The 144,179-nt window shown below is 30.0% G+C and overlaps 2 protein-coding genes across 2 annotated transcripts in view; both read left to right on the top strand.

The window, feature by feature from the left end:
* Positions 1-10,589, top strand: part of hoka — a 14,386-nt gene extending 3,797 nt beyond the window's left edge. The window contains exons 2-3 of the mRNA XM_065505405.1: positions 3,234-3,317; positions 9,687-10,589. Of these exons, the coding sequence (XP_065361477.1) occupies positions 3,234-3,317; positions 9,687-9,883 (281 nt within the window). The 3' untranslated portion in view covers positions 9,884-10,589. The remainder of the gene's footprint in view (positions 1-3,233; positions 3,318-9,686) is intronic.
* A 35,770-nt stretch (positions 10,590-46,359) lies between these two features.
* On the top strand, positions 46,360-135,680 carry Rh50. The gene is made up of 8 exons (XM_065504701.1): positions 46,360-46,975; positions 70,490-70,658; positions 80,073-80,238; positions 80,348-80,609; positions 122,365-122,555; positions 130,722-130,919; positions 134,609-134,702; positions 135,025-135,680. Exons 1-8 carry the CDS (start codon positions 46,813-46,815, stop codon positions 135,123-135,125), a joined length of 1,344 nt encoding a protein of 447 aa, XP_065360773.1. The 5' UTR covers positions 46,360-46,812; the 3' UTR covers positions 135,126-135,680.
* Positions 135,681-144,179: the final 8,499 nt, after the last annotated feature.

Below are 144,179 nucleotides of genomic sequence, written 5' to 3'. Positions count from 1 at the left end.
ATGAGCTCAACGAATTGCCCGCCAACAAGTACTTGCTTCCTATTGAAATAGTCGAAGAAGTCTCTGTTGTCTGTCGTTTATTCTCACTTAGTTATTGAACATTACACAGTGCGGCAGAATCGAAATTTTTTGGAAATAAAAATTTTTTAGTATGAAAAAATTCAATATTTTTAAATAACAAGGTGTAAAAATACTTGTCTAAAGGTAAAAGGCAATCCCGTAATTCCTAAAAATTTGAGCGTAAATCCCAAAAATTGTATTTTTTACAATTTTACCTATAGAGTCCACATTTCCTTCTGGGCTGGGAAAATACTTTGGCTATAAATAGGAAATACATCAAGGTTTCCAAAACTGCTTTTTGTTTTCTGATCGCAGCTTTGGGATTTTAGAACATGTGGCCCAAAGTTGAATTTTTGATAAAATATAGGTCAAATTCCGAAAGGCGTAGGGGCGACATATTCGAAGAATAGGACATGTTTTTTATATCAAAATGTTCTGCGTAAAGATATCTTTCAGATAAACATAAAATTGTTATATGTTCTTAAAGTGTTTTTTGAATACATAAATTGAAAATCGTTTATTTTTGGATCCATAATTGATATAGACTATTTAGAATGGACTAGTTTGAGTCCATTCTGTCCAAAAGTACGATCCATATTTTAAAAAAGCGGACCAAGGTATGGCAAAATTTTAAAATTTCAATTTTGAAATGCCTATAACTCGGAAATTATAAGAGATAAATAGCACGCGCAAGCATGTTTTTTCAAAGTCTAGCCGAGCGCTTTCCAAAAATATAAAAATTTTTAATCAAATAGGAAACAAAAAAATTGCACGTATTTAAAAATGTTATGTATCGAAGGTACCCTACTTTGAGCCCCCATAGCGCCGCCACTGGATTATTTGTATGGCTCATTTTAATAACTTAAACTCGAATGCTCCTTGGCTATGACCACTTTAAATTTTATCCCGATCGGACCAGCCGTTTAGAAATGCCAGATTTATTTCCAAAAAATTTTGATTCTGCCTCACTGTGTATTATAGTGTAAACAATAAAGTTTCTTTTGCTGCGAATTTTGTTACAATAAAGCTTCATATGCGGGAAGTTTTACTTTACTTCTTTAGTTTGAAAAAAATTGCCGCTGAAACACACCGATTGCATACCAAAGCTTATGGTGGATGTGTTCCATCGGTTTCAACATGCTAGAGATGATTTGTTCGATTCAGAATTGGTGATTTTGACACGGAACAAAAAGATCGCCCAGACCACCCAAAAAAGTTTGAAGAACAAGAATTCAAGGCATTACTCCATTCACAATCACTTCTCAAGCAGCAATTTCAGAATGTTTGCGAGCAGCAAACAAGAAAACTGGGTATCATACGAATTGAAGCTGAGACACCTTGAATAGCTTGAACGCAATAAATGAAAATCATTTTTGTATCGAATCATTACTTGCATTTAAAAATGTATCCATTACGATACCCCGAAGCGTAAGATATCGAATGTGGACTTCACATCCAAATGTCCTTGGCGCTAAGGTCCTATCTATTACGAACTGCTGAAATCTGACCAGACCATTACATGGAACCTGTACCGAATGCCTCATATTCTGGGCCAAAAAACGCCCAGACATTAAACCGTAATATTCCATCATGACAACGCTTGGCCACATGTTGCAATACCTGTTAAAAACTATTTAGAATGATGTGGTTGGGTAGATTTATAGTCCAGAACGTGCCCAGTCCGACTACTATTTGTAGAACTATCGATGCAGAACGCTCTCTCTGGGATACGCTTCACTTTGAAACATAGTATCCGATATTGGCCTGCTTTATTCTTGACCTCAAAAGGTGAGCAGTTCTTTTGGCTCGGAATTCATATGTTGCCAGAAAGATGGGAAAAGGTCATAGTTTCAAAATAAAGGTTAAAAAATTAAATAAATCCTGCATTTTTAAGTCATACGCCCAATAAATATAAAACTGTATAATGATGATTGATGGCTGCTTACATACATATTTTATTTACATACTAGCTTGACCCGGTGAGCTTCGCTACCCCTGTCGTAGTAAAATAAAAAATATATAGCCTATTGACGCTTCCCAGTAAGGATCTATCTACGTTCCAAATTTCAATAAAATCGGTTCAGCCGTTTAGGCGTGATGCTCAAACAAATAAACAAACCAACAAACAAACTTACAAAGACATATAGATATAGATTTAATTATACTGGATCATTTTTATTTTTCAAATAATTTTGATTCTGTCTATTAATATTTGTGAAAGTAGTAAAATAACTTGATTAATTTCAACTATTTTTATTGCCACCAGTGTCTGCTTTAAAATAAGTGTTAAAAAAATATGTTTAATACGTGTTGCGCTCCAAACTTTCAAGGAATTAATTGATTTGAATAAATTTCAGCATCACTAGAATCATCTGTCAATTCATTGGTGATTAATAGTATTAGCATATCTGTCATTTATAGAAAACTTCACTGCTACGAAATATTAAAAATATGTTCTATATATTTTCAATATTTCGTAGTAGATTTGTAGCTAAAGTTCTGTTGTTGTAGAATGGTCTCTCTTGGGGAAGCAAAAGTCCGGTTGGTACAACTGTCGATTGAGTTGAACTTGTGCTCGTTCCGAGACTTGATTGTGATCATCTTAATATAAAAGTTGCGCCCGTTTGATAAAAAATAAATTCTTCAATCTAGAGGGAAACATCTCAAAAAGAGAAATTCATGGGATTAGTAACTGGGATATTACATGGTCATAAACCGATTAAAATACAATTAAAATTTCTACAAATATGAGAGGAGAACTGAGAATATCTATTTACGCTCAATTTGGATTGTTTGGTCAGTTTTTCTTTGATTTCTATGCTTTTTTAAATCACACTATTTTTGCTGCTGCTCTTCGAACTAGTTCCTCAATCACAACTCCACTCTTTCTCAACTCTGTAGCAACTAAAAAATTAAATAAAAAAAATCCCACTAACTTCAGTTGAATGCGAGTAAAATGAAAAATATGTTCTCGTTTCTATGTTTGCATAAACTCCATATGGACCCCATTATGTTGATGTGGCATGATACGTTCATTTACTTACTATCGTGCACCTTATATTTAAATATCATTAAAAACTTTTTACCCTGTTTGTGAAAAAAAATCTCCTCATTTTTTTTCCACATGTGTTAATAATTTTTTTTAAATATTTTTGTTTAATTTTTATTTTTAGTTGTATTTGCCTGCTGCACCCAGGAAACGGAAGCATTACGTCGGGTATTGCGTGGCCGTAGAACTTTTACACGCAGTTATTTCTGTAAGTATACGAATACATGTTAATTATGATTATTTTATATTTTTTCACTACTTTATGCCTTATTTTAAGTTTTTTTTTCTGTTGTTTTGCCCCTAACAACAGGTTTGAGTATAAAGGATTCTGTTTCATCATTGTTTTTATGTAAACTTTGCTGGTTGTTTTTTTGGTTAAACACACACAAACTATTGTTTTTAGCGTTATGAATGGCATTGTTAATGGCTGTTATATTTGAACAAACAGTAGCCAAGTTAAAAAAAAAATATATAAAATTTTATTTACAAAAAGTAAAGCCCTTGTAGAATAAATATATTAACTTCCATTGAAAATAATACTTGTTTGTGTATGTTGTAGAGAAAAACATGCTGTAAGCAAAATATTTGGCATAATAATTTTTAATTATATTTACGGAAAACCATTCATAAGTAAACAGATTTTCAGTTAATCAAATGTTGAATTTTGTTAATTGGCAAAAGGTTGGGTTTAACACGACTTTGTTAAATCATACATACGAATTCGATGATGATAGGTATGATCCTAAAGTATTTGAGATTTTCCCGCATATCATCCATCTGAACTAGACTAATGAAATGAAATTGCTGATCAATAGGAAAAGTTCTATAAAAATGGTTTATGGCTAGGATGTTAGAGAAGGATTTGAGTCCTGAGCCATCACGCGCTAAAATGATTCAGTTTCAAAACCAATCATAACTCCTATTGAAGTTGTTGAGTATATTTTTAAAATGATCGATAGTTCATAAGTTTAATGTCTTAAAGATCATGTTAAAATCATGTAGAGAATTTGATTACTGTGTATAATGGAAGCTTTCAGACATGATAAATGTTTGCATTGTTATAAATAGCCCTTTGATCGGTAGTTTAAAAATGCTAGATCAAAGATGCATCAATGCAACAAGGAACGATATTCCAGTGCAGGGCAATGACAGAAGACATTGTAAATCGGCACGTCTTTTTTAATATGGGAAAGATCCATTTGAAAGCGCACAGCAGTTGGATTTACCATCTCCGATTTTAATGAAATTTACCACATACATAATATATCCAATATATTTCTTATATCAATGACTTTTCAATGGAAACTCATTACGATGTAAAAATATCGCGATTTTAAAATTAAAAAATTTGTGAAAATTTTCTAAAATTATATACACATAATTGCCCATAACTTTGAAACTACTCAAAGACCAGCATAATTTTTGACTCCATTTTAAAGCCAAGGATATTTTCCTTAAAATGGTGTAAATAAAATTGTTTACTTCTAAAAGGTTAAAGGCCAATATTCGGTGTATATATTTCAATGTAAAAAATATAAAAGATCGCGGTGATAAAAATTTAGTAAGAGAAAGAGACAATTACAATCTAAGATTATCCATTTACCGATCGCGCTCAATATGTATTTGAATATCCCTTGCCGATATTATGAGATACCAGAATGTTATGAATAATACATCCGTTTGAGAGCAAGTTATCCCTTACCGAAACAGTCCGAATAAATCTAAAGAAACCGTAATGTGTCTATAGCACCATGTTCCATCTAATCCGGGAAGGAGAAACAGATGTTTGTCAAGTGCAATAATAATTATTGCACCCTGTTCCGTCTAATACATAGATCTAAAGCTGATGAATATTACAAGTACATTAATTTCAAAGTCTGATTAAAATCCACCATTTCACCCCAAATTCGTTGCCCTCTTATGAGATCGTTTGTAGTTATACAACAACTCTGCATTGAGGAAAATTTTGAGAGACAAAACCTACTTTTTAGCTTTCAACAAACTTGTCTATATCATCCGAGATCGAGAAGCGAAAAAACAATCAATAATCTCTTTGCATATTGTCAACTTTCTGCTAGTAAATCCATTGGAACTAGGGTTTTTATATTCCCGACCTTTTTTGATTCCCGGGAATCGGGAAATTTTTTTCTACATTCCGGCGTACCCGGCTATTCCCGAAATATATAATGATACTGTAAATTAGGAATATTATAGGCAAATTTCATATAAAAACTTAGTGTTATAATTACTAAATATCAGAGCTTCGAATTACTTAATACAATTTGAGCTTAATTCACTAAAAACTTAATCCGTAATTAAAAAATGTCAGCCTTTCATTCCATAAATCCATTCCTAATATTTAACTTTTTAGATTCATTCCAAAGCCTTTCTTTAAACTGAATTAATTTTAAAGTTGATTAATAACAGAATTTATTCAAACTTTGAATGATTAAATTTTTGTTAAATCAAATCATTTACAAAATTAATTGAAAAAATTGTCTTAAGCCTTTTTTTGTACTAGATTTGAATTGAAGAAAAATTTAATCATTTAAAACATTTTTCAAGCTATTTTGTTACGGAGTTGAAGAAGAAATTTAAATAAATTAGAATGATTCAATAAGAAATAAATTCTATAAATAATGAATTCTCTTTTTAAATTTTTATACGAAAAACCCCAAATAAATAATAATAATAAGAAGCCTATTATTGCCAAAAAAAAACTTTAAAAAACATCTCACTGTTCTTTTGGTGAAAAAAATAGAGTTCTAACTTGTTTTCTATGTATTTTTGTCAGTTTTTAATTCCGGGGATTCCCGACAAAAATCCCGGAAATCGGGTAGTGAAAAATTGGCAAAATTCCCGGGAAATTTGTACCGGGAATTCCCGGGATAAAAACCCTAATTGGAACCCATATAACCAACAAAAAGGTGATTTCATTAGAATCGTGAACAAAGCCTTCATTATCCACAGACACTATTGTTGTCAATTATTCGAGTTTTATTTTAATCGAAAGGTTCATAATTGTTTTATTATAGGAAAAATCGTTGAACAATTCTTACCTTTTTCAATACAAATTGTTCTTTTATAATAGGAATAACGTGTGCAAAATTTCAATGTATTACACAGGGCAACAAAACCGAAAAAATGTTGGAGGCCTTCTAAACCACTACACAATTCTGTATTGTGGTTCCAGTAGTACAAAAATGGTAAAATTTTTAAATTCTATGGATAGATTTTTTTAAAACTTTTTTTTTTATAAAATTGTGAAAAATCCACATAATTTATGATAACTCAAAAACTGTTAGTCCGATATTATTGAAGTAAACTTTAAAAAATTTACATAACCTTTGTATCTCATTTTGTTCCTTTACATGTGGCTTTGCGATAAAACAATAAATCGAAACAATTTCTGCCGTTTAAGATTCTTCATGATTTTTTCTAAAACAAAAAAATTGGATATTTTTACATAAAAAATATATTTTTTGATCAATTTGTTATTATAACTCCGAAACTACTGAGCCGATTAAAACGCAATATATATATATATAAAATTTGAACATAACACGGGAAAATTTTTTCAACATTCAATCAATCGAAAGAAGATCATTAACTACTCAATTTTATGTATATCAAACAAAAAAGTTAAATTTTGTGAAAATGGGCGAATTCACTTAATTGTGAATAAATTCAAAAAAAAATCAATAGATATTTATCTTCGGTATCTCATTTTGTTCCTATTATACGCGGCTTTGCGATAAAGTAATAAAACTGAACAAGTTCTGCTGTTTTCGATTTTTTATGAGTTTTTTAAAACACAAAAAATTGCTATTTTCATGTAAAAAATATATTTTTTGCTTCAATTTGTTATTATAACTCCGAAACTACTGAGCCAATTAAAACGTAATATATAAACAGATTAAAGGTTATGTAAATTTTAACTTTTCTATGTTTACTTTAATAATAACGGACTAACCCTTTTTGAGATATCATAAATTAGAAGAGAAACATATAAAAAAATTTTAGAAAAAAAAAATTTAAAAAAATCTATCCATATAATTTAAAAATTTTACCATTTTTGTGCTTAGGTAACCATGATGCATCACATCTATATAGTGTTAGTGAAGCCTTTTTTGCTGTTAACCTGTGTTATCTGTGATATATTTAAAGGAAATTTTGAAAAATATAAAATTTGTTGGAGGTTGTTCTACAAGTTGGTCTATAACTCTAGTCCCACTTGACCAATTTTGTCCATTTTCAATACCAAACTTTTCTAACCAACAAAGAATATTTGAGAAAAATGTCATCCCCCTAAGTCCTTCTCTGTAGGCTCTATCGTGCCTTCAACAGGCAGACTGATAGATGGACGAACGTTGCTAGATCGTCTTAGAATTTCATAAGGTCTCAGTTGTAAATAATAATAAAATTAGCATTCTAATTATATGAAATCTCGTTAAATATTTTATGAAATAATTGTTGAATGAAGTATTTTTAAATTCGTATAAGTCCTTCAGTCAATTTTAATAATTAATAATTCGCGTTGGGTTCACTTCTCACTTATGAACTAAATAAAAATGATTTCAATGTTTTTGGGAGTTTTTAACAATTCTTCAAAAATTTTCTTTCGTGAAACAGTGGTCATACTGGAAAAGTGAAAAAATAATGTATGGCGGTCGCAAAAGTGCGCAAGATGTTTTGATTTACCTTAAAGTGAACACTTGAAAGATTAACCCAAATATAGTTTTACATCAGAACTATCCGGAATAAACAGCTTTAACTCACTTTAAAAAAGGAAATATTTTATTTTTTGCATTTTCTGAACTTCTCACAAAAAATTGTTTTTTTTAATACTTACAATGGAAATAATTAAATGAAAATTGTAATATATTTCCTTGAAATAGAGCTTAATAATAATAATAAAAAAATTATGACAATAAAATCACCGTAGACTTTTTAATCATAAACCAAATTCACACAAAAAATCCGGTTCTCTTTGAAATGAGAATGCAAGTGTTGACAATAACTGATTTAACGCATTTGAATCAAATATATTTGCCCAATTCACAATTAATGTCGTAGTGTTGTAGAATTGTATGTCATAAATATTTTCCAAACAAATTTTTCGAAACAAAAACCAAACATTAGTATAAAAAATTACGACATACAACGATACAACGCTACGACATCTACATATCGTTATCTATAACGCAAAACACCTTAACTAACAAAAATTTCAAATTCCGATGTATCTTATCAAAGTACATCGGAGTTTGTAAAAATAAGTCGGTTTTTAATTTTTTCTTAGTTAGGGCATTTTGCGTTCTAGGTAACGATATATTGTTTGTAATTAGTTCGAAAATCATTACAACCCTAATGTAATCGCTTTAATATTTCCTAAGTCTTTAGAAATCACTTTCATTTTCGTTTGTCAAGCAAAAGTCGATTGGAAAATGATTGTAGAAAGTCGTTTCTAATAAAATATCCAATATAACCAATTTGGAATAACTCTATATAATTTTTATACCCTACACCACCATAATGGGGAGGGTATAATGCGTTTGTGCAGATATTTGTAACGCCCAAAAATATTAGTCTAACACTCACCTTAAAGTATACCGATCGAGTTAGAATCACTTTCTGAGAGATCGGTCCATAATTAGTCATAGCTCCCATATAGACCCGCTTCCGAAAATCACTTTAAACTGCATAAATCGCTTAAATATAAGGCCCACCCCATATAAGGCCCACTTCCGAAAATCACTCAAAAATATAAATTATTGAAATTTTAAAAGAAAAATGTTTTTGCTCTTTTACTTAGTGTAGGGTAGTATATGGTCGGGCTTGACCGATCATACTTTCTTACTTGTTTTAATTTTAACTTGAAAATATATTTATTCGACCTTTTGATTAATCGGCAATTATTAATCGAATAATTTTTTATTTTGAATCCGAAAATGTTATTTATTCGAATAAAAATATATTTTTTCCTCAATTATTTCAATAATTTTTTATCGTAAGAGTTCATGAAGAGTTCACATTATAGTCTTGTTAAAGGCCTTCATAGTCAAACAGGCAATTCTATATAATAGTATCGCTGTAGTATCTCTAAATTTTTGGAGAATTCTATGAATCCTACTTCTGCACGATTTTTTCGATTTGCTACACAGTTTTGCTTTGATTTTAGATGAATTTGTTAACTAATATAACAATAGCGTCCAATACAAACCTCATAACGAACTTAGTTTACCATTTAAAACACTATTTACACATTCATACATTTATAATTTAATAATTTGCTTATTCGCCTGAAATTTTATTTTAACATTTTATTACCAAAACTTCATTAATTTTCATTCAACAGAATGTTTGTATTGTATTGCAGCAAAACAAAACAACGACAATGATGTAAAAAAGAATCCTTTAAATCTTCCTTTGACAATTAAACATAATTTAATTTTATCTCTTAACCATATAAACTAAATCTTTTGTATTTTTTTTTCATTTCTCCCTTTTCCTTACTCCCACTTACTTTTACTTCATCATAAAAAACTAAAAACACAAAAAAATGTATAAATTTCAGCTGGTTTGGCTATACCCGGATGGGCACTTGTTACATTGATTGCTCTTAGTGAACTTTTGCTCGGTGCCATCCTCTATTTTGTAATGTATAAATTTATTCTAACGAAAGATGTTGAACCGACCACAAATACATATGCACCAGCAGCTACAACGTCTCCTTCATATGCACCAGTATCTACAACGTCACATGAGGTCTAAGATGAACAAACACCAACAACAGCCACCAGTAGAAGATGAAGAAGATGTTGGTGGATTAGAAGAACAAGATGAAGAGAAGAAGCTGTAGAAGAAACAATCCAACCAAACCATTGGCAACTTAAATAAAAAAGATACAACGACATGAAAACAAATCCCGTGGTTTAAACCCTAACTTTTTGCTGTTGTTATTGTTTTTGTTGCTTTGGTAAAATAAGACACAACAACAATGAATATTAAAAAACGCACACACAAAAAAACTACTTCTATTCAAACCCACAAAAGACAACAAGAACAACATAACAAAAATAAAACTACATACAAAAAAAGTATAGAGATGTTAAGAGCAACAACTACAATGAAAAATGCAGCTAAACCCAAAGAGAATGAACCCAAACTCCAATAAAACAACAACCAACAAGTGCAAGCAGAACAACAAAAAAAACACTACTACAACATACTACTATTATTGTATTATTTTTAATATAACAACAACTACTATAACAACAATAAGCAAAACTTTGTCAACATTTTATCTAATTTTTAGTTTCTCTTTTTTTAATTTTATTTTTTAGAAAACTTTTGAAATTTTTCTTCATTTACTTTAGTTTTTTTTATATAAAATTTTTCCTATTTTCTATAGAACCATTTTCCATATGAAATGTTTAAATAAAAAACAAAATAAAAGAATAAAATAGACAAAAAAAAATTGTTGTGCTTTTACTTGTTATTGTCATCGTGTAGGTAAAAATAATAGTGGAAATACACTCAATAAAAAACTAAAAGATAATAAAAATCGTAAGCTGGGGTTTGAAGTCAGTACTTAATACAAATATAACTAAATCAAATCCGCAGCAAAAAATTTTTATATTTACTAGCTTGACCTAGTGCGCTTCGCTAGTAAGAGAGCTATATTCGGCTGTGCCGAATCTTGTATACCCTTCACCAAATTATACTTCAAAATAAAATTTTAAATATTTTTAGGTACACAAAATTTTTTTGAAATTTGTTTTCCAAATTTGTTTCTTTCATTTTTTATATAGAAAAATTTTTCGAATTGTTTTTTTAAAATTTTTTAAATTTAAAATTTTTTTTTTTAAATTTTAAAAAATTTATTTTTTTGTTTTTTAAATTTTTTTTAATATTTAGAGAAAAAAAAACTTTTAGTGAAAAAAAAAATTGGGGTTAAAAAAATTGTTTTTCGAACTGTTTTTTTTTATTTTTTTTTAAATAGCAAACGAGCCGGGCGAATTCCCGATATATTGATTATCAATCATGTATGTAAGTTATTTGGGGAATACGGAAAGTTAATTTCAACATACAGACGGACATCGACGGGGTCCATTTTGAAAAAAGTAAAAAAATTTATGTCTTATTTTTATAGATACCAACTCGCATCCCACTAATCGACCAAATAGGTCTTCAAAGAAAATATCTAAGCTTTCTTTTGAGAAAAAAGGCCCACTTTGAAAAAAAAAATCAAAAAAGTTTCTGATATCGGAAAAAAAAACATATTAAAATTATTAAAAAATATTTTTTTTTCGAAAGATTGAAGAAATAGCTGTCTAAAGACACATTTTGCTAAGAACAATAAGCAGGGAAACCGGAAATATGTTCTAAAAAAATATGCAGTAAAAACTTTAAAATATGCTCTTAAAATTTAAAAAATATGCTCTTAAAAAAACAAACTTTTACATAATTTTTAACCAAAAAATACACTTATTTAAAAAAATCAATACAATTCATTTCTAAAAAAGGTAAAGTAGCATAAAATAAACAAAAATAACATGAACTAAAATAAGTATAACAAAAAACAAGTAAGAGTGCTATATTCGGCTGTGCAGAATCTTATATACCCTTCACCAAATTATACTTCAAAATTTTAAATATTTTTAGGTAAACAAAATTAAATTTTTCTTTTTTTTTCCAAAAAATGAAAAAAATAATTTTTTGGAAAAAAATTTTTTTCGATTGTTATTTGAAATTTTTTTTTTAAATTTTAAAATTTTTTAAATTTTAAAACTTTTTTTTGTGAAAAAAAAATTTGGGTTAAATTTTTTTTCCGATTTTGACCCATTGTAGGTCCAACTTACTATGGTCTTATAAATCGTTGCAAATGTCTTTGAAATATCTATCATTAGATATCCATATTGTCTATATTAATGTCTTAGTAATCCAGATATAGGTCAAAAATCGAGGTTGTCTTGGTTTTTTTCTCATATCTCAGATATTTGTGGACCGATTTTGCTGATTTTAAATATCAAAATTCTCGAAAGCATGTCTGACAGAATTATTGAAGATTTGGATCCCGAAGATATCTGGGGTCTTCAGAAAATTGGTTTCAACAGACAGACAGACGGACATTTCTTAATCGACTCCGCTATCTATAAGGATCCAGAATATATATACTTTATAGGGTCGGAAATGAAAAATGTAGAAATTACAAACGGAATGACAAACTTATATATACCCTTCTCACGAAGGTGAAGGGTATAATAAATACAACATAAAACCAATAGGAACTTAAGCTATGAAAAGGCCTCGAGAGTTATTTTTTGATGATATTTTATATAAATATAAAGTCACTTCTTCAATTAAGGTTATTATTGCAATAAATTACAAAATATTGACTTAAATTTTCAAATAAAAATCGTTGTCTATTGGATCTGAAAACATTTATATATATAGAAAATGTTCTTTCGACATCAACTGATGTAATAGGAGCAAATTTAAAAGACAATATTTCTTTTTTATAAGAAATATAGCACTATTAATAATAAGCGCTATTATTAAAATAGTGCTTATTTGATATTAAAAAAAAAGCCATCTATTTTTCAATTTTGAATTTTAAACAAAGAAAAAACCTGTAATACAACAGCGAAAAATAAGTAAGACAAAATATGTCTTCGATAAAGTCATAATATACTATTAAACAGTAAAATATTCTCTAAAAACGCAAAAATATGACATAAATATGCTCTTAAAACAAATATATGCAAAAATATGAATTTAAGGGTAAAATATGCAAAAATATGCACTAACAAATCGATGCCAAAATTCTTAAATAGTTCTGAAACGTGTAAATATCTTATCCATGTGGTCATTAGACTCACCAGAAAAAACATGGATTTGCATGTTTTGGTTTCCCTGGTAATAAGTTACATGAATGAGAAAAAACACCTGCTTGGCCAAAATGTCAAATTTTGAAAGTTCTCGACCGATCTTGTTTAAAAATTTTGTGCAAATTTCATCGGAAGACATAGATTTCAAAAGTTGGTTCACTTGACATGAAATTCCCCATATATAGATACCAGAAGAATTTAACCTGTGCATCCACTCAAATGTAAATCTCGTATTGGTTTATTTAACCAACATTTTTATTTTCGTGTACAACTATTATTGCACTATTTGGCACATACACAGTAGACTGCTCCAAAATTTAATGAAGAACAAAAAAACTGTAAAATATAATTTGGTCCAATAAATTATTAATCTTAGATGTTATCACATATTATATTTTCTAAATCAACTGTTATTTCTGTCAAAATTGACAGCAAAAAAAAGTGCGTAAAAAATAATTAAAACTTTAAAAAAAAATCCATTTACTTTCAAAAAAATAGCAAAAGATCTGAATGTTCGTCGTTACACTGTTTCAAAACCCATTAAAAGTATTTATAGACGGCAATACTGAGTATTAACACTTTTCAAATTTAAAATATTATTGAAATCAGTCGGTATTTCAAAAAATCGTTTCGAAAAAACATTTCTTGTTTACACGATAGTATTACAAATATTTTATTTCTTTGTTGATTGATATTTTTCTGAAAATTTTATTTTTATTTTATATTTTCTTGACATTTTTATTTGCCTTATTTGTTTTTATAAATACATACCCGATACTAGGGTATTCAATTAATCGGGTTTCTGGTTTAATCGGTTAATCGAGCAAATAATTAATCGAGGTTTAGATTTATTCGTTTAATAATCGGTTAATTTAAAATTATTCGATTAACCGAATAATTTCTATTTTAATTTTAAATTGAAAATACAACATCGAATTTTGTGTACCAAACCATAAAATACGGCAAATAAGGTATTTGAGATCATTTTTGTAAACATATCGCCTATTTGCTGCAACAATGTCATAACTCAAAATCCGTGTTTTTTGAACTGAGTAATACAAAATATGCGCCGTCCTATAATCTTTCATATAGTTTTATCAGTTTTCAAAAAAGTCAATTATTTTTTGTGTGAGTTTTTTTTTGTTGTAAACATCAAAATTAAAATTCATGTTTTCTCATTATATTTGATAAGTAAAAATTTGGGTTAAATACAGATTAGAAAGATATTAACATCTACTATTTATGTTTCTAAAATCGCATGATTTGTTGAAAATTTATTTAAGAAATAGTAAAATGTCATAAAACATTCAAAGACGTTTTTCTCGAAGCAAATGAGCGATGTATGAGTTTTTTAGGGTTTTAGTGAGATCTTCTGAAATAATCTTTTATAAAAAGAATATAATTTAAACGATATTTTTCTTTAGACAACAACTCTTTCGCTGATTGTATATGTTTCAGAAATCAAAAGCATGATAAAGAATATTCCTTTTTGAATTGTTTTAGATTTTAATTAATTTAATAGTTTCGTTTAGTTATGATAAAAGACTCATTTCAAAAAAAGTTTCGTCTATAGATACATGTAAATACAAAGTTTCAAAGACATGTAAATTAAATATGTCAGTTGTTATACATACTCACTAATCATCTTTATTGGATGTTCAAAAAATATCTAATTTTAATTTGAAATTTGTATTTGAATTGAAAGGGAAAAATAAACACAAACAAAATTTTAAAGTGCAAAAAAAAAAGAATTTCGGTTAACCGGTTAATCGACACAAATTAATCGGTTTATTTGTTATTTGAAAATCGGCAATTTTAAATTATTCGAACAGTTAACCGTCCAAAATTAATCGGTTAACCGATTAACGGTACCCGATACATATGAAAATAAAAAGTTTTTGAATTGTTTTAAACAAATTTTCAATACCGACTCGTAAATCAAAAAAAACATTTGTATTTTTTGAAAATCTAATACAAATATTGTTTAGACGATGAAATTGTATTTAATACTTGAGTTTTTGACAAATATTAATACTCAGTATTACCGTTTATAAATACCTTAAACAGTATAAGGAAGACTTGAACATTGAAAGCAAACCTGGATCAGGAAGAAAAATTGATCTAACAGATATTGGTAAGGCAAAAAGAAACAGCTCTTTCAAAGAGCACCGAACACTTATGTCAGAAAAGCAGCTCGTATAATTAAGTGCTCTGATTCTTTTGTACACAGTTCCAGATCGCAATGCGGTAAAGAACTTAGAAGCAAATTATGAATAAAAATTCCCCGGGAGTTTTTCCCCTTTTCTCATTTTTCCTATTCAAATTCAATGGGAAAAAACTCCCGGGGAACAAACTCTCGCGGAATTTTTTATTATTTTTTATACTTCGAAATCTAAAAAAAATCGGTTGTCACCCCAATATACATACAGAGCTTAACAATAAAATGGAAAAATTGTACTAATATGCAATTAATAGGTCACAGCCTTAAAAAATCTAAAATGTTTAGGATTTTATTAACAGGGCAAGTTTTTTTAGCTTGAAAAGTAAATTATTCCATATTTTACTCGTTTTTGTTTCAAAAGTTATGATTTTTGCAACAAAAAAATACATATGGGCAACACCTATTTCAATCAATAGGCGCACATTTCTAAGTCTTCTTTTGTTGCTTTCAAATCATCATAATATTAATAGGCAAGTCGATTTCTTTAGACCCCTTTTACGCTCTTATTATACATTCAATTTGGGCAAGAAATATACCATTTTAAAGGGATTTATTCACAGAAGTGCAGAATATATATTTTATTGAAATCGGTTAATTTTTAGGAGTTATGAGCGTTTAATGATGTTACTAACACATATGCAAAAACGCGTACAAGTGAACCTTAACCCATTCCCAGCCATTGTACCTGCTTGAGTACAGAAAAAAGGCAATATTTAAATACTCACACATAAAAAATTTAAAAAAATAATACCCTTAAGGTATATTTTGTCCTGTTTTTATAATGCTATATCATTTTTTGGAATATTAGCGAGGTTAGTAACAATTGAGCTGCGGAGAGCAAACACAGTTTTACGAAAGCAAGAGTTTTTTATAATTTTGTGAAGTAGAGTGATTATGTGTATATTTTATAAAAATGTATAAGAAAAATAATTTTTTGGGACAAAGTTGTGTGATTAGGAAAATCGGTGCACCCAATTGGGTACAATGGCTTGATATGTATTATTTTGAAGATTTTTCTTTCGCTAAAATAGAATTTCAGACCATCAAAAATTGAAATTTTTAATGCAAATGTTTTAAAAACTAGATTTATTGGAAAAATATGAGCACCACAATTTTGATAGCTATTATTTTATCAGATTCGGATTTTAATATGGATGAAGATGAAGGTGTTGCTGACGATATTGTTAGAGATCGTATGTACCAGGTGAAATATACGTATTTTGTGACAGTGATAGCGACGATGATGTTCCACTTGAGATGTTCTGACAGAAAGAATGCCCTCAAGATCAAGCAAAACAAATTCTATTTGGATAATAAGACCATGCGATATTCAAATGTCTCAAACTATTTTTTTGGACAATGAGTTCAATATTATTTCATACTTGAATGGGAAAAGATTTTTAGTTTAACCATTTAGCGGACTTGCATTTATGCATCGCAAACTACAGTGAATATCGCTCTATGCCAAAAGAAGATATGTATTGGATGCTCTGCGAGGATACTCGCACTCCAAAATTTCCGAAATTTATCACGGAACAGATTCAAAGAAATAAAACGTTTTCTTAATTTGGCTGATAACACTAATTTAGATGCTACTGACAAAGTGAGACCCATATACAAATTACACTGGCTTCTGGTGTCGCAAATACTCATTGAAACCGTTTCCTTAAAGGATAAAAAATCCCCTACGATGGGGGTGAATATCATAACAGAATAAGATGGTCGTCTGAACAATGCGATATTGCGTTGTGTTGAAAAAGTAATGTTTTCAAAATTTTCACACATTATCAAAATAGCATACACTATACGCCATTGTACCCATTCAGCTACAGCCCCAAAACCACGTTTCCTAATTTTTTTTTTTAATTTTTTTTAATTTTCTATGTTCTTTTACCGTAATTTAGTTTAAATAAATAAATGAATTTAACAATTTTTCATTTTAAATGGTCTTGGTTTTTAATGGGTTAAGCTAAAAAAGTAAACAAAGCAATTCATGTTTGTCCAATTTGTTGTTGTAAATAAATAAGAGAAACAGTTAACAGTATTGATTACGCTCTGATTTAAGTGAGAGCTGTTATAAAAAACAAAGAAGAAGACTTTAGTCACAAAAATATATTTTGAAGGTGTTTTTTTATTATGTAACTCCCATATGCATAAACAATTTTAAAATTAAACAATATCTCCATTCAAAATTTCTTTTATAAACCTTTGACAAATTTAAAAAATATTTATGCATATGGGGTAAATATATAATTGTACATAAGTAAATAGTTATTTTTTAATATGTGCAGAAATTTAATTGTGACGGTTTTCAAACTTCATACGAACCACAACTGCATGAAGTTTAATCAAAAATGGGACGGGTCGAAAAAATGGTGAGTCGCCTCCCATACAAAGTAAATAGATATTTCTAAATATTTTGTGAAATATAATTGCAAGATTCTTCAAACTTAGTCTAAATGGCTCTTTCATAATTTTGCATAGTTTCGCTGAAATTGTTCGGGATTGGAATAGTGGGCGTGGCACACCCTATACAAAGTTTCATTTCGAATATCTGTAGAACTATAATTGTAAAAGCTTTTAAACTTTTAGCGAATTAATTTCTTATTACTGTGCGGAGTTTAGCTGAATATAGACGGAATTAGATTAGAGGGCATATCACCCAAAATGGGAGGGGTCGGAAAAGGAGGTGAGTCACGTCCCATACAAAGTAATAATTGCAAGGTTCTTCAAACTTTGTCCGCATAGCTCTCCTACTATTTTACACAGATTGGCTGAAAATAGTCGGGATTGCATTAGTGGTTGTGGCACAAAGTAAATAATTAATTTTGAATATCTGGAGAACTAACTATAATTCTAAAAGTATTTAAACTCTGTATCAATCAATTTATTCTACGAATTTATTCCTGTTCCCTGTTCGAAGTTTAGCTAAGCATGATCGGCTTAGTAGGAATGACCTCTCCCTTATAAAGTAAAGTTAAAGTAAAGATTGATATTTATATAAAGGGTTTAAAAATGGGTGTGATCAGAGCAGTGGAGTGGTATCTCCCAATAAAAAATAAAAAGTCCTCTTAACAAACAAATTTCACCTATTTATATTTTTAATAATTTTTAGTATTGAGGTCAAAAAATTTTGAGAATGACCTAGAAATTTAAAACAAATTGAAATTAAAGAGTAAGGAAATAGGTTACAAAATAATTTTAACAATTTGTCTAAGTTTAAAAACTCATAAAAGGAGCAACCCTTAAAATTTGCATTTGTATTCTGAATTTAGCATTATTATAATCAAAAACATTTTTTTTTTAAATTTTCGAAATAACGTTTAAAAAAAATTTTAAGAATGTAAAATTTTTTTTGTATCAAGTTAATAATGTTAGAAAATATTTAATTTTTACAATATATGCAAACATCTATGTGTAAATTAAATGCAAAATCAATATGTATTGGATGACGGAAAACAATTTTAGAACTTGGAAGTACCGAAAATCGAAAAAGTTTAATATAAGAGCCATCCTAATACATACATTCCTCAGTGAAGTAGGATAATTTGTAATCTTTTGTTGCACATACAAATAATCCCGAATAAGCTTAAAAAAACAAACTTTTCATTTCAATAATTCATTATTATGCAGCAGTCTAATATAGCAATTAAACCAAGTTTAATATCAAGATAAGTCCTGATTTTTGTAATATACCCTTTATTTTTATTTCCCTGCTCCATGTTTTTACTAGGTTAAAACATTCTCCCACACTTTTGCCATGTAAGTTTATATTTTTACCCACTTGTTTTGCAGAAAAAATAATTGCTAAAAACATGTTGCGAAACTGAGTGTTTCAGTTTTTTTTTTCATTTTAATTTAAAACAAACAAAATTTCAACTCTTTATATATTTTTTTAGTTTTTTCTCGTTCCCTCCCGCAAGTAAAGGAAAAAAATTAATTTCATTTTTTTCCAATTTTGTTAAATTTTGTTTTTCATATTCTTTTGCCCCAAAACTTTTTCACTTTGTAAATGTTTAATTAAGAAACCCTTAACCTTATGGGGTTCATAACAATGGAATAGAGAACTAACTATATAGTTATACGTAAAATGTTTTTGTATAAAAAAGAAAACAAAACAAAAGTTGAGACATACAAATTTCTATTATATTGTTTACTACTATGTTTTTGTATTATTTTTATTTAGATTAACTCTTTGTATAAGAGATTTTAAAGAGATTGCAACTACGTTGTGATGTTGAGATTCCAGCACAGGAATGCATCTGGGCTTATGTTTGTGGTAGCTGAATGTTTTTTATTCCAATATGTTGTCAGCAAATAAAGATCTTGTGAAAATGCAAAATATTTGAAATGCCCTCCATTATAAGCTAGAATTACACTCGTCCCAACATTGTTGACCCTTAAGACAAACACACACATTTTCTTAAACAGTCATTCGGCTCATGCACACATTACAACAACAGTAACAATATTGAAATTTTTTTTCATTAAAAACATGAAATTTCTTTAAAGTTGTTTCAGTTTTTGGTTCATAACTTTTTTTCTACTAAACCAATTATGCTGATATTTATTACCAAAGTATTTAGGACAATTGTTAACATTTTGAATGAATGTCGTTAATGTCGCTTTCTTATTTGGAACGTAAGAGTGATTTACACAAACAGATATACGAATATAGCTAATAGGACTTAAAATTGTATAAGAATCAAAATAAACATAGAATATATATAGTGAAAGGAGAGTAAGATGAATATTTTGAAGTAATTTGCACCGAATTACAACTCTTTTTGTGCCGAATCTTCTTGATCAAAATAGAATATCACCCTAGATCCTTCTGTCTAGGCCCTATCATGCTTTCAACAGGCAGACACTTGCACATATCTAATCGACTTAGAGTTTTATAAGGACGCAGAATATATATGTTTATGAGGGGCTACAACTATTATGTACTACAAATAATAAAATCAATGCCAAATGTCAAAGAAAATTTAGCTGTTCTATTATCCTTTAGTTAAGGAAAATTAATTTTTTAATAGCCTTTTGCTCTGACAAACCTTTCTCTCTATCAGTTGGTCATTGCATAAAAAATACTTGTACTAAATATTTGCATGAAACAAATATTTCACTTTTCAAAATACCAATAAAAACATCCCACATCTTACTGACATGAATTTTCACTAAACTACAAAGACAAACCCAGCAACTTTATGCAGTTTTAAGTAAAATTTTACACATGTTTAGAAACGATTGAAACATTTCCGTTTACAATACAAATCCAATAAAGTTGCAATAACTGCTGCTACTTACTTTTGCAGCTCTTTTTCACTAACACTACACACCAACAGAAATTATATTAGTAATAAACTTATAGCCATTAACTGCAAAGCATACATAACTACATATTTAACCTTATGACTTGTTGTTAGACGTTACCAAGGCTCGTGTTTCTTGGTTTGACCTCTTTGGGGGCAAACAATTGATTGACAAGCCAAACACTACTTTACTCAGGCATTTGCTTTAAACAACCTTTGATACATAATTATCTTTAAGGTTTTTTCTTGAGTGTCTACATATGTGCATATTGCGGATACAAGAAAAGGATATACTATTATAGTGGGTGAAGAGGATACTCAAGTACTGATGATTGTTTAGACTACAATGTCAACAAGAGTGCGATAAAATGTCGGCTAAAGTGACAACGGTTACAGTGGCAAGCTAATAAGTTAAAGGGAGAAATATCAAACTTTAGACCAATTTAATAATATTACCATCTCTTTAAACTACCAACATTTTTACGGACGGACATATCTAGACGGACAGATCTAAAATTTTCCAAATATACTCTCTATTGATAAGGTTTGTTTGGTATTGAAAATGGACAATATCGTTCCTTGATTTCATCTAGCCCCCATACAAATATATTGATTATGCGACAATCCTGATAAAATTTTGCACAAATTATTTCTAAGTACTCTGAAATTATACTGTAAAGTATGGCGTGAATCGGGCAACATTTGTTCCTAATCCCCATACAAGGACCCCTCAGAAAATGTCTTGAACGTTCATAATTGTCTTACCCCCATTTTCTAAATATCTGGTTATCGTTTTTCGTAACGATAAACCTCCAATTAACATTTTTTTTTGTATGAGAACTGTCAGTTTATCTTCACGATAAAAAATAACCAGAGATTCAGAAAATGGGGGTTATAGTAATTAATATCGTAATGAAATGGGATATTAAACAAGTTTTATATGAACCTAAATCGTTCTACCAGCTTTTGTGGTGATCGGTCCATTATTGGTGCTACCCCCACCTATATCAGAAAAATTATTTTATTGTCAATAAAAAATGTCTATATGATGTTATTAGATAGAAGGCCAAAACAACATATTGATGATAGTTACATGGGATTCGGGAAAGCCGCATATAACACTCTTACTTCTTTTTACCCTACACCACCATAGTGGGGAGGGTATTATGCGTTTGTGCAGATGTTTGTAAATATTAGTCTAACACCCACCTTAAAGTATACCGATCGACTTAGAATCACTTTCTGCGTCGATTAAACGATGTCCGTCCGTCCGTCTAATTGGCTGGCTGGCTGGCCGTCCATGTAAACCTTGTGCGCAGAGTACAGGTCGCAATTTGGAAGATATTTCGATCAAATTCGGTACATATTATTTTTTCGACCCAAGGACCAAGGCTATCGAAACTGGCTAAAATCGGTCCATTATTTAACTTAGCCCCCATACAAATGTCCTTCCGAAATTGGACTTTATCGGTCATAAATGTTTAATTTATAAATGTATCTCCACAAATTGCGCTCCAAATAAGTTTTATATATACAAAATTCATTTCAGCAAATTTTGTTACGATCGCTCCATAATTAGTCATAGCTCCCATATAGACCCGCTTCCGAAAATCACTTCAACGTGCATAAATCGCTTAAAAATGTTGGTATACTCACAAAATTCAACATAGTAGACTTTCAGATAGACATAAATCACACGACCTAATTTCATGGTGATCGGTCAATAATTGGTCATAGCCCCCATATAAGGCCCACTTCCGAAAATCACTTAAAAATATAAATTATTTAAATTTTAAAAATACTTAGTGTAGGGTATTATACTTTCTTACTTGTTTTTTTATTGGATGTATGTAGAGTATCCAAAAGCGAAAAAGAGAACCGGTCAACCGGTTTTTTCATCGGTTTTCAACTCCACCGGTTTCGATATTTTTAACTTTTCGGTTTTCTGACAAACCGGTTTTTGTAATACGGTTAACCGGTTTTAATGAAATATATTTTCTAAAGCTCATTCAAATATATTTATGAAAACCTTTGATACCATTTTTAAAAATTTTAATTTATTTTATAGAAAATTATAGCATTTGACAAAACATCCCAACCACTTATTTCTAAATAGTTTTTAACAGGTATTGCAACATGTGGCCGAGCGGTGTCATAATGTAATATTACGGTTTCATGTCTGCATATTCTGAGCGTTTTTCGGCCAATGCTCGCTTCAAAGGAATAAATTGCGTTCCGTACAGGTTCCCTGTGATGGTCAAGTCAGATTTCAGCAGTTCATAACAGATATCACCCTTTAGCTGCCACCAGCATTATCTTAGCGCCATGGATATTTGCCGTGCTTTACGTACGATATCTTACGCTTCGGGATATCGTCATGGATCGATTTTTATCGCAAGTAACGATTCGGTTATTAAAAACAAAAACCACGGTCAAAAGATACGCCATCTATTGTAAGTTCTGCATTTTTAAGTCATATACCCAACATTTTTATATCATCTGAAATTTCATCAGAATTATAAACATTTTTTTGATCCAAGTTAGGTCCATCTTGAAATAAAAGAGATAAGCCACACAACTAAGTAATCTTTTGTAGATATTTTCAAGTTTAACCTAAATTAGAAATTGTTTGACATTCGAACAAGGTGAACAACTTTGTGGAGACGACCACTAGACCCCATTCCAACTGCGAACCCATGTAAACACAATGAAAAACAGATCTTGGCAAATAAAAGAAGTGAAGATCATTAATTTCCTTACCAACCATGAACTATTACTGATCATGCCTCCAAATAATATAATGTTCAGTTAAATATTACAGACCAGAAGAGAGCTATGTGTGTCCCCTAATGAACGAAAGTAATGAGAGGATATGATGTGATGTGACTATACATAGTTACCTAGCTATATACAGTGAGCCTCAAAAATGAGTATACACCAAAAATTATTAGATTTTTTTTAAGGTCACGAAAATCATTATAGTCCGACTTAAATCTTTTTTTTTCACAACCGAATCTATTTTTCAGCCCATTCTCCAACAAACCGAAACTTTTAAATTTTAATCTATAGATAAATTTTAGGATTTTTATTATCTTAAAAAAATCAAATAGTTTTTAGTGTATACTCACTTTTGAGGCTCACTGTATGTATATTTATTTTGTCCATCACTGTCTATTCTGCGACTACGAAAAAAAGGAATAACAACTACAAAATGCAAATAAATGTGTAAGTGGAAAAATCTTTTGTGACAATATGCAACTTACACACATAAATAGGCAACAAGACACATTCATCCATATGAACAAACTGGAAATATGCATTTCATAACACACACATACACAACCACACATATCCTCACACATTCACATTCATTTGCAAAAATTTTACAACATTTTCAAGATGATGAGCTCCACAACAATTGTGTAACCAAGAGTTGAATTGCAGTTGCGGGCGAAAAGGGAGAAGATCATCAGTAAGGAAATATTTTTAAGTCAAAACATTTACCGCATTTACCATTTACCCTCCCAAAAAACAGAGAGATAGAAGATATCCACATAAACCACACTCCTTTTTCAAGCGCAAAATGCCAACAATAGCAACATTGGAGTCCTTATATCTCTCTCTATATATGAATCCTTGTCAACCATATAGACAAATACTCACTCACACACTTTCAGGCATATCTATGTTTGTATTTTCGTAAGAATGCAAGCATGTGTGTGTGTGAGAGTGAGTGTGTATGTTTGCAGAGAAAGTGATTTATTGTTAAAAATTTGTAAGGATTTATTACTAAACTTTCAAGTATGTACGGCTGTGTGGGTGTGTGTTGCTATGTATTTGTATATCCATCCCTGGTTGATTCAAATTGACAATCTTACTTTTGATTGCTCAAAATGTTGTAGTTGTAATCTTTCTTCAAGTATTAGATTTATCTAAACGATGGCTTTTGTCTGCTTTATGTCAATTTTAAATCGGCTTAAATGGCGCCCTGCTGTATTGACAAAACTGCTGTTCATTTTTTTTTTGTTCTTTCGTTCGCTTGTTTGTTATTCTTTTGTTGTTCATCTGTTTTGAAGTTTATTCTCGTTAAAACGTCCAGGCAGTACACTGCAGTGTTGTAAATAGGAGAGAGCATGTTAGAGTTGATCGTAAGGTTTGTGATTAACAAAACATCCATAAAATCAATACCTTAGCAATCACCATCATAACGAAATTTATTTAATTTTAAAACGGAAAAAACGTGGTAATAAATCTGTATCTTCTAAACTACTAGTTCGATTGCAAAATTATGTACAAACGACTCATACAGAAGGACATAAGCTTTCAGAAACAGAAATCTGTTACCACAGTATTAGAACAGAAGCAGAGGTACTGGGCGTCAAAGTCTACCACCTCTGGATTACAAAACTTTGTACAGCTCGTAACTAGAATACACAGATTTCAATGCGGGAAGTTTTGCTTTACTTCTTTAATTTGAAAAAAATGCTCACCGAAGCTCATGGTTTCTGCGTGATATTCACACAGCTGTCAAAGATCACCCAGGACAGCCAAAAAAGATAAAAGGCCAAGAATTGGAGGCATTACTCCATGAAGATTGTTGTTATTAAACTCAACAAGAGCTTGCAAAATCATTGGGATCTACTCAAGCAGCAATTTCGTATGGTTACTATACGAATTGAAGCCGAGAGACCTTGTAAGACGATTTTGCTTGTCTGAAATGCTGCTTGAACACTATAAAAGAAACTAATTTTTGTACCGAATCATTATTTGCGATGAAAAATGGATCCATTTCAATAACCCGAAGCGTATGAGATCGTAGGTGAAGACCGGCCAGCCAACCGAATCGACACCAAAGCCAAATATCGATGACGCTAAGGTAATGCTCTTTATTTGGGGGGGACCAAAAGGGTCATATCTATTATGAGCTGCTGAAATCTGGCCAGACCATCACAGGGAAACTATACCGTACGCAAAGCGAGCATTGACCGAAAAACGTCCAGAATATGCGGCCAGACATGAAACCGTAATATTCCATCATGACAATGGTAGACCACATGTTGCAATACCTGTTAAAAATAATGAAGTTTTGCGCCAGCCGCCTTATAGTCCAGACCTTGCCCCATTCGATTACTATTTGTTTCGATCGATGCAGAACGCTATCTCTGGGATAACGCTTCACTTCAGAACAGAGTTTCTGAAATTGGCTTGATTCGTTCTTGGTCACAAAAGATGAGCAGTGCTTTTGGCTCAGAATCCATATGTTACCAGAAACGTGGGAAAATGTCATAGCCAACAAAGGCCAATACTTTGAATAAATTTATATAGTACAAACCTTTCAAAATAAAAGACTTCTTAAAGTCGACTATTGACTACTTGTATACATTTTCTTTACTCAGCTACTTTGTATGAAAAAGGGGTTTGGCTCAACTCAATTCAGTTTATTTTCCCATTAACAAGACGGACAGACAGATAAACAATACAAGACAATTTATTTAGTTTTTGTCCCAAATATTCAGATATTTAGGAGTTGACATAGATACATAAGAACTGCTTGTAAAAATAAACGAAATAGCAAACAAATGACATAAAGAAAACCATTTAAATTTGAAAAAAAAAATAAGTATGTAAAAGTGAAATTTAAAGTGGGTGACTATGGAGAGAAATACCCACACAAATGTAATAAAAAGTGTGATATAATGAAAGGGAAAAAATTCATAATAATTATAATAATTACAGCGACTTGATTGCTTTAACCAAGAAAAAACTTAAAACTCTTCATTAAGAAAAAATTTTACTCTGCTTTTGAAAAAAATATTTTTTGGCTTTCAAAAAAATAAATATAAAATAATAATGGAACAAAATTAAATAATTGTGTTTTAAGTTGTTTCACCTGGCAATACTTATAAACTAGATCGTCGTTTTACAAAATTCTCATAATATTATTTTTCTTATCTACGGCATATTTTAGGGGGCTACTGATAAAAATTGTATTAATTAATAATAAAAACAGCCTAAAAGTATACACAACAACAATAAATACATTCAAGACTTATCAGTCAATATGTTTGACTATTAAAAATTAATAATGAATTGTTATTAACAGGTCTGTTAATAAATTGTTATTTACCTGAACAGCTGAAACAATTATTGTCAGCTATCAACATATGCAGACATATACACGCAGCAAAAAATCATGGTGTGATTGTACTCCAAACATATTATGATCATTATGATAAAATTATGATAAAATATAGTCAATATCATTGTCATACATGATCATAATATATTCTAAACTAATAATATTATAGTTAAAATCGTCCATAATATAACCCAAAGTGACTCACGAAAATAAATTATTGAATTATAAAAGCAAAATGTTTTCGCTCATTTACTCAGTGCAGGTTCGACTATACTTTCGTACTTCTATAATTCTTCAACAGAGGTCTAAAATTATTTATCACATCTTTCAAAGTGACTACACACAATTTAAGTGATGTATTTTATAATTAAATAAATTTATTCAAATCATTTTCCATCTTTCTGGCAACATATGGATTCCAAGCCAAAAGAACTGCTCGTCTTTTGAGGCCACGAACGAATGAAGCCAATTTCGGATACTCTGTTCCATAGTGAAGCATATCCCAGAGAGAGCGTTCTGCATCGATCGAAACAAATAGTAGTCGGACGGGGCATGGTCTGGACTGGTGAAACAAAACTTCCCTACCACTTATTTTTAAATAGTATTTAACAGCTACTGCAACATGTGGACTAGTGTTGTGATGATGGAATATTACGGTTTCATGTCTGGCCGCATATTCTGATTCGCCTCAAACAAATCAGTTGCGTTCCGCACAGGCTGAAGGTTCCAGGTGATGATCTGGCCATATTTCAGGGACCCTGTTGGTCCCACCAAATAGAGAGCATTACCTTAGAGCCATGGATATTTGGCTTTGGTGTCGATTCGGCTGATTTGACGGGCTTCGCATAAGCTCTCTTATGCTTCGGGTTATCGTAATTAATCCATTGTTCACCGCAATTAATGATTCGAAGCAAAAATGATTTTCTTTTATAGCGTTCAAGCATCATTTCGGACATGCAAAATTGTCTCTCAAGGTCACTCGGCTTCAACTCGTATGATACCTGATTTCCCTGCTTTTGGATGAATTGCGGCTTGAGTATCTTGAAACCGATGGAACACATATATATCGGTCCATTATTTCATCTAGCCCCCATACAAATGTCTTTCCGAAATTGGACATTAGCGGTCATAAATGTTTAATTTATATATGTATCTCCACAAATTCCGCTCCAAATAAGTTTTATATACACAAAATTCATGTCAACAAATTTTGTTACGATCGGTCCATAATTAGTCATAGCTCCCACATAGACCCGCTTCCGAAAATCACTTTAACGTGCATAAATCGCTTAAAAATGTTGGTAAACACACAAAATTCAACATAGTTAACTTTAATATAGACATAAATCACATGACCTAATTTCATGGTGATCGGTCCATAATTGGTCATAGCCCCCATATAACCCCACTTCCGAAAATCACTCAAAAATATAAATTATTGAAATTTTAAAAGAAAATTTTTTTTGCTCTTTTACTTAGTGTAGGGTATTATTTGGTCGGGCTTGACCGACCATACTTTCTTACTTGTTTTATGTATATTTCATAGGTCGTATCCAGAAATTTGTTTTTGCCAAAAATATTTTTCTGCATAATTTGAAAGTAGATTTTTAATTAGGCTTAAGTTCATTTTTATTATAATTTATTTGTAATAACTCAAAGAATATCATTGAATACTAAAATTTTAGACAATTGGCAAATTGGAATGCATTTTCTACCCTGCCAAGGGCGTCATCACCAATCTTCATTGTCAAGGTCTATTTGTAAATATCATCTATTTAACTTGCTATTATTAGGAATTAGAATATGGGAAGCCTAATTCATATTTATATTATTTGTAAATTAGACGAAATTTCAAATTTTTTTATTATATACAGCTGTTGACAACTAATTGGAAACGCTCTTTTTATATTATGTATTATTGAGAACTATTAAACAAATTGGAAATTTACCGTTATATTTTCTTTTCAATGCACTTGTATTATATTTATTACTCCTTTCTTTATGAAGTGCATTCAGTTTTGTTGTTTTTTTTATTTAAAATTCTTTTTTCCGTTATTATTTTTAAAACTTCATACTTAGTAGAATTCAAACAAATCGAGACAAGTAATTGGAAACGCGGAATAATTAATTAAAATCTTTTTAGTAAAGTTCTATTTCCAAAAAAGTATATTGTTTTTTGGTAAATATTCTTTTTAATTTAATGTTTAAAAAAATGTAAAACTATTATTTTTAAGATTTATAATGGGTAAAGGCAAGAGCTGCACTCCTGCTCAACGCAGCGCAATTTTTGAGCTTCGCAAAGCTGGGAAATCATATAAGGAAATAGCAACACAGCTCAATTGTTCCAAAAAAATGGTTTTTAATGCTTTGCAGCATATCAAGAAATATGACACTATATCCAACGTTCCACGAAGTAAGAGGCCCAGAAAAACATCAGCTCACACCGACCGAATGATAAGGCGAATCTCTAAAGCTGACCCAAAAAAAACGTCCACTGTGATTCAACGTGAAATTCAGGAAAAACTGAATATCACAATATCAAAGCGCACCATTTCACGTCGTTTGGTAGAAGGCGGACTACACGGCAGAGCAGCACGCAAGAAGCCGTTGCTGAGCAGAATTCAAAGGAAACGCCGCATCGACTTTGCCAAGTCTCATTGGAATTGGACTGCTAATCAATGGAAATATGTGCTTTGGAGCGACGAAACAAAGATAAATCGCCTTGGTCCTGACGGTCGGAGGTATGTTAGAAGGCCTATTAATCAAGAATTTAATCCTCGCTATGTTTCACGTGTAGTGAAGCATGGTGGAGGGTCTATTATGGTATGGGGATGCTTCTCCTGGAATGGTGTTGGCCCAATCCATAAAATTGATGGAATTTTAAATAAAGAAAAATACGTTGAGATTTTGAATGATGTCATGCTACCGTGGGCTGAGGAAAATTTGCCTGTTATATGGCAATTTCAACAGGACAATGATCCGAAGCACACGGCTAAGCTCACCAAAAAATTTTTCGCGGATAATTCCATTAATGTTTTGGAGTGGCCATCATCCAGTCCAGACTTGAACCCCATCGAACACCTGTGGGGTGATGTGAAAAATGCCGTAAGCCTTAAAAATATCACCAATATGGACAGTCTTTTTGAGGAAGTAAAGGTGGCATGGGAGTCAATACCAGTAGAGCGCTGCCGGCGTCTTATATCATCAATGCGCAATCGATGTGAAGCAGTGATGAAGCAAAAGGGGTTTGCAACAAAATATTGAGAAAATGTAAGAACTTTAACGTAATGCTAAATTTTTTTTCTAACAATGAGTTATCGTTTCTAATTAGGTGGTGCAGTAAAATTTCAGAATGTAGAATTAATTGTTGAAATATTTTTAAGATTGAATAATTTCCTAAGTTATTTTTATTTGTTACCCAATGTTTTGATATATTTAATAGAAAAATGATGAAATAAATTTTAAAAAAGTAAAACTAAAGTATATTATGTATTTAATTTACGTATTACAAAGTGTTTCTAATTAGTTGTCAACAGCTGTATGTATGTATGTGTATTCTTATTATTACAAATTTATCATTTATAAGTGTTGCTGTAATCAACCTTTGGATAACTATTCAGCTATGTATGTTTTTGTGTTTTTCTTTCATTCTCCTTGGTGTTGATTCGTTGAATCAAACGTTCGTTGATTGAAATCAATCAATCAAATTTTAATAAAATTTGATTGATAAATTGAATAATTTTCGATTTTCTAAAATAATTTTACCTGCATCAAATAAGCTGTGAGTCACTGTATGTATGGCTTTATTCAAACATTTTTGAACTAATTTATTACACAATACAATTGTAATGCAATTTATTATAAAATATTATTAAATTTATGTAAAAAAAGCAAAAATTTGCGTCATGTACAAATTAATAATATTTATGAACATGTTCTTAATCTGAATGAAAAAAGTTTGGGAAAAAAGTCATGTTCGATTAATAATATTTATTACAAAATTCATTCCAATAATGAATTTCTTTTTTCTGTGTATAGAATATGTTGAGTATTTTTTTGCAATTTTAAACAGTAGTTTGTTTAAAAAAATATTTATTTTCTTATATGTAATGAGCAATATAATCTACTTACTTGTTTTAATTTGCAAAAAAATACTTTTCAAATTTCCCCCCTCTAAAACTTAATTCCTCTTACCCATCTTACAACAGTAGCTTTGCATATTAAATTCCACTACAATGTCCTTTCCAACCCATATTTAATTCATACTATCTACATATTATTTTTCCCAAGGAAAAACAACACAATTTTAAGTAATTGAAAATTAAATACCCCACATCCACACAAAAAAAAATATACTTTGACCCATTTCAACAAGAAAATTACTTTCAAATTACTGCTACATTGTTTTGTAGACAAATTCATTAATTGAGATTGATTTTTTATTTTATGTCTTCTCCTTAAAATTGTCTTTACTGCCAAAGGCATAAAATTTCAATTTCAGTTTTATTTTATTTTATTTTTTTGCATTTTAAAATTATATTTACATTGTGTTATATATATTTTGTTTGCCTACTTTTGTATTACAAATACTTAGTACTGGTATTTGTACGAGTATCTGAGAGATTCGCCTGCATCATTTTGTTATCTGCTCTATATAGTTTTCATTACCACAGTGCTAATTGTTTATTAATATTTTATTTTTAATTTTAGTGTTTATTTTATATTATTTTCAAGTTGAGTTGAGTTAATGGTACCATTAAAGTAGACATTGTGTTAAATGTTTAGAAATCATTTAATATTGTATTGTAGATAATCTTGTGATTTGTTTAAGCAACAAAGTTAAGGTTTTTTAATGAAGTAAGAGTTAATACCCTACTATCAGTTTTAATTTTTTGTTTGCAAAAAGAACTTATGGAATGGAATTTCTTAAATACTTACAAATTTGAATAGCAATCCAGATCTTACCTGAAATATAAAGCAAATATTTAATTTATAAAACAAAAGTAGAGTAGTTAACTCCATTTCCAATTGTATTTCAGAATTTTAAAATTTTACACAAATTCTGATATACAATTAGAAATCTCTAAAAAAATCTCTCAACTGTTTTTCAGTTTTTCTAGTAGTAAAATATAGATCCACTTTTTTGGAAATTTTTGAATTTATGGAATGTCGAATGTTTAAGTGATAAAACTGATACCATTTATGAATTTGGTACCTTTTGGTAATCGAATATAATAGGGGTGAAAATGGCGATACACATAATTTTAGTACACTTTCTGCAATTTAAATATACACGCAGAGAAAAAACATGGTTGGACATGGTTACGACAACTATACTATGTTCTCTGTAACAATATATTGTTGTCGTAAACATATAATTATTGTTTTAATTTAATTTAAACAATATTATAGTTACTGTAAACGTTTATATTTTCATCGCAATTATAAATATGAATATGGTTTTCGAACAACTAAATAATGATAATTAGGTAAATATATTATTTTTATGTACAGCCATTAAATGTTAAGTTTATATACGCGTAGTCATAATATGTTCAAGATGTTAACAGAATATGTTTACAACAACTAAATAATAATAAATGTAGGCATAATATGTTTAACATGCAAACAAAATATGTTTACTTTTAATTGTCTGTTTTACCACCATTTATGAGTGTTGGTGTTTGTCTAAGCTATGTTATTTTTACAAGTAAATTTTGAGTGTCTGTAATTCCCATTCGCTCTATAGTTTTATTTGTATATTATCTTTAACTTTCCTAGAGCGAATAATAATAAATTTGATTTAATCAATAATATTTTAATTGTGAATTTATTACTTTAAAACTAAAACCTATTAAAATTTTGTATTTCAAAAAATAAATTTTAATAATAACATGATTATTTTGGATCATAATATGATTTAATTGTATCATAATATGATATTGGGTCATAAATATGATGACTTTGGGTCATATTATGATTGATTTTTATAATAATTTGATTATTTCAGAATATATTATGATACTTTATGATACTAATAATGATCATAATATGTTGCTCTTAGTTTATGGTAACCACAACCATGTTTTTTCTCTGCATATAAATAATATAAATAATATAAAACATATAAATAATATTTCATGTTTGGTACTTTTCGGATAAAGAGTGTACTTGATACATTTTTCTTCTAATATTACTTTATGGTTTTTGGTACTTTTTGATGCTAATATTAGTTTATGATTTTTGTATATTAATGTATTTGGATTCAGTCAAAGGGGACCTGATGGTAAATTATTTTTCTTAAAGAGTACTTTTTTAACTTTTCTAAACTATTTAATCTAGAAACTGGAAATTGGGTTCATAAGTTCCATTTGAGTACTTTTTTTGAATTTACCACATCAATCATTTAGAATTAAATTTAAATGGATATGATAGAAATATTATATTATTTGCTACTTATATATTTATAAGTGATGTAAGAATCCACAAATAAGATATTGTACATTTATTGAAGCCTATTGGCTATTTATTTATCCTAATAGTACTTTTTGTTTTGTAATTTATAAACTGTTTATGTTTTGTTACTTATGTATATTTCACAAAGATAATAAAAATATCATTAATTTGAAATATAATTACATTTCATTTAGGTCATCATCATCTTAACTAATGAATTTCGAAACACTAAATAAGATACATAGAACCCATCAACTTAAAAATGCGAGATAAGAGGACGTATCTTGGTTTTTGGATTTAATAACTAATATGTCATTTTGAAAGGCACTTATCTGTTATTTAGTTATTTAACATTATAGTGGAAATAACTAAGTTTTTTTTCTTCGAAAGTGTCGTATTTCTTTTATCAATCAATCATCATCATATGCGGGAAGTTTTGCTTTACTTCTTTAGTGTGAAAAAAGTACCGCTGAAGCACACCGATTGCTCACCGAAGCTTATGGAGAATGTGTTTCGAATCGTTTTCAACGTGCGAGAGAAGTGATGATTTTTGACACGGAAAACAAAGATGACCCAGGCTAGCCAAATAAGTTTAAAGATTCATGAGGATTGTTGTAAAGCTCAATCTGCAATTTCAAAACGTTTGCAAGCAGGATTCATCTAAAAACAGAAACATTTGGTACCATAAGAATTGAAGCTGGGAGACCTTTAAAGACGATTTTGTATATCCGAAATAATGCTTGAACGCTATAAAAGAATCATTACTTGCGATGAAAAAGAGATAAATTACGATAACTCACAGCGTAAGAGATCGTATGTATGTGAAGCCTGGCCAACTAGACGGATCAAAAGCCAAATATTAATGGCACTAAGGTAATGCTCTGTATTTGATGGGCCTAAAATCGTCATATTTATTATGAAATCTGCTGAAATCTGGCCAGACCATCTCAGGGAACCTGTACAGAACACAACTGATTCGTTTGGAGCTAGTTTGAAACAGAGTATAGTTTTTTGAGTTTCCAATATACATATGGGGGATTTCACGTCAAGTGGACCAACTTTTAAAATAGATGTCTTCCGATCGAGATGAAATTTCCACTAGGTTAGAACTATTGGATAGTAATTCAGACACAATTTTTCAACAAGATCGGTCAAGAACTCTCGGAGTTAGAGGGGGTCAAAATTTTACATTTTGGCCAAACATGTGATTTTTCTCATCCATGTAACTAGTACCTATTGTTCTTAACAAAATGTGTCCCAAATAGTTTAGATAGCTATTTCTTCAATCTTTCGAAAAAAAAAATATTTAAAAAAATAAAAAATGTTTAATAATTTTTTCCGAAATCAAAAACTTTTTGATTTTTTTTTTCAAAATGGGCCTTTTTTTCTTTAAATAAAGCTTAGATATTTTCCTTGAACACCTATTTGGTCGCTTAGTGGGATGCGAGTTCGATATCTATTAAAAAAAATGTTTTGTAACTCAAAACATAAAATTTTTGACTTTTTTTGAAAAATCAAAAACGTTGTTGACTTTTTTTCGAAATGGGTCCTCTTTTAAATTTTTTTTCTATATTTTCCTTTAAGACCTATTTGGTTGCTTAGTGGGATGCGAGTGGGTTATATAGCTAAATAAATGTTTTTTAACTCAATATACAATTTTTGATTTTTTTTGGCTAAATCGAAATTTTTTCCAAAATGGGCCCTCGTTTTAAATTTTTTTTTTACTCATATGAAAGCTTAGGTCCATTCCTTTAAGAGCTTTTTGGTCTCTTAGTGGGATGCGAGTGGGATAGTATCAAAATAAATGTTTTAACACAAAAATTGTATGTTTTGAAGACATCGATTTTAAAATTTGGTTCACTTGACGTGAAATCCCCCATATGTATATACGATATTGGCTTGATTCTTTCTTGGCATCAAAAGATGAGCAGTTATTTTTGCTCGCAATCCAGATGTAGACAGAAAGATGGGAAAAGTTCATAGCTAAAAATTAATACATAACAAATACCGTATTTTTAAGGCATACAGCCAATATTTTTTTTATTTTTCAATATCAATTGACATAGAAACATTAAATTAGCAAGGGACACATGCTTAAGAATTTTAAAAAATTTTAATTAATGTTACTTTTTCTATCTTCTAATATTATTGGGTACTTTTTAATGTTTGTAAACTAATAAACCTTTTATTAACATTTAGCACCTAAGTTTCTGGGTGAGGTATAAATCAGAGAACCTGAATTAAACGCACCATTTTTTACTAAAAGTACTTATTTTTAATTTTTATTAACTAATGAATTTAAAAATATGATTACAGTCAAAATCAATTACATACCAGTGAAGGAAGAACCCACAAATGGGAAATTATAATTTGTATTCGTTTCTAAGCAAAGTAAGAATCAGCAAAGAGAAGGATCCAAATAAAAAAATACCAATATTTTCACTAAAAGTACTTTTTGATTTTGTTATATCAAATGAATCATTTAATTAGTCATATGTATTCTCAGTGATCAAGGATGAGAAATTAGTGGTATTTTTCAATTTTCTAATAGGAATGTGACATTTTGGTACTTTTTTTCTAATGGTACTTTTTGATTTTTGTAACTAATGAAGTTTTTACACACATTTCTAAATTAATGAATCCAAGAACATAAAATTGAGTACATATTTACTGAGAAGAGTAAGAAAATAAATGAATGTTTTATTCATCTGATGGTAAGTTTTGTTTCACCAATATTAATTAACTAGATTAATTGAGTATCTAAAATAAAGGAAATTAACTGTACTTTTTTATCTTTTCTGAGTTGGTTGAGCACAGAATCAATTAAAAGTGAATTTATTGGTACTTTTCCGTTTAGATGGTACTTTTTTTATTTTTCTAAAAAATTACCATAAAAATGCTAAATTTTTAGTGTTACTAATTTCTTTTTCTTTTGGATCCTACAGATTTATTTTTAATATAATAAACACTGACACATATAAGTTAGGAAATATAAAAAAAGTCCCAAAATTTACGCCAGATTTGAAATTGGCGCAGTAAAGTGATGCCAAATAATAATAAGAAAAAATAAAGATGGATCATTTGGAAATAAAATTCAAAAATAATGAATATTGTTTGATCAAAATCATCTTAAGCGATGAAGAACATTATCACCTTGATGGCGTTTGGGGTTCAGAGAATATCATATCATTTGGAAAATGAGGCTGATCAAGCAGTGACTGCTACTTGTGCTCGATATCGCGATATGATCTGTCTAAATTGGACGACATTGATGTGGAAAACATGTAGTTTCATCTAGATAGTGCCATAATTCAAATGCTACATGAGATATATACAGGTCGTTTATTCTCTCGTTTCGGTGATCAGAATTGGGCCCCTAGATCATGTGATTTAACACCATTGGTTTTCATTCAATGGGGTTATTTGAAGTCAGAGGTCTTTGCTAACAAGCCCACAACGTCATCAGATTCTAAGACGATCTAGCTATGTCCTTCCGTCTGTCTGTTGAAAACAAAATAGGGCTCAAACGGAAACTGCTGGTTGAAATTGAAAAAGTAACTCAATGTGACTTTTAGAATTCTTTGTATAAAAAGCAGAATTTTAAATATATGTTCTTATATAATTAAACCCCCCAACTGTAGGGCATCTTACGCAAATACTCTCAAGTAGATTCTCTCACATTTAATTGTTGATTCAAGGCATTGTTTACAAAACCGATTAAGCCCAGTTGGCTGTAGTAAATACATATCTGTTTGTATGCATGTTAATCTATAAAACATCAAAAAAGTGTTAACTATTATTTAACATTATTTTCATACATTTAGTTATAGACTATTAAATTTATAATTTATGTAAATACACAGACACATTTAGCTGTTGTTAATCGTAATTGATAGTTATCATTCAAAGTCTCATGATACTTATTTGAAAAAAAAAAAAACAATTCAAATTATATTGTAGTTGTCGTTACTTTTTTTCTAGCTTCATTTTCTTGTTTTCTGTTCAGTTAGTAGTAGCAAAATGTTGAACAAAAAAAAAAAAAGAAAACACAATTTTAAAATTTAATTAAAAGTTGTTCTGTTTTAATCTGTGTATGCAGTTTTAATTTTAAAATAATGTTTATTTTCATATTGCGGGATTAATGGAATTAGTTTGCTGCAAGTTTGCCTGCAATGTAAATGTTTGTCTCTATCGTCTTTTTTCATCTCATTTTAACTTTTGTTATATTTTTTTTTTTTTTTTGTGTGTAATTTTATAACAATTAAAATGATGTCGGTTATAATAAACATTCGAGTAAATACAGAAAGAAACTTACATGATGATGGGTGATTGTGTTTTCTAATTTTTCTATAATTCTTTAGGGGTTAGAGAAAACAGTTTTATAATAATGTTGATATGATGAGTTTGGTATTTTAAGGATTTGTTTTAAGTTTATTTAGTAAATGGTTGGGGGGTTATTGCTCTAGAAATGTAATGACAGGTGAAGTAAAAGATGCTAAAATAGTTATTGTTATATTTTATAAAAGAGTCCACTCAACCGTTATTAAACTACATAAAGCGCCTTCTAAAAATAATATTTTTTAATATAAAAAAAAATTTAAATTTTTTCTTCAAAATTGGCCAAGTATTTGAAGTACCTAAAGAATTGTATTGGCTCTGTGCCTTTAAATGAGCCAATTTGTCATTTAGTTTTTTTCAGAAACATATACAATTCAAGCCCGAATAATTTGTTCTTTCTCTACGAAAAATAATATGAAAAAACTAAGCCCTAAAAGTGAGTAAGCAAAAAACTTATACACCATTTTAGTTTTTTCGTTGCAAAAATCATAACTTTTAAACCAAATAAGATAATTAAAAACTTTAAAAGGCATATGATAGATAATTGATTAGCCTATGAAATGAGAGTTTGAAAATGGTTCTACGCCATTCATGTGCCTACTTATGGGTTAGCAAAGTTGAAATTTGTTGAAAAATCAATTTTATGGGAAGTAAAATAAAATATTTTTTAAAATTTTTGATTTTTTATGTGTCTTTTTAAAGGGTTTTATCACTTAAAATTATTTCAGATAAGATTTAATTTTTTTTTTAATTTTTGTAAAATATTCAAAAAAAGATTAATTTTTTTTACTTTAATTTTTATTAAAATTTTGCTACAATCCCTAATATAGATAGATAATGGGTTTTCACGTTTATATGTCATAAATTTCCCGAAAATTGCATGCAACAAATTTTTGAAAACTTTCCTTTTTTCAAAATTTTACCTCTTGTAAAAAATGGGGCAGGACGGGAAGCAAATTATCTAAAAATGGTATTTTTTTTTAATATTAAAAATCAATCAACTTTGAAGGGCTATAGTTTCTCCACAAAAAATCTGATTGTAATAAGAGTAGCATATTTGAAATCGTTGGACAACTTCCTGTAAAATAGGTTTATTCAATACCTCAATTATTTTACAGGCGTGACTGTACGATCGGGCTTGACCCGAACATACTTACACTAAGTAAAAGAGCAAAAAAAAATTTTTGAGTGATTTTCGGCAGTGGGCCTTATATGGGAGCTATGATCAATTATGGACCGATCACCATGAAATTAGGTCGTGTGATTTATGTCTATATTAAATTTAACTATGTTGAATTATGTGTGTATACCAACATTTTTAAGCGATTTATGCACGTTAAAGTGATTTTCGGAAGCGGGTCTATATGGGAGCTATGACTAATTATGGACCGATCGTAACAAAATTTGGTGACATGAATTTTGTATATATAAAACTTATTTGGAGCGGAATTTGTGGATATACATATATAAATTAAACATTTATGACCGATAAAGTCCAATTTCGGGAGGTCATTTGTATGGGGGCTAGGTGAAATAATGGACCGATTTCAGCCAGTTTCAATAGGCCCTGTGCCAAAAAAATAAAATGTATCAAATTTCATCGAAATATCTTCAAAATTGCGACCTGTACTCTGCGCACAAGGTTTACATGGACAGCCAACCAGCCGACCAGACGGACGGACGGACATCGCTTAATCGACTCAGAAAGTGATTCTAAGTCAATCGGTATACTAATATTTTTGGGCGTTACAAACATCTGCACAAACGCATAATACCCTCCCCACTATGGTGGTGTAGGATATAAACCTCGGGTATGTTACATTTTTAAAACGATCCTATTTCTTCGTTTGTGTTACGATTACACACTTAGAATATTCTCATCGAGCACTATAAAAACTTATAAATTATCTCGTAAAAAGAATTTTTAAAAAATAAGGACTAGGACCAAAGTTATATGCATTCGAATTTTAAAAAGGCGACTTTTTGCTAATTTTTTGTGCAAAAAGGGCTTTTTTCTTTTTAAGTTATCGCAAAAAATTTCTAAAAGGATGTATAGGGAATTTATACTTTATTAAAAGCTAACTTTTCATAAAATATGTTAAATTAACAAAAAATTTAAAATTGTTGATACCGAGGGGACCACGTCCATTCAAACAATGTCTTTTATTTTATAAAAAAAATCATCTTTAGGGCAAAAATTCCCAAATCGCATATTCGATATCAAAATATAGTAACCGATCTTGGATGGTCCAATATGTTTTTAATTATTTTGTAACGGGTTCCGATAACCTCGACACTGGTATGGATATTATAGTCAAAAAACTAAAAATTCCAATTTTTGGAATTTTCAATACTTTTTTGGGAATTTTTTATTTTTCCATTTTAAATACAAAATTCTGTATAATTGTGAAATTTCACTAAATACTATTCATAAATAAAAATTTAATTTCAATTTGAAACATTTTTTGCGTAGATACAAATTCAATAAAAAAAATGTTTGTCATATTTTTCAAAAAAGTATTCCATGAATTTTTTAATTGTGCAAAGCAGACAAAATCCTCTATCCACAGATATATAATATGTCTGCCTTATGTTTTTTACGTGACAAATTAATTAAGTAAAAATTTACCCCTGATGGGTCCATGAGGTCCAACTTCAAAACTTAAACACGACAACACTTTCACTTTGTGCATGTGAAATTTCATTCAAATCGGACTTACCGTTTAGAAGTTACATATTTATTTTTATACCCTACACCACCATAGTGGGGAGGGTATTATGCGTTTGTGCAGATGTTTGTAACGCCCAAAAATATTAGTCTAACACCCACCTTAAAGTATACCGATCGACTTAACGATCGACCTAATTTCATGGTGATCGGTCCATAATTGGTCATAGCCCCCATATAAGGCCCATTTCCGAAAATCACTCAAAAATATAAATTATTGAAATTTTAAAAGAAAAATGTTTTTGCTCTTTTACTTAGTATAGGGTATTATATGGTCGGGCTTGACCGACCATACTTCCTTACTTGTTTTAAATATAGTACCCTCTGAATGGAACATAAAGACCAAATTATTTTTCAGATACTCTTATTTTTGCAAAATCTATTCTACTCTATAGGCGTACAAATGTCACGTACGATGATATGGAATTGCCCATATTTGAAATCGTTGGACAGTTTCCTGTAAAATAGGTTTATTGAATACTTTTTAGGGGCACATGAAATTTTTGATTTTTTCAACCTCACTGATTTTACATGCGCCACTGTGGGACGTTGACAAATCGACAACGTTTGGTGTTATTTTGACATCATACTGATTGATACTTTAGTTTGAAATCAATTAGAATTTAAAAATAAATTTTAAAAATATTAGGATTCTGTAATTTATATAAAATGTCTTAGCCGTTTGTTTGTCAGAAAAAATTCTATAAAAATATAAATTTCTTATGATAGATTTGTATTTCCTACTATGTATTTCCCACTTTCACTAAACTTATGAAAGTAAACTTTTTACAAATCAATTGACTGCTCCTTTGCTTTCCAAATTTTACTATTTTTACAAAAATTGGAAATTTCCTAAAAAAAAATAGTGAAAAATACTAAAACTAGCATGCACTCGAACAAATCAATTGATTTCCAGTAGTCTACACAAGTGAACTATTTGAATATGAGTAGCAAATCAAACATTAAGTAAACACATTCCCAATTCTTGTAATATTTGAAAAAAAAATTCATACCATAAAATGCTCAACATGAACTTGACCTATTTTTTCTGCTGCTAATCTCTCATGTAAAAGTGAATAGAAACCAATTGAAATATTAAATATTTAAACTAGAATAAAATGAAATTAAATAAATTAGAGAATATAAAGTGCACCCCCATACATAGATGTTTTTTTTATTTTATTTTTATATGTTCTACCCCTTTAACGAAAATTTACAAATTGCATTAATACACAGTACAAAAATATAAAAAAAATAGTAAAACGAGGTAGAAACAAATATTAAACGCCAAATTGCCACAGCCATGCAGAGCAAACATTTTAGAAAATGAACTGGACAAAAAAAATAACCAAGCAGCAATTTTAAAAATTTAAAATAAAATTATCTTCTGCTAAATAAATTCAACTAAACTAAAGCGAAGTGCAAATAGTTTTAAAATGTTGTATGTGAGAAGAATATAAGGTGTTATCGAATTGTTGAAATACCCTAAAACAACTAAGAACATACATATACCCATTTCACTACGACTTTATATAATGAAATCGACATTGAACATTTGCTAAAAAAAACATTCGAGAACGACTATCGAGGAGAAAAGAGAACGATCTCATATGTAGTTCAGTATTTTTTTTATTTAGAAGGTTCGTTGGTGATTTTCATCGAATCTTTAGCATTCACAATTGTGAATCGTTCATAACATATTTAGCGATTCGATCTCAATATTAAAAAAGGTCTACCGGTATCGAAATATATTCGCCAGAGTTATTATTAACAGTTGAGTTTCGATATTGCTATAGATTCGCAGTTAATAGTATTTCATAGAATCATTCGTGAAAATTTCTTAAGTAAATCGTTTGAGAAATATTCGTTTTTTTTTCAAAAATATTAACATTCACAATAACGAACTATTCACAATAAAATCTCGAATCTAAAATATTTGAGAAATTATGGATAGCATAGTAACACAAAGTTTTCTTTCACCGTTTTGCATTTAATATTAAAAGCATAGCGATATAATGTTTTTGTCGAAAATATGACCTAAAATATTATTTAAAAAAAAAGAACAAAAAATAAATCAAAGTAAAAAACCGACCTTTGTTTATTTGATGTCAATGCTAAAGGTTATATATAATGACAAATAATAGATGTGATAAGGAAAGATTTTGACAACAATGATTTGACAGAAGAAATTTGTTTCCCGGGTTATCATGAAATTAACCTCTTGCTAATATTCACTAAACAATTTATTTCAACAATCTTAAACTTAAATATTTAATAAAAACAAATGTTTGTTTAAACACAAATATTAGTTGAGTGATAGTAAGTTTTAAAAACAATCTTTAGCAATATCGTAAATCAACTTTGTTATAGTAAAAGCTAAGCTGAACGTAATTTCGAAATCAAAAGATTTGCTGACACAAACTGAGTAACAAATAGGCTTTAGGATCTCGTTCTCTTGACGTCTCAGATAGACAGATGTTTTCGAATGTTTTGTTTGAGAAATTGTTTGAGGCTATTGCTAGTACGAAGAGGTTCTTTAAGAAATTATATTTAAAATAAATTTAAATAAATAGAGAACGTATAAACAACTAGTGAGAACAGGCAGATTTATAAATATACAGCGTTAGATAAGGTTTAAGAGTTGTTCGACTAAAAACATTTCGTTTTTATACTTAGAATCCAATAAAAATAAAAAATTAAACTTTTTTATACAAAATGCTCAAAAATCTGTGCCCGTATTATATTGGTAGTGGATATCATAAGGTTCGGCAAAGTCTTGTTATTGTTTAATATCACTTATTTCGTCTCATATAATTGAATTTAGGTGTTATTTCGGATGAACTAAATCCAATTCACCTTACTGAGCACGAAAGCTAAATGGCATATTTTACATACGATTTTATGTAAAAATTTTCTTTTCAACAAAAACATCTGCACGCAGTCTGAAAAACGAGTAGACACCAGTGAATTATTTGATTTTTTTAATATAATGAAAAATCATTAGATTCCAACCTAAACCTGTTTTTTCAGATCCCAAACTAATACTCAGCCGAATTTGTAACAAACTTAAACTTTTAAATTTGAATCGATGTATAGATTTTATGATCGTCATTATATTTAAAAAATCATATACATAATTCAAATGGCTTTTGAGGCTGTGTGTATTTCGAAAGTTATCTGAGATCATAAATAAGTGGTCCTTCCGTAACTTGGCCATTTCTAATGTTAAATTAAATTCCGAGTCATGAATGCGACATTTGCATGTCTTTGAAGAGAAAACATAATAAATAAATTTTTTGAAAATTGTTTTCCTGTTTCCATTTATCTGTAAAACTTTAGTAGCCATATATTTTGTTTACAATATATTACTAATAAACATGGATTCAAAAACGCTACAAAAAAATATAACTTTTTTTCGACTGCAGCCAGAAAAATGGAAAAAAATCTGTGATTTGAAACATAATTATTTTTTCTGTTGATAATTGTCATGTTAATATATTGGATTTTGTTTTGTTATTAGAACTTTTAATATGATTGAGAACGTTACATTTACGTTAACAAAATAAACAAAAGCTTCGTATTTATTGGGTGTAAGACTTAAAAATGCGGGATGTTTTCAAATTTCTGGCTTTTGTTTTGAAGCATTTGTACAATATAAATTTATTCAAAGTATTGGCCATTGTTCTGGCAACATATGGATTCCGAGCCAAGAGAACTGCTCATCTTTTGAGGCCAAGAACGAATCAAGCCAAAGTCAAGCATATCCCAGAGAGAGCGTTCTGCTTCGATCGAAACAAATAGAAGTCGGACGGCGCACTGTCTGGACTATAAAACGGGAGAAGCAAAATTCCCCAACCACTAATTTATAGTTTTTAACAGGTTTTGTAAAATGTAGCTCAGCGTTGTCATGATGGAATATTACGGTTTCATGTCTGCCATATTCTGGGTGCTTTTTGGCTAATGCTCTCTTCAAACGAATTAGTTGGGTTCGGTACAGGATCCTTGTGATTTCAGCAGCTCATAATAGATATAATTACCTTAGAACCATGGATATTTGGCTTTGGTGTCGATTCAACTGGTTGGCCGGGCTTAACATACGATCTCTTACGCTTCGGGTTATCGTAATGGATCCATTTTTCAGCGCAAGTAATGATTCGGTGCAAAAATGATTTTCTTTTATAGCGTTCTAACATCATTTTGGACATGTAAAATCGTCTTTCAAGGTCGCTCGGCTTCAATTCGTATGGTACCCAATTTACCAGTCCTTCATCATATGAATAGTTGTCACAAACATATATTTGTTTACTGCAACCATATATATGGTTGATACAATCATGTGAATCGTAAATTAATCATATTATGGTTACCACAATCATGTAAATGTTTACTGTGACTATAATATAGTTAAAAAACTTGTAACAATATTGAAATGGTTACAGTAACCATGCCCAACTATATTTTTTCTCTGCGTGCATAATACCCACTTTGGAACCACACAAACAATCTGTCGTACGTTGAAACCGATGAAACGCATTCACCAAAAGCTTCGGTGTGCTTCAGCGGCACTTATTATCAACTTAAAGAAGTTATACACACTTTAATTATACACTTTCTGGATTATTCTTAGCGGCCAAAACTAGTATATTCGAATTCTAGAGCTTTCGATGTTAATGTAAGCATTTAATGTTGTCATACTTAAAAACAATGCTAATCAACCTCATGCTATCAACATTTTTGATAAGTAGAAGTTTCTGCTGATGGATATGTTCATAAATGTGATGAATGTTGCAGGCAGTCGTTACAGACCATTAAATACAAATCGCTATTGCAAATTCGTAACAATCGGCGACACGAAACATACAGCTGGCCAAACAATCAAGACATTTAGCGGTCGCGTAATTTCTCGATTTAACGAAGTCAATTCAAAATATGCCCTAAAAATTTAAAAAATATGCAATTATATTTTTGTGCAGAAACATAAAATAATTAACTATGGATCACTCAATGCCCAAAAAATACACAACAGAGTTCCCAGCAGTATACTAACAATTAAATTATAATTGTTCTTCTGAAAAAACGATGAATATGTTATTTCTAATATTTAGGGATTAACATTTGCTTAACGTCATAATCTTTAAAGCCTCCACCATTCGACTTGCCTTTTAAAATCATTAAAATGTTGATCGTGCTGTAAAGTAGCATCCAACCTTAATTTTATGCTCTTAACAAATGCTTATGATGAGCAGTAACTGTGCGTTAATATGTATTTTGAAGTAAAACTAAGAAAATATGCATTATTAATAAAATATAAAAAAAACGATTCCATTTTACAGCAAAATCTGTGATTCGGATAGATAATTAGTGTAAATTGTATTTGTACGTTCGAGAAAAAACATGCATTTACATATAAATCCGCCCCCTTATTATGTTACAACCTCAACGACAAACTAAATATACCCCATTTAATACAGCAAATGGAGGTTATAGAAACAACACAATGATATACAACATGCTACATATCTAGACTTGAATACATTTTGATACTCGCACCTCGTACAGCGAATACTTTGGTATCATGTCAAATACAATCACTATGTAGGTACTAAAACAAAACAAACACACAACCACACATATATCAAACTAAACTAAACTAAACATTTCAATAGTTGGAGAGAGTATATGACGGATGAATTAATGGACGGATAGACCGACTGTCAGATAAACAAAAAGACTTTTTGCTTGTACCAAGCAAAAAAACTAAAAAAAAAAAACTGAAATGAAAATATATAAATGACGAAGTGACTGACCACTTTGACGTGTTTTTGCTACATTTTTTGTGATAATGTCTTCTCGTTTAAACTTTAAGAGAGCGAGTGACGATTTAATTTAAAATTTTCATATGGCTGGCGATAGCAAATAGAAACTCATCCATTCAAATAGAAATAAGACAATTTTCACATGCTCACATCAACAGCAAAATAAAAAAATATAAAAACAACAAGAATGAACAAAATAAAATCGCACATACGCTGCGATAAATTCACATAGAATGTGAAAAAAATTTAAAAGGCTTTTAACGTCTGCTAAGAACAGACGTATTTCCAACACAAGACCTACCAAATAAAAAACTTAAACACCCCCAATAGGTTGAAAAAACCAAAAAAAAAAAATAAAAAAACGAGAAAAATTTTGTTGACAGCTACAAAGAGAAACTAGTGTCGTGCATAAGGAATTGATGGTTGTTGTGTATTGTGCAGGATCAATTCCTTTTTGTTAGTGTCTTCTCATATATACCAACCGTGCACTCAAAACTTAAATCCTGTTAATAATTCCCAAAACGTGTTCATCTAACTAAAAGTGTTAATTTAAAGTTCAAATAGACCAACCTATAGAAGAAGAAAAAAACATGTCCTTTTCATTTCCTTGAAATCCTTTCAAATAAATAAAGTGCATAAAAAAAGAGTATCTCTCTCCCTCACAAAAGGAAAACAGTGTTCTTATAAATATAAAATAAATAAAGCAGCAAAATCCTCAATTGAATCTTGTTGCCTTTAAGAAACGGTAAAAGCATCTTCTTATTTCATCAGCAGACAACAACAAAACAACAACAGTGACAATGCATTCTGCTGCTAAACAGACGGGCTTCGTGGCCCTCATGGTTGTGCAAATCATTTTCCTGGCATTATATTGGTGGTTCGTGCGTTACGATAAAAGTGCAATGCCAATTGACAGAGAAACTGAAGCTGAAGCACATGAACAGGAACCATCCAAATATCCTCGTAAGTATGATTTTAATTGAAAGAGGGAGCAAATAAAAGCAATACCAATGAAGGGGTTACATACTTTTAATTTTGTCAAAGCCTTTAAGGCTGCATAAACTATGTATTCTTTAATGCAGACCATAAGTTTTGCGAGGGAAAATTTAATGTTATTGAGTTTTTTCTTTAAGTTTCAGTAAATTTTAATTTAAGTTCTCTCTATCCACTAGACTCTGGTTTTAAATCAGATTACTATGGAAATAGATCTCCTAGTAATAAGCAATTTCGAAATATTTTGGAAATAAAGCTGATATTTCTAACTGGGTGATCCGTTTAACAAAGCAGAGGAGTATTCGAGTTTAAATTTTGAAGACGGATCCACAGGCACCCAGGAATAGCGATGCTTGCAAATTGTTTGTGGTTCATCCAAATTTCCAAGATTTTAATAAGTTGTGCTCTTTATCTCTTATAGTAATTTAAATTTTCATATCTTAGTCGTCGGGCATTTTCAAAATATGAGGGGAATTTATCTCCGATTTTAATAAAGTTTTCTGTTAATGAAACATGAATAAAAAAAATCCTATGCAAAAGTTTCAAAGCAATGTCTTTACCAGCCCAAAAAGAATCGATTTTTATGACCTAAGTATGTCACTAAAAGGCATCTTAACACGGGTAACTTTAAAATAGAAAACTCTTAACATATGTGCAATTCCATGTCATCGTACGTGACATTTTGTAGTTTCTGAAAAAACAATTTGGTGTTTATGTTCCATTCAGAGGCACTATATTTAAAAAAAAATAGTAAGTTCGTTCGAAACATTGTTGTCCAAAATATAGAGCCAAATAAGGGTGACATAAAACGGAAGTAATTTCTTTTAATTTCTTTCACTAAACTAAAAATGTTTCCTTTACAATACTTCATGTTTAAATAAAAACAATCATTGGATCATGATTTTATAATAAATATAATTTAATATCGTACGTGACATACCGTTCGTCCCCTCAATAAAACAATAGTGTAAAAGCATATCGAGCCCTTAGCTCCAAATTATCGTAAGCGACAAAACACAAATTTTACAGGAGAAGGTTTTTTTGATTATTTTGAAATTTATACATAGAATTAAAAATGTTATAATGCGATATAATATAATTTCGTTCAAGCTGTTTGTCTATTTTTCAAAAAATATTGATAACTTTTGACAATTAAAAATTCATAGACAAATATGAAAAACATGTTTTTATTGAATTTTTGCATAGATAAAAATTTTTCGAATTGAAATTAAATTTTTATTCATAAATAGTTTTTAATGTAATTTCACAGTAGATTTTTTTATTTAAGATGGAAAAATAAAAACGAATTTTGAAATTTATTATCAGCAATCCCGCAATTCCCAAAAAAGTGTTGAAAAATTCCAAAAATGGTTATTTTTAGTTTTTTGGCTATAATATCCATACCAGGGTCGGTGTTATCGGGACCCTTTACAAAATAATTAGAAACATATTGTGCCACCTATAATTGGTTACTATATTTTGATATCGAATACGCGATTTGAGAATTTTTGCCTAACATTTTATTTTACATAAATAATAGGTGTTTTTTGAAAGGACTTGGTCCTCTCGGTAACAACAATTTTGAAATTAGTTTTCCTTTAAAATATTTTATGAAAACTAAGCTTTCAGAAAGTAGAAATTCTTATACATCCTCTTAGAAATTTTTTGCGATAACTTAAAAAAAAGTAGCGAAAAATTGCTTTTTAAAATTTTTTTAAATTCAAATGCATATAACTTTGGACTTAGTCACCATTTTTAAACAATGCTTTTTCCATTTGACAAATATTGAATTGAAAAAGGGAAAGAATTTTATAGACTTTGATGTATTTCAATTCATCTATATTATTTTTTTAACAGTCCTGATTTAAATACGAACTTTATGGGCATAATTTCAAAAACTAAGAAAATTATAATATTTGGTTTGTTTTTTCTTGGAACTGCGGGATTTTGTTGTTCCTAAATCGTGTATTTGTATCCACCTTTAAATTTTGTATTCCAAAGTTTATCATGTAATAAATTTCATTGCGATAGCTTAACGAACAAATCTTTTATTATTTATAAATTCTCCAATTTCACATTTTATGTCCAAATATGCAGTATTTTTTTTAATATCGGTGGCTATTTAAATTAGATTTCTACTAAAAATACGACTTTTGTGTAAAAAATGCTCTTTTCGATCACAAGAAAGGAATTTCAAATCAATATTTTGCAAGTCCAAGAATAATTGACTTTAAAGTGGAATTTTACAGAAATTTTGAAATTGATAGATTTGTAGTTTAGAAAAAAAAATTTACAAATGTAGCATAATTTTATTTTGTTCTTAGCCAATAATCACCAAAAATCAACCACTTAAACATTTTGTTGGAATTTGACTTGAAAAAATCAAATATTTTTCAAACAATAAACATATGACTTGAATTTATGTTTAATTTTCACTGTAAAATGCTATTGAAATCAATTGGTATTCAAGTTGAAAGCAAGTGTAATTCAAGCCTTGAATTATAGTCAAGCAATTGAATTACAGTGGTATTACACTTAATTTCAATAGCATTCTCCAGTAAAAAGGAAACATAAATTCAAGTCATATGTTTATTGCTTGAAAAATATTTAATTTTTTCAAATATTTTTCAAGTTTAAAACGTAATTACATTTGCATTCAAGTTAAATTCCAACAAAATGTTCATGTGCTTGAATTTTTGGGGCTTTTGAATGCTATTGAAATAGTGTAATTCAATTACTTGACTATAATTCAAGGCTTGAATTACACTTGCTTTCAACTTGCATTCCAATTGATTTCAATAGCATTCTCCAGTGAAAAGGAAACTTGAATTCAAGTCAAACATTATAGTGTTAATACAATTGAATTCCAGCCTTGAATTACAATGAAATTCAAGTAGGAATAATAATTGAATTCAAGCTTTGAAATACAGTTTAATTCAATCTTCATTTTTGACTATTTCTGAGCGCTAGATGAATATATTGCATTCTATGTGCTGACGAAACAATTTGTTATTCATTTGATATTGATATTCATTTGATTTGTTATTGTTAGTTACCATTTTACTCACTGTTTCATTTTGACGGACGACTTGCTTATTTATTGTTTTATTGTGCAGTTTTCTTGTAGATTGATTTCAATTACTTCTTATTTTTTTTACAAAATTGATTAATATTTATTATATGTTTAAGAAAAAAGAAAACTTTTAAAATATGTTCAGACATTTTATAATTTGAAAAGTACTTGAAAAAGAGACTGAAATTCAAGTTCAATTCCAATTAAATTTTCAATACTTGAATTTAAATTTATTGGGTGTTGATTGGGTAATATCTTTACACACATTATTCTAATATAAACAAGTGAGAATCGGTATAGTGTAGAGGGTACAGCACGAACATATAATAATGTAATTCAAGCCTTGAATTATAGTCAAGCAATTGAATTATAGTTGTATTACACTTTATATCAATAGCATTCTCCAGAAAAAATAAACATAAATCCAAGGCATATGTTTTTTTTTTTTGAAAAATGTTAAATGTTTTCAAATATTTTTTAAGTGCTTGAATTTTCAGTCTGGTGCTTATTGGGATATATTTTATTTAAACCGCAAAGGAAATAGCTTTTTCTGTGTATAGTATATGTTGCAACCACTTACAGGATTTAGGGAAAGTATAAAAATCCTAATATTGTATATGAGTTACAAAACATGCATCTGACAGATAATGTTATTCGAAGACATTTTAATGTGGTGGATACCTATAATTAAATGGGAACAAAACGAAAAATTTCGAAATCGCTAATATTTGATATACATTTAACCTTTATGTCAACAGCAGAACTGCTTTACGCACGCCAACAGCAACATACCTGGGTATGTTCATACGTTTTGAATGGTGTATGGCTGCCGTTAGCATAAAAATACCAGTTTTACCCTTACATTTAATCATTGTTTTTTAAAAAAAGTGGTTGTATATGTATGACAAAAAATGCTTTTTATTGAGTTTTTGCAAAGATACAAATTTTTCAAATTAAAATAATATTTTTATTTATCGAAATTTTTCGGTTTAATGAAATTTTACAGTTATATACACTTTTCTAATAGATCTAGAAAAATAAAAACAAATTTTGAAATTTATAATCAGGAATCCCGTAATTCCCAAAAAAGTTTTGAAAAATCCCAAAAATGGGATTTTTTAGTTTTTTTGCTATAATATCCACACCAGGAGCGGGGTTATCGGAACCCTTTACAAAATAATTGAGAACATATTTGGCGTTCTAAAATAGGTAAATTTATTTTGATGTCGACTATGCGATTTGAGGATTTTTGCCCTAAATTTTAATTTTACATAAAAAATAGGCGTTATTTGAATGGACCTGATCCCCTCCATATCAAAAATTTTTAAATTTATTTTCATTTCAAATATTTAGTGTAACGTTAGCTTTTCAAGAAGCATAAATTCCTAATACACCTTCTTTGAAATTTTTTAGATAACTAAAAAATAAAAAAAGTACTTTTTTCCCAAATACTAGCGTAAAATCAAATTTTTAATTTTTTTAATTCAAATACATATAACTTTAGACTCAGTCACGATTTTTGAATAACTCTTTTTTTTGTCGGACATATACATTTGTTATTAGTCCAATAAAAGAAAAATGGAGAAAATCGGGATGTATTTGGTCCCGCTTTTATCAAAAATGTGGAGTAGGGTGGGTAAAAACGTTGAAAAAATACTATACTTTTCAATTTAATAATTATACCCTACACCACCTAGTGTGGATGGTATAATGCGTTTGTGCAGATGTTTGTAACACCCAAACATTTTGGTCTAACACCCGCCTTAAAGTATACCGATTGACTTAGAATCACTTTCTGAGTCGATTAAACGATGTCCGTCCGTCCGGTTGGCTGTCCATGTAAACCTTGTGCGCAGAATACAAGTCGCAATTTTGAAGATATTTCGATAAAATTTGGTACATATAATTTTTTCGGGCCAAGGACCAAACTGGCTGAAAACGGTCCATTATTTCACCTAGCCCCCATACAAATGTCCTTTCGAAATTGGACTTTATCGGTCATAAATGTTTAATTTATATATGTATCTACACAAATTTCGCTCCAAATAAGTTTCATATATACAAAATTCATGTCACAAAATTTTGTTACGATCGGTCCATAATTAGTCATAGCTCCCATATAAGGCCAACTTCCGAAAATCACTCAAAAATATGAATTATTAAAATTTTAAAAGAAAACTGTTTTTGCTCATTTACTTGGTGTAGGGTATTATATGGTCGGGCTTGACCGACCATACTTTTTTACTTGTTATATTTGCATGCATTTTACTATGGATACCCAGGTGCTGTTGACGTAAGGGTGGAACTTTGTAATTGGGTTTCATCTTCCAAACGGATGATCCTATCCTAACCAAACATTTTCAAAATGCAAAACATACCCAGGTATGTTGCCGTTGACATAAAGGTTAAATTTCGCCAGAATTTCAAAAAAAGAAAATCGATATTGAACAAAGGATATCTCAGAAAAAACATCTTCCATTTTCCAAAAATTTTACTCATGATTAAACACATTAATATTAATCAGAATGGGATAATGGGGGTTCTCATACAATGGGATATAGAATGTTTATTTAAGTCGATATAAATTGATAAATCATTAAAAAAATTAATTGACGTACAATTTGCATTTCCCCAATACGTAAGTATTTTTAATTTGTCAAATTATTTTTCCAAAATCCAGCTAGTTTTTCCAGAATGTATTAGTGCTTTTCACTGATTATTTCTAAACAATTTAGAGTAATAATCATTTCAGTAATTAAAATTTAATCATACAGATATTAATTAGAACCTATTGGTTGAATTCGATTGGTAACAAATATATTTAAGGAAAGTTTTTAAAATTAAATTTCAATTTAAAAACTCATTAGTGTTATCAACAATTACGATTATAATGTTTGAAGTGTTGCTTTAGGCAAATTGGTTATTTTCATTAAGTCCATTCGATTAAAATCTCATTCTATCTATTTTATTTTACATATACCGACTTCTTAGTCATAATAATAATATTTAGTTCATCTAGATTGTACATATTTTTGACGTAGTTAGTAGTCGATTATTTATTAGTTTTTTTTTTTATTTTTTTATGTAGACATCATAAATTTCTTAGTTATTTTTTTTATTTATAACCCATTTTTTAAGGTGATAAATATTTGCTTATGTGTTTTTTACTATTTTCGTTTTGTTTTATTAATTTTATATTTAAAACAATATTTAAACAATTGCTGTGAAAATATTTGAAAACATATGTTTGTCATAAAAGTAAATCTTTAATGTTTCCTAAGAACATAAATTGTTTAGTGTTGATATGTTATGTAAGATGTTTTAATTATTTATTTATAAATTAATTTGTGAAATATACAGGGTTTATTACAGGGTAATCAGCGTCTAAGAAAATATTTTTATTTTTACCCCCATTAACACGAAGTCTGGTTATGTTTTAACTAATAGTTATACTGACAGTTTTCATACAAAAATAATTTTAACCGACAGTATAACTATTAGTTAAGGCTTAACCAGACTTCGTGTTAATGGGGGTTAAACATTTTTTAAATTCGATTTGATTATCACACATGACATTGTTTTTAGCAGTAAACGTTAGCCACCCTATATTTCCAATCACCCTGTATTTGTTGAAAATATTTATTTATGTTTTTTTTTTAGAAAATTCCTGTGTTTTATGTTTTTTGTATAAACAATTTCCAATAATTTATTAATTAATCAATGAATAAATTATAATGTACAAAGAAAAATTGTTATACACTTGATATAGTCTTAGAAATTTAGTTATTTTAATAAATTTAAAATTGTTTATAAAATAGCTGATTAAGCATGGTACTCAGTTGGAAGCAAAAATAAAAAAGAAATTTATGTAAAATTTAAAGTTTCTACTTAAATTATTATAGAAAATTCCAAAAGTACCATTAGAAAAACGAAAAAGTTCTATTAGGTCCCGCTTTTTGGTACCAGTTATATTATTAAGTCCTCTTATGCTTCATTGTTATTTAATTTTTGTATGACTGGAGAAGCCAAAGTATCAAAATTGCATTTTTCATGTTTTAATCCTTTTTGGTACTTTTTGCAAATTCAAAAAGTACCATTAGAAAAACGAAAAAGTACTATTAGGTTCCGCTTTTTGGTATCATTGATATTATTAAGCCCTCTTATACTTCACTGTTCCTTCACTCACAAGCATACTAGCTAACTTTTATTTTGAAATTTCAAAAAGTACCATTAGAAGAATAAAAAAGTACTATTAGGTCTTCCTTTTTGGTAGCACTGCTATTACTAAGCCCTTTTATACGTAATTTTTACATCAACTGCAAGCATACCAGCTAACTTTTATGTTGGAAAGTTCAATAGTTTAAAGTATTAAAAGAGTATCATTATAAGAAAAAGTACTTACATCCTTTAAATTTAAAATTACTTTTTTTTGGACGAAAGCATTTCTGACACAGATATGTCTCAAACGATTAAAATCTACGATCATTTGCTCCAGAAAAAATACGTTTTAAAAAAGTACAAAAACTTACCCCTTTTTGTTACTTTTTGTAAATTCATGAAGTACCATAGAAGAAAGTAAAAGTACTATTAGGTCTCTCTTTTTGGTACCATTGCTATTATTAAACCCTCTTATGCCTAATTGTTAATTCACTCACAAGCATACCAGCTAACTTCTATATTGGTAAGTTCAACAGTTTAATATATTAAACAAGTAAGAGTGGTATATTCGGCTGTGCAGAATCTTATATACCCTTCACCAAATTATACTTCAAAATTTTAAATATTTTTAGGTAAACAAAATTTATTTTTTCCAGTTGTTTTTTAAATTTTTTGGAAAAATTTTTTTTCGATTGTTTTTTAAATTTTTTTTTTTACATTTGTTTTTTTAAATTTTAAATTTGTTTTTTTAAATTTAAAATTCTTTTTTTTAAATTTAAAAAATTTTTTTTTGTTTTTTCTATTTTTTTGTGAAAAAAAAATTCGGGTTAAAAAATATTTATTCCGATTTTGACCCATTGTAGGTCCAACTTACTATGGTCTTATATACGTCGTTGCAAATGTCTTTGAAATATCTATCATTAGATATCCATATTGTCTATATTAATGGCTTAGTAATCCAGATATAGGTCAAAAATAGGTCAAAAATCGAGGTTGTCCTGGTTTTTTCCTCATATCTCAGCCATTTGTGGACCGATTTTGCTGATTTTAAATAGCAAACTTCTTGAAAGCATGTCTGAAGGATTATTGAAGATTTGGATCCCGAAGATATATGGGGTCTTCAGAAAATTGATTTCAACAGACAGACAGACGGACATGGCTTAATCGACTCCGTTATCTATAAGGATCCAGAATATATATACTTTATAGGGTCGGAAATGAAAACTGTAGAAATTACAAACGGAATGACAAACTTATATATACCCTTCTCATGATGGTGAAGGGTATAAAAAGTACCATGAAAATCGAGCTCCAAATAAGACCATATTATTTAACTGTGTGTGACTAGGGTAGCTCATGTATCAAAATTGCTTTTTCTTGTTTTAGCCCTTTTTGGTACTTTTTTCCATTATTAAAGTTATACAATTTTTACTCGTATTCAAAGAAATTTCAGCATCGTAGTGGGAGCTTATATAAAAAAAAAAACAAAAATAAAAACTATTTTTACTCCTTAAGGGTTCAAATTTCCAAAAAGTACCAAAATGTGGTGTACATATATACGGTGCAACAGTAACCTACTATCATGTATATAATTTCACGAGTTTGGGCTGTGAGATGAAGAGATGATGAGTCAACCAGTCAGTGACATTACTCTTTTTTATACAACAAGTAAGAGTGTTATATTCGGCTGTACTGAATCCTGTATACCCACCATCAAAATGTGACAATAAACAAATTTTCTTATTTCCGGCTTTCTGATTGAATTTTCCATTTTGGTGTATACAGGAACTCATAGTAAAACTTCACGGATAATATTTTTGCGGAACATTTTAACCCCTTAAATCCCTGTTTTAATGGTATTTTTTGCACTTTTTTAAAAGAAGGACAAAAAAGACCCATGCCTTAAGGATTTATATATTCTACAAAAATCTTCTCCGTAACATTTTACATAAATTTGCTGAACACATTTTATACCTAAAATGTAAGGATCACATGGTTTCCTATGCCGATTAACAATAAGAATGTGGTAGAGTTGGGAAACTTTAACCCCCCTTCAAATGAAATTCAGATGTAAACTTTCAAAACGCCGATACACGTGTCTTTTTGTTTTGTCTACTCTACCAAAATTTATTTTTCGGACCTTGTAATTTTGGAAAAAATTTGATTTTGTTGTATAGTGTTTTTATAAAACAATTGAGAATGTTCAAATAATTACTCGATTTTCGGCATACTTTACAGTATAATTTCAAAGTACTTAGAACTAATTTGTTCAAAATTGTATCAGAATTGCCGCATAATCAACAAATTTATGACTGCTCAAACAGTAATCCGGGAGGCAATTGTAGGGGGGCTAAGTGAAAGCATGCACCGATATTTCAATACCAAACAAACCTTATCAAAAGAGAGTATTTGTTTGAAAATTTCAGCCAGCTAGCTAATTTTGTTTGGGCGCTATCATGTTGTCAACAGACTGATATACGGACTGATATAACTAGATTATCTCAGAATCTTATGAGGACCCAGAATATATACTTTTTGATTGTACAACCAATATTTACAATGTGTTACCAACTGAATAATAAAATCAATATACATATATTAATATCAAATTAAAGTTATAAGATTCCATATTTAACAAATTTTATATCAACATACTAATTGATTTTCCAAACACATTCAATACTTTTAACGATTAAAGTTTTTCACACCTATTAAGTTTTCCCCATCAATCTTTATTGTATTGCTACTAACTATACAAATAATATATCATGTTGTTTTCCCCCCCCCCCCCCCAGTATGTTTGATATTATGTAATTTATTTTAAAAAATGATTTAAATAAAATACAAAAAATAAAAAACATTACGATAAGCTCTTATTATTTTTAATTTAACTGATTACAATACATTATTTATTTGCAAATTGTTTTCGAAATCACGGCGATTAAATTGATTTATAACAAATTATACTGGACTATAATTAAGATTTTTCATTTTTGACGTAAAGTATTGGCCGACATTTTGATTAAAATGTTTGATTTGGAGTAAAGTTTTATTGTTTTATTTATAAAAAAGAAAAATAGCTTTAAATATTAAGCATGTAGTTGTTGAGATTTATACTGAACAATTTTAAGTGGTAAAGCTAAGAACGTTTTAGTTTCTTATCCACTTCATAAAATTTTTTATATTAATCAGATGGTATTGTTTATGAAGTGTTTTGAATTTAGCACAATAATAAATATATTTGCAAATAACAGGCCTTTTGCACAGTATCTGAAATCTCAAAGCTAGTTGGGTAAAAAATTTAAATATTTTTTTTTTCATTTAATGACTCTGTAAGGAATGAATAGTGGTGGGACTGGTGGAGGCTTTATCACTCACCTTTGACATTTTTAAAAATACCACCAAAAATAACGAATAATTTCCCAATTATTATAATTTTATACGCTTAAAAGTTTTTGACTAAAAATCTATTTCAAAATTTCTGTAATATTAAATTTTAAATTCAACTATTTTCGATCTTTACGAGCATTTTCTAAACAAATTAGTTAATTTTAGTGGAAGCCAGAGTAATATTGTCTTCGATATTTTAAAAAAGACAGCATCTTTAGACAATCGTAATGATATTTGTTACATCGGTTACACGATGTTAACAAATATAAAGGTTTATAACTTAAAAATGTGGAATTTTTCAAATTTGTAGCTTTTGTTTGGAAACATTTACACAAATTATTTAGACAACATATGGATTCCGAGCCAAAAGAACTGCACTTCTTTTGTCACCAAGAGCGAATCAAGCCAATATCGGATACTCTGTTCCAAAGTGAAGTGTATCGCAGAGATAGCAGTCTGCACACGTACAAAAAAATATAGTTGTGCATGTTTACTGTAACCATTTAAATATTTTTACAAGTTTTTTAACCATTTAAATATTTTTACAAGTTTTTTAACAATATTATAGTCACGGTAACTATTTACATGATTGTGGTAACCATAATATGGTTAATTTACAATTCACATGATTGTAACAACCATATATATGGTTACAGTAAACAAGTATATGTTTGTGACAACCATATTTATGATAAATAATTTTATCATATTAAAAATTCATGGAATACTTTATAGAAAAATATGACAAAAAAATTTTGAATTTTTGCATAGATAAAAATTGTTCGAATTGAAATTAAATTTTTATTTATAAATAGTTTTTAATGAAATTTCACAGTTATGTAGATTTTTCTATTTAAAATGTAAAAATAAAAACGAAATTTGAAATTTATTATCAGCAATCGCGCAATTCCCAAAAAAGTGTTGAAAAATTCCAAAAATGGTAATTTTTATTTTTTTGGCTATAATATCCATACCAGGGTCGGGGTTATCGGGGCTCTTTACAAAATAATTAGAAACATATTGAGCCAGCTAAAATCGGTTACTATATTTTGATATCGAATACGCAATTTGAGAATTTTTGCCCTAAAATTTTATTTTACATAAAAAATAGGTGTTTTTTGAAAGGACCTGGTCCCCAAAATAGGTGTTTTTTGAAAGGACCTGGTCCCCTCAACAACAACATTTTTGCAATTGGTTTTCCTTTGTAATATTTTATGAAAACTTAGCTTTCAGAAAGTAGAAATTCCTTATATATCCTCTTAGAAATTTTTTGCGATAACTTAAAAAGAAAAAAAGTTATTTTTTTCCCAAAAAATTAGCTAAAAATCGCTTTTTAAAAATTTCTTAAATTCAAATGCATATAACTTTGGGCTTAGTCATTATTTTAAAACAATTCTTTTTCCATTTGACACATACATGTGTTGTTAGTCCAATAAAGAAAACTGGAGAAAATCGAGAAATATTTGGATACGCTGTTATGAAAAAACTGGAGTAGGGTGGGTAAAAATGTTGAAAATTTAATTTTCAAATGCGAGTATCTCCTAAGCTATAATAGATAATTGACAGCTACATGTATAATGTTTTTGAAATCGGAACTCAAAAAAAGAAATAATATCGTTTTAAAAATGTAACATACCCGAGGTGTCCTACTTGGAGGGCCCTTGGTCGCGCCCCTGATGGGCCCATGGCGTCTACGTTCAAAACTTAAACTCAACAATACTTCTTCTTTGCGCATTTGAAATTTCATTCAAACCAATCTAACCATTTAGAAGTTACAGATTTATTTCTCTCTTTTTTTTCTATACCACTGTGTGTTGCTTACGATAAAATTTGTTTACTGTAAAATATAAACATTGACTTACGATAAAATCTTACCCCCTATACTTTTAAAGTTATTAACAATTTTGATACTCTGAGAACGCTAAAACATCAGTCGGTTCATAAAATTTTAATTTCTGCAATAAAACAAAAATTTTAAAAATGTCGCTTACGATAATTTGGATCTAAGGGCTCGATATGACCGATTGCATTAAAATGTTTTCTGTTAGTTTAGCAATGAGTGGACAGAGTTTCAAATTATTATATATTACGAGTTCAAATGTAATCGCTTTATTTCTTTACTTTCTTAAAGAACTTATAATATTTTCATAGTCTTATAAGGATATACTAATTGGGATTTCCCTAGACCCTTCCGAATTTAATCTAATATTGTTATCGACATTTTGTATTTAGGCAAAGTGTTCTAAAATCCCAAAACTGAGATTCCAAAACGAGCAAAAGTTTTAGATATTATGATGTATTTCAAATCATACATATAATATTTTACATGCACAGTGAATTTTGAAAATGTTTAATAACCTGCAACCTAAACTACTAAATCGCTTCAAAAACTTAGCTAACCATATCATTACCCTAAAATGTATTTATTAACTAAAGCTATTATTTAATAAATAATACATGATAATAAATAAATTTATAACAAATTAATAAACACTAAACACTTCATATTAATTGGTTTGTTGTGTGAATTTGTCTCCATACATTGCATGTTAGTTTTTGAATTCCACAAAAAAAAAATATATAAAAAAAATTTAAACACATACATTTTCATTTGTGACATGTTGTTTATTAAATAATATTAATTTAGTCTAATTGCAAACAATTTAGAACAAAAAAAAAACTGAACGCCCAAAACCATAGAGACACAAAAAAAAAATTTATATAAATTATAATTAACAAAATTATAAGTGATGTAAAACTATATAAACAATGCCCTACCAATTAAACAACTTAAATAATTTATTAGAAACATTTAGACAGCAAAACAATAAATGATATGTTATTTCCGGTTCACTGAGATTTTCACATAAAATAAAATTAATTCCAACAGATTTTTTTTACAATTAAAATTATGGGAAATTTAAAATTTATAATACAAAAATTAATTATATTTATGATATATGGAGTAAAGAGAATTTTTAATGATTTGTTTTGTTTTTATAAAAACAAACACAAACTGCAAAGCTTGTCTGGTAGGAATCGAACCCTCAACTCTTAGGTTGATGGTCCAGCACTCTAACGTCTAGTCTATTGGGGCACCCAATGAATAAAGTATAATAAAACTTAATTTCTGATTGTAGGGTATTAGAATTAAAAATATTGCTTGACCACAATAGCATATAACTGCTTTAGATTCCCTTAGATAAAATAGATTAATAACAAAATTTAGTTTATCTTTCATGAATGAAATGAGAACAAATAATTGCATGCACATTTACACATTAGCATGCCTTTACTCGCCTATAGGCATTTACAGTCGTTTACAAAATTAGTCGGCTATTTAAGAAAGTTATCTTGATTTATTCGAACAATTCATCAGCCCAGCGGGAAAAAAATATAGGACTTCAGTTTCTAGGCCTTCTAAAAGTCATACTTACACATTCTAAAAGATCCGATACTAATTCCACACTGCCTGCTCTTAAAAGGTGTTCAAGAAGGCCTATGAATCCCCTTTTAATAACAAGTGGTTAAATAGTCTACATCAAAAAATAAAATACTCTGCATCTCTTTGATTAACTCTCTTTACAAAATTTACAACAATAAATTGCTTGATGTGGCTTCTTATATATTTTTGTTGCTTTTTAAGTATGTAATCAGAAATCTTATTCTTATTTTAGATCTTCTAATAAGACTTTAAATAGGTCTTCCATGGTAGATGTTCTATAAAACTTTAAAATGCACGACTTTTCACAGGCCGTCCTTTGATACCTAATTTCTAATGTTTTTTTTTCTCTTTTAGGCACTTTATTATGCCTTCTCATGTAGCTCCTCCATAAAACTTTGCAGTAGTCCTACCTTTCTAGGCATTCCATATGTCATTCCTCTACAGGCTTTTCATTAGATCAGTAATAACAGGTTTTTGTACAGGCATAAGACCATATAGCAGCCCTACAAATAGCCCTTCCAAAGTAGACCTTCTAGTAGCCCTTCCAAAGTAGACCTTCTAATAGCTTTTCCCAATTAGGCCTTCTAGAAGCCCTTGCAAAGTAGGCCTTCTAGTAGCCCTTCCTAAGTAGGCCTTCTCTCAGCCCTCTAACAGCAGCGAGTGTGCAAGGCCTTGGCTCGGAATGACACGCCGTATAAAATTGAAATGATTTTGCAATGCGGCTAGAAGTCCTTGTGTCTGCAACAGAAGGCCTCTTTACTGCATCTTTTTCTCGCTGGGAGCATATCATATGGGACATTATCACTCTCATATTGCTTAGATCTATCTCCCAATGACTAACATTAATTTCCAATTTTAAAAAATATTGCTTTACGAAAATAGATTTTAATGAAATGAGGGAGTCATTGCAAAAACGGAGACAAACGTTTGGTAAATTTTTTTGTAAAATATATTTAAACGCTTGGGAATCTAAAACAGTTTCTTATTGCATATCAGAGCTGTAAATGTAAATCATTAATTTTTAATTAATTCGTGAATTATTGATGCACTGAATTAGCAAACTTTGAATTAATTCTTTTCACACAAAAAAATTAATTGAATGAAATTTGAGTCAATTCAAATGAATTTGATAAAAATTTATCGTTTCCAATTCAAATGAATTGCAATTTGTTTCCAATTAAGTTGAATTAACTTGATTTCGAATTAATTCAAATGAATTATAAAAAAGAATTATCAATTCATTTCCAACTAATTTGAATTCATTTTGTAAGTAAATCTGCAGTAACCACTTTCGTTTTGTTATTCAACTAATTTTTAATGTAAAATAAAGCAAGCATTACTTTCGTTTTATATATCACCTAGTATAGCCCAAAGACAAAAAATTCTTAGATTTGAAATTCCCATGACATACTGGAATTGTCAAGTAGCACACAGTGGTTTTTTTTTGGAAATAATTCGGTATCTCGGGAACTATTGAATATATTGTTACGAAATTTCAAATGGTTGGAGCTGAAGTGTTTTCGAGTTGATCTACGTTCGTTCAGCTTTCTAGCGCTAATGGGGGCCAGTGCGTGGGACCTCAAAGTAAGTCACCTCGGGTCTCAAATTTTTTAAGAAAATCGCCAAAAATCCATTTATGAACTGAATGAGCTGAAACTGAAAATATAAATAGTCCTCGAGAAGATATACAAAAAATACGCTTACATGTGTAGGTTATCTCTATTAGTTGAAGAGATATTTAGGTTTATTGATTTATTTTTTTTTTTTAATTTTGCTCGTTTTTTAAAAATGGCGGGTCTACGAAGGGTCCAAATTTATTTGAAAAATGTCAGCTATATTGGTGATTAAATTTTAAATATAATAAATAAAACTTGCTAATAGTTATCTGGTCCATATAAAAAGTTACACGCATCCAAAGTTGGAACTTGTAAAAAAGGCCGTATTTTTTACATTTTTTCCCAAAAAAGACCATATATTTTTTCTTTTGTATTAAAAAAATTTCTTTGGGACTATATACAATTTTTATCTGATCTAGAAAGGAAACTTAATGCAAAATCGTGTAAAGTAAAATTTGGCTACCTTAAGGGGCCTAGTCCCCACGAGGCCTATACAAACTTGGCCAATTTTAAAAAAAAAATTTAGGTTTGAGTAAAAAATTCTAAAAAGGCAAAGCACCGATCCTCAAAAAAGCTGCATATTTGTATAACCCCATATGTTTCTTAAATACCTCCAAAGTTTTTTTTACTATAACAAGGTAAATAAAGTCACAGTAGGCATTTTTCTAAAAAAGTTCACTTTTTGGAACATATTTTCCCCGTTTTAGGAATTTCGGTATTTCAAAATAAAAACTGTCAAAAATTAAAATGCCATTGATTTAAGGATACTTGGATCTACATTATTTATAAATTTTGTTATGATATCTTTAGCCGTTAAAATTGTACATTAATTACAATTTTATATTTTTCTTCGTCAAAAATAACCATATTACAATTTTTTTAGTTTTTAAGGTACAAAATTCATAATATTATTTAATTTTACTAAAATATCAGTCTTTATCTATATCACTTTAACAAATTCATTTGAATTGGAAACGAATTGCAATTTATTTTACAGATTCATTTGAATTGAAAACGAATTGCAACTCCTTTTTACAAATTCATTTGAATTGAATATGAATTGAAATAAATTTCTGCCCAATTCGTTTGAATTAATTCAAATTTCGTTCAATTATTTTTTATTGTGAAAAGAATTAATTCAAAATTTAGCTAATTCATAACGAATTAAAATCAAAAAAGAATGATTCACTTAAAGCTCTGTTGCATATATCGAATATTTTTATTTAGCGTTTCACAGCTTTTTCCCTCTACTGTAATACATTTATATTTAAGTGTGGATGTAGAAATATGTAGTCGTATAAATTGTCCAATAACACCCCACCCTTTAACTCATTCACAAAAATCGAGAGTTCAATAATGATTAAGTCTAATGAAGTGTGAATATATGCAAAAAGAGATATTAATTAATTTATATTGTTTTGCATTATTACAATTGCACAAACAAATCCATACACACACTTTCCCATATACACATACAGTTTTACACAGATGTGTTAAAACCCTGTAGATTCGGGAACTAGTTTTCCAAACTAATTGCAATACATACTATTATCTGGCGAATTTAACATGCCTATGGGTGCCATTTGTTCCTTTCTCTAATCTTTCTCTGTTTGCAGTTTTATTTGATTTCCAAATTTCGATATGTAAACCAGCGATTTTACTGTTGAATAGTAATACATAAATAACCAATTGATACTCTCTGCATAGCTTGATATCAAAACAGTAACTAGTCACAATAGTCTTTGTAAGACCTTAGCAAACAGTGTTATAGCTAAAACACTGCAGGGTATGTATGGTGGTATATCTATGTGGTATTTATGTATATCTACATTCAAGCCCAATTTGAAAGTGTAATTTATTTATCCATTAAATTTATACAAATAAATTTATATTGTCGAATAATTATTAACATGTTCAAAATGAGAATTAATGCTTAAAAGGAGAAAATCCATTTAATGACTTTAAAATACGTTTGCCGTATGTTGCTGCAGACAGCACACATGCTCGAAATGTTCGCAGTAAAATGTGTTGGAAATTTAAGAAGTTTTAATTAATTTAAAGTAAAAATATTGAAAGCTAAAACGAAATATAGCTATTGAGTGAACATCTAAAATCGACTATTAAGAAAGTGGACAATTTGGTTATTTTCACGGCCTAGAACGCGACATTCATATGCCTTAGAAGTGAAAAAATAAATATATTAAAAAAATCAAGTAAGATAGCTATAATCGGCTGTACCGAATCTTTTAGTATATAATATTTTAAAACCGGGAACAATATTTTTTTAAAAAATTTAAAAAAAAAAATCGAAAAGAAATTTAAAAAACATTTTTTTCACTAATAAATAAAAAAAATTTATTAAAACAAAACAATTTTGAAAAAAAATATTATTTTTTTTTTGTTTTTGAAGAAAAATTTTTTTTTTTAAATTTAAAATTTTTTTTTCCCGATTTTGAATTTTTTTTTTGTTTTTGAAGAGTATAAATTTTTAATAAAAATTTTTTTATTAGTGAAAAAATTCGGTTAAAAAAATATTTTTCCCGATTTTGACCTATTGTAGGTCCAACTTACTATGACTTTATATAAGTCGTTGGCAGGGACTTTCAAATATCTATCATTAAATATCCATATTGTCTAAGTTTGTTATACCGTTTCCAATTTCCACATTTTTTATTAGCGACACCATATATTCTGGATATAGCCATGTCTATATATATTCTGGATATAGCCATGTCGGTCTGTATGTTGAAATCAACTCTCCGAAGCCCCCAAATATCTTACATATATGACTGATACATCAATATTTTTGCTATAGTCCTGGTTCGATTGCTATTTAAATTCGAGAAAATCGACAAACATTTGCCTGAGATATAAGCAAAAACCTACGACTACCTCGATTTTTACATATTTTCTATCTACATACATCTGGATTACAAAGTCATTAGCATATATAATATGGATATCTAATGATAGACAATTCATAGATATTATTGGTGGAACATGTGTTTACCAACAATATTTTTTTTCAGTCTCTATCTTACGGTATATTTTTAATTTAGTGTCACTATACCAGAAAATGACTAAAAATAGCAGTCGTTTTTGACTGTGTGTTTATAGAACAAGTAAGAAAGTATGGTCGATCAAGCCCGACCATATAATACCCTACACTAAGTAAAAGAGCAAAAACATTTTTCTTTTAAAATTTCAATAATTTAAATTTTTGAGTGATTTTCGGAACTGGGCCTTATATGGGGGCTATGACCAATTATGAACCGATCACCATGAAATTAGGTCGTGTGATTTATGTCTATATGAAAGTTTACTATGTTGAATTTTGTGTGCATATCAAAATTTTTAAGCGATTTATGCACGCTAAAGTGATTTTAGGAGGTGGGTCTATATGGGAGCTATGACTAATTATGGACCGATCGTAACAAAATTTGGTGACATGAATTTTGTATATATAAAACTTATTTGGAGCGCAATTTGTGAAGATACATGTATAAATCAAACCTTTATGACCGATGAAGTCCAATTTCGGAAGCACATTTGTATGGGGGCTAGGTGAAATAATGGACCGATTTTAGCCAGTTTCAATAGGCTTCGTCCTTGCGCCGAATAATATGTACCAAATTTGATCGAAATATCTTCAAAATTGCGACCTGTACTCTGAGCACAAGGTTTACATGGACAGCCAACCAGACGGACGGACGGACGGACATCGTTTAATCGACTCAGAAAGTGATTCTAAGTCGATCGGTATACTTTAAGGTGGGTGTTAGACTAATATTTTTGGGACTAAGACTAATTAGACTAATATTTTTGGGCTTTACAAACATCTGCACAAACGTAGGGTATAAAAATGCAAAAATCCTGGTAAATAACTTTTTTTAAACGAAAGTACAAAATGCCTTTCTGTTATGCTGAATTGCATTATTTTTTTACATATTTTAGTATTATTTAGCACGCGTCACCATGTTTGTAATAAGGATTCGTTTAAGTAATTTCAACAAGAGCTTCATATTTATTATACCCTTCACCATGAGTGACAAGGGTATATATAAGTTTGACATTCCGTTTGTAATTACTACATTTTACATTTGCGACCCATAAAGTATATATATTCTGGATACTTATATATAACGAAGACGTTATAGACATGTCCGTCTGTCCATCCGTCCATCCGTCCGTCTGTATGTTGAAATCAACTTTCCGTAACCCTCAAATATCATACAAACATGATTCATACATCAATATATATGCTATAGTCCTGGCTATAGCGGGGACTATCGGCCCACAATGGCGACAAAATCGGCCCACAAATGGCTGAGATATAAACAAAAAACACGACAATTTCAATTTATGACCTATTTGTGATGTATATCAGGATTTCTATGTCATTAATATCTAATGACAGATATTTCAAAATCCTTTCCAACGACGTTTATAATGTCATACGAGTAGTAATGCGTACCTGCAATGGGTCAAAATCGGGAAATAAAATTTTAACCCTAGTTTTTTTTCACCAAAAAATTGTTCTAACATAATTTTTTCAACTATATTTTTTTTAACAAAAAATTTTCATTTTTTTTTAAGATTGAAAATCTTTATCTTAATGAATACCTTGGCGAATAAGATTCAGTAGAGCCGAATATAGCTTACTTACTCTTACTTGGTTTTTTTCATATAATGCTTCATAACATTAACTATGCCGATAGAATTTTTCAGATTTTGGTTTTTCAAAAAGATACGAATGAACGAATGTCTCAAATGTTTAGTGTTATTATTATATGCAGTAAATTTTCTTTTTTTTTGGTTAAAGCGACTGAATTTTTAGCCGATAAAAAACAATCATTTAGGTCATTATACGCGACATTATAATATAAAGAAAAACCATGGAAAAACAAGCAAGGTACAATTATTGGAAAGTATGTTCTCAATTATACATTCCCTATAACGTCAAACAAAAGAAAATTAGAAAAAACAAAACGAAATGTCTAAAACAAAAATAAATTAATTTGTGGTTTTATTAAAAAATTGTATGTATTTAGTTTTCTTCGTGAAATGTTTAACTCAAATTAAAATTTTTCCAAATAAATATGTGCTGGTGTTAATATAACGTACAAAACATCGTGAAAACAAAATAAAAAGTGATGAGAGTAAATGCTTTATTAGACGTTATAGGGGTAAATGTTGATAATTGTACCTGGTTGATTCTGCCATGAAGAAAAACTAATTGAAAATTAACCCATAATCGAGCAACATGTGTCTAAATGGAACAAATATGTAATGTAAATCATTTTGTTAATATCAAGCCATTAGCGCCAAATTATCGTAAGCGACAAAACACAAAATTTTACAGGAGAAGGTTTTTTCGATTATTTTGAAATTTATACATAGAATTAAAAATTTTATGATGCGATATATTATAATTTCGTTCAAGCTATTTGTTTATTTTTCAAAAATATTTAAAACTTTTGAGAATTAAAAATTCATGGATTGAAAAATATGACAAAAAATATTTTTTATTGAATTTTTGCATGGATGCAAATTTTTCGAATTGAAATTAAATTTTTATTTATGAATAGTTTTTAATGAAGTTTCACAGTTATGTAAAATTTTCTTTTTAAATGGAAAAATAAAAACGAATTTTGAAATTTATTATCAGCAATCCCGCAATCAATTATATTTTGATATCGAATATGCGATTTGAGAATTTTTGGCCTAAATTTTAATTTTACATAAAAAAATAGGTGTTTTTTGAATGGACCTGGTCCCCTCGGTAACAAAAATATTTATTTCTTTTTTCATTCAAAATATTTTATGAAAACTTAGCTTTCAGAAAGTATAAATTCCTTATACATCCTCTTAGAATTTTTTTGCGATAACTTAAAAAGAAAAAAGTTATTTTTTCCAAAAAAATTAGCAAAAATCGGCTTTTCAAAAATTCTTAAATTCAAATGCATATAACTTTGGACTTAGTTATTATTTTTAAACAGTTCTTATTTGACACATACGTATGTTGTTAGTCCAATGAAGGAAAACTGGAGAAAATCAGAAAATATTTGGATACGCTGATATCAAAAAAGTGGAGTAGGTTGGGTAAAAATGTTGAAAATTTAATTTTCAAATGCGAATATCTCCTAAGCTATAAGAGACAATTGATAGCTACGACTAGGTCTTTTTTAGCACTCGATGAAAAGATTTTAAGTGTGTAATTTTTCTGAAATCGGAGCACAAACGAAGAAATAGGATCATTTTAAAAATGTAATATACACGAGGTGTCCTACTTTGAGGACCTTGGTCACGGCCCTGGTGGGCAAATGAGGTCCACGTTCAGAACTTAAATTCGAGAATACTTCTTCTTTGCGCATGCGAAATTTCATTCCAACCAATCTAACAATTTAGAAGTTACAGATTTATTTCCCTCTTTTTTTTCTATACCACTATGTGTTGCTTACGATAAAATTCATTTACTGTAAAATTGACTTACGATAAAATCTTACCCCCTATAATTTTGAAGTTATTAACAATTCTGATATTCTGAGAACGCAAAACCTTAGTCGGTCCATAAAATTTTAATTTTTGCAATAAAAAAAAATTTTTTAAAATGTCGCTTACGATAATTTGGCGCTAAGGGCTCGACATGGGTCCATAAGAAAAAATAACGGTCTTTGTGATCGCCATTATTTCGATATACGTATAAATGGGATAAAGGACGATATTTTATAATCCTCAATATTTCTTTCAATAACTACAATAACTTTTGAATGAAATCTTAATATCTGTGTGCGCATGGAAGTATTCCCAATTTTTTTTTTTAAAATGTTGGTATTCAAATAAAATTCAACACAAATAAGTTTCATATATACAGAAGGCATGTTTATAATCATGTTCTCGGTGTAGGGTATCATATGGTAGGGCTGAACCGACTGTACTTTCATACGCTTGTCAAAATATCTAACGTCAACATTGTGGTGTAACTAATTGTAGATTTTTTAGTAAATTTACAAATATACACAATTCCATTTATTTATAAATTTACAATTAAAATATATTAAATTTTAAATTTGTTTACCTTATTACTGACAATTTTTATTTATTTTTTATTTTATTTTATTTGAAACCTCAGACACAGTAACAAAAGTAAAGCCGCGCTGCGCTGTTTTACGAAACATTGATTGACAGACAAACTTTGACAGTTGGATTTAATAAATGTCAAAACTGATACCTTATTTACAAGCGACGCATTAAGTGCTGATGGAATTTCAATTTAAAAACTATAAAATTAAACAAAATAAAAATGCAGTATGTGAAAAATAAAAGTGTTTATTTTTCATACCTGATTAAACTTAAATAAACAAAACTATTTCATTGTCATAGAAATCTTAAAGTTTGATAACAAACAAGCACACACTTCCCTTATCTAGAAGCGATTACATGTGGTCCCCCGGCCATAAAACAAATAATTCTACCCAATTAAAGCGTACACTAAAAAGTAAAAAATGTGAGGCCAAATTTGTACACAATAAAAAAAAAAGTGTTTGCTCGAGTTTAGTTTATCTCAAAAGTGATCTTAACTGTTGCTTTATTAAGTAAATTAAGCAAGAGCACGAGAGTGAGAAAGAGAGAACTAAATAAACATAGCATTAAATATGTGTTTATTTACTTAGGGATTAACTGGGAGTTTTATAGGTCATCTGACAATATCAGCTGATTTTTGGTGAAGATTATTTTAATGTTATTTTTAAATTATTTAACATACTGTTAATTTGCTTTATTTGTTTTGTATTTATTTACAGATTTCCAAGATATCCAAGTAATGATATTTGTTGGCTTTGGATTTTTAATGACATTTTTACGTAAATACGGTTACAGTGCCACTGGTTATTCACTATTTTTAGCTGCTTTGGTTGTACAATGGGCGGTTTTGATTAAGGGCTTTTTCGACATGGAAGATGGTGTAATACAGTAAGTTAATTAAAGCAATTGTTAAATAAAATATAAAGTTCAATATAGGTTAAACCAGATTAGGTTTAATTTAATTAAACCCAAATATTTTAACATGTTTTATTGAGATTTTGATGTTAAATAAATCAGACTTAATCAAGTATTTTATTTATGAGCAAAAAAATAGAAGAGTTGACTAGACGGATGTTTTTAAGGATTTATTATTCTAACAAGTCTTTTGAAAATGATTTTGGACTTCCAAAATCTGCTTTCCACATGATGACTGAATCTTTTATTTCAAAAACCAGTCAAGCAACAAATTATTTTTTTTGAGCAAATCAAAGAAAACTTCCTAGCAATCTAAAAATTACTTTTACAAAATTGATATTTTTTTCATATTAAAGTTATCCATCCTTTTTTTATCTATATTAATATATATTTTAAAAAACAAGTAAGAGTGCTATATTCGGCTGTGCCGAATCTTATATACCCTTCACCAAATTATACTTAAACATTTTAAATATATTTAGGTAAACAAAATTTATTTTTTTTTCCAGTTGTTTTTTTCATTTTTTGGAAAAAAAATTTTTCGATTGTTATTTTAAAATATATTTTTTTTAAATTTAAAATTTTTTTTTTATGTTTTTTTAATTTTTTTTTTTTGTGAAAAAAAAAATTCGGGTTAAAAATAAGAAATTTCGGTTAATCGGTTAACCTACACAAATTAATCGGTTTATTTGTTATTTGAAAATCGGCATTTTTGAATTATTCGAACAGTTAACCGACAAAAATTAATCGGTTAACCGATTAACGGTTAATCGTTTGAATACCCTAGTAGAGACCCTATAATTTTGAAAGTGCATGTTGAATAAACATATAGTGCAACTGGTCTGATTTTTTTACAGTGGGTCAAAGTTTTCATTTTTTGATCGAAGGGAGTATTATACTAACTGAAAAAAAATGTTGTAAGTTAATATCTGAGAGAATTCATATGATCTGAGTTATATTATGAAATTTTATGGGGATCATTTTTGTGGAAGATCTTAACCATCTAGCTACTCTCTTTAGGGGTCAATTTGACACATTTTTTGAGAAAATCAAAAAAAGTCCTTTCAAAAAGGACATTTAAGGATTAAAATATTCTACGAAAATTTTTGTCGAAAAATTTCAGTGGGGGTCACCAACGATACCAAAGTTGTAAATAAAGATCTTTACGCTTAATTATCAAAATTACATGACACCTTGGGTCTCACATTTTTTAAAAAAAAAATCACAAAAAATCTATTTATGATCCGAATGAGCTGATATTTATAGTCCTAGAAAAGATCTACAAAAAATGTATATACATATGTAGATTATCACTTTTAGGTCAAGAGTTATTTAGGTTTATTGTTTTTTATACCCTACACCACCATAGTGGGGAGGGTATTATGCGTTTGTGCAGATGTTTGTAACGCCCAAAAATATTGGTCTAACCTTAAAGTATACCGATCGACTTTCAGAGTCGATTAAACGATGTCCGTCCGTCCGTCTGGTCGGCTGGCTGGCTGGCTGTCCATGTAAAACTTATGCGCAGAGTACAGGTCGCAATTTTGAAGATATTTCGATCAAAGGACCAAGCCTATTGAAACTGGCTGAAATCGGTCCATTATTTCACCTAGCCCCCATACAAATGTCCTTCCGAAATTGGACTTTATCGGTCATAAATGTTAAATTTATAAATGTATCTCCACAAATTGCGCTCCAAATTAGTTTTATATATACAAAATTTATTTGACCAAATTTTGTTACGATCGCTCCATAATTAGTCATAGCTCCCATATAGACCCGCTTCCGAAAATCACTTTACGTGCATAATTCGCTTAAAAATGTTGGTATACTCACAAAATTCAACATAGTAAACTTTCATAGAGACATAAATCACACGACCTAATTTCATTGTGATCGGTCCATAATTGGTCATAGCCCCCATAGGCCCACTTCCGAAAATCACTCAAAAATATAAATTATTGAAATTTTAAAAGAAAAATGTTTTTGCTCTTTTACTTAGTGTAGGGTATTATATGGTCGGGCTTGACCGACCATACTTTCTTACTTGTTTTAATTTTGTTCGATCTTTTTTTAGTTTTTTTGATTGAATTGATTTTTAAAATATCACCTATATTTGCGATAAAGTCATCCTCTTAATACCTTATTTACATGAAACTAATATTCTTTCTGTCATTTTGTTTACAGAAAGGACAATTGTACAATTTGTGTCTTCTGACCTTATTACATGTATGTTAATGAGATATAATCTGCTATCTCTATTCTTTCTCATCTTAAATCCAGGAATGTTCTTAATAAATTAGCCATTAATTAGCAAAAGCAATTACAAACCCTCATTTAATTTTATATTTTCTCCTTTTAAAGACACGTCGTAATAATTTGCCGTAGTTGGTGTTGCATCATTCAATCTTAGACAAATGAAATGCGTGGAAACAGCATCACAAACAATAACAACAATAAAAATTTGTAGCTAATACTCGGTACATATATAAACTTAAGCTTCCATTCAACTTTAAACCCTGAACAAAAACAAAGTGTACCACCAACATTAAGAATTCCAATCAACTCTTTTCAATTTATACAAGTCTGTGTGTTTCTGTCCGTCCGTCCGTCTTGTCTGTCTGTCTACTCGATTGTCTGTGGATCCGTGAACAAATTCATATGCGTGTGAGTAAGGATATATGTTTGCAATGTGTGCGTGGCAGTAAGAAGTTAACAATAGAGGGAAATATCAAAAACTCATTTAGACAGTGCAACCAACAAGAAACTACAAGATATTTTCTTCAAGCGAAATTTAAAGAAAGTGCACTGAAAGAAATTTGTAATGTTTTCTTAGGGATATCGAGGAAGAACGAGCATTGTTATTGTTATTGTTTGTCTAAAGATTTATAGTTTTTCTAAATCATCGAGGGCTTTTTACCACAATCACCTCTGAATTCCCTAGAGGCCAGGGAACCCACACAGAACGGTTTTTATGATAGCATTAAGGTGGAGACTAGTCCTAGATCAAACTCATTATATGCAAGAGACTTGTCAATTTAATTTACACTTTTTAATCACTCTGTGACAGGCCACGTAACTAACCTCAAATCACTTGTTTTGTTTTGGATATGAAAATACTGGTCAAATACCTATATTGATTACAAATTCTTATTTATAAAGTACCAACTTTATATCACATTTACACCAGAAATATACTCTCTTTACATGACATGGAACTAGTCCGTTTAAAACAATTGACATTCCCCACAGGATAATTATGAAACTCTTAAACATTTAAAACAACTTTAAATTTTTGAATATCATATATCCTTCCTTAGTCGTAAGGATACCTTCTCTTTTTTGTAAGACAAACTACTTTGACTGTAGTTGAAATAATGAGGATTGTGATGACTACACATTACAAGAAATATTACAAAACAAAACATCAAGATCTTGAAAATACACACGCTTACAAGACAACCATAACAAAATAGCGCAGATTTCAAAGAATAAAAACATTCTAACATTCACCAACGCACAGTGGGGGATCTGAAAAAAAAAGTGGAAATAAATCTGTAACTTCTAAACGAATAGCCCGATTTTAATTTCCCATGGCTATAGAGGAGGTGTCGATAAGTTTAAGTTTTGAATTTGGGCTTAAACAATCTAGGGGGGCCGAGCCACAATGCCCCAAAGTGGGGCACCTCGGGTATATCAAAAATTAAAAATTATGCCAAATTTTTGTTTGCGATCCGATTTGAAAGATTTTTATATATATGGAATGTACTAGACGAGATCTACAAAAAACTCTTATAGTTTACGAGTTATTCGCATTTGAAAAGTAAAATTTTATTTTTTTTGCCTACCTTGGTCTGCCATTTTGCTAATAACGGATCCAATTCTTTCCCGATTTTCTTGAAGTATCTTTTTTTGAATTAACAACAAATTTATTAATAATATTAAGAAAGAATTGTTAAAAAATATCTACTGAGTCAAAATTTATGTGCATTCAAACTTAAAAAAATAAAAAAGTCGTTTTTTCGCCATTTTTTCGAAAAAAGTACCTACATTAATTTTAAATTATACAGAAAATGAGAAAAAAATAAATAATGTGTTTATATTTTTCTGAAAGATAACATTTCGGGAAATATTATAAAAGCAAAATAATATCAAACTTCGTAGTAGACCTATTTTTTATGTAAATTTCAACTTTAGACAACATATTCTAAAATCGCATAGCTGCTTTCAAAAAATTAAGACCAGTTTTGTATGTCCCAATCTGTTCTTCAATATCATGCAGAGGGATTTCATAGCATCTGACTTTGACTATAAGTCTGTTCAATAATCAGAACTTGTTACGAATTATTACAAATTGTTACTGGAAAAGCTTTTATTTATTCGAAAAACTTGCAAGAAAAATTAAATACAAGAGAGGAAGAATTTGAGAGAGAGAAAAAATTTACAAATTGTTATTAGTAATTTTTTCTACTTGTCTGCAAGTACCCAGAGTCTCTGGCAGGAATCGAACCCGCAACACCCAGATTGACATTTATTTACTTAAGCTAATCGTAATCGGCAGCGAAAACGAAATTCCATACATTTGCAACGAAAAAAAGTTCGTTTCAGAAATCGGTAACGAAAATTGACAACGAAACGGCACCGATCAGTAACGAAAATCCTGTCATTTAGGGCAGGAACGAAAACAACTTCAAGTAGGTTGTTTTCGGTGCTGTAGGTACGAAATTATGTTAATTATTTTTTTATTTCAAATTTAAAGAAAATCAAAATGAATAAAAAAAATAAATTTTCTTACAGCTATTTTTGGATTCATGTTAAAAATGGCTTTAGTTTTGTTAGTATCGATTAGGGTTTTTATCCCGGGAATTCCCGGGACAAATTTCCCGGGAATTTTTCACTACCCGATTCCCGGGATTTTTAGTCGGGATTCCCGGGAATTAAAAACTGACAAAACTACAAAGAAAACATGTTAGAACTCTATTTTCTTAAAAAAAAGAAGTGAAAAGTTTTTTTTACAATTTTTCGTTTATATCTCGGAAGTAATGGACCACTAATTATTATTATTTATTTGGGGTTTTTCGAATGAACATTTAAAAAACATATGGAAAACTGCACGATCTAGAAATATAGGTGAATAATCTTCAATTCCAAGATTGACCGGTGCGAATTATTCCGAAAAAACACTATTAGAACAAAGGTCTCTACTTTTGATCGCGGCACACCATTTGATATTTTCAAGTATAGAATTGATTTTGGCCTTGAAAGAAAACACAGCAATAGGCCTTGGTAAAAATGACAGCTTTATATTGAGTGTGTTTTGCAGATGTTGTATTATAAAAATTCACCTTTGAATCCAATAATTTGGAAATTTTCGAGATCAACATAAATTTTATCTCTTAACTATTCAATTTGAAAATGATTAAAAGTTAAATAAAACTGAATGAAGAAAAAACATTTTAACTCATTTTGTAGTAGATTTGAATCAAAAAAATTTAATCATTCAAAGTTTGAATAAATTCTTTTCTTAATTAACTTCAAAACTAATTCAATTTAAATGAAGCATTTGAAGGAAGATAAAGAATTAGATATTGCTAATGGATTCATGAAATGAAAGGCTGACATTTTTTAATTACGGATTAAAATTTTATTGAATTAAGATCAAATTGAATTAATTAATACGAAGCTCTATATAGTGATTATAACACAAAGTTTTTATATGAAATTTTGCTATAATATTCATAGTTTACAGTATTATTATATATTTCGGGAATAGCCGGGTACCCGGGAATGTAGAGAAAAATTTTACCGATTTCCGGTAATCAAAAAAGGTCGGGAAATTAAAAACTCTAGTATCGATAGAAAATTCCTAGATTTTTATGTCTATAGGAAGGATTCTCTATAACTTGATGTTTTACTTAAAAGTTGCTGGTTTAAACCGATGTATGAGATATCGCATCATTGAGCTGGAGATTAAAAACTCATATGATTCTTAGACTTTTAAAGCTGTCAAATTCATGATTTATGTAAGAGTTGACAGTTTAAGTCTACATCTGACAGATCGCATCATGGTGCTTGGAGACTGTGAACTCATAAGATCATATGATATAAGTTCTTGATATTTTCTACTACATAGTTTATTTTATTGTAATAGATGATCTCAATTAAGTAAACCTACAAATCTTTTGCCAGATATAGTTCTTTATCACCAATAAATAAAATTAATTGATTGGCAAACTGACCAACTACAAAGGTTTACAAAATTTATGAAATTATTGGACTCGAGAATTCAAAACGATCTTCTTAAATATTAACTAATGGGGTCTGGCTTCATCGAAATTTATTTCTTATTATAAAGTAACAAGATCGTTCTAAAAAATAACAAAGTAAAACAAATTAAACCAAATCGTAACTTCATAATTCGATTTCAGAGTAAGCAATACATACTTTTAAGAGATACTTGGATGAGAGAAAGTTTTTTCTGCTTTTGCAAAGAATACTTCCACTTTTGTTTCCAGGACTGTTAAGTGCTTGCAATTTTCCGAAGATTCATCAGTGTCGAAGCCAATCAAAGTGATAAACATAATAGAAAATCAATTTGTCCCTGAACGCCATGGATAGAGTTCTTTTCCAAAAATGTATATTTCCAATTAATCGAAGATTTTATATTATTTGCAAAGGTCAGCAGTATGGGAATCATTGTATTGTTCAAAACTTCCTAGGTAATATAAAAGAAGCAAATTGCAGCAAATGTTTTTGTGAGTTATCAAAATTCCGAATGTGAGTAACCCGAAAATGTTAAACCTTCTAAGACAATTCAGGTCGGTTAAGGGTTCAATTGGTAAAGTGTGGTCTTTCTTTGTTGATAGAGAAGATAGAAACCATCGCACACTAAATTCAAATAACCTCAGAACACAACTGAATTGAAGGTTTCCTGGAGTCATGTCCACTAAATAACAGCACCATTTGCAGTCTCCGAAGCATGTCATAAGGAAACTTCACTGGAGAACATACAGATCTGTCGATCCAATGGAATCTAGTTCTTACACGGCAGTTTTTAATGATATTCCTAGAGGGGCCATCCATGTCGAAGTCTCAAGATACCGAAATAATGTCCAACTTTATCGCGAAAGAAAATTTTTGGCACAACTGAGGTCGGGGTGGAGTAACAGGTTTAATGGCTACTGTTTTCGCTTAGACCATACTGTGCCGGTAGAAATCGCATTATTCCTTGATATTCATAGCAACGCCATCAATTTTGATGTCCCAAGATACTGAAATAATGTCCAACTTTATCGCAAAACTAAGAGTTTTTTTGGCACAACTAAGGAGCAACATGTTTAATGGCAACTGTTTTAGCATAGACCATGACATCCCCGGTAGCAGTAGCAGGAACGACAAGGAACATTGAGCTCACTGTAGAACTTCCGAATTTTATTTTATAATTTCAGCTGTTAGGACAACAAACTGCCACAAAAGGTTTTTGAGACGAAAGTATGTGAGACGGGCCCCAAATATTACATAGCTCATGAGTTTATTTAAGAAACCTAATCTAAAGCCAAAAACTAACTGCAGATTTGAAAGTAATGCCAAATTTTTTTATTAAAAACAACTTTGGACTGCTTTTTAAATAGCCTACACGGCTTTGCTGGCATATGTCGATATTTTCCATTTTGAATAAATGAGGCTGTATTTCATTGATGCATCATTAAATTTCCACCTTTAATTCACGAGTGGTTGTGATGTTCTTGGCATAAACCTTTGACTTCAAATACCCACATAAAACTAATTAAAATGGTATTAAATCTCGCGATCTAGAAGCCAATTATACTCACGAGAGAGTATATGACAAGGAAATGTCTCATTTATGTGTTGTTTCAAGGGCTGTGTGGCACCATGGTGTCCAAACTGTCTTCCACATCAATATCGTTCTATTTAGGCAGCAATAACTCTGTTGTCATATTACGATATCGAGCACCCATCAAAACTCACTGCTTGACCAATGCTTTAAGAAGATTGTTGTAAAACCCAACAAGAGCTTGCGAAATCATTGGGAGTTACTCAAGTATGATTCATTAAAAAGCAGGCAAATTGGGTACGAATTGAGACCGAGAGACCTTGAAAGACAATTTTTCAAATCCGAAATGGAGCTTCAACGCTATAAACAAAAATAATTTTTGCACCGAATCATTATTTACGATGAAAAATGGAGCCATTACAATAACCCGAAGCGTAAGAGATCTACACATATGATCTTCGGCCAACCAACCGAATCGATACCAAAGCCAAATATCCATGGCGCAAAGGTTATGCTCTGTATTCGGTGGGAGCGAAAGGGTTCTATCTATTATGAGCTGCTGAAATATGACCTGTTTCGTTTGAAGCGAGCATTGGCTGAAAAACGCCCATAATATGCTGCCAGACATGAAACCGTAATATTCCATCATGACAACGCTCGGCCACACGTTGCAATACATGTTAATAAGTAGTTAGAATGAAGTTTTGCTTCGCCCGCATTATAGTCCAGACCGTGCTCCGTCCGACTACTATTTATTTCTATCGATGCAGAACTCTCTCTCTGTGATCCGCTTCACTTTGGAACAGAGTATTCGAAATTGGCTTGATTCGTTCATGGATCGGAATCCATATGTTGCCAGAAAGATATAAAAAGGTCATAGCTAATGGGCAATACTTTGAAAAAATCCCAATATTTTTGCTCGACAAAAAAACATCCGCCAAAATTTAATTAGTTTTAAAATACTGTTTACATTGGGTTTAAGCTCTAAACTTTTAACTGTCAGACAATTTCTTTTTTTGCTGGCAACACTTTACTGCACAAATGACGGAAAATTCAAACACTGGGTTAATTTTGGGACACACTCTTATGAGATGATCCTGTGGGGTTCCTCCATACCATAGAATAAACGCATAGAACGGAAGGAGAGAGTAAAATATTACTCTCTTTTTGTTCAACCAATTTGGTATCATTCATGAGATAAAAAACAAAAGCTGGATATATTATAGCATATTAAACAATTTCAAGAATGAATTCCTTGCAATCTCTATTAAAAGGTACTGAAGCAAGAATAATACAAAAAAATCTAAACTACCTTGTATGTTCTCATGATTGAATGGAGTTTAAGTGAAAAAAAAACAACATAAAAATATAGTTAAACGCAACAATGAAAATAAGTTTATCAGGAAAAAGAAAATAATAATGAATAAAAAAATTTAATAAAATATGTAATTTAAAATTGTCTGCAGCTCAGAATGTTTCTCAACAATTATTATTGCTCAAACTTCGAGTTCCTTTAAACTAGCTGCTTGTTAGCTCCCACATAATTTTGTGATGCATCCTTTATAATTTCCTACTTTTTGTGTTCTTTGCAGTCTTTCCTTGGAAAACATAATTGATGCTGATATTGCTGCAGCTGTACCTTTAATTAGCATGGGCGCTCTATTGGGTCGCACCACACCCATACAATTGTTGTTCATGGCCTTGTTTGAGGTGGCTCTATTCGCTGCTAATGAATATGTGGCTCTACATGTGTTTAGTGTAAGTATTGATGGTAAATTTAAATTGGGAAAAGTTTAAACTTTTCCTAAGCTTAATGTTGATGGATACGTTACTTTATACAATTTTTGATTTTTATATGTGTCTGCAGGTGTGTGACGTTGGTGGCTCTATCACTGTGCATGCATTTGGCGCTTACTTCGGTCTGGCTGTGAGTCTAATGTTGCGTCCAAGCAAGGATCAAAATGAGCCCGGCAAATATGAAGGCGCCAATTACACCTCAGATATATTGGCCATGATTGGTACATTATTCTTATGGATCTATTGGCCCAGCTTTAATTCTGTATTAGCCAATGGTACTGGCCAAGAGCGTGCTATTTTGAACACGTTTTTGTCATTAGCAGCTGCAACAGGTAAGCACGTATTTAAAAACATTTACGGAGGCATATGAGTGAATGAGGAAACAACGCACATACAAATAAATAAACTTCTGTAGATCTGTGTGTTACACATTCCTGCCCAAGCCACCCACAATCACACGCACACAGTATGAGTATCTGATGTTTGTGTTTTTATGTGAGAAAACATGTACAATACGTATGTATGTACGTTAATATACATTTGTTCATTCATAGTTGTACAAGAATTTAAGTTGTATCAATTATTGTTGTCGTTTACGGCAACTTCGGATATTATACAGCATCAATTAGTGTATCAAGGAAGTGTCGTAAGGGGCAAGAAGGTACTTTTAAAATTCTTAAATTGAGATAGATTTACTTAATGTGCTGATAAAAGATTGATGCCTTGGCACTGGGAAGTCTTATTTGGTATGGGTAGTTTGTAATTGTTACTCTTAATTGTACATTTCAACAAAAATAATAGTATATGGGTAAAAACACCTTTATTTTAAAATCGATGATAGTCAATTAAATGAGCTAAATCATGTATCTTTTAAAATTTCAATAATATATTTTCTTGAATGATTTTCGGAAGAGGTCCTCATTATGAACCGATCGCCATGAAATTGGGTCCTGTCTTTTATGTCTGTATGAAAGTTATTTATGTATGGGGGCTAGGTGAAATAATAGAAGGATTTCAGCCAGTTTCAATAGGCTTTGTCCTTGAGTTGAAAATATTGTATCGAAATATCTTCAAAATTGCAACCTGTACTTTGCGCAGAAGGTTTACATGGACAGCCAGACAACCAGCCAGATGGTTGTCTGATTCTGAGTGGATCGGAATACTTTAAGGTGGGTGTTAGACTATATTGTTACGTTTTAACCTTTTCAAAACGTTGGTTTATTTCCTTTAAATAAACTGGATACTTTTGATTGCAAATAAAAGCCGTTTAGTAGTTTAAAAATTGTAACAACTCTTTATTTATTTAAAATGTACAACAACAGAATTAAATAATCACTCAGTGTTTTTTATACACGTTTATAAATTCGCAGAAATAAATACACACTTTATAATGTACACGAATTCAATTGAAAAACACAGCACACTTTAAGGCACTCAGTTGATGTTTATTCGAATAGCGTCTATGATAAACTGACTCACGACTGCAACCTCTGCCACTATTTATAACACTGCCATCTGCACTCCAGATTGTTCTTTAACCGTCAAAATTCGAATATTCTAGATCTTACTAATACATACGCCATCTGTGGTGTACTTTCTACAATGTTCTTTAACTGAATATTCGAATTCGAATACAGCGTTGCCAACTTACGATCAAATCAACTGAAAGCTTTTATTTAATAATGCCCACAGATATGTTACAGTTTGCTATTACAGCACTGTTATTTGAAAGCATTATGCTACTTTTAAATCAGCCCTTAAAATCGTTATATTTGAATTCAAGTACAATTTCGTAACAATATATTATTGGGCGTTAATATTTTTGGGTGTTACAAATATCTGCACAAACGCATTATACCCTCCCCACTATGGTGGTAAACGTATTGAAACGAGCCAGAGTGTATATGGACCCTTAACAAAGTTAGACGCAAAGTCCATGGTTAATGACTGATATAATTATACTTCATTGGAGACCGTCATAGAGAATAATCGCTTTAAAAACGGAGACACATCCACAGGACTACTTACAATAGACTGATTTATTCCATGAATTGAGTTTTTTGCCTATCAAATAAAGGGTCTTCGAATAGGGACTTCTGAACTATAACAGTTGATAGGGGCCATATTGTTGAAGCTACATCTGTCGAATTCGCCATCATTTATTCAGTTTGTTTGGCCAAATTACCATGAACGGATATAGCGTTCAACAACAATGAATGAACCATGCAGCAGTTGGAAACTGACCCTCATTTGCATCATCTTCAGCAATGAGGGTCATTTCTGGATGAATGAGTACGTCAACAAACTAAATTTTTCGAATTTGAGACGGTACAAATCCAAATGAGATCCAAGAACGCCCAATGCAACCCGAAAAAGTCACTGTTTGGTGTGGATTTTGGGCTGGTCATATTACTTTGAGAACAACGTTAGCCAGGTCATCACCATCAACGGCGAGCTCTAGAACAGGCCAACATATTTTGACCTGCATAGGATGATAAGGACAACAACCGCATGTGGTTTCGACAAGACACATTGCACATTTTACAAAAGCGATTTAAGGGCATGGTCATCTCTCGTAGAGGTGATGTGAGCTATTCGTTATATTTTTCATGCAGGTTTTTCTTAAGTCGTAGGTCTATGCAAATAAGCCACAAACCATACATAGCTCCTACAATCATTCAAATTCAGTTTGATTTATGCGCCAGACTCATGGAAAATTGGACAATGTTGCATTCCATACATAATGTCATCGATAGGCCTTTCAAATGAATAAAAATTGTCGATGATATCTCATATATACTTTGTTATATTTAAATTAAAATATAGAAAGCGCTTAATGAAAGAGCCATGCAAACATTTTAAGGACCACTTGAAAATTTCATAAAATGTTCAACTTTTGTTCCACCAATTGTTATTATTAAAAAATTATCAAATATAGATACAAGGCTTTTGGATAAAAAATTATTTTATTTTTCAACATAGTCTCCTTTGAGGTCTATGCGTTTTGTCCAACGTTTCTCCAATTTTGTATCCCCTTCCAAAAATAAGATTTGTCAAAATAGGTATTTTTTGTGAGATGATTTCATCACTGGAGTCAAGTCTTTTTCTGCCGAGACATTTCTTCAGGTTTGGAAACAAGAAATATTCACTCGAGCCATTTGAGATGCCTGTGGCTTCCACAAACTCTCGCTCTTTCAATCTCCGATCAGCCAACACTATATCGTGATTTTTATACCCTACACCACCATAGTGGGGAGGATATTATGCGTTTGTGCAGATGTTTGTAACGCCCAAAAATATTAGTCTAACACCCACCTTAAATTATACCGATCGACTTAGAATCACTTTCTGAGTCGATTAAGCGATGTCCGTCCGTCCGTCTGGTCGGCTGGCTGGCTGTCCATGTAAACCTTGTGCGCAGAGTACAGGTCGCAATTTTGAAGATATTTCGATAAAATTTCGTACATACTATTTTTTCGGCTCAAGGATTAAGCCTATTGAAACTGGCTGAAATCGGTCCACTATTTCACCTAGCCCCCATACAAATGTCCTCCTGAAATTGGACTTTATCAGTCATAAATGTTTAATTTATATATGTATCTCCACAAATTCCGCTCCAAATAAGTTTTATATATACAAAATTCATGTCACCAAATTTTGTTACGATCGGTCCATAATTAGTCATAGCTCCCATATAGACCCGCTTCCGAAAATCACTTTAACGTGCATAAATCGCTTAAAAATGTTGGTAAACACACAAAATTCAACATAGTTAACTTTAATATAAATATAAATCACACGACCTAATTTCATGGTGATCGGTCCATAATTTGTCATAGCCCCCATATAACCCCACTTCCGAAAATCACTCAAAAATATAAATTATTGAAATTTTAAAAGAAAATTTTTTTTTGCTCTTTTACTTAGTGTAGGGTATTATATGATCGGGCTTGACCGACCATACTTTCTTACTTGTTTCAATTGTTTCGGGTGTAGAAACCTGAACTGGATGTACAGAACGTTCGGTATCTTCCGTGCTTGTACGGCCACAACGAAATTCAGTAAACCACTTGTTTACCATTGAAATTGATAGTGCAGATTTCTCATAGTATATATCAAGCTTAGCCTTTATTTGAGTGATAAGACGAAATTCAAATTTCTACTCAAGTCACGAGATAGTCTGCTATAAATGGCTGTCGAACACAAAGTCAATGACGCAGCTTGTTCATATTTTGAAAGGTGCTAACTGACGGGAGCAATATTCAAACATTGTGGAAGAATGGTGGTAACTTACAGAATTGATAGAGTTTAAAAAGTTATTATTTAAATAACTGTTTGCAAACGAAAACCGAGATACTTTTATCACAACACATTTTGATGTGATACATCCAAGATCCAACATGAAAGTTTTCAAAACTGAACACAATAGTAAGCTTTTCATAAAATTCATCTTAACCCTCCATCAGTCGCAACTGATCTGGTTGATGCAGGCAAACAATTTTTAATTGCAAATTTTTTTAAACACCCAAAATTGAAAGCTAGTTTTTGATAAAAATATATTTTTTGTATTACTCTTTTAAATACTTTGAATTTAATATTGTTTTTATGTTTTCGAAAAACTTTTTTTTATTTATTTTATAGCAGTTTGATATATTGCGACTAGTCTCAATTGAAAATGATTGCGACTAACGATTGCGAGCCCTTAAATATATTCTTAGTTTGCATGTAATATTGAATAATAAAAATCTTGAAAACAATTTATTAAAATTTCAAAAAAATTGTGTTTTGGCCCATATATAAACATTTGAATTGCCTTAATTATTTATATCTGCAAACAATTATATCTAAATGTATTCATATATAGATAGTATATTTTGGAATATCTTAGCATATAGGAATATGTTTTGTGGCTACAGATTGTTTTGTATGGCATTTCAATATAAATAAATAAGTATAACTTAAGGCATATGTGAATTTATCATAGAAATGCATTATGTACATAAATATTCACTTATGCTTAAAAACTTGTCATGTCTAATAACACTGCACAGTGGGGGCAGTATCAAAATATGTTGGATATAAATGTACCTTTTATAACTGAATGCTCAGATTGACATACAAATTTCACATGGACGGTGACCTCCACATGACCCCTGTGGGGCGACGCTATGGTGTTCCAAAGTAGGCCACCTCAGACATGCAAAATGTTTAAATGCTTGAGAATTGTTTATGTGTCGTTTTAAATCAAATCATTCACCAAAATCATGTTTATATATTTTAAAGCCCTTGATTACATATATAAAAACATGTTCGTCTGTGCTATACACCTCTTATAGTTAGAGATCTATACGCATTCGAAAATAGAAATTCTAACATAATTTGGTCCGGTTTTTTTTACAATATCGGACACAATTTATGACTGATTTCATTAAAATTGCTATTGATAGTTAAAAATAAATAAATTAATTAAAGAAGTGGCCACTTAAAATCCGTACGGATTAAAGCCAGCATAACTTTTAAATGAAACAACGTATGTTAACATTTTATACATGAAATTAAAGATAATTTATTAAGCTTTCAAAAAAATATAACTGTAGGTTTATGTGTCTTTATTTCGAATAATTTTTTTTTGCTTTTCTTTGTATGCCTCCCATTATTAGCTGCACAACTTTTCTTCCCACTTCTTCCGCTATTCCAGCATATTTATTCCACTTTGTTCTCATAAAAATCTGGTTATTTACTGCACCTGCACTCTTTTTCAATTTACGTTTAACAATTGCCCAATATATCTCGATTGGACGAAGATTTGGGCAATTTGTTTAATTGATGTTTTTTGCTATACCATTAATTTATTCTCATTATACCTCTTCATAGCTGTATTTGAGTAATGACAACTTGTCATTGAGTAATAACAACTTGTCTGAAACTTTGTATCAGATGTGTGATGTCTTATAAATGACAGCAATCGCTTTTCCAAACACTCTTTTTATATATAATTCTTAAAATTCTTTAAAAACATGTCTGAAAAGCTTGACTCTTCAAACCGCAGCTGCGGATTGCCCGCCAAATTAATATTTTTGTTAAATTTAACGTATTGATATTTAAAGGCCACACAACCTCGAGCTGCCGAGACGTAAAAATTTTGACCTTATATCTGCCGAAAATCAGATTTTGGCTATATTTTGACCCGACAAAGTCGGATTTTCTAGATATTTGTGCACAATTTTATCTCTAGCTTCATTTTCCATTGTGTGTACACTTTTTAAAACTTAACATAATGACCTGCAATTCATTGTAGAATAATGGTAGATTTGTTGTTAAAAACATATGTAAATCTTTGTACATTTTGATAACATGGGGCGTTGTTATGATTACTAAGAAGTGGCCACTTCTTTACATGAAGAAATAAATCAAACGAATATCTTCTATGAGACCAAAAATTATCGATATAGAATTTGAAAATTAAAAAATAAAATAATTTTAATTTTTTTTGGTCGAAAAAAAACGCTTTTACTCTTTGCTTCCTAGAGAAACAGTTTCTAAAGGAACTTATTACGTTTTTATATTTCTTTAAAAGATATCTCAAATATACCTCAAGGTTTCCCTAGGCGCTTCCGAATTTAATACATTTTTTTTCGGAGTTTTGAAAACTCAAAGCTGAAATTACAATATAGCACCCAAGCGAAAGGAATTAACTGACTGAAATTTGATACAAATACTCTCTGTTGATAATGTTTGTTTGGTATTGAAAATGGGCAATATCGGTCCATGATTTCACCTAGCCTCCATACAAATGTACCCTTGGAATACTGTTGTAGCATTCATAAATATGCTGATTATAAAAATTTGCACAAATTAGTTCTATGTACTCTGAAATTATACTGTAAAAAATAATTTCCACATAAGGTCCTCCTCAGAAAATGACTTGAATATTCATAATTTTCTTATAATGATATCTTAATGAAATTGGACATAGACAAGTTGTATATGAAACTAAATCTTTCAATCAACTTTTGTGAGGATCGGTCCATAATTGACATATCGAGCCCTTAGCGCCAAATTATCGTAATCGACAAAACACAAATTTTACAGGAAAAGGTTTTTTTGATTATTTTGAAATTTATAATTTCGTTCAAGCTATTTGTCTATTTTTCAAAAACATTGATAACTTTTGACAATTAAAAATTCATAGAAAAATATGAAAAAAAATGTTGCCCTAAAATTTTATTTTACATTAAAAAATAGGTGTTTTTTGAAAGGACCTGGTCCCCTCGGTAATAACAATTTTGAAATTAGTTTTCCTTTAAAATATTTTATGAAAACTTAGCTTTCCAAAAGTTGAAATTCCTTATACATCCTCTTAGAATTTTTTTGCGATAACTTAAAAAGCAACAAAGTTCTTTTTTCCCAAAAAATTAGCGAAAAATGGCTTTTTAAAAATTGTTTAAATTCAAATGCATATAACTTTGGACTTAGTCATTATTTTTAAACAATTCTTTGTCCATTTGACACATACATGTGTTGTGTAGTCCAACAAAGGAAAACTGGAGAAAATCGGGAAATATTTGGATGCGCTGTTATCAAAAAACTGGAGTAGGGTGGGTAAAAATGTTGAAAATTTAATTTTCAAATGCGAATATCTCCTAAGCTATAATAGTTAATTGATAGCTACGACGAGTTTTTTGTAGTGTTCGATGAGAAGATTCTACGTGTATAACATTTTTGAAATCGGAACTCAAACCAAGAAATAATATCGTTTTAAAAATGTAACATAGCCGAGGTGTCCTACTTTGAGGGCCCTTGGTCGCGCACCTGGTGGGCCCATGAGGTCTACGTTCAAAATTTAAACTCGACAACACTTCTTCTTTGCGCGTGTGAAATTTCATTCAAACCAATCTAACCATGTAGAAGTTACAGATTTATTTCCCTTTTTTTTCTATACCACTGTGTGTCACTTACGATAAAATTTGTTTACTGTAAAATATAAACATTGACTTACGATAAAATCTTACCCCCTATACTTTTGAAGTTATTAAGAATTTTGATATTCTGAGAATGCTAAAACATCAGTCGGTCCATAAAATTTTAATTTCTGCAATAAAACAAAAATTTTAAAAATGTCGCTTACGATAATTTGGCGCTAAGGGCTCGAAATACTTTATTGTCACATATTGCTTAATTGACTAGAATTACATACGTCTAAAATGTGTTTGCGATATGTTAAATAATAAACATTCTTTAAGCTAAAACACCAATTTAAAGCCAACTACTATTTGAAGCAACCCATTTTTCTCATAGAGCATGATATTGAAATATTTTGTATTGTCACATTTAATGACCTTGATAATGATAATCTCCCAGATTATCTGGAGAAATATCCTTTGTATTATTCTGTTTTTAAATTGATTTCAAAATTATTGTATGCTTAAATATTGGAAAACACTATGCATGTAAATTTTCCTTTAGCTTTCTGATTGAATTAAAATCAATAGAACTTAAAACAATTTTCTAAATTCTCTACAAAATACATATTTATTTATGTATGTAACACTGATTTTAATATATGCCCAAAATTAAAATTCCCAAATAGAGTAATAATTAAAATTATACCTTAAATATTAATTTTCATCTTTGGAATTAATTTAGATTTCATAAACATGTGCCTAAATGTGGTCAGAGTTCTTCTAAATATATATATATATGGCAATAGAAACCTTCCGCACACAGAAACAAACTCTAGTATTGAAAAGTTTATTAAATTTATGTGTAGACCATTATGAAATTAGAACATTTAAATATGTGTGTCGAAGAAAAATAAAATTTACCTAGTTTGAACTTGTTGGTACCAAAAGCAAATAATGTACTTTCGTACATATGTATTACCCCAGTAAACAATTTTGGACAACGTATCAGATGTCAGAATTTTCTGAAATAATTCTCTGATACATTATTATAATTGTCTAAATTTCCACTATTTTTTATTACAGAATTTTTCTGGTATAGTATGAAAATTATGCGACAAGTCTGCACTTTCTCTAAGGGTACAATATCGGAAGTTTTATCAGACTTTTGTTCGATATCTATCAGACATATATAAAATTACTTTAGAATTTCCTTAGGTATTTACTCCAGAACTCGGTCAAAATTCTGTTCCACAGGTTTAAAAAAAATTCCGAAATTCCCCAGACAAAGAGATACGATTTATTGTCAACCACACATAAAAATTTTGATACAATGTCGTACCGACATCGGATACGAAATCGATAACTTCTTCTCGGTACGAATTCTAACCGAATTCAGCAAACTATGATTAAGACAAATGTATGTATGTATATGAATTTAGGTGAGTGTATGTAATATAGTAAGTAAATATATGTATGCTGTATGTAATCATAATCATAATTATAGTTAAGTATCCTTAAAACTTAATTACCCACACAAGCATGCAACTAACACCCTCCCACTCTTTGCAACAGTAACTTATTTTAACACATGTATGTCTGTCTGTATTATGTAGCATTTGTAATACAGTTATGTTGTATGTATGATCAACAGTAGCAGCAATTGAAAGGTTTAAATTCAAAACCCTAACAACAACAGCAATAAACTAAAGTAAATGAGAGAAAACAAAAACCTAAACGTACAAAAATCAATTAAAAACTAAAGAGTTTTACAACTTTTACTAATGTTGCAACTATCTACTACTTTAAATTGTGTTATTGTAGCCACAAATGTAGTATATGCATGTATGAGGGTGGTTCCACACAAAAGTTATTAAATGCAACAACAAAATTTATTTTGAAAAAAGTTTATAGTTCAATATTAAATTTAACTATTTTTAAGAAAACTTTTCAACAGATTTTTATGTTTGGCATATTAGTAAAAGAAGGTTGTTTGCATAGAGAAACATAGAGCGGACACTAGAAAAAAATTCAAACAAAAATATTACTCAAAATAATCACACGAGTGTTGTTTTTGTTTTCACATAGTTTTTTCTACTTATATATTCTCACCACTTAGGTTTCTGACAACTGAGTTAGGTCTATGACAGGAGAGTTTCCGCTCTATGTCTATTCTCTATGGTTGTTTGTTATTTAATTAAATGTTTCCGTACATCTACTTAGTTGAACTTTAAGCAAAAATTATTGATTTCCGTCCTGACACCATAACTCTTCCTTATTACTTGTTCTAAGAAGAAGACTGTTGAAAATAAAACAGTAGCATAGACGAGGGACTATATTGAATACCCAAATAGTAGCATAATGTGTAATTCGAAATAAACATATATGTATTCTGGTTCACTTTCAATACCTCTAAATAAATGGAAGAATTTAAAAGATTAATACAATCTCAACACTTAGGTTTTTGACAACTGAGTTAGGTCTTTTACGCGAGAGTTTCCGCTCTATGTATATTTCTGTATGCTTAAAACCATTAATTTTGAATAAAATTTTCCTAATAGTAAATTTTTTGTAATGAGGTATAAAACAATAGAATTTTTCAAATCCACTTTTAACAAAAATTTCTCTTAAAGGGAAATTTTGAAAAAACTCACAAATATTGTATGTCGGATCAATATCCACAACAAAAATAATTAAATTATTAAAATCTAAATTTTAAATAAAATTTCCCTAAGAGGGAAATTTTTTGCAATAAGGGAAATTTTAGAAAACCTTACGAATTTTTTTTCTGATTAAGATCTACACAAAAATTAATGAAATTCAACTTTTAAATAAAATTTCCCTTAAAGTGAAATTTTTTATAATAAGGGAAATTTTGGAAAAATTCACAAATATTGTATGTTTGATCAATATTATCGAAGAATAGAATATCTTTTTTTTAAATCACAAAATTTCCCCCAAGGGAGGATTAAAAATTAATGAAATTAAACTTTAAATAAAATTTATCTTAAAGTGAAATTTTTTTGTAATAAGGGAAATTTGGGAAAAATATACACAAATATTGTATGTTTGATCAATACTATTGAAAAAAAAATATATTTTTTTAAATCTAACATTTTAACAAAATTTCCCGCAATGGAAATTTTTTGCAATAAGGGAAATTTTCTGAAACCTTACAAAAATTGTTATTCTGATTAAAATCTACACACAAAAATATAAAAATTAATGAAATCCAACTTTTAAATAAAATTTCCCTTAAAGGGAAATTTTTTGTAATAAGGTAAATTTTGGAAAAATTCACAAATATTGTATGTTTGATCAATATTACGAAGAAAAAAAATAAGGAAAATTTTGAAAAATGTTTGAAACAAAAATATTTTTTTTTTAAATCTAACATTTTAACCAAATTTCCATAAAAGGGAATAATTAATTAAATCCAACTTTTAAATAAAATTTCCCTTAAATAGAATTTTTTGAAAAATTCACAATAATTTTATTGAACAATATCTGTGACAAAAAAAAAATATTTTTTTCAAATCTAACATTTTAACAAAATTTGCCTCAAATGGGTTTTCAAATAGCAATTCTGTAGTATTGTAGACCATAGAGTTAGGAAATACTTTTTACAATCACTTCGCACTTTTTTACTTTTTTTATTAGCTAATATAGTGATATTCTGATTGTTATAAATTTAAGAAATCAAAAGTATTTTTTTTAGAAATATATATGTTTAACCTTTCAATTACCTTTGATATCGGTTGGAAAATGACGAAGTTTCAAAAAACCAAATTTTTTTGGCAAATTTTAAGTTTCTTCAAGCTCTAAGTTGAACGTGAAGCAGTAAACTAGAGAAAGAACTTACTAAAGTAACTTTCCAAAACTCGTAAGAAAAATAAATGAGTTATGCTAATTTTTGCTAATTTCAGTACAAAACAAGTAAGAAAGTATAGTATGGTCGGTCAAGTCCGACACTAAGTAAAAGAGCAAAAACATTTTTATTTTAAAATTTCAATAATTTATATTTTTGAGTGATTTTCGGAAGTGGGCCTTATATGGGGGCTATGACCAATTATGGGCCGATCACCATGACATTAGGTCGTGTGATTTATGTCTATATGAAAGTTTACTATGTTGAATTTTGTGAGTATACCAAAATTTTTAAGCGATTTATGCACGTTAAAGTGATTTTAGGAAGCGGGTCTATATGGGAGCTATGACTAATTATGGACCGATCGTAACGAAATTTGGTGACATGAATTTGTATATATTAAACTTATTTGGAGTGCAATTTGTGGTGATACATTTATAAATTAAACATTTATGACAGATAAAGTCCAATTTCGGAAGGACATTTGTATGGGGGCTAGGTGAAATAATGGACCGATTTTAGCAAGTTTCAATAGGCTTGGTCCTTGGGCCGAAGAAATAATATGTACCAAATTTGATCGAATTTTCTTCAAAATTGCGACCTGTACTCTGCGCATAAGGTTTACATGGACAGCCAGCCAGCCAACCAGACGGACGGACGGACATCGTTTAATCGACTCAGAAAGTGATTCTAAGTTATTTTTGGGCGTTACAAGCATCTGCACAAACGCATAATACCCTCCCCACAATGGTGATGTAGGGTATAAACAGTGTTTTGCTTAACTCCGTAACTCAGTCATTTCACAACCGATTTTTGCAAATATTTGTCTATTTAAAAGGTAAAACTTATATCTGTCAAACAAAAGAACAATTTAAATACAGCCTCTTATGGAAATGTGGAAGTATGTAGTTTTTTTTTCCTGTGTAGATATGAATCGTTAAACGTTTCTTTTTGTTCTGATCGAAATAAAAATTTTACTCCTTCAACAACCGAATAAAAATAATTTTATTTCTATTTTTAGCTTGTTGAATATTGTGTTTCTTTTGTTAAGGAAAGCCCTATATGACATTTTCTCTACGATAGATTTTTAAAACTCAAAACCGTAAAGGCAGTTAAGTAGAATTAGAGAGAAAAATTGTTTTATAATTTGGGGCTTAGTTAATGATGTACATGTAGCGGTTTTTTAATGGGACATTTGCATAAATGTTTTAGATTACAAGATCATATTTTTTGATTAGGCCTATTATTTCTGCATAACTCAAGCGCAGCCCACAACTTAATGAAAGAAAAATAATGCCCTTAATAATTATAATTACCGTATCAAACCTTAAAAATTTGTCTTATAATTATGAAAGGTACATAATGCCTGTCGCATTAGACTCTCAGCATTACGTTACCACGAGAAAACTTACATATAAAGAATCTTCTCATCGAGCACTACATAAAACCTCGTCGTAACTACCAATTATCTTTTATAGCTTAGGAGATATTCGCATTTGAAAATTAAATTTTCAAAATTTTTACCACCCTACTCCAGTTTTTTGATGACCGCGGTTCCAAAAATTTCCCGATTTTCTCCACTTTGTACATTTTGAAAAGCTAACTTTACATCAAATATTTTAAATTAAAAAAAAATATGATTTTTGATACCGAGAGGACTAGGTCCATTCAAAAATTTTTTATGTAAAATTCAACTTTAGAGCAAAAATTCTCAAATCGCATAGTCAATATCAAATTATAATAATCTATTTTAGATGGCCCAATATGTTCTTAATTATTTTGTAAAGGGTTCCGATAACCCCGCCCCTAGTATGGATATTATAGCCAAAAAAAGAAAAAATCCCATTTTTAGAATTTTTCAATATTTGTTGGGAATTGCGGAATTCCTGGTTACAAATTTTAAAAATTTGTTTTAATTTTTCCATTTTCAATAAAAAAATCTATATAAGTGTAAAATTTCATTACAAAATATTCATAAATAAAAATTTTATTTCAATTTGAAAAATTTGTATCTATGCCAAAACTCATTAAAAGCATTTTTTGTCATATTTTTCAAAAAAGTATTCCATGAATTTGTTTATTGTCAAAAGTTATATACATTTTTGAAAAGTAGACAAAATCTTCTATCCATTGATATATAACATGTCTAAATTATGTTTTTTAGGTGGCAAATTAAACATAATTGTTCAAAAGTTAAAATTTTTGTTTGTTGGCCCCGAATATTGGTTGGTCTTTAAAAGTTTTATACTTCCACTGACTTGGACAATTGGAGTTTGAATATTTCAGAATGACTTCGGTGCAAGAACACAAACAAACAAACTAATTTTAGAAATGATCAGTCTAAGTTGCCAACATTTGTTAAACCGGCGTTTTTTTTTTGCTTACAAACATGTTGTTTAAGCGATTTTCTCCCAAAAAGTTAACACAGTAACATACAAATATAAACAAATACTCTATAACAGTGGTCGGCCTAAAGATAACATGTTAGGTGAATTATAAGGACATGGACTTTCTTTCTATGTTGTTATCTGACCAGCTTATAATTGTAATTTCAGTTTCTTCTATGATTTTCATATTGTTTAAAAGTAAATTAACCAATCAACATTAATGTCAGGCTACTATCTATGCCGATCACTGCTTTATAAGTATGTAATACATACATACATAATCATATACATAAATATGTAAGTGTAGTAAAAATGTAAGCCATAGTGTTTGTGTATTTTTCAAACAAAAATCGCATGTATTTAAGTTTAACTTCTCCGAATACAATAGTCAGTGGTTTAACTATGTTTTTAATGAGGCTTGTTGGCATTGCAATTGTTGTTAGTAGTTTGATGACGATGATGATGATGATGCTGCAGTTGCAGGAGTTGTTTGTTGTTACTAATGTGAATAGTTTGTTCAAATTAACACCAAAGGTGTCGTTTTCTTTTTAGAAAAACACACATATTTTCAATCTCACACACCACTCTCAGGCAATGCAGTTTATTTAAAAAATTGTGTTTTTTTTTATTTTTCCTTTAGTCCTAAACTGTAAAATGTTTTTGCAATATTATACGAGCACAAACAAACAATCTGGTTAAACTTTACAATATTTGTTTAACAAAGAACAACAAGGCTCATGTTGTTTGTAGGTTGTTTAATTTTTTTTTATTTATTTTTTTTGTTTTCTATATATTTTTGTTGCTGCTGTTGATCCAAAATATACATTATAGAGAGAAAAAAACAAGAAAATAAACACTACAACAACAAGGTTTTTTTGTTAACGCTACATAATGTTAAATTTAGTTTACATAGTTGTAACTACACACACGATAACGATTTGTTTTCTAAAACTCCTAAAAATTTTTTGGTGAAAAACCAACATCAGAAAAAGTGTATCTAGCCTTAGTTTAATTACAACATTGACGCTAACAGTTACAAAAATAAAATTTGTAGAACAAAAAAAAAACAAAAAAAAAATAGAAACCTAAATAAATTGGAAACTAAACACAGAGAGAAAAAATTAAGTAACTCTAATATTTATATTAGACAGTGGGGCAGAACCAAAATATTTGGGAAATAAATGTGACATTTCTAACTGGCTGATCCGAATGATATGAAATTTAACATAGGCATAGTAGAGGAGTACAATACAGACCCGAAGCAGCGGCTCTGTGGTATCTCAAAGTAATACAGCTGACGAGACATGTAACATTTAAAACGCTGGCCAATTTCCAATTCATATATTCCTAAAGCCATCGATTAGGTATATAAAAAGCAAGCTTTGCGTGTGTTACTTATGTACTGTAGTTAGTGAGTTATTCGCTTTAAAATTTTACTATACCTTGGCCCCATTTTTTCACAATATCGGACACAATATAAAAGCGATCATGCAAATGTTTAAGAACATTAAATTTTATAAGAAAAAAAAATTTAAACCAATAATATTAATTTTTTTTTCGCCCCGAAATTATCTTCACATAACTCCAACAATTTGGGGGAAATTGAATTTAAAGTTTCTACAATTTATATACAAAAACTGTTTTTGTATGATGTTGTGCTTGAAATTCTACATCGATTAGTGTAAAAATTTCCAATGTCATGGAGGAAATTTTTCAAGTTATAACCATTTTTAGTTAAAAACAAGTAAGAGTACTATATTCGGCCGTGCCGAATTTTAAATACCCTCCACCTAAATATGATGGTATAAAAACTGAAATAATATAACAATTGTTAGAAAGACTAGTTTACGCAGAAGATATTTTATTTCATATGTACAACAAATTCTATCTAATTCAGCAATTTATAACTGAAATTCCTATTAGAACGTATGAAATTTAACAATTTATATACTTAATAATTAGTTAATACGTTTGGATCAACAGAGTATAATTTAATATATGGATGATATGACCTATTATTTAAGGGATATTTTTGTAGTATTTCATATAAACAACGCTATTAACAAGAGTGGACCTTATATGGGAGCTATGCCGAATTATGGATCAATATTTAAAAAATCTTGTAGTACGATTCTTGGATACAAATTACTGATCGGTGTAAAATTTTGGTTCAGTATAGATTTTTATGGATATTTATGCAGGTTAATGTGTTTTCCTGAAGAGGTTCTTATATGGAAGTTATGACCAATTATGGGACTATCATCATAAAATTTTGTACATCGATTTTTGTATATATTGAATAAATTTGTTTTGAATTTCAACCTGCTAACTATATTTGTAAGAAATTTATGAGGATTTTAGTGATTTTCGGGAGTGGACCTTATATGGGAGCTATGGTTAAATATGGACCGATATTCACAAAATCCAGAAGTATGATTACTGGATACAAATTACTGATCTGTGCGTAATTTCATTTTGATATCGATATGTTTTTAATATTTTTTAAGGTTAATATCTTTTTTCGGAAATGGGCCTTATAGGGGAGTTATGACCAATTATCGGCCAATCTGCATAAAATTTGGTACAGTGATATCTATATATATGAGTATAATTTTAGCATGATAAATGTATTTATAAGAGATTTATAAGTACTTAACTGATTTTTGGAAGTGGACCTTATATGGGGGCTATGGTCAAATATGGACCGATATTCACAAAATCCAGTAGTGTGATTTCTAAATATAAACTACGGATGTGTGTGAAATTTTGTTTTGATATTGATATTTTTTAGATATTTATGTAGGTTATTGTGTTTTTCGGAAGTGGTCCTTATATGGGAGCTATAACCAATTATCGGGCGATCTTCATAGAATTAGGTACAGCGATTTCGGTATATATGGGGATTATTTATGTCGAATTTTAACTTGATAGCGACATTTATGCTTATTTAAGAGATTTTCGGAAGTGTACTTTATATGGGGGCTATGGTCAAATATGGTCCGATCCACGAAAAATTTTGTAATATAATTTTTTTTACCACGAAACTTATTTTTGCTGAATTTTGTATGGATATTCCTATTCTGTGGGCATTTATAGACTATATAACTATATTTCGGGAAGATATTTGTATGGGGGCTAGGAGAAATCATGGACAGATTCTTATAATTTTCACCAGAGTTACTCACTTTATCATAAAAGTAATGTCTAACAATATGTGAAAATTATCAATTTTGTTTGAGGTTGTCCCACATTTTAATTCATAACTTTGGTTCCACTGTACGGATTTTGCTGATTTTCAATACCAAACTGCTTAGGACAATAATAAACATTTTTCTTGCAACTCTACTAAGTTTGTTTGCGTATTTTGGACGTGAGCGTGTTTTACACAGACGGACATGGCTCAATCGACTTAGAATTTCATAAGGAATAATAATATATATACTTTGTTGGGTCTCAGATGAATATTTCTCAATGTTACACACGGAATAACAAACTTATATATACCCTCATTCACCACTTATGGTGGTGGAGGGTATAAAAAATCCACTATTTTTTAATTTATGACACATACGTGAAAATAAACTGATAAAAACTGCTCTCATTTTTTCTCCAAATTTATATTAATATACATATGGGCAATTCCACGAGAATCGATACCACGACTGAAAACACAAAAACCCTTGAAACTTTTTTTTAAATATGATTTGAATAGAAGAAAATAATAAAATGTTACTATGTAAAAGTATTTAGATCATATTACAACATTTTAAAGACAAAAATAATAGTTTAAACTGATTATATTTAATTTTTTAATGTTTTAGGCTAAAATTTAGCCGAAAGCTAGGCTCCCAATTAGCTTGTAGTATGAAATGAATTTGACTCTGATTGTTTTTTTGCTATTGAAAAATTGAAACCGCATGTATATTTTCTATTCACTTTTTTAGTTTTTGTATACATATATTTACAGAATATATGTATACTGTTTTATTATAGAGAAAAATTTTATTTATTATAAAATCATCCAAAGATTGTTTTTATTTAAATATGAGGGATTGTAAAGGAAAAATATTTCGTTTAGTGAAAGAAATTAAAAGAAAACATAACGCCTCTCACGATTCGAATATTTTCGCATATTTCTACATGTACCATTTTATGGCACATACGATATACCCTTATTTCGCTCAATATTTTGGACAACAATATTTCGAAAGAACTTTTTATTATTTTAAAATATAGTACCCTCTGAATGGAACATAAAGACCAAATTATTTTTCAGATACTCTTATTTTTGCAAAATCTATTCCGCTCTATAGGCGTACAAATGTCACGTACGATGATATGGAATTTAGTAGGGCAGGTGGATTTAAAAATCGCCCAAGTGACAAGGAAAATCGTACTCTAGGGATCAAAATAAGATACTTTAACCAAGGAACAATACTCCTAAAATGAATTCTGATGTTCCTTATTTTGACCCAAAGGTCAAATTTTTAAAAATCCCACTTTGACCCATTTAAAGTGCCCTAATCGAGTCTAAATATATGACCGACCCCCACCAACTTTGAAGGGCCGACCCCATACAAAATTTTAAAAATCACCATTTTTGGCACTTTAAATGGTACTTTTTCTCATCTTTTCAATAATTGTTTTTTGCTATTTTTTATAATATTTTATATCAAACATATTTTATATTAACATTTAAGGTGGTGACTTATGGCAGTTATATGTATCTATTGATAAGCAAGAAACTTGTTACCATTTCCAGGTTCATGCAGTTTTTTAAGTGGGCGAAATAAATCTCAATTTCCCAAAAATTTGAAATGTGCGAAAAAGTACCTTTTGTTCTGCGGGTCCTTATTATGTATGTATTGTGTATGGGCACTGCTACACGTTCAATATATATTGACCGCGATCCAGTATCGCGATATTTATTGAACGTGTAGCAACGATATTGATGGATCGCGATCCAAATCGAAGAATAACCTCATTTTGCGTGATCCATTTCAATGGATCGCGATCCAAATATCACAATATATATTGAACGTGTAGCAGTGCCCTATAAATTTTGTTTATAGAGCGTATGATATATATAAAAGTGATGTAGGTAATAAATAATATTAATCATACGTCTATAAGAATCAACATAACTTTTTTTCTCGCAATGAGCGAAATGATTAACACGAATAGTTTTAGCGTGCTTAAGTAGCGGAGTATTCAACAAGCACAAAATAGCGTTCGTGTCATAATAAACAAATTTAGAAGAATATGATTAGTCAAATTCCCCAAATTTTTTGAAATTTGACCTTTGGGTCAAAATAAGGAATATGAGAACTCATTTTAGAGGTATGCTTCCTTGGGCAAAGTTTCTTATTTTGATCCCTAGAATACGATTTTCATTGTTACTTGGGCTATTTTTTGTGCGTTCCTACAAATCGACCCGCGCTAGTATTTAGTAATTAGTTAGCAACTAAATAAAACACCAATCTTTATTTTGCGGAATCTGAAAAGGATATGGCTACACAGAGAAAACAGATTAGTGATAGCAACCGAATTTGTTGCCAATCGAATGATTCGGTTGCACACAAAGAATTTTTCAGTTCTAACAACAGAAAGTCAGTTGATAAAGAAGAATTTCAGTTGAGGCAACCAAAGTTTAGTTACCTCTTACAAAATATTGTAGTCACAACTGTAAAATTAGGTCACTAAGATAGAATCATTCGATTGGCAACAAATTCGGTTGCTATCATGAATCTGTATTCTCTGTGTAGTTATCAAGTGTGTTTTTTTAAGCCCGATAGAACTTGAAAAAAGCAAATTTTAATCAAACAAATTTTTTATTCAAAAGATCAATAAATACACGGTATATGGCCACCGCGCCTGTTTTTGACGAAACGCTTTCTGGATGACCAATTTTTGGCCACTTTTTCAAGCATTGCTGGCCGTATGTCACGAATAACATGAACAATGTTGGCCTCCAAGGCGTATAAAAACAAACTTTCCCCATGACTTCACGTCGCCCCACAAAACTGTAGCGAGATATATCAAATCGCATGACATTGGAGGTCAATTCACAGTAATATTCCTCGGAATTAAGTTTTGATTTATTGAAATCAAAATTTGGCGATTTTGATTATTTTTTTCAAACAAAAAATCATTGATCACGGTGCGGTAACGATCTCCATTGACCTTAACGCGAGCTCCGGCTTCATTTGTGAAGATGATGCCACCAGCAATGTAAACCTCACCAAACGGTACATTTTTCTGGATGCAATGGAGTCTGTAGGATTTGTTGTGGGTTGGCCATACTCCATATGCGGTAATTTTGTTTATTAACAAACCCGTTAAGTTAAAAATAAGTCTCATAGCTGAACACAATTTTGCGACAAAACAGTCGCCTATAAATTGCGCGATTCCATGACTGATTTTTAAAATAAATTTGGATAATATGTTGGCGATGTTCAAGCGTAAATCTATTCATGATAATTTTCCAGAGTATACTGATCATAAATGTTAAAAAGTGAGTGCAGTATGAAGGTTCGTTTGACAGTTAACCCTTTCGTAAGTTCCATTGGGCTTAAAAACCACCCTTTCTTTTCGGGATGTGACCTCATATATGAGCTATGATCTATTAATGGGCGATCGTCATAAAATATTGTGCGTTGATATCTATGTCATTGATCGTAAATTTGGTTCAATATCATCGCAATAACTATATTTACAAGAGTTTTATGGTTGTTATAGTTATTCTTGGAAGTGGATCTTATATGGAAGCAATGGGCAATTATGGACTGATCGTCGCCAAATCCCGTTCGATATTGATATTTACAATAAATGTATGTAGGTTAATGTGTTTTCCGAAGTGATTCTTATATGGCACGTATGTATGACTGATTACACTAGTTTACAAATCAAACATTTTTGTTTGCTCATGGAATGAAACTCATATTTTTGAGAAGAGCTACGGACGCTAGTTAATTGAACATTTTTTGTTTCCCTTCTAAACGTCCAAATTTTGAGATATATGGGTTTTTATTTTTGCCCTGACCTGAGCACTACTAATGCATACTGTAGTGTACCGAATTGTGGTAATTAGGTATTTACATCGTTTTTGGGTACATAACACTCTGGCGAAGCTACTAGATACTTTCAGAGTTGTATTCTTTTGACAAATTCCAAAAAAAATTAACGAGAAAAAAATAAATACTGTTTAAAAGGGCATCTTTCCTGTAGATAAACGTTAATAAATCGCTATTAAGTACAAAACTCTAAAGTAAAAATTATTTTAAAATATCTTATAGAAAATGTAAAATAAACCCAGACCATTTTTGTTTTATTTTCGGAATAATTATTCAGTCAAATCGAGGTTTTCCTATAACACAAACACTGCAAAATGCTTATTTACTTTAAAAAATTTCGTAAAAGCTTTAGATAAGACAAAACCAAAAATATTTATGCAGTGTGTTCCCGAGTCTTTCTTTGGCTAAATTAAAAGAAGGGATATTTGTGGGTCCTCAAATAAGAAAAATTTTGGGTGATACCAAATTTGAGTGTCTATTAACCGATGTTGAAAAAGCAGCATGGAATTCTTTTAAACCTGTTGTTCAAGAATATTTGGGGAATAATAAAAGTCAAAATTACAGAGATATTGTTGCGAATTTATTACATAATTTTGAACTGATGGGCGTAAATATGTCCCTCAAAATTCACTATTTACATTCTCATGTGGATTTTTTCCCGGAAAACCTCGGACACTGAGTGACGAACATGGAGAGCATTCCCATCAAGATTTGAAGTTTTTCGATGTTAATTATCAAGGTTTTTGGAACCAGAATATGCTAGGAGACTACTGTTGGAGTGTCGTGAGGGAGACAAATGAAAATAATTATAAAAAAAAGACTAAAACACTTCACTTTTAATTTTTTTGTCCTAATTTAATGTACATTTTTATATGTTTAGTTTTTAAGAAATATCTCAAAAGTTTGACGTCCAGGATTTTTTAAAATATTTTTTCCGAAGTTGGAAGACCTAAATACATACATCCCCATATGTTTCAATTCATGAGCAAAAACCTTGTAAACTAGTGTTATGAGCCGATCTTCATAAAATTAGTTACGGGGATTTTTGTGTACATGAGGATTATAGTTAGATGTTAAATTTTAAACTAATTACGATATTTTTAAAAGATTTATGTGTATCTAAGTGATTCTTGGAAGTGGAATTAATATGGGAGAGGCCATATCGTCCCAATAACGGACGGTATATAAAGACCCAGAACTTTTTGGTTCTACGACTAATACTATGAATGCCAGAAACGAAATGACAAATGTTGTACCTTGCCTATTTGTTCTAAAATTTCAAAGCAGGGCATCAATTTCGGAATAAAATTTGATATACCCTCGTATGTCAATAGCATCGTACCCAGTATAACTCAAATGACAAAAAACCTAAAATTTCCATTTTGCTTATATATTGAATTCAATTAAATTATTTAAAACCTTAATTTTATCATTCTAATTCCGGTAATCACAACTTTTATATCTAAAACTATATTTGGCACAGTGTATTTTAGTCTTAAATTTCAATGTAGGTGTTATAGTTAAATCCATGGGGCTTATACGAACACGAACATAGAATAGAACTATTCGAAAAAAAACCTAGTACGACAAAAAATCTATCTAAACTACTAAATACTATACGTTAAATACTTTTTATGTGTGTCTGTCTGTCTGTATGTATGTATGATGATACTGTCTTTTAAATTCCAATATCCTTGTTACACACTCCCAGATACACTGCAAATAGCATATCATGGTCACATTGAATCCTGCCTGTAGTTGTAATATTAGTAGTAGTAGTCGGTGGTAGTAAGTAAGTAGTAGTGTGTACCTTGTTTAGATTTGTTTGTTTGTGTATTTGTGTTTATATTATTTGTGTATTAGTGTTTGTACACTAGTTTGGTTTGCCTTAGTATGACCACTAGTTAGTTAGTATTACCAATAAAACATCAACAACAACAGCACGACAACTATAATAATAGCAATACAGCAACAACAACAACAATGTAACGCTATAAAACAACTTCAACAAATACCAGTGTAAATAGATGCCGTATACGAGTACATGTGTAAAATGGCCAGAGATGATACATACATACAGACAACACAACACAACAACATAAACTGCAACTACAGCAACACCAACTACACTAGTTTGGATTTAAGGTTCTGAGTTGAAGTATTTTGTTTTTATTTCATTCGACTACATCGTTATAGTAACCTGTTAGGGTGACTTCACATAATGGTGATGAGCTTTTTCACCAAAAAAACACCTTTTTACAAAAAATATAAAAAAATGTTTTTTTTTAAAAGAAAGTTTTCTCAAAAGCAAAAAGAAGTAAAAAACTTTTTCGCAAAATAAACTTTGTTTAAAAAAGTTTTTAATGTAATAAAGTTCGTTTTTAAAAAGCTTTTTTACCAAAAAATCAATTTCCTTTATTTTTAACTCTACTTTCAAGGACATATTTAATTAGAAGAATTTTTTTTAAAAAAAAGCTCTTTTTTAAATTTGTGTTTTTTTTAAAACAAAATTGTTTAAAAAATTTTATTTAAAAAAAATATTTATCAAAATTGTTATTTGTTACCAAACAAAGTCTCTCAAATCTGAAAAGCTTCTGAGAAAAAAGCTTTCAAAATATAATTGAAAAAAAAATCAAATCTGAAAAGCTTCTGAGAAAAAGCTTTCAAAATATAATAGAAAAAAAATCTAATTTTTATATTTTATTAAGGATCTTTCTCAAAAATGTTCCTTAAAAAAAAAGCTTCTTTAACCATATTTTGTCCATTTACATTCTCAGAAAAAGCTTCGTAGAAGAAACTTTTTGAAAATTTTTATATCTCAAAATCATTTTTAAAAGTTTGTTTTTTACAGAAAAGCTTCCGAATAAAAGTGTTTAAAATGTAATAGACAAAAAATCGCGTTTTTTCAAACTAAGTTCTTTTTTAAAAAAGCTTTTTTCTCAAAATTATTTTTTAAAGCTTTTTTCTCATCGTAATTAAATTTGAAACTGATTTTGTTCAAAATGTTAAATCTAAAAAAAAAAATTTTAATTATTATTTTTTACAAAAATCTCTCAAATCTGAAAAGTTTCTGAAAAAAACTTTTAAAATATAATAGAGAAAAAAGCTATAATATCCGCTTTTTCACTATTATATTATTATAGCTTTTTTCTCATAATTAGTTTTAAAACTAATTTTGTTCAAAATGTTAAATCTAAAAAAAATGGAAAATTGTTATTTTTACAAAAATCAATCAAATCTGAAAAGTTTCTGAAAAAAGCTTTTAAAATATAATAGACAAAAAAGCGGATATATTTGGGGGATTCAGACGGTCTGCTATTCTTTAGAAAAAAGCGTTATCTCAAAAAAGCCTTTTCGTAAAAAACAGCTTTTAAGTAAAACAAAGCTCCTTTCCAAATAACTTCAAATTATATCTCAAAAAATGAGGTTTTCACAAAAGTTTTCGAACAAACATTTTTTTTAATATTTATGAAAATCCGGAGACCTAATTAAACAAATTTTTAGGCGATAATACAAAGCTTTTTCCCCCGAAATGCTTCTTATAAAATAAATCAAATTATGTGTTTCTCAAAAAATTTATTTTTCTCCAAATTACTTGATAGCTAAAAATAGATTTTTACACTTACTATTCAAGAAAATTTATATGAAAATCCGAAGTTCCAATAAGATACATTTTAAAGCTATATTTATATTCATAAACAGCCACCACCCTAATATTTCGTTTATGGTTGTCATGTGTACATTTAATTTGTAGTTTGTTATTTATATTAACAATGATAGTGTAACTAAGTTTAATGTTTAGGTTTAAATCTGTAATCATGCCTTAAACTCAATAGTTGTATAACGACGACAGGCAACAGCAGCAGCAGCGACAACAATACAACTTAAATTAATATAAATATTAGTAAATTACAGCTGATTACCACTGACCATGTGGCACTCTATAGATGCCAATATTACACAAGATAATAAATTAGAAGAAAGGGTTTTTTTGGTTTTATATAAGTATATTTATTATAGAGATGGTAATGAAATTTTGTAAATTGTATGAATAAGATAAAAGTTTAAGAGAAGTAAAAATGTAATTTTGAAAAAAAGTATGTAACAAATCTCATCGATTTGTCTGTCTTTTGAAATCATGATAGGGCCTAAACGAGAGGAGTTTGGAAAATGAAGTTTATTGCAAATATTCTTATTTGAATGATTTGGTATTGAAAATGAGATAAATCGATTAACTCTTTGCGGTTTAGTGGTCACTTTACTAACCACCTTTTCTATTGTTACGAAATTGTACTTGAATTCAAATTTGCTTAACAATTAAATTTTTTTAAGTCATCGTTTATGTGCTCTGGTTAGATTAATATATTAATTTCAAAAATGCAACTTAAAAATAAGAACGAGTAATTTTTTCCATTACTCCTCTTGGGAGCATATGGCTTCCACAAAGCATCTCCATCTTACACGATTTGTTGCAGTTGTTTTCGCATCTTCCCATGTAAGATTGCACTATCCTAGATCTTGGAGTATAGTGCGTCTCCATGTATTCTTTGGACGACCACGGCTTCTTGAACCTTGAGGGTTCCACTCTAGCGCCATCTTTGTTATACTGTCGGGATTCTTTTTGATAGTATGGCCGATCCACTTCCATTTCCTACTTTTTATTTGTGTTAGTATGGGTTCCTCGTTGGAGAGGTTCCAGAGATCCGTATTGCTGATGTTATGAGGCCAGAATATTCTGCATATGATTCTGAGGCACTTGTTAATGAATACCTGTAGTTTTTGCGTGATGGTGTTCGATACTAACCAAGTTTCACTTCCGTACAGCAGAGTAGACTTTACACATGGGTTGAATATTCTAAGCTTGGTACATCTGGATATTTGTGAGATTCTCCCTACTGGTTATAGTCTTCCTAATGCCGCTCTCGCTTTATTGAGCCTGTTATTTACGTTTGTTTCAGCGCCGCCATTGTTTGATACTGTACTGCCTAGATAACAGAAGCTTTCTACGTATTCAACTGGTTGGTCTTGTAGTATGATGTTATCAGTGCTAACGTTGTTGATTCTCATAGCTTTGGTTTTCTTGATATTTATATCAAGTCCAACATTACGTGCTAATCTTTCCAAATCTTTGCTTGCATTTTGGAGATCTTTTGCGAGAGTAGACAAATATCATCCGCATAATCCAAATCTTCGAGTTGGCGTGAGAGGCTCCATGTTATTCCTCTTCTCTCATGATGTCATCCAGCACTATAGTGAATAGCAGAGGTGATAGAGGGCATCATATTAATTCAATAATGTTCATTGCAATGGATTATAATAGAAAAATTATATTAAAATACGATAAATCAATAATTTTAAACATTAAATTAATATTGTTCCATATTAAATAAAAAATGATATTGATTCAATATGGTTTTTAGTGATTTTAAGTTGTTTTTTCTCTGGGTGTACGCTAAGAAAATTTGTATCATAAGTATTTTTAATGCCAACCGCCACGGTGGTTAATAAACTAACCACCCAATTCCACAAAAGACCTTGGAATGGGGTATGTTATTACACCCTTTACCATGAGTGATTTCGACATTTTGTTGTTTCTTTCCTGAATAAAAACTGCAGCAAATGTGAGTTGTTGCTCTAGTCGGATATCTATAAAGTGGGTGACAACAATACCACAAACAAGTAAAATAACAAATACCTAAATTATTCTTCTTGGTTTTTTGGGGTCCGAGAATTCCGAACCGGACGATATTTTTCTTCCGTGTCAAAATCAACACTTCTGAACCGTACAAACCATTTCTCGAATGTTGAAACCGATGGAACACAATCACCATAAGCTTTGGTGAACAATTGATGTGATTCAGCGGCACATTTTCGAAGTTAATGTTCAATAACTAAGTGACAATAAATGAGAGATATGTACCCTTCAAAATGATATAAAAGTTATTAACTAACAAAAATCGCGTTCAAAGTTACTCCATCTATTGTAAATCCCGCTTTAAATTTTAAGTTATTAATTTTGTATTTAACATAAATTGGTTTTCCTTAAACTACATGAAGTAATGCGCCAAATTAGACAACTAAATATTTAATTTAAATTTCCAATTTTGTGTCTATGTTAGATTATTAACTGTAAATGGCACCTGTATATATGAGAGGTTAAATAGAATCATAATAAATATTAGAACAAGATAATATATTTTAAAGGTGGCATAAGCGACTTTAATATACCTTAATAAATTAAGAGATTTCTTAAAAATATTGAACAAAAAGCTTTTTATTAATCATGCTACAATACTTTAAATAGTATAAAATATCTACCCCTAACAGCAAAAATATCGTTAATGCAGAACACAAAACTTTACTAGAGAAACATATTTGTAAAGAATGTGTACTTAAAATATTGAAATCATAACTGTATTTGGCAGACCTATGAAATTTTCATCAGAAACCGAAAATCAAATATTTTGTTGTTTAAGCTATTTTCGCTGTTACGGCTCAATATGTATCTAAATATGTAGTTACAAATACAATTATTATCTTGTAGTTATTGTAGGGTATTGTCATTGAGTATCCTTGTTGTTTTATTTAATCCACCATTATAAACATTGATCACTTACTGGTATGATGAGCCTTCGCTCACACACATTAAACATTTGGTTTTTCAATAAAGCAGCAACCCAGTCAACATTTTTGTTAAGATTTTCACGAAAACATAAGGCCTTGAAGGTTTAAAAATAAATTTGTCTGATAAAACATTTAATGAAAGGGAAAAGTTTCTAAACGTAGCACCTCATCCATGGTCAAATACATACATATATTTTCATCATAATAAATTTCCTAATTTTATGTACCTATAAATGAACCAAAACAAAAGTTCAATTGCCTGTCAAGAATGCTGCGGTGTTATAAACAAAACTATTAGATAAAAGATTTATGCGTAAATAAATTTTGTATAAAAAACTTAAGTACTCAAACATACACAAGGGATTAACAAGAAATCATAAAAGACAAGAATAATAAAAAAAAATGTTCGGAATGCTGCAAACAATTCTTAAAATAGCTTACACTATAGTTCTATAGATTCAATATTTTTGTTGTAGGTTTGTTGAAAAATTTTCATGGAAATATTTTCAAAAAGCTTAATCATTTAATAAAAATTCCATGATCGTTTGATTGAAATATTTTTAATAAATTAATTTTAAATTTATTTTTCTTTATATAAATAACTTAGTAAGTTTGAACCAAATTGAACTTCACAAAAAAAAGTAAAAAAGTTTACTAGGGATAGAAACATACAACTACCATATCTTTAAGAGATTGTCCGCAATGGATATACAAAAATAGGAAATCCTCTACGACACAAAGTAGGGTCGATCGAAAGAAAAAGTGGTAATAAAGCCGAATATTTTAAACTTCTGGTTCCATTGCACAATGATATATAAATAAATCGTAGAGGAGGCCTTTTGAGAAAATTAAGTTTTTGGACACCCCGCATAGAACATAATGTAAGATAAAGGTTGTCAAAGTTTTCCTAACCAGAGGTGGTCGACTTTGACACCTTGTTCATATCTGTCATTTATTCTCACTTAATTATTGAAAACTAAGTTTTTTTGCCTCAAAAATGTCGAATTTTGTGCCAAGAAAGCGTCATTTGCGAGAATTTTTGCTTTACTTCTTTAACTTGAAGCACATCTACACCATTTCCAATTATATTTCAGAAATTTCTAATTATATTTCAGAAAATTCCAATTGAAGTTCAGAAATTTCCAATTATATTTCAGAATTTTCCATTTATATTTCAGAATTTTCCAATTATATTTCAGAAATATCCATTTATATTTCAGAAATTTCTAATAGCAATACAAAAGAAAATTTCTGAAATACAAATAGAAATTTCTGAAATACAATTGGAAAATTCTGAAATACAATTAGAAACTTTTTAAGTATAAATTAAAAATTCTGAAATACAAATGGAAATTTCTGAAATACAATTGGAAAATTCTGAAATATTAATGGAAATTTCTGAAATATAATTGGAAAATTCTGAAATATAATTGGAATATTCTGAAATATAATTGGAAAATTCTGAAATATAAATGGAAATTTCTGAAATATAATTGGAAAATTCTGAAATATAAATGGAAAATTCTGAAATATAATTGGAAATTTCTGAAATTCAATTGGAATTTTCTGAAATATAATTAGAAATTTCTGAAATACAATTGGAAATGGTGTAGTGCTCACCAAAGCTTATGGTGAATGTGTTCCATCGGTTTCAACTTCGGTTCAGAAGTTGTGATTTTGACACGGAAGACAAAGATCGCCCAGGTCAGTCAAAAATGTGTGAAAACCGAGAATTGGAGAGCATTATTCCATGAAGATTGTTGTCAAACTTAAAAAGAGCTTGCAAAATCATTTCAAGCAGCAATTTCAAAACGATTGCGATCTGCACAGAAATTTCGTACAATACGAATTGAAGCCGAGAGACGCTTTAAAAGAAAATCATTTTTGCACCGAATCATTATTTGCGATGATAAATGGATCCATTAAGATAACCCGAAGCGGGAGGGATGGTACGTGGCCAAACAGCCGAATCGACACCAAAGCCAAATATCCATGATGAAAAGGTAATTATCTGTATTTTGGTGGGAGAAAAAGTGTTCTATCTATTATGGGCTGTTAAAATCTGGCCAGACCATCACAGGGAACCTGTACAGAACACAACTGATTCCTTTGAAGCGAGCATTGGCCGAAAAACGCCCAGAATATACGGTCAGACATGAAACAGTAATATTCCATCATCACAACGCTCTGCTACATGTTGCAATACCTGTTAAAAACTAATTAAAAAGAAGTGATTGGGAAGATTTGCAGCCTTATAGTCCGACTACTATTTGTTTCGATCAATGCAGAACGCTCTCTCTGGGATACGCTTCACTTCAGAACAGAGTATCCGAAATTGGCTTCATTCGTTCGTGGCCTCAAAAGACGAGCAGTTCTTTTGGCTCGATATCCATATGTTGCCAGAACTAGTACTGTAACTAGTTACTTTAACATGTTTGTGGGGAAGGCTTTTGTTTGCATTATTTGTCAGAGTTTGTGTGTCTCATAGAGAGTGAGAGGGAGAGAATGAAGTGTGTATGTCAGTTTAGTTGGCATTGGTGTGACAATGTAAATACAACCAATGTTTGCATTATTTGTTTGTCTGTCTGTCAAGCTGCGTTAAATTATTGTTGTAATTTTGTAACCCAATGTGTTTGTGTGTACTACCACACTTTCACACATATTAATATCCCAGCAGTTCTGGGTGACTGGACCGAACTTACATGTTACATGTCCTAATTGGAAGTTAACTGACTTTAAGTAGAAAATGAAACTATACTGACTTACTATTGACATAGTCACCAGTACTAGTGACTTATTATACCCCAATCAATGCAATTTACTATATGCATGTCATTGGAAGTCTACTACTGACGATAGTACTATTGACTAGGTACTTTTTTTGGGACCATATGTAGACATTGGTACCAGAGGCTCTCTAGTACATTTTAGTAATACTAGTCTAAACTTTTGGTACTTTTCTGATGTAGAGGTAGATAAGGAAACTGCATATTTTGTTAACATTTGGTACGAATTCATAATAGTCTTCTTCAAATTCATGTTTTTATTTTTTTTTTCTCATCATAGACAAATATAACAAGTAAGACCAAATTGTACTTAAAAATAATTTGTTTTTTAATATTTTTAGGTAAACAATTTTTTCTTTTCAAAATTGTTTTTTAATTCTTTTTTTTTTAATTTTTAAAAATTTTTTTTTTGGAAAAATAATTTAGGACAAAAAAAAATTTTTTATAAAAAAAAAATTCGGCTTAAAAAATATTTTTCCCGATTTTGATTCATTGTAGGTACAACTTACTATAGCTTTATATACATACATCGTTGCAATGGACTTTAAAATATCTATCATTAGATATCCATATTGTCTATATTAATGACTCAGTAATCCAGATATAGATCAAAAATAGGCCAAAAATCGAGAGTTTTCCCGGTTTTTTCCTTATATCTCATATTGTGGGCCGATTTCGTCAATTTTAAATAGCAACCGAGCCGGAAGAATTCCCGACATATTGATGTATGAATCATGTATGTAAGTTATTTAGGGGCTAAGGAAAGTTGATTTCAACATACAGACGGACAGACGGACATGACTATATCGACTTCACTATCTATAACGATCCAGAATATATATACATCGTGGGGTCGCAAATAAAAAATGTAGAATTTGCCACTCATGGCGAAGGGTATAAAAATGTAGACGATGTCGCCAAAAAGTCACCAAGATAGTCACTTTTCCCTTGAAGACTTGAAGACACTTTTCCCTAGGTTTCCTTCAAGGAAGAGACAGTCTAATAGTTTAATGTTTGTAATTGTTGCATTCTCCAATAACTTACGAGTTAGTTAGAAAGGGTCAGTTATTTTCAAATTCTTTTTGAATGAACAATAAAATGAAAATTTACTTTGAAAAGAAAAATAACTACTTTCTTAAGAGGAGTTTTTATTTAGATACACTAAACTAAGGATTGTCTTTACGCTAGATTATCTGGGGATGTATAAAGTAACAAATTAACTTCTCTCTGAACTACACATAGTACATGAAATAGTAAATGACCCAAAATATATAAGTTTGCTGCAGCCAAGAGATCAGGCATTATTGAAAAGGATACATTGATTACTTGTAAAACTGCTGGGGTATTTTAGGATGCTGCTGTTGAAGGTAGCAATGGATGAACGAACGTATAAATGAATGAAAATAAGTACGTGTTTAAAATAATTTTGTTCAGTTTTTGGTATATTTTTTTGCGAAATGTGTTAACGCAACTATTTGACATTTAATTAGTTTGTGAGTGGAATATAAAAATATTATTGTAACTGTTGCTGTAACGAAAAATATACACAACTCTGCATACAGATATTTGTACATGTAAAAAATTATACAGTTGAGGGCAGCGATTGTAAATTAAATAATCATAAAGAAATGGATTTTAAAACTCTATATCAAGAAATATCTTAAAATATTACATTCAACTACATTTAAAAATGTTGAGATATCCAATGAAATTCTTAGTTTTTAGTCTGGAACACAACTAATTGGTCTGTTTTTTATCAAAAATAGATATGAATGGAGCGATCAATTATCAAACAGCTTCCCGTTCACCCAAAAACATGGACAAAGTGGTACATTTTTTAAAACTACACAAATATCTGTGCAAATTATTGTTTTTATTTTAGGCTTTTAGAAAACCACATTCGTCTATATTTCTGCCCTTAATTGTATGGCCATGTAATTGGTTTGTTGTCCTGCTGTTGTATCAACTATTAGAGGTTCCTGTGGTTTCAATGTGTCCACTTTCACACAAATACAAATACAAACACACATCAACTAACACATGTTTATATTATACAAAATTTTTTGGATTTCCTCATGTATTTACTTACTTGTTTTTCCTCTATTAAATATATTGTTATTTTTTTTTTGTTTGCATTTAATATCGTCATTTTACTTCAAAAAAAAAAAAACACACAAATACAAATACTAGACATTCACATGTAAATGTACATGAAAAATAACCAACAAGTTGTAAAATGGATAATATTGTGTATTATTTCCTATTTGTTATTTACAATATAAATTGAGGAAAATATGTTTTAATTTTACACCAAAAAATAATAATAAATATGCATATATGTGTATGGATGTGTACATTGAAAACTACATAGATAGCCAGCGGGAAAAATAGCTGGAGCTTTACATTGTAGGCCTTCTAAAATAACTGTAAACTCATTCCTTAAGATCCGATACTCACTCCACTCTGCCTTCTTCCAGTAGGTGTTGTAGAAGGACTTTGCTTATTCTTCTAAAAAATTTTGTTTTTAATAACTTATGTGTCATTTTGAAGGGTTCATATCTGTCCTTTATTCTCACTTAGTTATTGAACATTATAGTGTAAACAACAAAGTTTTTTTTGCTTCGAAAATGTACAATTTTGTGCCAACAAAGCGTCATATGTGGGAAGTTTTGCTTTACTTCTTTAATTTGAAAAAAGTGTCGCTGCATGGTGGCTCATATCTCAATTTCATCGGCCAAAAGTCCAACTTTTTGTTAACTCCGATTTCAAAAATTTTAATGCCATTCAATAGTAAGCACATTGAAACTAAGGTAGCCAAAAAATTAGATAAAAATATTGTCAATTGTTTGCGTGGCATGCTGTTAAAGTCAAATATTTTATGTCATTTTATAAAAAAATGTGATTTTTGTAAATCTGATCAGAAGTAAATTATCAGTACTCGCAAACTATTATCGATAATTGGATGATTTTTTTTGTTATGTTGGTAAGATAATAGTCTTTAAGAACTGGTATGATTTCTCACTGTACAAATTTAGTCAAATTTGAATTTCAGTGGAATAAAATTGCTGAGGGTCAAAAGGAGTTAAACAAATTTTACTACCATAAGAAAGGCCAAAGTGTCCTCTTTAAGCCCATATATACTTGTTGACCTGTTTTGACCTGTTTGTTGAACACTTTTTTCACTTGAATGAAATTACTCCCAAATTTTTTTTCTATTTTTAAAAAATTTCTAAAATATCTATATCGGTTCAAAAGTTACAGAGTTTTGTCCGATGAAAAAGGATAATGAACCACTGTGCGCTCAAGCGATAATCCATGAAGATTGTTTTCAAACACAACAAGAGCTTGCAAAATCATTGGGAGCTACTCAAGCAGCAACTTCTAAACGTTTGTCAGCAGCAGGATTTACTCAAAAGCAGGGAAATGGGGTGCCATACGAATTGAAGCCGAGAACAATATTTGAATACTATATATAAAAGAAAATCATTTTTACACCGAATCATTACTTGCGATGAAAAATGGATACATTACTATAAACAGAAGAGTAAGAGATCGAATGTGAAGCCCGGTCAAACAGTCGAATCGACACCAAAGTCAAATATCCATGGCGCTAAGGAAGTGATCTGTACATGGTGGTCGCAAAAGGGTCCTATGGCTAGATCTGTTAAATACTATTTAGAAGAAGTCGATTAAATGATGTCCGTCCGTCTGGCTGGCTGTTTTGAGGCCAAGAACTAATCAAGCCAATTTCGGATACTGTGTTCCAAAGTGATCTCAGAGTGATCGTTTTCCATGGATCGAAACTAATAGTATTAGAACGGGGAAAGGTCTGGACTATAAAGCGGGTTAGGCAAAAATTCCCATCTTCATTATAAATATTTTTCAACATGTGGCCGAGCTTTGTTATGATGAAATATTACGATTTCATGTCTGGCCGCATATTCAGGGCGTTTTTCGGCCAATGCTCGCTTCAAACGAATCAGTTGCGTTCGGTACAGGTTGCCTGTGATGGTCTAGTTAGGTTTCAGCAGCTCGTAATAGATATGACCCTTTTGCTAGAACCAAATAAAGAGAATTACCTTAGCTGGTTGAACGGGCTTCACATACGATCTCTTATGCTTCGGGTTATCGTATGTGTAAAAATTATTTTCTTTTATGACGTTCAAGCATCAGTTCGGTCATGCAAACTCGTCTTTCGAGCTCTTGCGACTTCAATTCGTATGATACCCAATTTCCCTTTTTTTGGATGAATCCTACTGCTCGCAAACATTTTAAAATTGCTGCTTCAGTAGTTCCCAATAATTTTGCAAGATCTTGTTGAGTTTTACAACAATCTTTATGGAGTAATGCCTCCAATTCAAACTTATTTAGTTGGTCTGGGCGATCATAGTCTTCCGAATAAAAATCAAAACTTCTGATCTGTATAAACCATCTATCACACATTGAAACCGATGGAAAACATTCACTGTAAGCTTTGGGGATCAAACGGTGTGTTTCAGCGGCTCTTTTTTCAAATTAGAGAAGTAAAGCAAAACATCCCGCAGATGACGCTTGTCGGTATAAAATTCGACATTTTTGAAGCGAAAAAAAACGTTGTTGTTTACAATACAATGTATAATAAGTGAGAAGAAATTAGAGATTTGTACCCTTCAAAATGATATATAAGTTATTAAAAATAAAAATCTATTTTAAATCTCGCATTTTTAAGTCATACTCCCAACATAAAACTACACAAGTGATTCATTAAAGTCCATTCTTAAGGTTTTATACTGAATTAATTAAGAATATTTTTCCTTTATAACCCTTGTTACAGGAGAACTGGCCTTCAATGGAAGACCTTCTAATATGCCTTCTTAAGTATGAGTTCTATCATCCCTCTAACAGAAGCGAGTATACAATACCTTGGTTCCCAATGACAAGTCAAGTAAAATAGAAACGATTTTGCCATGAAGCTGGCTGTCGTTTTGTCTGCAAAATAAGGCCTTCTGGAAGGCCTATTTACTACATATTTTTTCCGCTGGGTATCTATATTTCTATTTGTAGTTGTATATTGTATATTGTACATTTACAACCAATTTGTTAAATTCGCTTGGTGAACAAGTGAATAATTGGTATGTTTGCATCCGTGTCCATGTATGTGGCTGTGTAATTGTTTACATTAGTGTTAGTATTAAATATGAATTTGCTTTGTTTCCTCTTGTTCCTAACAAATACCGGAAATCTATACGTATGTGGATGTGTTTATGTAGTATGAGTGTGTTGCTCCTAACTAAATATGTACGTGCGTTTAGAAAATTTAACATAAATTATTATTTAGTTTGTACCATTTCGAATACAAATATTTAGAGAATGAGCAAATTAGCAGTGAATTCAATATAATTTTAAATACAATTTTATTGGTTATTTTTCGTTGTTTGGTAATTTTAGGTAACATTATGTTTTTTTTTTTTGGAAAAAATATAGATTAAAAATTATTTAAAAATAATAGAAAAAATTAAATGTATTTCATACAAATATGAATATCGAAACTATTAAGATGTATTCAAATCGAAAATGTTAAAAATTCTAATAAATCTTCAGTTTTTAAACGGATGATGAAATCAAAAATCCAGCTTTACACATTTCAAGTAAAAATTAGACAAATCTCTCTTACTCAAAATTGAAATAGACTCCATTTATAATCTCCTATAGGTGTCAATAATGTATCAACCCCGTATGTGCACAAATTGTACACGAACGGTTTCAATTTGATAACGAAAAAATGACACCATTCCGTTGCCGAATTGACACTATCCGTTGTCGATTTGACACCGTTCGTGTACGATTTTATAACAGACCGTTGACAATTTGTCACCGTTCGTCAATTTGATACCGCACCGTTGTCAATTTGAAACCATATGTTGTCGATTTGATACCGTTCGTGTACGATTTGGCAATTGAAATAAATAATAATTCCTTCATGTTTTACATTTATTTTTAAATACAAAACGAATAAATACTTAAATATAAAATACATATAAATATTCCATGTTTAAATGTGGCAAAACATTGCAGTCAATTGTCGGAGTTCCTGTATGTGAAATTTCAAATAGCATCCCTAATTGTGGCACCTCTTCCACAGGTCCCCATTCTAAAAAATAAAACAAATACTTATTGTATTCTACATTGCTGATAATTATATGTACAGTATTGGCCATAACTAAAATCAAAGTTTTAAATATCTATTATGTATTATTTTCATTTGTTAATATGTTTAGTATTGATAAACAAATACTTTCAAAGTTTAACTTTCTATAAGAGGTAACTTAAAATCAAAAAATATTTTAAGGTAGAAAATGAAACGGACAAAACTAAAGCACCCTTTCAAGGATATACTATAAAAAAATTTAATTCATTTTTTGTTGAAAATCCTTTGCTTTGGATGGCACAAGAACATCTCTTGGCATAGAAGATATTATGTTTTTATGGCGTTTTTCGATATTCCTTCCCAGGCAATTTTAACGGCATGAATTAAATCGTGAAAATTTCCGATCCTTATTTCAGCAATTTTCACTATTTATTATACCCTTCACCTTCGTGAGAAGGGTATATATAAGTTTGTCATTTCGTTTGTAATTTCTACATTTTTCATTTCCGACCCTATAAAGTATATATATTCTGGATCCTTATAGATAGCGGAGTCGATTAAGCCATGTCCGTCTGTCTGTCTGTCTGTCTGTTGAAATCAATTTTCTGAAGACCCCAGATATCTTCGGGATCCAAATCTTCAATAATTCTGTCATACATGCTTTCGAGAATTTTGCTATTTAAAATCAGCAAAATCGGTCCACAAATGGCTGAGATATGAGGAAAAAACCAAGACAACCTCGATTTTTTACCTATTTTTGACCTACAGTGGTGGCCAGGAATTTAAGACAAAAATTGTTTGCTAAATTCCACGTAATTGTCAATTATTTTTTCAAATATTTCCACAAATATGTATGCATGAGGACTGTTTTAACACACAAGTGTGTTTTATTCGACTGTGTCAATTCATACATATTCACAACGAACACATACAATTTTTCTACAACTTGACCAAACAATTTTTTTTTAAATAAACATATTTTCTCACATTTATATCATTATATTTTCATTATTATAAAATATTCGGACCAGATTTCGTATTTTTAGTTCCATTAGTTTCGGTTATATCATGTTATTAACAGCGGATGTTCGCTGAGGTGCGTCAACGTATTTCCACATATCTTTGTCCATATATGTTTTACCGATTTTTCCAAACATTTTTCAGAAACTAGAAACATTAATAATAAATTTCATACCCTTAGAGGTCCTTTTGTTTTGGCTCTATCGCACTTAAAATTCAGTTGATGAAAAAAATTCAAGTATTTGTCTTAAATTGGTGGCCACCACTGTATATCTGGATTACTAAGGCATTAATATAGACAATATGGATATCTAATGATAGATATTTCAAAGACATTTGCAACGTATATAAGACCATAGTAAGTTGGACCTACAATGGGTCAAAATCGGAAAAAAAAATTTTAACCCGAATTTTTTTTTTTTTTTTAAAAAAATTTAAGACAAAAAAAAAATTTTTTAAAATTTAAAAAAAAAAAATTTTAAATTTAAAAAATTTAAAAAACCAATCGAAAAAATTTTTTTTCCAAAAAATTAAATTTTGTTTACCTAAAAATATTTAAAATTTTAAGGTATAATTTGGTGAAGGGTATATAAGATTGACCAGGTCAATGAAGAACTTGAATCTTATTGCTCTATAGCCAAGTCTTACAAACTTTGGAGGGGTGCTTAGGATCGTTATTCTGTTGGAAGCTCCCTATAATTAGCATCTCTTCACTGGCATAAGGCAACATTACAGCTTTCAATACATCACGGTACATGAACCGATCCATAATCTTATAAATTTTACGATTTGGCCCAAATTCTTGACCAGAAAAGCAACCCCAGACCATTATATTGCCACCTCCATGTTTAATTGTTCCTTTGCAATACTAAGGCTTCAGTCTTTCTCCTTTTGGTCTGCGTACATGCCTTATTCCAGCGGAACTTTTTAAGTTGTATTTGGATTCGTCAGGGAACAGTACTGTCCTTCATTTTTGGACACTCCAGTCGATGTGGGCTTTGGCAAATTTCAGTCTAGCTTTCTTGTTCTTAGCTGTTAGAAATGTTTTTTTTTGCTGGTCGTCAGCTGAATAATCGGGCTTCTACTACTCTTCTGCGGATTGTTATTTCGCTAACGCATAATCTTAAACTTGTTCGTACTTGAATAGCTGATGCTGGAGGATCTTTTTGTATTACTATTTTGATCAAGGAATCATAACATCGTGTTTTTTTCGCGAACGACCTCCAGAATGCGCCGGCGACCAGTTTTAAACAATTTTGAAACGAGCCTGAAAATAACTGATCTGTTAATTGAATATTTTTTACTCAATTCATGTAGTGATAAGCCCGACTTCCAGTCTTCAATAACATTAATTTTAAATTTACTGGAGTACTTGTTCCATGTCATTGTTTTTATTTTCACAATAAACTGCATAAAACTTAAATTTTGGACACTACGTCTTCCTATATTTTTATCTTTTGGAATTTTTAAGTCCATTCATTGTGATTCCCGATAACTCACATTGCAAATATGCAGTACCGAGTCAAATTTTTAAACATCTTATAAGAGGGTGCTTTTGTTTTGTCCATTGAGTTTTTATATGATTTATCATTTTAAATTAATTTTTAATAAAATTATCTTTTACTAAATGAATATTAAATGAACATTAACAATATTAGTTAATAAAATATATACAAAATACATCCCAAAAAAGCCGTTCTTATCAAAAAAAATTATGATTCGAACAAATCCATTTAGGGGGTGCTTTAATTATAGTTAGTTCCTTTTATATGTACAAAATCTGAAGGCATGTTTATTGTTTCCAGGAATTTTTGGAGTTGTATGTCGTCACAGGATTCGGTGATCTTCTCATTTCTTGCACTGCCTGGACCTTCATCTGCATCAACAAATTCACTATTAAACAAAATTACACTTTCTTTTATATTTTCGTTTTTAAATATTTTCACTTTTTTAATGTAAATAAAATTAAAACTCACTTATAAAACAAAGCAACTCATGTAGAGATGCGTCGGCGAATAATTTAACAACATTAAGTTGTCGATTTTTCCCTCAGTGTAGAGTTCATCTGGATTCATCGTTTGAGATCGGTAGACTAATCGGTAAACCTCATGATGAGTTTTCGAAAAGTATCAATATCAGTATTGTAGTCTAAAAATACCTTAACTGTTATGTTTTCCTCTATTAATAATGATAAATAGATATACATTTGTTTGGCTCCTTTTTTTAACAAAATTATTCAATCTACAGATTAGTTGTGGTTTAGTTAAACTAATTTCGAACAACTATCAGTTGAATTCTGCTGCTCTTAGGAACAACTACATTTGCAACCACAAACAAATTAATTGATAGATTCGTATAAACAGAATTGAAAAACATGGCTTTAAGGGAAGGTTACCATGGAGGAAGACCTTAAAAAAATTATAATAAATCAGCATTTATGTAATGTGTAAAGCATAAACATTTTATTCAATTTCTAAGTTGATGTACTTTATCAGATTAACATAACACACATATCACCAATTTTCAATAGTTCAGGTCACCAGAATATTTATTATTAAAAATATCGAGCCCTTAGCGCCAAATTATCGTAAGCGACAAAACACAAATTTTACAGGAGAAGTTTTTTTTTGATTATTTTGAAATTTATACATAGAATTAAAAATGTTATGATGCGATATAATATAATTTCGCTCAAGCTATTTGTCTATTTTTCAAAAATATTTATAACTTTTGACAATTAAAAATTCATGGAATACTTTATAGAAAATATGACAAAAAATGTTTTTTATTGGATTTTTGCATAGATAAAAATTTTTCGAATTGAAATTAAATTTTTATTTATAAATAGTTTTTAATGAAATTTCACAGTTATGTAAATTTTTCTATTTAAAATGGAAAAATAAAAACGAATTTTGAAATTTATTATCAGCAATCCCGCAATTACAAAAAAAGTGTTGAAAAATTCCAAAAATGCTAATTTTTGGCTATAATATCCATACCAGGGCCAGGGTTATCGGGACCCTTATGCAAAATAATTAGAAACATATTGACCCACCTATAATTGGTTACTATATTTTGATATCGGATACGCGATTTGAGAATTTTTGCCCTAAAGTTTTATTTTACATAAAAAATAGGTGTTTTTTGAAAGGACCTGGTCAATTTTGAAATTGGTTTTCCTTTAAAATATTTTATCAAAACTTAGCTTTCAGAAAGTAGAAATTCCTTATACATCCTCTTAGAAATTTTTTGCGACAACTTAAAAAGAAAATAAGTTCTTTTTTCCCAAAAAAATCGCTTTTTAAAAATTTTTTAAATTCAAATGCATATAACTCTAGACTTAGTCATTATTTTTAAACAGTTCTTTCTCCATTTGACACATAGTCAAATAGTTGTTAGTCCAATAAAGGAAAACTGGAGAAAATCGGGAAATATTTGGATACGCTGTTATCAAAAAACTGGAGTAGGGTGGGTAAAAATGTTGAAAATTTAATTTTCAAATGCGAATATCTCCTAAGCTATAATAGATATTTGATAGCTACGACGAGGTTTTTTGTAGTGCTCGATGAGAAGATTCCACATGTATAATGTTTTTGAAATCGAAACTCAAACCAAGAAATAATATCGTTTTAAAAATGTAACATACCCGAGGTGTCCTACTTTGAAGGCCCTTGGTCGCGCCCCTGGTGGGCCTATGAGCCCACGTTCAAACCTTAAACTCGGCAACACTTCTTCTTTGCGCATGTGAAATTTCATTCAAACCAATCTAACCATTTAGAAGTTACAGATTTATTTCCCTCTTTTTTTCTATACCACTGTGTGTCGCTTACGATAAAATTTGTTTACTGTAAAATATAAACATTGACTTACGATAAAATCTTACCCCCTATATTTTTGATGTTATTAACAATTTTGATATTCTGAGAACGCTAAAACATCAGTCGGTCCATAAAATTTTAATTTCTGCAATAAAACAAAAAAATTTAAAATGTCGCTTACGATAATTTGGCGCTAAGGGCTCGATATAGCAGTTTCTTAGACAATTTTTCATCAATATTAGCATTTTTATCATTTAAAGAAAGTGTTTACATTTTATAATTGTCAGAAATTCAAATCTGTTGTATTGTCTTGGGTAAACTTCCCTTTCTTAATTTTTTTTTTGGGCATTTTTTTTATTCCCAGCCCCTACTCAATTCCTCCGTTTGTAACACAAAATTGTTTTTTTAACTCATATAACATTTTTCTTTTAATTTTTTCAATGCTTTTCATGTTTTTTCTCAATTTTTTTTTGTATGTTACAGTTACAACATTTGTTTTATCGGCACTTGTCAGCCACGAGAATAAATTGGACATGGTTCATGTGCAGAATTCTACACTGGCAGGAGGTGTTGCTGTTGGTACTGTTTGTAATCTACTGATTGGTGCTCATGGTGCAATATTAATTGGTATTATTGCTGGCACAGTATCGGTGTTGGGTTATCGTTTTATTACGGTAAGTACACAAAAAAATATACATATAAAATAAAATACATACATGGGAAAATATGTATACACACATAAAAATTAAGAAAAAATATATGTTACTTTTATTGGATATGATCAGGGCAAGTTTTTCAAGCCAAAAGCTTGAAAAGTAAGTAATAAAATATTTTTCTGCTATATGGGCTTATATGGGGAGTAGGGTCAATTGTAAACCGATCCTCATAAAAGTTAATAGAAAGATATAGGTTCATATAAAACTTGTTTATGTCCAATTTCATCACGATATTATAAGACAATTATGAATGTTCAAGTCACTTTCTGAGGGGGACCTTGTATGGGGACTAGGAACAAATATTGTCCGATTTTCAACACCGATTTTACAGTATATTTTCAGAGTACTTAGAACTAATTTGTGTACAAATTTAACAGGATTGACTCATAATCAACATATTTATGACTGGTCAAACATTATTCCGGGGGTACATTTACAAACCTTTTTAGCTTGTGTATTAGTGTTTTCAATAGGAGTTTTTTTATCAGAACGAATTAGAACATACGAATATTTTAATATTCGTAAAATGTCTGTGACAGACCTAATATTCCCTTTTCTTTAATCTTCTTGGTAGCATATTTTATTATTTTTGCATATTTAAACATGCCCTGGATATGATGATATCTTGCATATTTTTTGTGGTACTGCAAAAAGAAATGCACATACATGTATACAATTAGTCTTTGTTTAAAGGAATTTAAAGCAAAGGGTGGGGAAAAAATCTTATACTTGAAAATATAGACAAAAAGTAACAAGTTTACATTATTTTCTTTAAAAACCACCAGATTTGGTGATGCTTTTGCTAATATCTTAGGTCTATTGAAATATCCAAGTTGAAAATTCTATTCTCACAAAGGGTGGGTAAATTTGAGATTATGAATTAAATTGGCTTAAAAACAGAAACACAAAAATTCCATTTTATAGTTATACCAATGTAAAATAGAGATATGGAAATGAATATTGGAATATGATGTCGGTGAAATGTCAATCACAACATTTTGAATCAAATTTCACAAAACCGCTTCGCTTATTTCGTAAATGCAGCAATGAATTTAATTTTTATATATATTAAAACAAAATTTTTGGAGACTTTTTTAAAAATTCAGTTGAACAAATTTGGGGGGACGTACTCTAGACCCCATTCCAACTACAAACCCATGTACATACAAATCAACTCAGAAACACGTCAGCATTAACTTTGTGAAATATCTTCAATAGTCCATGAGCTACCGAATTATTTAAAAAATAAAAAGTTTTCAACCACTGCAGTGCACTGTGGGTAGCAATGTTTCCATTTGCTGAAACCAAAAATCACTGATGTCAACATTACCCAGCAATAGACAATAATTATCACTAATATCTGATCATTTGGCTAACTCCAATTGATATTTTTTGGATCACTTGGTGCTCTTTGTGTGCAGAGAGAAGTAAATTGGCTACTTTATACATCCCAAGTAATCTAGCATGAAGACACTAGTCAATTAATTGTCTCTAAGTAATCTAAACAATCACTTTGAACGCTTATTTTGTACCGCAGTTTTTTGTGAGTAATTCGTACAAATTATGTTGATATAATTCTCGTACAGTTTATTTTCTTTTTGCTTAAGTATATTTACATTCCATGTAAATATGAAGTCAATTGTCACTTCAGTGTCTCGAAGTAAGCTAGAGTGTAGTCACTTAAAACGATTATTATATACTGCACTTTAAGAAGTAGTTATTTTAGCCACCAGAAGTAATCTATTGGAGAGTTGTCGGAGGAAGGTTTGTTTACAAGCAATCGGTTATTGGCCTATTTATGAATTGTCTATTGAACTATTTCAGGTTAATTAGCACCCCTACATGTTAAACTAACTAGGTATATAGCTGATTAAGTAATCAGTTAGGTAGCTAGAAAGGCAACTGACTCTATGTAACAGCTATCAGACTCATTTTAATCAAAAATGGTCAATTGACACCCTGCTTAGACCCCACGTGTACTGTACCCTAGAACTGCTGGATAGTTTGGTTAACACCTCAAGCTTTGACATTTCATCACTTGAACCTAAATATTTGTGTATACATTTCTGGCTTTACAACGTAATAAAAGGTTGATTTGATTACTTGCCTTCGGAAATCCGGTTCAACCTTTCATTATTTGAAATTTATGACAAAACATAGCAATTGTTAAATAGTAACTAAATATTTTATACTCTGCCTGTGTATGACCTTAAGAAAAATATTTGTATAAACATACAATAAATATTTGTGTATTTCGTTACATAGAATTTTCAAATCAATTTAAATGACCCAATTGCATTTACATGCCTACAAAATTGACCTTCTTCATCTTTTATAACCATTATTGGTATTAATTTTCATTGAACTTTTCCATTTATATAATTTATTTATATTGTGTACACATACATACATACATTCATATTTATATGCATATGTATGTAAGAATAAATGTGAATTTGTTTAAAATTCTTAGGAAAACTAAATAGTATATTAAATATTTAATTAAAACTCATACCAAAAATATTATTTCTATTCTTGGTAAATATTTTTAATTAAAATCAAATTTATTGAAGCATACTACACACACAACATTCTTTTATACTTTATGCTCTTCCAAATGTATGTAGGTTCAACAAAACATTTGAACCTTTTTTTCCATCACAAAACAAAAATAAAATTGCCAGAACAAACAAAAATTGGGGAAAAAAAAAGAATTATAAATATTTTAAGCATAAATGTTATTGAATGAAGAAATGGAAAATGTATCATAAATAAAATATAGTATAAAAATAATAAAAACACATACAAATTCTAACTAAACGATACAAATATTTATATTTACTCACTCATTTGGGTGGACGAGTATCTGAGTGTGTGTCTATTAAATAAAGTGTATCCAAAAGGTATGTCGGTTGTATGTTGGTCAAAAATGAATACGTATTATGAGTATCAGGATATAATGAAATGTTTGATAATGTATGGGTGCTTTTGACTTAATGTAACAAGTAAATTTGGCAATGTATGCTCAATACATAAACTATTTCCCAGCAAAAGAGATAATATCTAAAAAATCAGAAAATTAGTACAATTATCAATGTACTTCTTTGTTGATTTCAGTGCATTGGAGGTCGGATGATAACCATTTACTGATGGAAAATCCATTACTAATGAAAACTAATGCATTTCATTGCTATTTTCAATGCAACTATAATTTTATTGGTTACTTTATACATCCCAGGTAATCTGGCGAGAAGTCAATTGTAAATTTAGTGTCTCATTTATTTTGTACTGCACTTTAGAAAGTAGTTATTTTACACTCCCTCTTATGGAGACTCAATTATCACTATGTGATCTTTTGTAATCCGAAGTTTAGGTTTTGTAATCTATGCACAGTGGGGCAGAATTCATTTTTTTGGAAATAAAACTTTATTTATTAACAAAACTCAATGAAATTATCAACGTTTTAAATTTGTCATTCTAAACAACAAAGTGTAAAAAAAAATCAAAGGCAATCCCGCAATTCCTAAAAATTGGAGTGAAAATCCCAAAAATGGTATTTTTTACAATTTTGCTCATAGGGTTCTAGGGATGCCAAACGGGACTGGGTTTTACAAATCCCGGGATTCGGGATTTTAGAAATGTAACTTCGGGATTTTAGTTAAACATCAAAAACATCAAATTCAACAATTAAAACTATTAATTTCATTAATATATTTAAGTAAAAATATAACAAATCAAAAACTAATGCATTAAATTAAAATAAATGGTCCATGATTTCCCCTAGCTCCATACAATTGTCCTCCGGAATACTGTTTGAGCAGTCATAAATATCTTGATTATGCGGCAATCCTTATAAAATTTTGCACAAAATAAGTTGTAAGTACTCTGAAATTATACTGTAGAGTACTGCGGAAATAGGGCTACATTTGCCCCTAGTCCCCTTCAGAAAATAACTTGAACATAAATTTCGTAAAAGTGTAAATTGTGTAAAAGCCTGTCAATGCAAGGGAGACGTGCTGCTCCCTGATTCAAATGAAAAAATCTGGCTGCGTTTGGATTTGAAGCGAGATTAGTATTATAAATATGCTGAAATTTAGCTTTCTAAGTATTTTGGGTGCTTCAAAAATCTTCCTAAACTATCAAAAATCTCATAATATTTCGGGATTTGTTAATCCCGATCCCGAAAAATCCCGGGATTTTCGGGATCTGGGAAAATTTCCTTCAGGGCTGGGAAAATACTTTGAGGATAAATAGGGATTATATCAAGGTTTCCAAAGCTGATTTCTGTTATCTGATCCCAGCTTTACGATTTTAGAATATGTTTTTGAAATTTTGATAAGAAATAGGTGAAATTCCGAAGAGCGTAGGGGCGACATATTCGAAAAATAGCAATTGCTTTTTATACCAAAATGTTCTCTGTAAAGATACCTTACAGAAAAACATAAAATTGCTGCATATTCTTGAAGAAAGTTTTTTTTAATAAAAAAAGTGTTAAGTTACCTTTTCGCCCAAAAAACAGCAAAAATCTACAAAATTTTTGGATATTACTCTGAAATCTTTTGTATATTATTGGTAATTTAGTTGTCTAACTAACAAAAAAAGTTCGAGTCCCTTCGGTCCAAAATACAACCTATATTTTTAAAAATGCGGACCAAGGTATGGCAAAATTTTAAAATTTGAATTTTGAAATGCCTATAACTCGGAAATTATAAGAGATAGCACACGCAAGCACATTTTTTCAAGATCTAGAAGAGAGAACGGATGGGAAAAGTGTTTAAAAATGTTCATGTCAAAGCTACCCTACTTTGAGTCCCGATCGCGCCGCCCCTGGAGCATTTGTAGGATCCATTTTAATAACATAAACTCGTTGTCTACGTCCGCGTTAAATTTTATTCCGATCCCACCAGCAAATACCAGAAATATTAGATTTATTTACAAAAGCTACGTTTCCGCATTCACCGTAATCGGCACCGAAAACGCAATTCCATACATTTGCACCGAAAAAATGTTCTAAAACGAACTTTTTTTCGGTGCAAATGTATGAAATTTCGTTTTCGGTGCCGATTAAGCTTAAGAAGGGATTTTTGTAAATTCGAACGTTTAGGTGGTAAAAAAGGTAAATTTGGTAACCTTATATCTTCAAAACTAATAAAGATACAAAAGAACTTTAAATTGCCTGTTACTCCATTTAGAAAATAAGTTGACAGGTGTTTGGAACTTACTTTTTCGAAATTCGAGCCTTTTAGGGGATAAAACGGGTAAAAACTGCATTTTGGTACTTTTTTTTGTCACCAATAAACATAGAAAAAAATTTTAAATCTTATTCTCTACTAATCAACAAATAACAAATACATATTTGGTACTTTTTTGAATTTCGAATCCTTAAGGGATAAAAATTGTGTTTATTTTTGGTACTTTTTTTTCATAAAATATGTTTTTCTATAAATTGTCATACACATATGAATATTTTATTTTGAGATATCACCACGATACAGAAATTTATTTGAATAAAATTTTACTACTGCAATGAGGATAAAAAAAGGTACCAAAAAGTGGGTAAAAAACGGGAAAAACAATTTATTTGAATTTATGAGACCAATTTTGATAATTTTTTACCATTGGTTCCTGGATTCATACAAAAATAAACTAACAGAGTGTTATTTGTAACTCGAGTGCCAAAGTGTATATTGGCCCACATCCGGGTGAACAGTTTGGTACTTTTTTTACAACCTATTTTTCTTATGCACATTAAAACATATTTTAATCGTTAGAGATTTGTTTGGCAAAATGGAGTATTTTTTAAAATTCAAACTTGAGGAGTGTTGAAGGAGGAAAAGGGAAATTGGTACTTTTCTCCTAATGGTACCTTTTTTAATATTTTAAATTATTTAACTTATCGACATTAAAGTTAGCTGATATGTATCTGAGTGAAAATACAGTTAGGAGTAGGGAATAATATTTAGGTACCAAAATGTGAGAACTGAACTATAGGTACTTTTTCGTTCTTCTAATAGTACTTTTTGAATTTTCTTTAATAAGGGACCTAGAAATATTGAATTAAGCATATATGGTTCCGAGTGAACAAGAATCCAAGGGGTGACTTTATGGTACTTCTTTTATTGTAATGGTATTTATACCCTACACCATCATAGTGGGGAGGGTATAATGCGTTTGTGCAGATGTTTGTAACGCCCAAAAATATTAATCTAACACCCACCTTAAAGTATACCGATCGACTTAGAATCACTTTCTGAGTCGATTAAACGATATCCGTCTGGCTGGCTGTCCATGTAAACCTTGTGCGCAGAGTACAGGTCGCAATTTTGAAGATATTTCGATCAAATTTAGTACATATTATTTTTTCGCCCCAAGGACCAAGCCTATTGAAACTGGCTGAAATCGGTCCATTATTTCACCTAGTCCCCATACAAATGTCCTTCTCGAAATTGGACTTTATCAGTCATAAATGTTTAATTTATATATCTATCTCCACAAATTCCGCTCCAAATAAGTTTTATATATACAAAATTCATGTCACCAAATTTTGTTACGATCGGTCCATAATTAGTCATAGCTCCCATATAGACCCGCTTCCGATAATCACTTTAACGTGCATAAATCGCTTAAAAACGTTGGTATACACACAAAATTCAACATAGTTAACTTTAATATAAACATAAATCACACGACCTAATTTCATGTTGATCGGTGCATAATTGGTCATAGCTCCCATATAAGGCCCACTTCTGAAAATCACTCAAAAATATAAGTTATTGAAATTTTAAAAGAAAAATGGTTTTGTTTTTTTACTTAGTGTAGGGTATTATATTGTCGGGTTTGACCGACCATACTTTCTTACTTGTGTTTTAATACATGTATAATAATGAACCTGGAATCATGAAATTAGGCACATATGATCCTGAATAAGATAGAATCCACAGGGGACTTTATGGCACTTTTTTATTTGAATGGTAATAAATATCATATAACAAATAATGCTTCGCTAAGAAGCATTCGATTTAATTGTTTGCTGGGCTAGACTGATTCGAGTTTTTAATATTTAAAAATTATAGAAAAATTTGTAGAAAGAGAGAGTGTCATACATACACTTAAATGAAATTGAATAAATAAACAATTTTCACTTTAGGGGTTTTATAAGACAATGAAGTGGTTCTTAAAACAAACAAAATCTATTTTGGTACAACTAAAAAGAATTAAGAAGATTTGTTTCTAATTTAAAAACGATTCTAAAGCATTTTTCCAAACTTATCATATACTTGAATACCACAGCAATAATCCATAGCTTTTCTCCTCTGTTTCTAGAACAACGTTATGCATTTTATTGCCTCTCATCAATTTAATAACATTTTCAAATTCCGATTTCAATATTTTTATTTTTTCATTCAGTTTCATTGTTTCATTATTTGTGTTATTTGTTTGTATTTTTTTTTCCTGTGTAGCTAAAAAAAAAATACTTTCGAGTAGTTTTAGATTGTAGTTTAGACAGACACTTTTTATGACTAAAAGGTATTATTAATGGTAGTTTATTGTTTCCATATGGGTACCAATTTGTAGGCAATAAACATTCAATAGACATTGAAGATTTTCCATAAAAAGCCTTTTTCTGGTAATTGTTTTTCTCTACTAATTCCTCAGGTATTTTATGTCAGCAAATAATGGGGGGTTTGATACAAAACAATTTATGTATATGAGAATAAAGAATAGTTATTTTATGGTTATTTTGTACCTTATGGTGCCGCCAGAGACTTTATAAATTTTAAGGAAAATAAATATTAGAGGAAGTGGAAGTAGAAATAAAAGGACATTTATAATAATTTAAAGAAATTTTAGCACAATTATGCAATAATAGAGTTATGCATTTATATGGGTCTCTATTGGTTTGTTCTTATTATTTTCATTTAAATTGTTTTATAAATTGTTTACTTATGATCATTTATTACTCTAGCTTTACTATAGCTATTTTGTTTATACTGTCTCCACAGCTTCAATTTCCTTTTTAAACAATTTTAGTTTTCTAAACTCCCTAAAACATAATAAATCACTAACTAACTATATCAATTTTGTGTTTATTTTTTTTTCTTTCTCCCTTTTTATTTCCAATAGCCATTTTTAACAGCCAAATTACGTATACACGACACCTGTGGTGTGCATAATCTACACGGTATGCCAGCCGTAATCTCAGCCATTGCCTCCGTCATTTATGCATCTATGGCAAAACCAGAACAATACAAATCGGATTTGGGTGATATCTTTCCGGCAATGTTAAGCCAACCAAATAACGAAACAACAGTAATATTAGGGGTAAGTAACAACAGCTTATACATATACTATTTACTTGCAACTTTAGTCTTTTGGCTAAGGAAGGATACATTCGGCAAGAAAATAAACTCAAAAAAAAAAAATAGTGTAGGATGTAAAAAATTTAAGCAATGTCTAAGCAATAATATGAACAAAACCCAACGGAAAGAAAAACAAAGAAATTCTCAGACGACAGAGTTGTAAAGGAAGTGATTGTTTGATACTAACTAGCAAAATCTTGGTAATGACTTGCAATTACAGAACAACTTAATTTTAAATGACTACCATCTGCATTATTTAGAAGTGGTTTACGATATTCAAAATTAATTCATTTTGTTACAATAATTCAAATCTAATCGAATTTGATTTAAAATATTTTTTTATCGGATATCCGATCTATACATTGACGTAGGCGTAGCAGAGGAGTATTCGAGTTTTGATGACGGACTCCACAGACCTCCACAGCAACTTTGATATATCCCTTCTATTACGGGTTATCAGTTGCATAGTTCGTTTTTTTGTTAAAAGAGGGCCACATTAACTTTTCCACCCTACATGTATCTAAGTTGCGCCATCTATTCTCAGCCTTTATAAGAAAGTGTCTGAACATAATACTTTTACTAGTCCCCAGTGTAATTGCTACTTAAACCACATTGGAGATATCCAAAGTTGATACCATCCTGGCTAATTCGTCTGCCTGTTCATTGTCATAGTAGTCTCTGTGAGCAGGGACTCAAACTAAAGTAATGTCAGATAGACGAGCTAGCCTTGACAGAGCATTCCAATGAAAAATATGATTAATTAATTCTGCTATCTTATAATTTGAAAATTCAAATTTCTAAATTTCACCATAACTTGAATCGGTTTCTTCACAATATCGGTCGATTTTATTCAAATTAAACAAAAAATAATAAAATCATATGAAAAGCCATATCTTTCACTAGTCCAAAAGTAATAGATTATAAATTTGAAAATCTAGAAAATTCCTAGCATTTTTTTTGAAAGGTTCCTCAACAGAGATAGCTTTGATATAGAAAACTTCTAAAATATAAGTACAAATAAAGGTTTCCCCCAGGCCTTTCCGAAAATAATTTAAAATTCGGATATATTGTTTGTTTTTTAGTAATTGTATACAGCTTTATATTTGCTTTTGTAACTTTTATACTTATGAATTCTCAAATTTCATAATTTTGATCTAAATATGCAGTATTTTTGAAATATAAAAGACATTTTTATTTTGACTTCCACTAAAATTAATTTATTGGGTGTATGACTTTAAAATATTTTAACAGTTTTAGCTTTTATTTTAAAAAGTTTGTAAAATATACATTTAGCCATTGCAACAGAACTGAGGCCCAGAACGAATCAAGCAAATTTCGGATACTCTGTTCCAAAGTGAAGCCTATCTCAGAGAGAGCGTTCTGCATCAATCGACCGTAGTCGGTCGGGGCAAGGACTGGAGTATAAGGCCGCAAAATTTCCCAACTACTTCTTTATGATGGAATATTACGACTTCTGGCCTTCTGGCCGCATATTCTGGTCGTTTTTCGGCAAATGTTCACTTCAAACGAATCAGTTGCGTTCGGTACAGGTTCCTTGTGATGATCTGGCCAGCTTTCAGCAGCTTATAATAGATAGGACCCTTTTGCTCCCACCAAATATTGAGCATTACCTTAGCGCCATGGATATTTAGCTTTGGTGTCGATTCGGCTGGTTAGCTGGACTTCTCATATGATTTCTTACGCTTCCGGTTATAGTAATGGATCCTTTTTTATCGCAAATAATGATTTCCCTGCTTTTGGATAAATCCTGTTGCTCGAAAACATTTTGAAATTGCTGATTGAGTAGCTCCCATTGATTTTGCAAGCTCTTGTTGAGTTTGACAACAATCTTCGTGGAGTAATGCCTCCAATTCTTTGACTTCAAACTTTTTTGGCTGGCCTGGGCCATCTTTGATGCACAAAGCATCTCTCGCTCATTGAAACCGATGGAGCACATCCACCATAAGCTTTGGTGAGCAATCGGTGTGCTTGAGCTGTCCTTTTTTCCAAATTAATGAAGTGAAAATTACGATTCGTTGATACAAATTGAACATTTCATGTTCAATAACTAAGGGTGCTGTGGCTTAATTGGTTAGCGCGTTTGATCATTAAGCATGTTATGGTATTTGTGGCCTGGGTTCGATTCCCAGCCGCTGCCAATCAACAACATCAGTTTATAATAATTATTAGTTTACTAATAACTAATATTTATCACAGCGCCCTCCTTCGGTGGTATAACACTAAAACGCCACCGAAGTAAAACAATTAAATAAAAAGGTTGTTGGCTTGACTAAGGCGCCATCTCACCACCAGAGGCGATCCAACCTGCACTAATAACAAGCATAACGCGCAATTGCAGAGTTGTCAATTAAAAAGCTTTTCTCCTCCTTTCAACACCTTTTCCTCTACACTCTATCCCCTTTCCAAAGAAAGTAACACATTTATATCTCTTCTCTTTTTAAAAAAAAAAAAAAATTAAAAATTTTGCGTTCAAGTCATATATGTATGTAGGTAATTCTCAATAAAAGGTTGGTTTATTATTAAATTCAAAATTTTAATAAAAATTGGTTTAATGGCCTATTTGTATATTTTAGATGTTTTTATACCCAACACCAAAAATATATATTGGGTATATTGGCTTTGTGATTGCCATTTCGAAATAATTGAGTTTAAAATTTTTGTGTTAGTAGACATCCGGAACAAAAGTAATATTTCAATTGATCTTTTGAACAAACAATTTCATTTGAACAAGCTAAACAATTATATTTTTTGAAGTCATAGTTTATGTTTTTTTTTGCAAAACTTTGCCGGTTACATAAATATATTTTGGGTATTCACACGGTCTGCTATTATTCATATTGTCATAATGTCCTAATATATTATAATAGTTGTTGTTGTTGTGTTTTAAACAAAAAAAGTATTATTTTATGACAAAAACATAAACATAGTTCAAATAGAACTTTTTTGTTTGAAAAACAACAAAAATTTCTTTAAGCTATCATAATATATTAGAACATTATGACCATGTGACCAAATAGTAGACCGTGTGAATACCCCAATTAATTTAATTTCACGCATTCAATAGAAAAGAGCACAGACTGTTTATTGTTCATCGAATTCAGTGTTACTTTGCTATTTCGTTTGTTGGGTCAGAAAATTGAGTCAAAATTATTCGATTTACAAAAAATTTATACGAAACAAAAATTTTTATCATAGTTATTTTTAATTCCAACCATGGTGGTTAGTAAAATTACCACCCACTCTTAAAAAAACCTTGGTTTTTTATGATTTGATTTATTTTTTCTTACTTTTTATAAAAAACTAACCTTGATTAAAGTATAAATGCAATTGTTTTGATTTTAAACACAAAAAGACGTGACTGAAAGAGTTAAGGCACCATTTGTTAAAAATGGGCAAAAGCAATTAAGTAGAACTAGAGTTATGGGGCAAAATGTGAGACAACCTCCAAAAAAGTTGATATTTTTTTATCGTTTATTTTTTCATCTTTGGAAGAATACTTTCATTCCTTTATAGTTTTGCCGAACCCTGTACTACAGCCATTATTTTAGTATTTGTTTCTCAATCTTTAAATTTTTATTTAATATTTTATAAATTTCTTATTTTATTGTCTGTATTTATTGTATATTCCAGGGCTATGGTCGTGAAGCAAGCAGCCAGGCTGGTTATCAATTGTTGGCTATTGGTGTTACTGTTATGGTGGCCATTGTGGGTGGCATATTAGCAGGTGGGTAGCCAGCAACATTAACTTCAAAATATTTTAGCAAAAAACTAATATATAAATAATTTTTTTTTTCATTTTATTTACTTTTCTTTCTACTCGTATGTATATGTGTATGCTCAAACAACTTTAAACATCATGTTCATAATAATTGTTTTGAAAACTAAACTTTAACGTTAACAAAAATGGACTCAAACCCCCCAACATATATATTTGGCCATAATAAACAACAACAAAAACATAACATCAACATGAATGAACCTTTAAACATACAATATGTATACAACATGGGTTAACATTTATTTATGTAACAACATCGAACCTATAGGTCTGGCATTAAAATACACCAGCTTCCGTAAGTTGCAAAAGGAAGAACATCATCAGGATGAACTCTATTGGGAGGTGCCCCACGAACAAAAGGATGAATAGTAAAGTGAAGATAAAAACTACTATATAACAAATATATATGTATATATAGAAATATATATTTGAAAAACAAAACCAACACACACAAAATTAAATACAGTAAAACCTTAAAACTTGGATTTAATAATAAACAACATACAATTTTGAATCCTTTGCCTTTAATGCAAGTTTTACTGTATTTAATGCAATTTGCTCACCGAAAACATTTACTCTACATTTTGTTTATTATATTAGTTTTAATTTTGCACAATATGTATTTAGTTTGTTTTGCATTTTTCTCTTTCTTTTTCTGCCTAAATCAATAAAATATTTTCAGCTTTTTTTGCATTATTTTAACTTTTGTTCATTGGAAACAAATTTCAACATTTTTATTTTTGATTTTGTATTATATGTACGTATTTATTTAGTTTGTTGTAAAACTTTTCTTGTTTATTAAATTTTATTTAATGTTTTTGAATGTATTTAATTTTATTATCATCTCAAATATTTTATGTAAAGCAATATTTCTTGAATAAATGTGACATTTCTTATAGGAAATAATATGTATTTAGAATTGAATTATAGTTTTGTTCCTCTTAGTCAAATGTAATTTCACTTTACAAGAAGCAAATAAGCTAAAGAATTAATTCGTAATACAATTTCCAAAATCAAATTATTAATTCACTATAGCCTAACTCCTTAGAACTTCAAAATATTGAGTTTATTCCTTTGAGAATTCAGTCTTTATAGGCTTAAACCGCTCATGATTTCATTAATTCAAAGCCATTACAAAAAAACTTTAAAAATTTATTGAATGATTGATTAAATTTCAAGTAAAACATAAAATTGGCTATAAGTCGGTAAATAGTGGTCCAAATGGAAAAAGGACGATCATCTGTGATCACTTATATTTTCAACCAAAAATCGATGTTTTATATGAAAATATAAGTAAAACATAAAACAGGCTATAAGTCCGTAAATAGTGATCCATATGGAAAAAGGACGATTATCTGTGATCACTTATATTTTCAACCAAAAATCGATTTTTTATATGAAAATTAGTACAACATAAAACAGGCTATAAGTCGGTAAATAGTGGACAAAATGGAAAAAGGACGATCATCTGTGATCACTTATATTTTCAACCAAAAATCGATTTTTTATATATAAATTTAGTAATACATAAAATTGGCTATAAGTCGGTAAATAATGGTCCAAATGGAAAAAGGACGATCATCTGTGATCACTTATATTTTCAACCAAAAATCGATTTTTTTATATGAAAATCCAGTATAACATATAATAGGCTATAAGTCGATAAATAGTGGTACAAATGGAAAAAGGACGATCATCTGTGATCACTTATATTTTCAACCAAAAATTGATTTTTTATATGAAAATCTAGTAAAACATAAAATTGGCTATAAGTCGGTAAATAGTGGTCCAAATGGAAAAAGGACGATCATCTGTGATCACTTATATCTTCAACCAAAAATCGATGTTTTATATGAAAATCAAGTAAAACATAAAATTGGCTATAACTCGGTAAATAGTGGCCCAAATGGAAAAAGGACGATCATCTGTGATCATCTGTGAAAGTTGATTTTTCCTATGAAAATCAAGTAAAACATAAAATTGGCTATAACTCGGTAAATAGTGGCCCAAATGGAAAAAGGACGATCATCTGTGATCATCTGTGAAAGTCGATTTTTTCTATGAAAATCAAGTAAAACATAAAATTGGCTATAAGCCGGTAGATAGTGGTCCAAATGGAAAAAAGACAATCATCTGTGATCACTTATACCAACCAAAAATCGATTTTTTATATGAAAATCAAGTAAAACTTAAAATTGACTATAAGTCCAAATCGAAAAAAGACAATTATCTGTGATCACTTATATTTTCAACCAAAAATCGATTTTTTATATGAAAATCTAGTATAACATAAAATAGGCTATAAGTTGGTAAATAGAGGTCCAAATGGAAAAAGAACGATCATCTGTGATCACTTATATTTCGAACCAAAAATCGATTTTTTATATGAAAATCTAGTAAAACATAAAATTGTCTATAAGTCGGTAAATAGTGGTCCAAATGGAATAAGGACGATCATGTGTGATCACTTATATTTCCAACGAAAAATCGATTTTTCCTATGAAAATCAAGTAAAACATAAAATTGGCTATAGAACACTTTAAAACACTTTTACGTGCTTTTGTTTTTCTATATTATTTTTTTTATTTGATAACATCTATAATACCTAAAACATGTTGCACGGTTATTCAACCCACATAATTATAAATGTTTTTTTTTTTCTTTTTTATATTTCCGTTTCCTATATAGTCATAACAATGTTATAACTCTGGTTAAATTGTGGAACTCTAATTGTAGTTCGCCCTTAACTTGGCATCCTACATTGATACGGGCACGCAACTACTAATCAAAATGAAATTGTTATTGTGGCATGACAACTGTTGTACAACATTACTGGAAAGCAATTATAAATACTGTTCAAATATTTAGTTTAATTGAAGTAATTAAATTTGTTTAAGTTAATAAAAAAGAAACTTTTATAATTAAGATTTAAAGTTATATTTTAAAATCTTTAATCTCTTACAAATTTTACATTTGATTACAAGTCAATCGGTATACTTTAAGGTGGATGTTAGATTAATATTTTTGGGCGTTACAAACATCTGCACAAACGCATTATACCCTCCCCACTATGGTAGTGTAGAGTATAAATATCTTTGATTTTGGACGAACCTCTATGCAGTAATTGTTATAAAAACTGCTTTCAATTTTATCTATTATAATTACAATATTTTTAATTAAACCTAATTAAAATGTATAAATAAATATTGATTAAATATACACAAAGACTCTTCATTAATTCAATATTGACAAAAAGTATTTTACAAATTTTTAAATAATTAATTATACATATTGATTTGAGTTCCCAGCCATTGTAAATGCTTTAAATTAAATATTATTTTTACAATTGAATTGCTTATTTTTATTAAATATATGTAAATAATGTATCTACGTTAAATATTCCAGCAGTTGTAGGAGACTGTCGCGAACTAGAGATTTTAGTTATCGTTTGGGGTGACAACTAGTTACATGACTAGCTAAGTGACTAGTTATTTGAACACGTACATTTCCTAAGCAGGAGGTCGATTGACCCTTTTGGGTTACAATGAGACTGTCTGATAGCTGGTCCAAAGTAGTCAATGCATTAGATTTACTATATACTTGACTGGATACTTGATCACCTACATAAATAGTTATTTTATCATATGGACAATTCCATGAGAATCGCTACCTCGACTGAAAAAACAAAAACTCTTGAATCTTTTTTTCAAGATGATTTGAATAGAAGAAAATGATAAAATGTTACTATGTGAAAGTATTTAGATCATATTACAACATTTTCAAGACAAAAATAATAGTTTAAACTGATTATATTTAATTTTTTAATGTTTTAGGTATATTTTATTCTAAAATTGCGGCGAAAACTATTGTCAAATTGTTTATTGAAACCGAATGTATATTTTCTATTGATTTTTTTAGTTTTGTATACATGTTTATTGAAACCGAATGTATATTTTCTATTGATTTTTTTAGTTTTTGTATACATGTATTTACAGAACATATATTATCTTATTATGAGAGAAAAATCTGTCATGTACGGTATGTCACGTACGATATTAAATTTTATTTATTATAAAATCATCCAAAGATTGTTTTTATTTAAAAATGATGGATTGTAAAGGAAAAATATTTCGTTTAGTGTAAGAAATTAAAAGAAAACATAACGCCTCTCACGATTCGAATATTTTCGTATATTTCTACATGTACCTCAAAATGAGTTCCGTTTTATGTCACGTACGATATACCCTTATTTCGCTCAATATTTTGGACAACAAAATTTCGAAAGAACTTTTTATTATTTTAAAATATAGTACCCTCTGAATGGAACATAAAGATAAACTTATTTTTCAGATACTTTTATTTTTGCAAAATCTATTCCACTCTATAGGCGTACAAATGTCACGTACGATGATATGGAATTGCCAAAAATACGGGTGTTAATTGACCTCAAATAGTCCGTTAAAAAGACATATTAATGACAGTCCAGTAACCGATTGCCTGTAAACAAACCTTCCTCCAACAACTCTCCAATAGATTACATCTGGTAAAGTAAAACAATTTATTTTTAAAGTGCAATACAAAATAAACATTTAAAGTGACTACACTCTAGATTACTTAGAGACACTAAAGTGACAATTGACTTCACGCTATGTTACTTGGCATGTCAGTATACTAAAGTAAAAAGTAAATATGTATACTGTATGAGAATTATATCAATATAATTTGTGCGAATTACTAAAAAAAAAAAAAAAGTGCAGCACTTAGTAAACGTTTAGATTGACTACCCCCTAGGTTACTAGGATCCACTTAAGTGGCAATTGTCTTCACGCTAGATTACATGGGATGTACATATAAAGGAATCAATTGACTTCTCTCTGCACTACAAAGAGTACATAAGTGTCAAATTACCCAAAATATATGAATTGGAGCCAGCCGAGAAAACAGATATTAGTGACAATTACTTAACTGCTGGAATGTTAAACATTTTAACCTGAAATTTTACTTTAAGATAAACCTGCACATACATATTTAAATTGTTTGTTTTGTAGGAAAATAATTGTTATTTCAATGGAAATTCAATCGATATTATTACTTTTTTTGTTTCTTCTTGATTATTCGCAAATCAGTGTTAATTACATACACAACGTGTTTTCATTTACATTTCGTACATTTATTATCGCACAAATTTACGGAATCTTTGATGTTGACTTACCTTAATGATTAAGGCCAAATTAAATACACTAATACCTGGACTTTCATACAACACTTTGATTAGATTAACGGTTACACTAAAGAAACCAACAATTAAATTAATTTATTTACATAAAGTGTTTAGCAATTTCATAATTAACAATTAAATGTGTAAGGAGTGAGATCGAAAAATTCTTAACATACATATATGTTTATAAAAAAGAAACCACTAAACTTACAGCTTTAATTTTTTTTTTATTTGATTGAAATTATTATTACAATTTACAAAAAAAATTATTTTTATAGTTTTAATCACTAGTGATGAAATTTTGAACCTTTTTCGGAAACCCTTCCATTAACGTTTTTATAGTGCTTTCTGTCACTTTGCTCGAACATGTAGTCCATCTCCGTTTAAAATCTACCACACTTTTGGACACCTTTTTTGTACTCTTCAATTCTCTTTTAACAAGAGCCCAATATCTCTCCACTGGCCTTAGCTCCGGGCAGTTTGGAGGATTTGCCTCTCTTGGTACAAATACCACATTATTGTTCTTGTACCACTCAAGGGCTTGTTTGCCATAGTGACAGGATGCCAAGTCAGGCCAAAAATAAGTGGACACATTATGAAGTCTTATGAATGGAAGCAGCCTTTTTTGTAAACATTCCTTGATGTAAATTTCGGTATTTATAGAGCCCGTTGTAACAAATGAGTGGCTTCTTTTGCCGCAACTGCATATTGCTTGCCATACCAAGAACTTTCTGGGAAATTTTGTCTGCTTTTGGGTCCTAAACTTTTCTTCAACATTCCCTCGAGCATCAGCAACATAAAATTTTTGACCTGGAAGTTGCGAAAAATCTGCCAGAACATACGTTTCGTCATCCATTATGCAGCAAGAATATTTTTTTATAAAACTTGACTTCAATTTCCGTGCTCTGTTTTTGGCCTCTAAATTTTTAGTAGCGTTCCTGTCAGGAACTTTTTGAGCCTTGTATGTTTTTAAACCTGCATTAGCTTTAACTTTTCGTACCAAATAGTCCGAGCACTGAGCTAACCGGGCTGCTTTCCTACCGGATGTGTTGGGAGCTCTTTTGAAAATGCGTTCTATTTTTTTGGCTTTAGAAACATCATGTGGACCATTCCTTCTACCTGAACCAGGTTTTCTATCAACTGACAAGTTCTCCCGGTACTGTTTAATAACATTGGAAACAGTTTGACGGCAGACCTTTGTATGCTTGGCCAACTTTTTGTAAGACCAAGTTGGGTTTTGTTGAAAATATTTAATAATTTCAGTACGCACTTTTTTCTGGTCACTCATTTTAATCAGATTAACAAAAAAATTAATATAATTGACATTACACATAATAACTGACATGTTTTTCAAAGGTAACTTGATCAAAAAAAAATTCAAATAATACTTGGGTTAAAAAATGTAATGAAAAACGTGTGTTAAGAATTTTTCGATCTCACTCCTTAATATATTATTACGAGCAATGAATAAATATACAATAGCGTTGGAAATTTCTAATGGACATGAATATAATCACTCACTTATTACATTTTGCCCCTACTGAAGTGACTACTTATTAATATGTCATTACTAGACTAGTTCTAAGTAATGCACACAGTTTGTAGTTGCCATTGAAGAGTATGTGTTTAAGTAAGTTTTTATTGGGTCACAAATTGGTGAATTTTTTGGATCCTCAACATATCAGTAAAACTCAAAACTATATGGGCTTGTATCAATTTCCAACCGAGACACAAAATTTAAATAATTTATTTTGCTTTCCCTAATTATCTCGCACTCTGAATCGCAGGTGTATGTTTATCGTATTATTTCGAAACAACTATTTACATACAATAAGTAAATATTATTTTATTTTAATACTTAACGATTGATCGATATTATTTTTTGTAATTTCATTAATATAAATTAAAGGGTCAATCATCATATTATAATGGCTCAGAGAGTGAATGAATGGAATTGTAAATGATGTACGATACGATATGTTGTTTGGTTGATTTACATCGAAAGTGTTTATTTATTATAAATTACGAAAGAATTAACATTGAAATGAAGTTTAATCAAATGCAAATGATGTATGACCTAGTTAATTCACAAGTTTTGGTACACGTGGTTTCTTTTTATAATAAAATAAGCAAGAAAATTTTTCAAGATTTATATTATCAGTAAACGAAAGGATTTTATAGAAGTTTTCCCATTCTCGGATATTCCACAGAATAATACTATTTAAATCTTAATAGACTAATGACCTAAATAATTACCACTAATTAAATTTTATTGAACTCTATTGTGTATTAATAATGATACATGTAAGAATATTCAAAGATAAATTAATGACATACATCTGCATTTATTAAAAGTATTTTAATAATAACTTTTTTTATTAGATATTTGCATAAGAGCTAACTACACACATGAATAATTGTAACGTGTTATAAAAATAATCAATATAATTCTCATTTAGTTAAATATTTTTAAAGCGTAAGTAGTTTTGTTTGTACAAAAGATGAGCCAGCAGGTGAGCCAGCGACTCGTATATTGGAATTCGAATATTCAGTTTTGACAGTTAAAGAACAATCTAGAAAGTTCACCAGAGATGGCATGTGTATTAGAAAGCTCTAGGCTTCGAATATACTAGCTTTGACAGTTAAAGAACAATCTAGAGTGCAGATGGCAGTGTTATAAATAGTGGCAGAGGTTGCAGTCGTGCGTCAGTTTATCAGAGACGCCATTCGAATAAACATCAACTGTGTGTCTGTATTTCTGCGAATTTATAAACGTGTATAAAAAACATTGAGTGTATATTTAATTCTGTGGTTGTTGTACATTTTAAATAAATAAAGAGTTATTACAATTTTTAAACTACTAAACGGCTTTTATTTGCTATCAAAAGTATCCGGTTTATTTAAAGGAAATAAACCAAAGTTTTGAAAAGCTTAACACGTAACAATATTTTAATTAATAAAAAATAGGTGTAATCAGTCATATTTCAACTTCAATTCAGTTTCACTCGTTGACATGCTTGCGTCATATATCAGCTGCGAACTTAGATCTTTATTCAGTCATATTTGAGCTTCATAGATTCTTATTCAATATAATTAAGCTTCAATCGTTTGTAATTTTTCTGTGATATTTAAGCTTCAATAAAATGTCTTTATTCGGTCATATTTTATTTTCAATTGTAGGATTTATTCAGTTATATTTTAGCTTTTATCGCAGGTGTTTAATCGGTTATATTTCAGCTTCAGTTCAGCTTTCTTTAAACACAGTTTATCTTCAATCACAGATATTTATTCCATTAAATTTTAGCTGCCCGCCCAATAAATCCGCGACTTTTTTGAATGAAACACAGGTTTTTGGATAAAAAATCATTTTATTTTTCAACATAGTCTCCTTTGAGCTCTATACACTTTGTCCAGCGTTTCTCCAATTTTTTTTATCCCTTCCAAAAAATAAGATTTGTCGAGGTCATCAAAATAGGTATTTGTTTGTGAGATGATTTCAATGTTGAAGTCAAATCTCTTTCCGCCGAGCCATTTCTTTAGATTTGGAATTAAGAAATTGTCACTCTGGGCAAAATCCGCACAATAAGATGGATGAAGGAACAATTCGTAACCTAAGTCATGGATTTTTGCCATTGAAACTACACATGTGTCCTGGTGAAAAAAAAAACTTTTTTCTTGGCCAAAATCCATAGTTTTTTTTTTCAAATTTTTGAACCTATAATATATGCACCTGATTGTTTTACTCTGTTGAAGGTAGTCAATGTAGATTATACAGCGTGCATTCCAAAAAAAGGTATTCATGACTTTATTGGCTGACAAACAGAACATGGCCCTCTTTGGCGAGGACTTACCCCTAGAATTGGCTGTTTGGTCTCTGGTGTGTTGTGGTGAATCCACGTTTCGTCCACGGTTACGAAATGGCGCAAAAACTCGTTCATATTGGGGTTGAACAACGCTAAATACTCCTGCGCAGATGTTACACGATTGCGTTTGTGGTCAATGTGAGCAAACGCGGCAGCCATCTTTCCATCGTTTCTATAGCTCAGTGGTGGTATCGTGAATTATTTCAATTGTTTCGGGTATAGAGACTTCAACTGAGCGTCTAGAAAATTCGGGTCCTTGTTTGCCATTGAAATTGATGCCGCAGAATTCCCATAGTATTTATCAAGCTTCTTTGCATTTGCTCCTCAATTCACGCGGTAGTC

This window comes from Calliphora vicina, chromosome 3 (assembly GCF_958450345.1).
Source record: "Calliphora vicina chromosome 3, idCalVici1.1, whole genome shotgun sequence".
Lineage (NCBI taxonomy): Eukaryota > Metazoa > Arthropoda > Insecta > Diptera > Calliphoridae > Calliphora > Calliphora vicina.
The sequence above is the reverse complement of the archived record's forward strand: the minus strand, read 5'-3'. Positions and strand labels throughout refer to the sequence as shown.

Bases quoted from the DNA above. Each gene is read 5' to 3' on its own strand.
- Rh50 (XM_065504701.1), top strand. From the start codon at position 46,813: ATGCATTCTGCTGCTAAACAGACGGGCTTCGTGGCCCTCATGGTTGTG. The intron at 80,239-80,347 runs GTAAGTATTGAT...ATGTGTCTGCAG, and splicing joins TGGCTCTACATGTGTTTAGT to GTGTGTGACGTTGGTGGCTC. The intron at 130,920-134,608 runs GTAAGTAACAAC...TGTATATTCCAG, and splicing joins AAACAACAGTAATATTAGGG to GGCTATGGTCGTGAAGCAAG.